This window comes from Bos indicus, chromosome 15 (assembly GCF_029378745.1).
Source record: "Bos indicus isolate NIAB-ARS_2022 breed Sahiwal x Tharparkar chromosome 15, NIAB-ARS_B.indTharparkar_mat_pri_1.0, whole genome shotgun sequence".
NCBI lineage: Eukaryota > Metazoa > Chordata > Mammalia > Artiodactyla > Bovidae > Bos > Bos indicus.
Genome location: NC_091774.1, coordinates 34,081,887 through 34,190,218, shown reverse-complemented (window position 1 = coordinate 34,190,218; position 108,332 = coordinate 34,081,887). Strand labels below are relative to the sequence as shown.

Genomic DNA, 108,332 nt, shown 5'->3' with positions numbered 1-108,332 from the left:
GCACCAGGGCGTCCCAACAACGGACCCCTTTACACCGAGTTCTGAACCCCCGTCCGCTTAGGTCGGCCCGATCCGAGGGTGGGCTGCTGGGATCATCGCCGAGAGTGGAAGAGCCAGGGCCAAAGGCCGAAGGGAAGACGGGGAAGTCAGGAGCGCGCCGCCAGACCCGCACTTGACAGCCCTTAGCGTCAGTTTCAGGCTGAGCCGTGCGGAACGGTGGAGTTTTACCCCGACTCAACGTGGCAGGGAGGGCTGAGGAGAGGACAAGAAGGGAGGAAGGAAGGGAGAGAGGAGCGAGGAGGTTGGAGAGGCAAGGAGAATGCAAACGCGAGAGAAATGGAGATAGGTGGAAGCCGAGACAGCGCAGACTTGTGCGGAAGCCAGACTGTGTGTGAGCGAGAAAAGGATGCGCGAGAGAAGTGGAGAGATAAGGACGAAGTGAGGACGCAGACAGAGGAGACTGACAAGGCCTCATCCCCGCTCATGGCCCAAGTGTCCCCGGTTCTCTCCTACAGGGTCGATCCCACACCGGCCCCCGCGCGGCCGCACGCCCGCTCCTCCCCGCGGCCGCCAACAGAGCGCCCCGCCCCGGGCCGACCCCCGCCGACCCCCGCGGCTGCCCGGCAGGCGCCCAGCGCGCCAGGAGCGCTGGGAGGGAGGGAGCAGCGAGCGAGCGAGCGAGCGAGGGAGGGGCTGCCGGTGGGAGGCAACCATGTGGTTCCAGCTCACTCTTTTTTTTTTTTTTTCCCCCTCTCTTTCTTCACTCCTTTTTCTTTCCAAACAGGGAAAAGTGTTCCACGAAGCGGTAGCGTTTTTCCGTCTCGTCTTTTCCTCGCTGACCCGGGTCCCCGCTCCCGTCCGGGTGCAAGCTGGTGGGGCGAGCACTGGAAGCCCCTCTGAGCGGGGCGCGGGGACCCCGGAGCCGGGCGCGGGGCGTGGGGCCGTTCCCGCGCCGGCACATGGCTGCAGCTGCCCCGCGCGCACCCCGAGTCGCCGCGCCCAGCTCGCCAGAGGTCCGTCGGCTGCGCTCTGCTGCGCCCCGCCGCCACCGGAGCCAGGCAGCGGCTGAGCGGGGAGGAGCCCGCGCCCGGGCATCGGGATGACCCTCCTCGTTCTGCTGGGGCTAGGTGAGTGCCTGGGGAGGACGGAAAGGCGAGTGGCCCCGGGGAACACACTGTCCCGCACCCGGGCGGCGACGCGGGCTCCGAACGTTCGTCCCCGCGGCCCCAGAGTGAGCCGGGCGCCTCTGTGCCTGCCTCCCGGGCCACTCTGAGCACATCTGGCAGCGGAGGGCCGCCCGGTCGGCCATCGAACATCTGGGCCTGGAGCAGGCTTTGGGGTGGGGGCTTTCCCGGTAGAGCTGGGCCGCGAACCGCTCGGTGTGGAGGGTCCTTTGGGGGGCGGTATTTAGTTTCAGGGGTATCTGGGGAAAGTGGAGAATTAGGGGAAGGAAGGTTTATTCAGGAATGTTTTGTGCCAGGTTCCTGAGGGTGGGGGGAGCTTTTTCGTTTCAAGCAGGCGCCTGGAGGGCGCAGATTAGAAACAGATGTGTTGGAGGGTAAAGGAAAAGGCGTAGGGGAGGAGGTGGGGAGAGGATAGCCGAAGGGAAAGGGCCGAGCACCAGGAGGACCAGGAAGGTGCGGAGAGCCTGGGAAGAAGAGAGGGGAAGGGAAAGGGGTGGGAGCAGGAGAAAAAAGGATAGTGAGGCAGAACAAGACTGAGGGAGGCCGAGCAGGACCTGAAGAAAAATGGAGCACAGGAGGGTAGACAGGGAAGCAGAGAAGTGCTGCCTGCGTGCCCCTTCCAGGTGTCACCCAGGCAGGACTCCTGAGGCCTGGGAGGCCCTAAGGCACAGACTCACCCCAGGCAGGAAGCAGGCGGGTCTGCAGGACAGTGCCCATCAAGGATGTATGGGCAAGAGCTGACAATGGGATGCTCTGGGTCAGGGAAGGTGGCTGGGGAGCTGAAGAAAAGTCACAGGCACCAGGGAAGTGTGGGCTACAGCTGACCCAGGACCGAAAGTGAGCCAGAGTTCAGAGAGCCAGCAGGTGTGGAGCGTGGCTGCTGCCCTGGACACTAGGCCAGGGGACGATGCCCCCCGGTTTTGAACTGACCACCTGGTTGACCTCGGACCATGTACCCACTACCCAGGCCTTCGGTTCCCATAGCTCCAAAACAAGCAAACCAGACAGTTCCTAAGTCCCCCCTGTCTCTGACAGCCTTAAACACCAGGAGTTTGCTTGGGGCCTAATGGATAGAAACCGCCCCCCCGCCCCCCGCCCCAAAACCAAAGTGAAGAGGCACTAACAAGTCCCTCTGAAATAGATGTTTAAGGCTGTCTCTTTTTGAAACCTTACAAACGGTAGGCCAGCCTCAGGCCAACAATAACCCATCACCCAGGTTAAGAGAATAAAAGAGGTGGATCAACCTGAACTATTGCTCAAGTAGGGCATGTAAGGAGCCATGCTTCTTCTCATCTCTTTTAAATACCAGCCAAGTATTGCAATATCACTCCTGGGCACAGCTGGCATGTCTGGATGGTACCTTTGTCACCTTTAATGGCCTCTACCCCTAAGCCACCAATCACCAGCAGTCAGTAGGCCCAAACGTCAGATCAGTCTTATTCAAAACAACTGAAATTCACTGAGTACTCATTATGCTGAACACGTTACATGGGCCATCTTGTTAACTTATTTATTCTTCACACCAACCTTATTGGCCACCCACTATTATGATCCCCATTTTACAGATGAAGAAAACAAGATGTAAAGAGTTCAAATATAATAACACTCAAAGCCGTAAGCTCCTGATTAGCAGAGATGGCATTTGAATCTAGGTTGTTTTCTCACTAACCTGCCATGAATACAGCCTTCCAGCTCCACAGAAGGACTCTTAAAGATGTTTTCTTCAGTGAGATCCTGTTCAGCCCTTTTCATGGAGCAGGAAATGTCAGTGTGATCCTGCCCGTGGGAGGAGCCTGGGGAAGGGAAATAAAACAAGGGTATTTGAGCCCCTGCTCTACTCCAGCCTGCTTTGGGCACAATTTCTGATGGAAAGTGACTTTGGCCCACATGGTCAGTTGAAATCAGCCGGCTTTGATGATGGTCTGCCTCTTGGTATCATGAGAAGGAGAAAACAGACTAAGACATGGATCAAAAGATAATGTTGATTCCCTGGCTCTTTTTTATTGAGTGCCTACTGTGTGTAATCATTCCTCTGGTGAGAATATCATCTGTTGGGTTGATGCTCTTTCTCATAGAAATTGTCTCTCTTCGTGATGTCTTTTTTTGGGAGGATGGGGGTTTGGTCTTTGTATACCAAAGGCCATGTAGAAGAGAGCAAGTGGGCTGCTGACATAGAATTGTGCATAACTGGATGCTCATCTACTGGTCACCTCAGAGGATGATCACCTACTATTAAGCTTTTGCCATATAATGATGCTAAAGCTGAAACTCCAGTACTTTGGCCACCTCATGTGTAGAGTTAACTCATTGGAAAAGACTCTGATGCTGGGAGGGATTGGGGGCAGGAGGAGAAGGGGGCAACAGAGGATGAGATGGCTGGATGGCATCACTGACTCGATGGACGTGAGTCTGAGTGAACTCCGGGAGTTGGTGATGGACAGGGAGGCCTGGCGTGCTGCGATTCATGGGGTCTCAAAGACTCGGACACGACTGAGCGACTGAACTGAACTGGACACCTTTGTTAGAAATGCACAGACTCATGACATCCCAGATCTCAAATTAAATAAACTATTCAAGTATGAATAGTCACAGAGGGACAGCCTAGAGGGGTGGTATGGTGAGGGGTGGTGGTGGGAGGGAGGCTCAAGAGGGAGGGGACATATATATATATACTTATGGCTGATTCATGTTGGCAGAAACCAACACAACATTGTAAAGCTGAGGTTTTGAGCCCTGGGATGCCTGGCCGGGCACTCGAGCAAAGCCAGGAGGAAAGCCCTCAGAGTTGGCTGAATCCTAAAATCATCTCTGGGCCCTGAAAGGAGCAGTTCTGGGGTGGCTTCTGGCCACTGCTAGTGTGATTTCTGGCCTCTTTTCTGGAGAAAGTTCAGTATTGAAGGGGAGTCCTAAGGGCTAAGCATTCATAATCTGAACAAACGTGGACCTAATGACTCCTTCCTTTCTAGACCCACCAGTGAGTGAAATCAAATGTCCCACCTCTCTGATGTGAATGAACAAGAAGTGCTCTGATCTCCATGGAGGAGAAAGAAGGGGGACTTTGTGGGCTCTCCCAGCTCCTCCTCTGCCCGCCACCCTTCCCTCGCCCCTGTTGCTCAAGTCTCATTATCCCATCTGAACTTCTTCCTAGACTTCTGTAATAGCAGCCACATGGCCTCTGGCTTGAGCTCTCTCTCCTTCATCCTACACACTGCTACCCCAGTAATCTCATGAAACAGCTGTTATAAGGCAAAGAATTTGGATTAGGAATCTGGCAAGCTTTCTGGGTTCTTGTTCTGACTCCCTTGACTGTAGAATGAGGGTGGGGGGATTTTAAATTCAAATTTTCTCTGATTCCTTGATCTTGTACTGCTCTTCCATAAACCTGGAGTAGTCTCCATTGCCTATAATGTCAAGTACAAATGTTAAAGATATTACACAGTATCATTCGCAACTCACCGCCTTCCCCCCCCAACACACACGTAACTCTTCAATAAACCTGGAATACTTCCTGGATTCACATTATGCCACGTGCTTCTTTCTGGTTCTCTGCTTTTGTTTATAATTCCTCCACCAAAAATACCCTCTTACTCTCCACCCCTACAGATGGTTGACTTCAGATCAAAATCCTGTTCACCCTTTAAGTCTCACCTCAAATACCACTTCCTCCATATACCCATCCATGATTTTGCCAACAGAATATACTTTCTTTCCTTCCTTGAATCTCAGCAGCCTTTCCGTTGTGCTGCTTTGTATTATAGTGACCTGAATGTTTAGAGTGTAAGCTCCATGCCTCATTCATCTGGGTATCACTTTCAGTACCTTGCATGAACTGAAAGAGTGGAAACTATCTGTTAGAATGGTTGGATTTTTGAAACATTTGGAACACTTAAGGTCAAGAGAAGTGAAAGCTTTGGAATATGATTACTCTTTGACTGTGGAACAACACAACTGTGAGGAGCCTAGTTTTAACTGTTTGCTTTTGTGCTTCCTTGTCCATTAATGCAAATACAACCTGTACTGTTTTATTTTAATTATGTACAAAAATTATACATAGAACATTACATGGACAGGGACCAGACAATACATCTGTTATACAAACTGGTTGTATCGATAGTACCAGATTTTTTTAATAGACTTAAAAATTTTTTTTTCTCCTATTACTCATTAATTAATTAATTAATTTTTGGCTGCACTGGGCCTTTGTTGCTGTGAGTAGCCTTCCTCTAGTTGTGGTGCTCGGACTTCTCTTTTCAGTGCTTCTCTTGTTGTGGAACACGGGCTGTAGAGCGCTCGGGCTCAGAAGCTGTGGCTAACAGGCTTAATTGCCCCGCAGCATGTAGAATCATTAGGGCAGGGATCATACTTGTGTCCCCTGGATTGGCAGGTGGATTCTTAACCACTGGACCACCCCGGAAATCCTGTTAGCACCAGATTAACAATAGACTTCATTGAAACTTTTGCCAGGGTGGGGAAGGAGCTTTGCTTCTGAGAAAATGAGTTTGAGGAATGCTTGAACAGCCTACTGGCCCATAGCTTGATGATCGGTCTCAGTAGGCTTCCATGTCCTTCCCTCATCTTCCCACATTAACGGTGATGGTCATAATAAAGATATGTTCCCATTTGGCTCATATCTTGTCTCATTCAATTTTTGTCTCGTGCTCAACTGGGCAAAGTATGCATGAGTATATTTCATAAATATAACTAATGATGAATTAGACAGACATTTTTAAAAGGTAGAGTCAAAGATTATCAGACATGGGCAAAAGATAAGACACTATCTAAATCAGTACAGTGGTTCTTAAAATTTTGAATTCCAGGCCGCTCTGAGAATTCCAGTGAAAACCCTGAATCCACTTCTTAGAAAAAGACATTTACACATCAAATCTTCCTGTAACTTCTAGGGGTTCAGTGATCTCCTAATACCATTCCTTGGAACCCAACTAAATCCTTAATCTAAACCCACCCCTTCTTTTGTGATGAAGAAAGAATCAAAGTTCAGAGAGATATGGCTAAACTTAAACAAGTAGCTTAATAGAAGGGCCAAGATAAGACCCCCTAACTCCATAATCTATCCTAGCACACATTCTCAAGGTAGAAAATCTCTCTCTCTCCGCTTTAGCTCATTAGTTGAGATCCAAGATCACAGTTGCTCTTCAGATGCTCCATTTAAATGAGCTAAGAGCTGAATAATTGCCATTTGGTTTTTATGTTGAGAAATTGCCTGAAAAATAGGGCAGATGTCATAGCATTTCAATTTAACCATCTTAACTGGAAATCTCGGAAACTTCTGCAGTGCCTTATATAATGTCTGGTGTATCTGGGGGGAAAGGGATTATACCCGAAGTCCTAAAGATGTAGGTGTGCCTTCAAGGAACCAAGCAGGGAATCAACAGCTCTAGCTGCAACTTCATGGTTTCGCTGGTTTATTCTGGGCAAGTCATTATCATTCTAAGCCTCAGTTTCTTTCTCTGTGAAATGAGGTTACTAGACTCAGGTTATCTCTAAGTTTCCTTATACCACTAACATTCTCTGGTTTGTTTTATAATTCTGAGAATTTGTCAGCTGGTCCAGACATGGGTGTGGTCAGAACACATGGGTGTTAGTTACCATGCTTGTTTGATTTCTTTTTTTTCAGGCATTGCCCACTCATGGGAATCGGTAGCATGTGATTATGAATCCAGAAGGGCTGGCTGCCTAATGTGAAGAGAGCAGTTGTAACTCCACCCTGCGTCTGCCCTGGGGCGCTGTTAGCCAGGCAGCATCATTCAAGGTCAGGGTAGATGGCCACAGAACTCAGCCCTGGAAGTTTAGTACCTGAAATACTCATCAAAGGGCCTCGTCCTGAGCAGAGTTACCTATAAAACAACCCGAAATATGGACACCCAGGGTAGACTTCTGAGTAGCAGGTCTGTTTATGGAACTGTTTACAAGGATTAAGCATTTCCTTCAGTTTTTAAAATTGAGGCATAATTTACATATGATAAAGTATACCTACTAAGTATGTAGCTTAGTGGTTTCCCTGCATGGATTTGAACTTGTGGTTGGGTTTTGAAATATGAACTGTGTATTTTTAGCTTCCTCATAGTACCTGAGAAAAGACTATGTGGGTGGGATTGTTATGACAGCAGAATTTATTGCTAACCTTTGTACAGAGTTCCACAGTTTGCATACCTTATCTCATTCTCAAATCACTCGTTGAGGGTAAATGTCATCATTATGCCACTTCACAAATAAACTAAGGTCTAGAGAAATAAGGTGAGTTTCTCAAGATTACCATCTTAGTAAACAGCTGAGCCAGGACACCAAGCAAGCATTTTAGATCCTAAAAACAATTTGCTTTCCAATTTTCAGGAGGTACGTAGTTATTCTGAAGTCAAGGCTTCTGTGTTACCAAGAAGAGAGGGTCAGGTTGAAGCAAGGCTTCATTTAAAGAATTCTAAACCATAAATCCCACAGTGGAAAGTTCAGTTAGAACATTATCACCCCCTACCCTGTACTCCATTCAGATGGTTAAGAAATGTTTGGGTTAATGTTTATTGTTTACAATCCAGAATTACTGCATATGACATACAAAGATTACGTTTGCCAATGAATGAAGTTACATACGCTAATGAATCAGAAGACTCTCCTAGTCCTCAAGGTCATTGTTGTGGAGACCTTACTGTGCTTTTGAGAAGGATGCGTGAGCTCAAGCTCCTTGTTGGTACTGGGACTGGGTGATGATGGTGTACGTTTGGCTATGACTTGCCCTATATATTGCCTTTTCTAGTTAAATTCCTCTTTTCAGCAGTTTTGACTTCTTTGTTTCCCTTCCCCAGAGAAGAATGCAGACTATACCAAAAAGAAAAGAAAAAAAAATTCTGGTTATCTGAGCTTCTTAACCGTCTAGATCCTGGGAAAATAAAAGTTTGTTTCCTTTGGCACTGAATAGACCAGAATGGGGAAGAAGGCTGAAATCAAACAGTCTTGATTTTGCTAGTGACAGTGGTGTGGAGCCCCAGCCAGAGTCTGCTGGTGATAAGACTGAGGTCTGCTTTGTCTTTGCAGAAGGCGGGGGAGAAGCCACTGCCTTTGTGACCACACTGAGATGGGAACATGGGCAGCCATTTTCAGACTCCCGTGTGGAATATGGGAGCTTTTTCTGAAGCCAGGCAGCAAGGAGATCTGAAGAGCTCAGGCCATTACAACAGGGGAGATGAAGGAGGAGCAGGCGGAAGAGGAAGGCATAGAAAAAGCAAGAGCAGAGGATGCCAAAGCTAAAAGCCAGCCTTTCTGGCTTTACAGAGCAGCTTCTCTGAGCTCTTTCTATTGCACAGAAGAAGGGTGGCCACAACTTTTGGGAGCTTCCAGGAGCTCTTTTGTGTGTCCCATAACATTTTTTACTTCATTCATACACCCACACTCACAAAACAATTAGAGAAGGCGGGGCAGGGTGCTCCTTCTATAGTTCAGGCTCTGTGCTAGGCTCCCAGGTGCCAGTAATACAAAATGCAGTTCCCACCATCTAAGAAGTCAGCCCAGTGGGGCAACACAGTCATAAACAAGACTGTCATTGAGGAAAGCACCAGGGTTTCTAGGTGTCCCAGGGAGGAAGCAACTCGATCCTGTGCTGTCTTATGAGATGGGCTGTATGTTCCTACGTGGATCTTCAGGCTGGTGGCTGATGTTTGCTGGTGGCTGATGTTCATCGGTCGCCAGCAGCACTTGCACATTAGTGGGGCAGGTGCTAAATAAACAGCTGGAGAGTTGATGGATCACCCCCATCGCTATCAGAAGGGATGGATTCAGCGGTGTGAGTCCTTGGCATTCAGCCCAGTGCTTCCTGGAGGGATCGGACCTCCCGAAGTCCTCACCTATTGAAAGTTATGGGTCATTCTCCATCTCAGCCTGCCAGTTCCATAGCTGCCTCTGGTTCCCTGTCCCTCATGGGACGTTAAAAAGAAAAGAAAAAGAGAAATACATCAGTGAATTTGGATCTCTTAGTTAAGAACGATAGTCTGTTCACCTGAGGTTTTAATAGCATTTATCCACACGGAAAGCAAACAGGATCAAGCCAAGAAGAAATTTTTTGTTCCAGAAGAAGTCCATTTGTACTGAACAGTCTAAGCCCCTGACATACCCTTACTTTTCTTGTTGGGGTGTTGGGGGTGAGGGGGTGTCAAATCCTGGAGAGGGAGATTGCTTTGCGAGTTCATTGTTTAAATTTAGGCTTGCGTTTGTGGGGGTCATTCTGACTCGGAGCAATAAGCCTTCCAACCCAGCTTCTGTCACTTCTCATTACTTCCAGTGACAGTTCCAATTATTTCCAATCACTCTTCAAGGGAAGAGTCGGGGCAGGCACAGGGATGGCCATGTGGACCAGGAGGGTAGCCGCCTCTGAGCACCCGGCCCCGGGGTCCTGGCTGGGCCTCGCTATGACCGTGTGACCTTGGGCATTGCCCCTTCCTGACCTTGGTTTTCTCACCAGTGACCACAACTAATAATGCATAGGTTTGTTGTGAGAATTAAATGAGTCAGTGCATACAAAGAATTTATCATCCTGCTCAGTACATAATAAGCTAATAAATGACTATCCCTGCTGGGAGAGGCTCAGCCCAGGGGGATTGGAGGGTTTGCTTGAAATCAGCCAACACCAGGCCAGTATGCCGGCCTTCAGGGTTCTGACCACTGCTGCCCCTCCATCAGGCAGATGAGTCCCCAGATGTCCTTTGGGGAATGTCACCCTGCCCCATGACCCCAGGAGGTGCATAGACTCCGTCTGCACCACAGTTTCTGTAACTGCTCTGAGAGAGTAATTTTTTGCGTTACTCAGTCCCGAGTAAGAAACGCCTGCTCTGCTTACTGTCCACTGAAGCCAGATCACAGGGGGCCGGCTCTGCCCTGCCCGACACAAGCTCCCCGAGGCCCATGCCCACTTGAGCTATCCAGCCTTAGCAAACACAGTTTGGTTCATTTCTGCTTTCACTCTGAGGCAGTGTTTTATTGAGCACCTGTTATGTAGCAGGCATCATGCTAGGGACTTTCATACAAGAAATTTCTGGTAACCTCATCACAACACGTGAGGCTGGTATTATCATCATCCCTGTTTGGGGTCAGAAGAGAGTGACTTAGGCTGCAAAGCTGTACAGACTGGATCTGAGTTTGCCTCCTGCTTCTTTGCTAACCTGGGGAAGATGGGAGGGGAAGGATAGATGGATGACACCCCTCTGGGGACACACAGATGGGAGGCCACTCAGGGACCGAGCGGCCACCACCTGGTCCTTGAGAATCTGGCCTGAGAAGCAGCTGCAGGGCCCTGCATCCTCCACTTTCGTCCTGACCAAAATTAGATCCAGTGAGCTCAACACCCACACTCCACATGTTGAATTGTATTTCCTGTTTAAATTTGGGAGGAAAGGAAAACCTCAAGGTGGGAAGGAAAATGTCTTGTTTTTTTCCACTGACCTGAACAGCAAAGAGAGCAAAGAGTGTGATTCCCTCCCCTTCAAGAGGGCTAAACTGGGTGTCCCAGATTTCTGCAGACCTAGAATTCCCACTCAGAGTGGATTCCTGGGCCAGGTGGGTAGAGGCTGGGTGTCCAGCAGAGGCTTGGTCTCCATCTGCTTTCTTTGGCTGGAGGTCCATCCCCCAGCCCTTCAGACAATGGCGAAGTATGGGCTCCCGCCTCTTGGCCTGTCACCCTCAAAGGAGGAGAGCTAGAAACGGGACCCCCCCCTCTTCACAGCATCCATCTCTGTTCCACCGCCTCTCTCTCCCTGTTCCTGGAGTCCTGCAGTTTCCCAAACCCCGAGGGATCCAGATGACCGTCCCTCACACGCCTGCCACCTGAGCCTGCCCTTCCCCTCACTCTGCCCTTCCTGCTCTGGACCCAGGATGGCTGCTGTCAGGTCTGGTAGGTAATGAGAGGGAGACAGAGATGGAGAGAGATAAACGAGAGTGAGACAGAAAAACAGAGAAAAGACAGAAAGACAAAGAAAGAAACAAGAGAGACAGAATGAGACAGGAAAAAAAAAAACAGAGAAATAGACATACACACAGAGACAGACGCACACACACACACACACACTCGAAGAGCAGTCGTGTCCTCCGTAAAGCTCATCTTTCCTGTGTCACCTGTCATATGCAGTCAAAGGTCCTCTTCCTTTTTCTCTCTTCTCCTCTGTCCTGGTGGATTCACCCTGCATATCACTAACTCCACTGGGGTATCTGAGGTAGGGCGAGCAGAGGAAGCACAAGTCAGTGATTATAGAATGTGTTGGTGGAATTTAAAAAAAACATTATTTCCAGGCTTAGGGCTTACGTGTATGTTAGCCCATATAATCTTCATGACAGCTTTGTGAGACAGGTATTGTCAGTCTCTGTTTAATCAAAAAGGATCAGAGAAGTTAAGACATTTTCCTGGTGTTACATAGCTAATTACTAGCAGAATCAAAAGGAGAAAGCAGGTCTTCCAACTCCCAAACGATTGCTCATCTCCCTCCTCCACGGGACCATGAGAACCCCTATCCATGGCAGCAACACCCCCAGCACTGAGCAGGGCCCCTCCCACGTTCCCACCTCTGCTGTCTCATTGCCAGCTCGTGGAGCGGGGAGTGAACGAGCTTCCTTTGAAAGATCGTAGCCCGTTGTGACTGCTCTCTACCCTGGGAGGACTTGAGGTTTGTCTAATATGTACAGTGACCAACTGTCCTGATTTGCCCAGGACTGGAGGGTGGTTCCTAGAATTTGGAATACAGGATTTTCAGTGCTAAAATCAGGACAATCCTGAAAAAACCATTTGGTTGGTCACCCACGCTGTAGACTATGTCGGCATTTCAGGTGTGATCCTCAGACGAGCGGCAGGGGTAGCACAGGGAGCTTGCTAGAAGTGTAGCATCTCAGGTCCCACCTGCACCCACTGAAACAGAATCTTCAGGATTCCCGCAGAACATCAGAAACATCTGAGAAGCTCCAGAGGGAACATCAGGCACCTTTGGCAGAACTGGGGAATGGAAGACACACACCTTAGTTCCCTGATCTGGCACCATCACCTGCTGTCACCTCAGGTGATGCCCACTGACACATAAGATGTAGGTTTAAAGGCTGAGGGGAAAAGCAGTCAAGGTCCCAGATTTGACTCCATGGCAGTGAGAGGCTGGAAGGCGTCTTGGTGCTGTGTGGGTGGGCGTGAGTCGTGGTTAAGCTTTTCCATCTGTCCTTGGAATGATGATACAAAGGTTCTGAAGTTTCCTGGACCTCCTTCACTTTTATTGGAGTGAGGCTGGAGTAGGCAGTGGCTGACAGCAAATTACCCAGGTGTGCATGGGGCCTCTGGGCCCTGGGGACATGGGAAGTGAGAAGACAGAGGGTCTAATAGACCCATTATTGTCAAGGAGTAGACTTCCATGGTTAGTAGTTGAAGGAACAATGCAAGCCTATGCAAGCAATCCTGTCTGATGCCTGCTTCTTGCTGCAGGAACCTGACCCAGCTTTGCAAGCAAGCTGGCTGTGGTTACCCAGCCCTTCATGGCAAGCACTTCACTGGGATGTAAATAGGAGTCATCATGAACCTGTGCTCAGTGAGGAGGTGGTTGGCCAACTCCTCCATGCTTCACCAGCTCCTGGGCTTATCTCAGCGTGAACCTGGGTCAAAGCAGGTGTTCTGTCCTCTGAGTGATGGTGGCATGTCATCTTCTTTTTGCTCTCAGACCTGACTGTCGCTTGTGAAAATCACAGGCACAAGGCAAGGTAGGAAAAGACACTTGCATGTCTAGGGTGGCGGGGTAGCCTCAAAGTAAAAGAAGCATAACCCACATTTGTCTACTTTCTCTCTTCCAAGTCACATGCCCAGCAGGGACTCTGAAATAAGAGCAGCCCAAAGGAGCGGGTGACAGGCAAGCCTGGAGATGGATGTGTTCATCCCCTCAGAGCTGCTTCAGACAAAGCTGATTTCTGCTGTGATTTTAAATTAAAAAAACTTTTTTTTGGCTCTGCTGGGTCTTCATTGCTGCGTGCAGGTTTTCTCTAGTTGTGAGCAGGGGGCGACTCTCTAGTTGTGGTTCGAGGGCTTCTCATTGTAGTGGCTTCTTACTGCAGAGCACGGACTCTAGAGCATGGACTCAGAAGTTGTGACCCACGGGCTTAGTTGCTCCACGGCACGTGAAATCTTCCTGGACCAGGGGTAGAATCCACGTCCTGTGCGCTGGCAGGCGGATTCTAAACCAGTGGATCACCAAGGGAGTCCCTCTGCTGTGATTTTAATCCCACCCCGACCCTGAGAAATCAAGCCATCACTTTTCTTGTAATAGGGAGAGATGTCTCTGACCTAGGGTGGTTTTGTAACTAGTTTTGTTTGTGTGTGTTGTTTTCCCTGGGATCTCCAAGGGCTTGACTGTGGGTGGATTTTATCAGAGGATTCACATTTCCATTATGAAGCAACTCCTGTGTCCTGGATTACTTGCTCATCAAAGTTCCGGTTGGGGATCAGACTGACAGAGGGAAAAGGAAATGGTGAGAAAGGTCAGACAATGTGGTTAAAGGCCAAAATGCTTGGCAGAGACAGGAAGTGAAATGTGGGTTTTGGAAAAGGAGAGTCATTAAGGTGTAAGATCTTACTTCAGCTAATGGTGGAGCAAGAGTATGTGTCATGTGAGGTGAAGACGTTGCGTCAGAGGGTGGGTGAGAAGGCAGGAGGAGACGCACAGCTGGGGCATGCAGGGGGCGGGGAGGACACATGGGGGAGCGTGCAAATACTCAGCCTCATTCTGGAAATAACACATACTCGAAGCTTTCAAGCCAGTTTGGGGACCTACCCCAGGCGGTGTGGAGAAGGACCTTGGGCATCTATCTCATTCTCTGGGTCTCAGTTGTCACTCTGCACAAGCCGAGGTTGGAGGGGAGAAGATCCAGGTCCTTCCAGCTCTGCAGCAGGCGGGCTCTGCAGGGTTCCTTAGCAGGAGACTGCAGACCCCAGTGATCCCTTGCCGTCCTTCCCAGGCAGACAGTGTGAGCTGATGCCTTACCCGTCCAGGTCTCCCTGCTCCCTGAGGCCCCAGCTCTGCCCCCACTGCTTTCCCTGGCACAAGAATAGACCCACACAGTCTGTCTTGAAAGATGCCGAAGCTGCTTCAGTCCCAGGACCTTTGCACGTGTCTTCCAGTGTTCTTGCCTGGAGAATCCCAGGGACGGCAGAGCCTGGTGGGCTGCCGTCTATGGGGTCGCACAGAGTCGGACACGACTGAAGTGACTTAGCAGCAGCAGCAGCAGGTCCTTCACCTGGTGCACTCTTTCCCTGGTCTTTAAAGGCTCCTCTTGCCTTACAGTTTTCACTAACAAACATTACCTCCATGAGACCCTTCCTGAGCTCCACCCAGCCTCGATTTGGTCACATCACATTACCCTGCTATATTTTTTTCCTAACATTTATCACAATCTGAAGTCTTCTTTTTACTGCTGCTCAACCCCTTGTCTCTTGTCTGTTTCCACAAGAGTCTTGGACTTTGTATACCAACTTCTGGATCCCCACAGTGCATCTACACAGAGGTAGATGCTCAGGAAAGAGCATCATGATGAATAACATGATGCTCAAATAACACATGATGAATAAACACATCTGCTTTTTACCCTCTATGGCGTGCATAGCAACTGAGACATTTTATAAATGAAAAAAAGTTATGTAATGAGCCCTTGTTTGTACAGCGCTCTTTGTATATATTATTTCAGTAATCATTTAATCCTCATGACAACTCTACTATGTAGATACTATTAGGATCTCTTTTACAGAGGAGGGCGTGGATCATTATAGAGGTGAAGTCCTTGCTGAAGGTTACGCAGCTTCTGAGCCATGAAGCCTGGGTTTGAACCTAGGCAGTCTGATTGCAGAGCTGGTGCCGTAAGTTCATGTGCTAGTCAGTCACCTAAGCCAGTGCTTCTCAGACGTTAAGGTGCTCATGAATCACCTGGGGATCTTGTTAAAATGCAAGATCTGATTTAGCAGGTCTGGGATGGGGACCTGAGATTCCATGTCTCCAGCAAGTTTCCAGCCAGTGCTGCTCGTCCATGGAAAACACCTTTCAGGAAGGAAGGGAGAGATGGAGAGAAACTGAGACTCAGAAAGGTCAGGTGGCTTTCCTTAGATCATGCAGCCAGTTCATGGCCAGCCCAGTATCCTGGCTCCTAGTCCAAAGCTCTTCAAGCAACTCAGAAATGCTAAGGATTTTAAAGCATGTACACATCTTCAAAGACCCTGTGCAGAGAACATAGTCACCTGAATTAGAGATTGCAGAGGGGCCCATGATAATGGCCTGTGCCCCCTGCTGATCATGACCAGGGTATTTGATTGCAGCTGGGCTTCTTTCCCTCCCAAGGCAGAGGACATTGGGGGCAGAAGGGGTATGTGGAGATCACACACTTCAGCACCCTGAGTGTATGTGCTCAAAGGAGGTTTGGAAATTCTGGGAGACCACTCTTTATCTCTCAAAACAAAAACTGTCATGCCAAGACAGAAAGTGCTGCTATCTTGGGTTTATCAAGTTTTCTCTGGCTGTTTTAGGGTTTGCTGAAATAGTATTTATTACAGGTAACATCAGGTCATTCGGGCCTGCCTCTACCCTTCCCCTGCCTTCCCCTGCTTCCTGTCTTCCTGACAGAGAGGATTCAGTTCCTGAAGACTTTCATTCGTCCATCTGTTCCCCTTCCCACCCAGCAGAAGTCCCTTCTGGAAGATGGTCATCCATCTTCCAGTGGAACACACCGCAGGGTACTCAGGACCTGCAGAGCCCTGTCCACTCTAGGACAGCTCTTACCCTGGGAGGGACTTTACGCTCTGAGCTGGAGTCACTTTTCCAGGAAAATGTCACCCACCAAGGCTACAAAGATTAGGAAAAGCCATAATGGCCTTAAAAGTGAAGGGCCCGCCAGTTTGTAAAGTGATGTTTTAAAAACATTTATCTGTGATGGGTACTGTGCTAGACATTTTCACATACACGTCACCTTGTATAATATTACAAGCACAGCCTGAAGTGTGTAGTGATCAATCCCCCTTTTGTATAAGGACACTGAGACTCAGGAAGAGATTAAGGGACTAGGCTCAAGGGAGACAGCTAATGTCATTGCTATTACGTCATAGCTGCCCATCCGCATTCTATCCCAAAGCCCAATAGATAGTTGAACAACACCTTTCATGGTTGTCTCCTGTCCTGCTTTTCCATTTTACAAACTAAATACTCCTGTTTCCTTTAGTCTTTCTCCCCAGTTATTGCAACCAAATTCCCTGGTGGCTCAGGTGATAAAGAGTCCATTTCAATGCAGGAGACCTGGGTTTGACCCTGGGTTGGGAAGATCCCCTGGGGGAGGGGGCGGCATGGCAACCCACTCGAGTATTCTTGCCTGGAGAATTCCATGGACAGAGGAGCCTGGCAGGCTACAGTCCATAGGGTCGCAAAGAGTCAGACGTAACTGAGCGACTAACACTTTCATTTTTCATTAATTGAAGCCATGCTGTGAGCCAGGCATCCAATATGGAGACTGAATTCATTTCCGTAAAAACCCTAAGACATCTCCATTTTATAGATGAGCAAAATATTGGAACTAAGAAAAGTAATTTGTCCAAATTCACTTGTTAGTAAGTGACAGTGAGGATTTGAGCCTGGGCTTTGTAGACTGAAAATGAGAAAAATGTTTGGATGGTAGGAGAACAGTGGGAATCAAGTGAGAAATGATGCAAACTTCGAAGTTCTCCCATCGTAACTGTTGTGTTGTCAGGCGTGGCCTCCCTTACTGAATAACCTCACACTAAATAGATCTTCAGGGGAACCGAAGGTGTGGGGAGGAGGGACTTGAGTTATTGAAGGCTTTGTTGGTGAGAAGGTTGTTTTTGTTTAATCACTAAGTCGTATCTGACTCTTTGCGGCCCCGTGGACTATAGCCCACCAGGCTCCTCTGTCCATGGGATTTTCCTGGCAAGAATACTGGAGTGAGTTGCCATTTCCCTTCTCCAGGGAATCTTCCCAACCCAGGGTTCAAGCCTGCATCTCCTGCATTGGTAGGTAGGTTCTTTACTGTTGAGCCACCTTCACACTAATTCTAAGTACTTAAAAAAACAGCTTTATTTAGATGTAATTGACATATAATAAACTGTATCTGTTTAAGGTATATAATTTGTTGGGTTTTGGCATATAAATATACCCATGAGACCATCACCACAATCAAGATATTTTAAATATACATCATAAATCCATTAGGACGGCATCCCCAGTAATGAATGTTGAGGGTTCTGAACTTAATGGTGGGTCCAGTATAAGGACTCAGGAAGGGTGTAAACTATCTCCAATCCCTGGAAAGTCTTGAGGTAGCCTTAGACCTAAGGTCAGCTGTTGTCCAGATCTGTAGGACATATCTCCAGCCTCCCTCTGCTTCTAGATGTTTGTGCTGCTTGGCAGTTTTCTGACTTATTTTGACCTTGAGGCCAGAGCCCATGGCTCCAGCCGTGTTTGGCTTCTCTGGATTCCTGTGAACCTTTCAAGAGGACGTTAACTATCAAGTTCTTGGGGTTGAAAAATCAAGTAAAATGGAACCCAACATGGCTGGTGCTCCAGCTCAGTGGCCTGTCCTTGCAGGGTTTTGGATTCAGTAAGGATAAGGTGGCCCATCTGAGTCTCCAAGAGGACACCCAGGAGATAAGAGGCACTGGGCCGGTGTCTACTTTCCATCTTCCCGCTGCCCATCTTTCCTCATCCTTGCCTTCTGAAGCCCCATCGCTAAATACACACTGTGTTAAAGGGACCCTAAGTCTTGTGGATTCTGATTGAAGGACTGATTGCAGAGTCTTACTGTAAGATAGATGAATGGCCTAAATCCCTCTTCACTCTAAGACCTTCCACCTTCCCCCTCTGGTTGAAATCATTTCTGCCTGCTCTAAACTCCCAGAAACTATCCATATGTCACCAATCTCCTTCTACTCTTTGAAATATAATTATTCACTTTCTGGGTTGTACGCTTTCTCAGGCGTGGTCCTGGTTTGGTCTGTCTTTGCATCCCATGCATTGTAGTGGTACACATGGTGGTTGTTGAACAAATGAATGAATGGCCCACCTTGTCCTAAACCTCAGGGAAGAGCTGTGCTTATACAGGACTCAGAGCTGAGCCTAGCGTTACCCCAGTGTCTCTCACACCAGATGACACACGAGTATCAGTATATTACACCCCAGATGTGATTCTCACTCAGATGATATAAATAGAGCCAGAAAGATACACACACCGTCTTTGCACACTCTGTTCATCCTCAGCAAAGGTGAAGCTTACTTGACAGGCTTGGCTCACAGAAGGAAATGTACTGCAGTCACTTATGTGACTGCTGTCCAGAGACTGCCATAGCTGGTGAGACTGTCTCCAAGGAGACGTGGCTCCCAACTCCCGTGGTTCCAGTGGATGCTAATGAGCCAGGGGAGAATAAGTAGCTGAAGTGGGAGAGAATAGTTCTGAGCAAGGGGATGAGGGGGGTGCAGGGGGCTCAGCAACTAGGGTCCCATTTAGAAAGAAGTCTACAGAGTCCCGGTACTGTGGGCCACCAGTCCGATTCCCCATCCAGAGATGGATAGGGAAAGACCCAAGTGATTAGGTGCCTTAGGTCACTGGAAAGAAATTCATTCATGGATTAGGCAAAATTTAGTTTGAAGTATAGGCATGACTAGATTATGGTTTCTCAGAGTTTTAGATTTCAGGGATCAGTGAAATTTCAAAAATAAATTTGGGGACTTCCCTAGTGGTCCGGTAATTAAGAATCTACCTTGCAGTGCAGGGGATGTGCGTTCAGTCCCTGGTCAGGGAACTAAGATCCCACATGTGTGGAGCAACTAAGCCCGTGCGCCACGACTAGAGAATCCAAGCGCCACAAGAAAGGATCCCGCACAGTGAAACGAAGACCCATGGTAGCCAAATACATAAATAATTTTTTAGAAAATGATTAACGCATAAATAAATTTGGACACAAAATCAGGTGTCCACTTTTAAAATATTGCTGATTATTGATGTTATACAAAAATGTAAACTATCATCCTTTTACAATTATTCCTAAAAAGAAATGGCAAGAACAACAATAATAGAAACAAAAAGACAGTTGACAGCCAGGCACGGACAGCTGTCTATCTCAGCTAACATTTACGGAGTGCTACCAGTATGCTAGGCAACATTCTAAATATTTTATTTTCAGCTCATTTGACACCGTACATATTACGTCATTTACATTTTTCCTTCCCTACAAAAGAAAAATTTCGTCATGGGTCAGTGGCACCAGTTTATACCCGAGAGTTCAGAAATCTCTAGCTGAAAGAACTTTTAGGGGTAACTTACAGCCCTAGGAGTCAAACTCCTATGAACCTTCAAGCTTCTGCCTGGTGCAGAGGCCAGGACACGATCTTTCAGGGTAAATTCTTGAAATAGGATCACAAAGACCTCCCTCTGACGTTTTCTTTAAGACGTGGGACCCAGCGAGTTCTGTTCCCAGTTGCAACCGAGACTTGCAAGCTTGTAGCTTTTATCGACAAATGTGATGACCCAAGTAATTTGCCATCCAGCCAAAGATAAAATGCTTCCAAGTACATTTTTGGGTCATGAAAGATGAAGGAAAAGCTACCACTTTTGCAATATAGGTCCTTTTCTCCCTTCCCTGCCTGTAGTTTGAAAAGCTTAATGTTCCGCTATCATGTTTCACAATGAACACAAACCAGATGGCTGAAGCCAAAGGAAAAAATGCTGGGTTGAGTAACAGGGTATGAATTAAATAACTCTTAAACAGCCATGTAAAAAAATTCCTAAGTGTTTCCTAATTTCTGGATTAAAGGAGGCCTGAAATTGAAAGAGAATATAAAGGACCTTAGGACACTGCATGGGTTGGGGCTTCCCAGCTGGCTCAGTGATAAAGAATCTTCCTGCAAATCCCCCCATAAGAGATGTGGGCTTGATCCCTGGTTGGGAAGATCCTCTGGAGTAGGAAATGGCAACCCATTCCAATATTCTTGCCTGGGAAATCCCATGGACAAAGGAGCCTGGCAGGCTACAGTCCATGGGGTCACAGAGTTGGACACCACTGGGCACTCACTGTGGACACTGCCTCTAGACAGAAGGCCCTTCTTCAGATGGGCAGCCAGCAAGGTCATCCATTGCTAAGTCTCCCCAGAGATCAGACACATCTTCAAAAAGAGGAAGCGAGTGGGAGGCATTGTTGTTTATTTTTCCAGTGCTTAACAAATCAGCTCGAGGAAACCCAATGTCAGGCCTAGACGTGAAATACTGCGTTTTGGGAGATAGCGTTTTAATATCCAGATGGAAAAGGAGCCAGATTCAGGATAGCATGTGGTTTGAGTCCAGGCAAACCTATACCGTTCCTTCCCCTCAACCACCTTGCTTCCCTGAATAGGAAAGAAAGATGCAGTTGAAACTTCCTATTATACATAGGATGCCACAAAAAAAATTTCAAACTACTTCTTATTCCCAAAGAACCAGATTTGGAGGGAAACATGAAGAAGCATAACGTAGTAGAAAGAGCATTTACATAAATGTAAGAAGAACTTAATCTGAAGGGCAAGTCCTAGCCTCTACGTCATGGACGTTTAGACTCATGGAGCTGGAATGTGTAAACTCTGGTAGGGGGTGGGGAGCCCTGGAGAGCAATAATTCCATTTTCTATCAGCTCTGTGAACCTTGGGTAAGTCACTTTTTCCTGAGTCTCAGTTTCCTTATCTGCCAAATGAGGATACCCAGTCATTAGAAAAGACCCTGATGCTGGGAAAGATTGAGGGCAGAAGGAGAAGGGGACAAAGAGGATGAGATGGTTGGATGGCATCACTGACTCAATGGACATGAGTGCTGGAGTCCATGGAGTTGCAAAGAGCCGGACACGACTGAGCAACTGAACAAGTCCCACTTTACAAAGGAGGAAGATAAGATCTTAAGGATTCAGCAACTTGGCCAAAGTCACAGTCCAGTAGATATCTTATTGCAAGCCTGTGCTCTTCTCCCTGGAGAAGGCAGTGGCAACCCACTCTAGTACTCTTGCCTGGAAAATCCCATGGATGGAGGAGCCTGGTAGGCTGCAGTCCATGGGGTCACTAAGAGTCGGACACGACTGAGTGACTTCACTTTCACTTTTCACTTTTCACTTTCATGCATTGGAGAAGGAAATGGCAACCCACTCCAGTATTCTTGCCTGGAGAATCCCAGGGACGGGGGAGCCTAGTGGGCTGCCGTCTATGGGGAAGCACAGAGTCGTACACGGCTGAAGCGACTTAACCACACCAAGATGAGCTCATAGACACTGAAATGCTTATAACGAGCCAGGCGCTGTGGAGTTGTCCCTGGTGGCTATTAGGTACAGACATCCATCTGGCATCTGCAAACAGACATGTCCGCCCACTTCTTCACATGTCCATGAAGACACTCACACCAGACAGTGCTTTACAAATAGAAGCAAGTTCCTACTCTGACCAGCATGAGAATACGGCAGGAATAAATAGACAAGCCCAGGGATTCTCCTGTAAATCCAGGCTTTGCAATAGCTCCAGCCATAGGAAAAGCAATCGTGGGTCATGGACAATTGTTCATGCTCTAATGCCAGTTCTTTTTAAGAATATTTATGTATTTATCTGGTTATTTATTTGGCTTCACTGGGTCTTATTTGCAGCACAAGGGGTCTTTTGTTGCAGTGAGCAGGCTTCTCTCTAGTTGTGGCTGTCGGGCTCGCGACTCCAGAGTGCTCAGGCTCAGTAGTTGGCATGCCGCATATGGGATCTTAGTTCCCTGACCAAGGATTGAACCTATGTCCCCTGCATTGGAAGGTGAATTCTTAACCCCTGGACCACCAAGGAAGTCCCTCTAATGCCAGTTCTGATCTTTCCAGCAGGGGTGACATTCACGTCACTCTGGGAGAAGCCTAGTCCAACCATCCTGCCTCAGAAATGAGTTTTTTCTAAGAGGTTAAAGCAAACCATGTCTGCTCTGACTGGACATTCCTCTGGGGAGGTCTGGGAAAAGAGCGTTGACTTTGAGGAACTGATAAAGACGGGGTGAACGCCTGATCTGTACCCAGGGGGGCAATGCTCATGCATTATTAGTGGAGTGTTGATAACACAAATCATTTTAAAGAGCAATTTAAAGGAATTGAAAAGCCATTCATAGCCTGGGACCAACACTTCCATTGTTAGGAACCTATGCTAAAGAGATAATCAAATAGAATGACCAAAAGTTTATGTATTAGAATGTATTCACATACGAAGATGTTCACTGCAGTTAAAACACTGGCACAAACTAAACGTCCCAGAATAGGAAAGTGACTAATTAAATTACAATTCATGAATCCATACAGTTGAAATATAATGCTGTTAGTAAAATAGGTTACAAAGCGCTTTTACGACTTGGATAAATGCTCTTGATATAAAAAGTAAAAAGACTACAGAACTATGTATATAGTAAAATCTCTGTGTGTGTACACCTACATACATATATATATATATATATACACACATATATGTGCTCAGTCACTAAGTCATGTCCAACTCTTTCAACCTACAGACTGTAGCCCACCAAGCTCAGACTCTGTCTGGGGAGTTTCTCAGGCAAGAATACCGGAGTGGATTGTATATATACACACACACACACATATATAAAAGACTGAAAGGAAATTTTACAGATACTCATTTTTTTCTGGGTTATTTTTGTCCCTCTTTTCCAATTTTGTATAAGAAGTATGAATCACATCTATTTTCTTTAATGTTACTTTTAAAATTACTGAAATGTCTAAGTGCTACTTGTCTTTAACAGGCTTCTCCTTTGCTTGAGTAACTACAGGAGCCTCCCAGCTGCCCCTCTGCCCCCACTCCCTTCCACTGGATTCCCAGCCCAGTCTGTACTGTCTCCAGGGTTGTCTTCCAAGCTGATTAATTTAGTACTCTTGGTCCAATACAGGCCCTGGCTACCTTTCGCCTTTACACTGGAAGGTTGGTCCAAATTCCTTTGTATGGTTTGCTGTTCAACCACATAGGCCAGACTCTCAGATCTTCTGGCCTCAAGCATGGTCTTCCCTCTGCATAGAACACCCTTTTCCCTCCTTCTCTGCCTGGGAAAGCCTTATTTGCTTTGAATGGCAAGTTCAGAAGTGAGCCTCTCTGGAAAAATCTTACCCGTGAATCCCAAGCAGAGCTGGTTACTGTTGGCTCTGGTCCCAAAGACTTAGCCCATAGCTCTGTTTTAGCAAATATAATTTATTGTAATAAATATATTTTAATATCTCTTGCTGCCCCTTTAACTTCCTCCCCGTATAAGACCATATGACTGTGAGGATGAAGTCTGAGACTCATTTATCTTGGTATGCCTGGTGCCTGGTACAGAGTACTTGTCTGGTGATGGATAGATAAAGAAACTGGTGGGACTGAGCTAGACCAGAGGAGGCAGGAGGGAGTCCTAAAGCTAAGGGGTTGTTGTTCAGTTGCTCAGTCATGTCCAGTTGCTTAGTCTTTGTGACCCCATGGACTACAGCACACCAGGCTTTCCTGTCCTTCACTATCTCCTGGAGTTTGTTCAAACTCATGTCCATCGAGTTGGTGATGCCATCCAACTATCTCATCCTCTGTTGTCCCCTTCTCATTCCGCCTTCAGTCTTTCCCAGCATCAGGGTCTTTTCTAATGAATCAGTTCTTCACATCAGGTGGCCAAAATATTTGAGCTTCAGCTTCAGCACCAGTTCTTCCAATGAATATTCAGGACTGATTTCCTTTAGGATTGACTGGTTTGATCTCCTTGCTGTCCAAGGGACTCTCAAGAGTCTTCTCCAACACCACAGTTCGAAAGCATTAATTCTTTGGTGCTCAACCTTTATGGTCCAACTCTCAGAGAGTCTGGCTTGTGTGGCTGAAAGTCACAATCTGTGTAAGATGGTGGTGAACTGACTTTCATTCCATTGCAGGCAAACAGACTTAAGTTAGCCAGAAAATTTGCACAGTTTCCTATCACTGGAGTAGATGAATGTTTGGGATAGGAGGGTGGCTTCAGAAGAGGGGAGATACCTCCCTGTGTAATAAGGGTTAGACGCTGTCCTTCTTGGAGACTGCAGGGTGGACAAGGGAACCTCTGCCAGACCCAAGCTTCAGCGAATTGTCCGAGTAAGCAAGGTGGAGGGCTCTCTCCATCTCCCCAGCCCACTATGATTCTGCTATAGGCCAGGTGGGTTTCCATGTCAGCTGCACTTCCAAACCCAGATCTACAGTTTGAACCTAAAGGCCCTCAGATGAAGAAGACTGTGCTCAGAGTGAGGCCAATTGCTCACAGAGCCCAGCAGGGCTCTTGGCTCCACAATACTCATTAGCATCTTAAGTTCACATAAACATATGTGAGGCCTCCCCTGGGAGTCCCGGAGGCCCTCGCAGCCAAAGTGAAATCTCTCCCTCTTTGCACCTCCTCCTGTGTCTTCTGAGCCCAGCGGACTCCTGGAGCCCAGTGTGGTGTGGCTATTCTCCGCAAGGAGCACTACAGCTCATTTTCAGGGTACAAAACTAGACGTTTGGTCCTTTGGGAGACTAGCTCTGTTCTGCCCCTCCCCTCCTTGTGGTGGTCCAGAATCTCTAAAGACCAGGGGTTTCCCCGCTGTTCCTCTCTCAGCACAGATTCTGGACACTAGACGGCAAAGTGAACCCACAAAATGCCTGCAGGATAGCCCAGACTGGATGTTGCAAAATGTAGGGCTGCGGGAGTCAAGACACTTGGAGCTTTTTGTCCTTAAATGGCCCCCAGTCTAATGGAATATGCAAAAAAGAGAAGGAAAATCAGAAACCAGAAAGCTGAGGCACAGTACAACCGCAGAGAGATGAAAATGGAGAAGATAATCATCAGTGTGAGAAGCCTGTAAACTCCCAGGAAGGAAGTCTGGCTCCATCCAACCTCAGAGCTTCTTGGAGGGGGTGAATTTTGACAGGAGAAGGATGGAGTTGGGAAGGGAACTGACTACTGCGTGGGGACAGCTGATTGCCTCCCCCCACACCCAGGGGCCTTGCAGGGCAATCGGAATGGCAGGGAGAAAGCAGCTCCAGTTCACAGACTCCCAGGAATAACTTCCTCTCATTCCCAAGTAACTAGCCTGACTACCACAGTTGTTTCCAAGTCTGGAAGGAAAGAAGGGCTTTCAGAGAAAAGCCAGGGAGTGAAGTCAGTGGAATCCCTATGTATATGGGGAGAGCCTGGAGTGGGTGGCTGTCCCTCAGTGCTTTCTGCCCAGCTACAGGGTGTGGAACTGCTGCAGCTCTGCCCTGGTCAAATGCATGACTCTGCTTCTGCAGCTTGCTCTGCATGGAAAGCACACATATGCTATAGAGGACTAGAGGAGGGCAGGGGACAAAGTAGGAGGGGGACATTTTGGTGGCAGGTTTCCAGCCTCTGACAGCATTTTCAGCTCAGATTCTTTTTTGGATTTTTTTGTCTTACATGAAGTATCTTACTATTTGATACTATTAAATTTAATTACATATTTAATACACATAATTTCAAAATAAAATTACCAGTATTATTACCAATACGTAGACTACTGTTAAGATTTCTTTAAAACTCTATTTCTTCACAAAATATATTCCACTAAATATGAAAAGTCAGAAAACTATGTGGAAAACAATTTTTGAGTGTTTGCATGTGTCTCTAACTTGATATACAGTTAGGTTCGTGTTTTTACTTTGTTTTCATATTTTAGGGCTTCACTTCATATTTTAGTTACTTCACTTCTAATCTCTTTCGTCCTCTTCTCCTTTTTTTAAACTTTTAATTTTCTATTGGAGTATAGCCGATTAACAATGTTGTGATAGTTTCGGGTCAACAGAGAAGAGAATCAGCCGTGCATACCTGTATCCATTCTCCCCCAAACTCCCCTCCCATCCAGACTGCCACATAACTCTGTCAGCTCAGATTCTTTGGACGAGGTTTCTCCAGTCCCACTCCCTTTGCTGACCTGATGGTCCCAGTGAGGCTAAGAACAGGCATCCTGCTTTCTGAGGCATCTTTCACCCTAGTCATCTATCCATCTTTCTTCCTTGGGCCGAAGAGAGCCCAGGCTCTGCATCTGCTTCTCATGGACCACAGTCAGCCTGCCCATCCACAGCAGACTCTCCTGGACAGGGAGGGAGGCAGGTTTCACAGGTAGGGAGGCGCTTTCCTGGCTCTGAGATCTTCAACTTGAAGTCACAGCAGGTAACATTGGAGGAATCCTTAGGGGTTGTTAATTTTAAGTCACACCTCAAGATCAGAGTAAAGAGTTGACTGGGCTGTAATCCGTGGTCATCTCCTTGTCACCACGGTAAGAGGTGGCACAGAAGGGAGGCTATAGCACCATGTCTGACTTTACACCCCTTCTTTCTGACTTGAATGTGATGAAACCTGGAATGAGTTTTTGAACGTATCTAAGGGTCTGTTTCCTCAGCTACCAAAAAGAAAAAAAAGAATATAGTAGTGAATAATAATTCACCTCTGTAGAATGACCTGCATGATTATTGATGATAAGAGCACTCACTTACTGAGTACTCTGTGCCCCTGCTGTGTGGATGTTACTCCACCAAGCCCGGCACTGTGCCCCGGAGACGGTCATTTACCTGTAATTGTGACCACACACAGACCCCAGTCGCTGGTGCTGGTCATAGACAGGCCTCTCCTTTGCTTCTGAGATGATAGAACTCCTTCGGTGCCCAGTTTCTGGAGGTCAGAGGGCCTCAGGAGAGCAGTTTGCATTCAGTCTGAGCCCTGACTTGCTGACCCGTCCTCTGGCACTGGGGGAAGGTCCCCGGCCTTCTGGTCCAAACACAGCCTGCCCTCATCTTATTTAAACAAGGCCACGGAGGCAGGCAGAAGGCCTGTGGTCGGGGAGGAAGAAACAAGGGCTGTTTGGGATTCCATGTAGACTCTGGGCTATTGAAGCTGTCAGGCTGATACACAAGCTCTGTCAGGCTTGTAGCTCTTGGCATTCTGGCTGCTTCCCCATGATGACCATTTATAGTCAATCCCTCTGAAGCGAGTGAAGCCCTGGAGTTGGGCAAAAGTGATGAAGCTGGAGGAGAGGCACCTGGCCGAGGGAAGGCAGGAGTGGGGTGGGCCGGGGGATGGGGCCACCTGCCTACCTCCACATGCTACATGGTCCCAGAACCTGGCCTCAGCTGCTCCCCCTTTAGGCCTGAGATGTAAGAGCAAGCCAGTGCTGAAAGGGAGTTGAAGGGTTTGGATGGATTGAGGCCACAAATCATGGATTTGTAGAGAAATGTCTTGTTTGTTTGTTTTGGCTGTGCTTGGCGGCATGTGGGATCTTAGTTCCCTGATCAGGGATCGAACCCACACCCCCTGCGTTGTAAATGCAGAGTCTAACCACAAGGCCTCCAGGGAAGTCCCTAGAGAGTTTTGATGTATGACAAGCCCATATGGTTTTGTGGTAGGAATTTCAGCCCCTACACCCCTTGAAGTTTTCTCTGATTTTCCCTTAAAATGTAATTTAAGATTCTTTTTTTTTTTTTTATAATACTGGGAGTAGGGCACCTTTAACCTTGCTCAAGAAAGAGAAAGATGGCTTGACAGTGTCCACAGTCCAGTCTGGTTGGTAACCTGTGACTTGTTGCTGTGATTTCCATGGTGTCTGCTTCAGAGAGGGCACTAGATTACATGGGTCTTAGGTAGACCCCATGCTCTCCTGGTGACTCTGATGGTGAAAGATTAAGAGGTGGGTTTGGAAACAGTCCTGCAGAGTCAAGGTTGAGTAACAAGGACACTGTCCTCAAAGCCAGCGAGTGAATTGCTTGAAAGATGGAAACTCCATGTAATGGAGGCTTGCTGGCTGCTGAGACCAAAGAAAACCAGTACTGTAAGGTGGTCACCATGGGCCTACATGCATGTGTCAGAATGCAGAATGATAATAATGACCTTGTTAACCATGATAGGGGTATGGGTGGGTAGGGGAGGGATGGGCAGAGACAAGGGGTAGAAGGAAGCACTGATAGTTTTGTCCTTAATACCAGATGCTGGGTTGGGAGCTTTATATACACTAATTTATTGCTTATTTACTTAAAATTTTTTTTAATATTTATTTTATTTATTTATTTGGCTGCATCAGGTCTTAGCTGCAGCATGTGGGATCTTCAATCTTCTTTTAGTTGCAGTGTGCCGAATCTAGTTCCCTGAACAGGGATAAAACCCGGGCTTCCTGCTTTGGGAGCTCAGAGTCTTAGCCACTGAACCACCAGAGAAGTCCCTACATTAATTAATTTTTTAAGGTCTATAATGAAATCAAGTGGGCCTTAGGAAACATCACTACGAACAAAACTAGTGGAGGTGATGGAATTCCAGTTGAGCTATTTCGAATCCTAAAAGATGATGCTGTTAAAGTGCTGCACTCAATATGCCAGCAAATTTGGAAAACTCAGTAGGGGCCACAGACTAGAAAAGGTCAGTTTTCATTCCAATCCCAAAGAAAGGCAATGTCAAAGAATGTTCAAACTACCACACAATTGCACTCATCTCACATTCTAGTAAAGTTATGCTCAAAATTCTCCAAGCCAGGCTTCAGCAATATGTGAACTGTGAACTTCCAAATGTTCAAGCTGCTTTTAGAAAAGGCAGAAGAACCAGAGATCAAATTGCCAACATCTGTTGGATCATCGAAAAAACAAGAGAGTTCCAGAAAAACATCTACTTCTGCTTTATTGACTATGCCAAAGCCTTTGACTGTGTGGATCACAACAAACTAGAAAATTTTGAAAAAGATGGGCATACCAGACCACCTGACTTGCCTCCTGAGAAATCTGTATGCAGGTCAAGAAGCAACAGTTAGAAGTGGACATGGAACAACAGACTGGTTCCAAATTGGGAAAGGAGTATGCCAATGCTGTATATTGTCACCCTGCTTATTTAATTTATATACATAGTATATCATGTGAAATGCTGGCCTAGATGAAGCACAAGCTGCAATCAAGATTGCCAGGAGGAATATCAATAACACCACACTTACGGGAGAAAGCGAAGAAGAACTAAAGAGCTTCTTGATGAAAGTGAAAGAGGAGAGTGAAAAAGTTGGCTTAAAGCTCAACATTCAGAAAACTAAGATCATGACATCTGATCCCATCACTTCATGGCAAATAGATGGAGAAACAATGGAAACAGTGACAGACTTTATTTTGGGGGGCTCCAAAATCACTGCAGATGGTGACTGCAGCCATGAAATTAAAAGATGCTTGCTCTTTGGAAGGAAAGCTATGACCAACCTAGACAACATATTAAAAAGCAGAGACGAAAAAAAAAAAAAACAAAAAAAATAAAAATAAAAAAAAATAAAAAACAAACAAAAAAAGCAGAGACGTTATTTTGCCAACAAAGGTCTGTCTAGTCAAAGCTATGGTTTTTCCAGAAGTCATGCATGTATTTGAGAGTTGGATTATAAAGAAAGCTGAGCACCAAAGAACTGATGCTTTTGAACTGTGGTGTTGGAAGAGACTCTTGAGAGTCCCTTAGACTGCAAGGAGATTCAACCAGTCTATCCTAAAGGAAATCAGTCCTGAATATTCATTGGAAGGACTGATGCTGAAGCTGAAATTCCAATACTTTGGCCACCCAATGCAAAGAACTGACTCACTGGAAAAGCCCCTGATGCTGGGAAAGATTGAAGGCTGGAGAAGAAGGGGACGACAGAGGATGAGATAGTTGGATGGCATCACTGACTCGATGGACATGAGTTTGAGTAAGTTCTGGGAGTTGGTGATGGACAGGGAAGCCTGGCGTGCTGTGGTCCATGGGGTGGCAAAGAGTTGGACACAACTGAGCAACTGAACTGAACCTTGAGAGGTCAGGTTTAATCATATTTTACAGATGAAGAAACTAAGGCTTATTGGCTGTATTGCGTGCAGGCTCAGTCATGTCTGACTCTCTGCGACCCCAGGGACTGTAGCCTGCCGAGCTCCCCTGTCCTTGAAATTCCAGGCAAGAATACTGGAGTAGGTTCCCGTGCCCTCCTCCAGGGGATCTTCCTGACCCAGGGATCCAACCTGAGTCTCCTGCATCTTCTGCATTGGTGGGTGGATTCTTTACCTCTCTGCCACCTGGGAAGCCCTTCTAAGACTATCATAGAGGCCAAGTAACTTGTTCAAGGTTTCAGACTTACCATATGATGGAACTGGGATTCAAACTTCTCAATATTCTGTCAGGACTTTTTAGCAGCTGAAGGTTAGTTACTTGTTCAGGACACTCCCATAGAGGGGGTGAGAGGTACATGTGCTCGGGAGGCCAGATGACAGACCAGAAGTGGCTGCGGTGAATATGAGGATCCTTCCATCAGGCTGAAGGATCTGAGATGCTGATGAGGTGCTCCAGTCTGAAGAGGTACCTGTTCTTATCAGAACAGCTTGTTCCCTGCACAGGGTGGAATGACACTGTCACAGTTTCATTCTTCTGGTTCTTTTTCTGGAACTTTGTAAAGATCATGACCTTTCTGTGATGACATCCTTTATTCCTTGGCTAAATGAAAACATACTTGGTTATGTTTCAACATTCTTTGGTTAGCTTCAAATCCAAGGATTCTGAGGTCCTGTTTTTATTAAATTGAGGAGTTTGTTATCACATTCTAAAAACCTTTTTTAGTGCAAACTACAAATTCATTCATTCATCCAAGTTTATTGAGTCATTGCTATATGCCTGACACTGGTTCAATACTGGGAACAGGAGAATGACTCATTTGTGTCTTCCTATTTGAGGCAGATATATTAGTATATGCCAAAACATTAAAACAAAGCATTGTACAAATAGCTATTCTCACTCAATTGATTTTTCATTCATTTAAAAAAAAATAAATGAGTTCGCTGTGAGGCACTATGTTAAGTAAGGGAAAAATTATGAAGAGTCAAATGGGGGAAACAGATGAATAAATAGATTAATTATATGATACAAAGGGGGATAAAAGTCTGTAACAATTAAGGGAAGTTTTTGATTGGCACGTTACTATTGATTTGCCTAGAAGTAAATGACTTAGTACTGTCCATACAACAGAGTGAGCACTTAATAAATGGGAATATATGTTGCTGTTATTATCATCACTATTATTGTTCTTGTTAGCAAGCATTTGGTGAATTAATGTGAATTTTTTTTTTTATAAAATTTGTATCTGGGCAATATTGTTATCTCTCCATTTTACAAAGAAAATTTTACAAAAATATGATTTAAGTGGCTCCACCATACAATGATTTATAGTATACAAAAATTAAGCAAATATTCTGGTTCCTGACATATCCTTCTAGCTATGGGCCCTGGAACCCCCAGCTAGTCAGTAGTCTGGTCCACTCAGCCTTAATGAAAACTGATTCTGACTCTACCCTCAACCGTTTATGGTCCAGCCCTCAAAACATCTGATGTTATTGTCAAATCTTTTCCTTCTTCCTGTATTTGGGAAGTTGCTGGGTCCTCATAAACTGTTGGGTTTTTTTTTTACGGCTGATACCATCTTCTGCTAATATAGCCTTCATTCTTATGGGCAGCACCTCACCAGACCTTCTGCCAGTTACTTCTCAATCTGCAGTCACAGAAAGGTTTATTTTTAAAAATGTTATTGGAGTATAGTTGATTTACAATGTTATGTTAGTTTCAAGTGTACAGCAAAGTATTTCAGTTATACATATATATATCTCCACTCTTTTTTAGATTTTTTTCCCATATAGGTCATTACAGAATATTGAGTAGAGTTCCCTGTGCTGTACAGTAGGTCATTAGTTATCTGCTTTGTAGATAGCAGTGTGTATATGTCAGTTGCAATCTCCCAATTTATCCCTCCCCCCTCTTACCATCTGGTAACCATAGTTTGTTTTCTACATCTGTAACTCTATTTCTGTTTAGCATATAGATTTATTTATGCCCTTTTTTAGATTCCACATATAAGCAATATTTATCTTTCTCTGTCTGACTTATTTCATTTAGTATGACAATCTCTAAGTCCTTCCAGGTAGCTGCAAATGGCATTATTTTGATCTTTTTTTATGGCTGAGTAATATTCTAATGTATATATATATATCACATCTTCTTTTGCATTCCTCTGTTGATGGACATTTAGGTTGCATCCACATTCTGGCTATTATAAACAGTGGTGCAATGAACATTGGGGTACATGCATCTTTTTGAATTAAGAGTTTTCATCTTTTCTGGATATACACCCAGGAGTGGGATTGATGGATCATGTGGTAGCTCTACACTGCCAATGAAAGACCAGAAAGAGAAGTCAAGGAAACAATCCCATCTACCATAGCATCAAAAAGAATAAAATACCTAGTAATAAACCTCCCTAAGGAGACAAACGGAGAAGGCAATGGCACCCCACTCCAGTACTCTTGCCTGGAAAATCCCATGGATGGAGGAGCCTGGTGGGCTGCAGTCCATGGGGTCACTAAGAGTCGGACACCACGACTTAGCAGCAGCAGCAAGGAGACAGAATACCCATTCTTCTCTAACACTCTATGCATGCAGATCACCTGGAGCTCTTATTGAAATGCAGATTCTTTTTTTTTTTTTTTTAATAAAAAAAGCAGATTCTGACTCTGTAGGGGTCAGACTCGGTCTAGGGTCCTGCCTTTCTAACAAGCTCCTGTTGACGCTGGCGCTGCAGGTCCCTGGATCACACTTTGAGTAGCGAGCTGTCTGCTATAATCTCAAAGCCTCTCTGTCAGTGACCTTCCCTTCTCTTGCTCGGGCCCTCCTCCCGTCCTCTAGGTTAGACCCAGTCTCCTCAGTGGTCTCCCCACCCATACATGCTACTTCCACCCCATCCTATGTGCGTCTTAAAAACTCATCTTCTCAAGACATGACTGCCCCCAGCCTGCTCCCCTCCAAATGCCTTCCATGACTCACTAGCAAACGGAACACAGATTTCTCCAGCTACAGTGAAGACCCTCTTGAATTTACCTCTGCCTCTTCGGTGTGAGAAATCTCAGGATTCCCATTGATTTCTCCTACTCCTTCTGTCTACCACTTCTTTGTCTCAGGGACTTGGTGGATTCTCTTCCTCCCACTGGTGTCCCTTCCCACTTCTAACCTTGGCTTTAATCTCAGCCCCCAAACCCGCTCCCTCCTTCAAGGCACATGGACACCCACTTCCCCAGCTCAAAGTGATCTGGAAAGTGCTACAACTCTGGGCTCAAATATGGTCATTTATGGGACTTTGCAGGTGGTCCAGTGGTTAAGACTCCAAGCTTCCACTGCAGGGGGCACGGGTTTGACCTATGGTTGGAAACTAAGATCCCACATACCGTGGAGCCATAAATAAATAAATGCACTTTCATCTTCCCTGGTGGGGTCCCCCATCTCTCTCAACAAACCTCACAGCGTTTCTCACAGGGCCTTGCTCCCACCCAGCCCTCAATCCTCTCATCCCAGTGCCTGAGAGATCTGTTTCCCAGTTTCTTTTAACGGGACTCTGTTCTATTTGCATTATTTATGCTCCTGTGTTAGATGAATTTTCATAGTGGTTCAGTTCAGTTCAGTCTCTCAGTCGTGTCCGACTCTTTGCAACCCCATGAATTGCAGCATGCCAGGCCTCCGTGTCCATCACCAACTCCCGGAGTTCACTCAAACTCATGTCCATCGAGTCGGTGATGCCACCCAGCCATCTCATCTTCTGTCGTCCCCTTCTCCTCCTGCCCCCAATCCCTCCCAGCATCAGAGTCTTTTCCAGTGAGTCAACTCTTCGCATGAGGTGGCCAAAATATTGGAGTTTCAGCTTTAGCATCAGTCCTTCCAAAGAACACCCAGGACTGATCTCCTTTAGAATGGACTGGTTGGGTCTCCTTGCAGTCCAAGGGACTCTCAGGAGTCTTCTCCAACACCACAGTTCAAAAGCATCAATTCGTCAGTGCTCAGCTTTCTTCACAGTCCAACTCTCAAATCCATACATGACCACTGGAAAAACCATAGCCTTGACTAGATGGACCTTTGTTGGCAAGTAATGTCTCTGCTTTTGAATATGCTATCGAGGTTGGTCATATCTTTCCTTCCAAAGAGTGAGTGTCTTTTAATTTCATGGCTGCAGTCACCATCTGAGATGATTTTGGAGCCCCCCAAAAATAAATTCTGACACTGTTCATGGTGGTAAACCACCTCAAATCCTGTTTGGAAATTGTTCAGTTCAGTTCAATTGCTCAGTCATGTCCAGCTCTTTGCGACCCCATGGACCGCAGCACGCCAGGCTTCCCTGTCCCATACCAACTCCTGGAGCTTACTCAAACTCATGTCCATTAAGTCAATGATACCATCCAACCATCTCATCCTCTGTTGTCCCCTTCTCTTCCTGCCTTCAATCTTTCCCAGCATCAGGGTCTTTTCCAGCGGGTCAGTTCTTTGCATCAGGTGGCCAAGTATTGGAGCTTCAGCTTCAGCATCAGTCCTTCCAATGAATATTCAGGACTGATTTCCTTTACGACTGACTGGTTGGATCTCCTTGCAGTCCAAGGGACTCTCAAGAGTCTTCTCCAACACCCCAGTTCAAAAGCATCAATTCTTTGGCGCTCAGCTTTCTTTACAATCCAACTCTCACATCCATTCATGAGTACTGGAAAAACCATAGCTTTGACCAGATGGACCTTTGTTGGCAAAGTAATTTCTCTGCTTTTTAATGTGCTGTCTAGGTTGGTCATAGCTTTCCTTCCAAAGAGCAAGCATCTTTTAATTTCATGGCTGCAGTCACCATCTGCAGTGATTTTGGAGCCCCCCCAAATAAAGTCTGTCATTGTTTCTCCATCTATTTGCCATGACGTGATGGGACCTCTTGATGAAAGTGAAAGAAGAGAGTGAAAAAGTTGGCTTAAAGCTCAACATTCAGAAAACTAAGATCATGGCATCCGGTCCCATCACTTCATGGCAAATAGATGGGAAAACAGTGGAAACAGTGGCTAACTTTGTTTTTTTGGCTTCCAAAATCACTGCAGATGGTGACTGCAGCCATGAAATTAAAAGACGCTAAAAAAATAAATAAATAAATAAAAATAAAAGATGCTTACTCCTTGGAAGGAAAGTTATGACCAACCTAGACAGCATATTCAAAAGCAGAGACATTACTTTGCCAACAAAGGTCCATCTAGTCAAGGCTATGGTTTTTCCAGTAGTTGTGTATGGATGTGAGAGTTGGACTGTGAAGAAAGCTGAGCGCCGAAGAATTGATGCTTTTGAATTGTGGTGTTGTGGAAGACTCTTTAGAGTCCCATGGACAGCAAGGAGATCCAACCAGTTCATCCAAAAGGAAATCAGTCCTGGGTGTTCATTGGAAGGACTGATGTTGAAGCTGAAACTCCAATATTTTGGCCACCTGATGCAAAGAGCTGACTCATTTGAAAAGACCCTGATGTTGGGAATGATTGAAGGCAGGAGGAGAAGGGGACAGCAGAGGATGAGATGGTTAGATGGCATCACTGACTGAATGGACATGAGTTTGGGTAAACTCCGGGAGTTGATGATGGACAGGGAGGCCTCATGTGCATGGGGTCGCTAAGAGTTGGACACGACTGAGCGACTGAATTAAACTGAACTTGAACTGAACTGATGGGAGCGGATGCCATGATCTTAGTTTTTTGAATGTTGAGTTTTTTATTTTATTTTATTTTTAAACTTTACAATATTGTATTGGTTTTGCCAAATATTGAAATGAATCCGCCACAGGTATACATGTGTTCCCCATCCTGAACCCTCCTCCCTCCTTGAGTTTTAAGCCAACTTTTTCAGTCTCCTCTTTCACTTTCATCAAGAGGCTCTTTAGTTCTTCTTTGCTTTCTACCATAAGGGTGGTGTCATCTAGTATCTGAGGTTATTGATATTTCTTCCAGCAATCTTGATTCCAGCTTGTGCTTCATCCAGCCCAGCATTTCGAATGATGTACTCTGCATATAAATTAAATAAGCAGGGTGACAATATACAGCCTTGACGTACTCCTTTCCCGATTTGGAACCAATCTGTTGTTCCATGCCCATGTTTGGAAATTGGTAAGCTAGAAATCAGAAATAATCAGCTGCAAGAGTAGACATTCAGGAAATATGTGTTAAATGAATAAATGGGTGCTTACTTCAGGGCCGAGAAAAGAGCGGGCTACTGTCTGCTCTTCCCACTCCTTCCTGCCTCTGGCCCTTTTGCACATCTGTCCCTCTAAATGTGCAAAACACATCTGTCCCCTACATCCCACACCAAGCCTATTGAATCAGACGGTTCTCAGATTCTTGTGTGTGTGTATGTATGTGTGTGATAAGCGCCTGGTGGGCTTGTTAAAATGTAGGTTGCTGGGTCCCACCCCAGAGACTGTGGGAAGGGGACCAAGAATTTGCATTTGTAACGTCCCCAGATAATGTTGATGCTGCTCTGAAAATGACTCTTGGATCACTGCTCTGCAGATAAGCCCCAGTCATTCTGTATCTAAAGAAAAGAAACCACAGGGACTTTCTTGGTGGTCCAGCGGTTAAGACACTTTCCCACTGAGAGTGTGTGGGTTTGATCCTTGGTCAGGAAACTGAGATTCTGCAAAAGAGAACAAAGAAAAGAAAAGAAACCATAGAGCCTCTTATGGACTAAGTGTGACTGGTTTAGCACACGGTAGGGCAGTGTTCTTGCCTGGAGAATCCCAGGGACGGGGGAGCCTGGTGGGCTGCCATCTATGGGGTCGCACAGAGTTGGACACGACTGAAGCGACTTAGCAGCAGCAGGAGCAGCAGCAGGGTCTTTGTAAATATTTAATGGATTAAGGGCTTCCCTCATAGCTCAGTAAAGAGTCTGCCTGCAATGCAGGAGACCCCCTGGGTTGGGAAGATTTCCCCTGGAGAAGGAAATGGCAACCCACTCCTGTATTCTTGCCTGGAGAATATCATGGACAAAGGAGCCTGTCAGGCTACAGTCCATGGGGTCCCAAGAGTCAGACACAACTTATTGACTAAACCACCACCAATGGATTAAATTCTTTGCTCCCGGGCTTCCCTGATGGGCCAGTGGTCAAGAACCTGCCTGCCAATGCAAGGCATACCAGTTCTGTCCCTGGTTTTGGAAGATCCCACGTGCTGTGGGACAACTAATCCCGTGTGCCACAACTACTGAGCCTGTGCCCTAGAAACCATGCTCCACAACAGAGAAACCACTGCAATGAGAAGCCCATGTACCACAACTAGAGTAGCTCCCGCTTACTGCAACTGAAGAAAGTCTGTGCACAGCAAAGAAGACTGAGCACAGCCAAAAATAAATAAATGACTGAAGATCCCAAAGAAGTTAATATATATATGTATTCTTTGCTGTATCCAGCTTAGTCCTTACCTTCCCAAATAGATTATCTGTCACTTGCAGTTGGAGACCAAGGTTTTCAACTACTTCCCTTACAAATTCCATCATGCAGAGCCCAGGGCTGGGCACCATGTTTGCCCTCAAATAGACCTTTGAGTGAGTAGCAGCCTTTCCTGCCCCTTTTTGATATCGCTGTCATAGGAAAGCCAAGCAACCTCAAGCTACCTGTCTCAAACAATTGACAGAGGCAAGCTCAAGGTATTTGAGCTCAAATACAACTTTGTATTTGCCACACAAAGTTGGCAAGCTCTTTGTCAGCTTCTTGAAACATTCATGCCTCGGGTGTTTATAAGGCGAGGAGGCTTCTAAACAGGAGAACCACAGCAAGTCCCCGCCATTCTCTGCACTGGGAAATCAGTACATCAAAGCCCTGTCTCTAACCAAACCATCCCAAATAACTCAGCACCATTCAGCCACCCATTCCCTAGGCTCTGGTGTTGCGTGTCTGCTGTGCTCTGATTTCCCTTAAAATAAACAGTCAGTGTCACGTGAGCCAGCACTGTGTTGCTGTTGTTGCTTAGTCGCTAAATCATGTCTGACTTTTTGACCCCATGGACTGTAGCCCACCAGACTTCTCTGTCCATGGGATTTCCCTGGCAAGAATACTGGAGTGAGTTGCCATTTCATCCTCCAGGGGATCTTCCTGATCCAAGGGTCAAACCCACATCTCCTGCACTGGCAGGCAGATTCTTTGCCACTGAGCCACCTGGGAAGCCCTGAACCACCACTTAGGACATTATAAAAACCTATAGAGAAGCCACTCAGCAAAATCTGCTTCTAAGGACTGTCCTTCCCAAAATGTCAGTATTTATTTACCTTCACAGGCAAGGAAAAATTAAGTTCATGAGGGTATAGCTGGACTGTCGAAATAAATTCTTACCACCAGTGTCTGCTTTGTGGTTCTCATTTTTTAAAATAACACACACCCATCCATATTTCAGCACATTCATTTCTTTAATGCTTTGACAGATCTTTGTTCCTTCCACATTTTACAAATGTCTTAGAACCAGGCTTGCATGGCAACTACTTCATGAACTTCTTGAGGGAACAACTGTCTTTTATATTTGAATCCCCAGTGACTAGTATAATTCCTGGCACATAAAGGAGCTCAGAGAATTAAATACAGATAGCAATAGTCATAGCTTATACTCACTGAGCATTTCCTCTGTGCCATACACTGTGAAGCCCTTTATGTGATGATCTCACTGTGACCCTCACAACTACCCCAGGGGCTGAGGATTACTAGCCCCACACCTGGTAGATGGAAACAGCATGGGGCTCAGAGAGGGAAGTAACTTGTTCAGGTCCAACAGCCAGGAAGTGGTAAAGCCAATTTTGAATCCAGGTCTGTCTAGCTCCAAAGCCCCTGTGTTCGACCTTGCACAGTATGAGGACAAGAGTGAAACTAATCTTGATTTTGTTTTTCAGTCGGTAAGTCATGTCCGACTCTTTTGTGACCCCATGCACTGTAGCCCGCCAGGCTCCTCTGTCCATGGGGTTTCCCAGGCAAGAGTACTGGAGTGGGCTGCCATTTCCTTCTCCAGGGGATCTTCCTGACCCAGGGATCAAACCCACATCTCCTACATTGGCAGGCAGATTCTTTACCACTGGACCACCAGAGAAGCCCTAATCCTGGTTTTAGAGACTGAAATATTCAGGTACTCTATTGGCTTTGTGATTTATTGCAAAACTAAAATCATATATCTGATGGCATAACATATATGAGAATAATGAATAGTGCCTTAAAAAGGGAGATGGTGAGGCCCAGCTAAGAGACTGGGTCCTACCAAAACAGGCAGGCTGAGCTGGCACTGTCCCTGAAGTCCCCAAGGCTGATTTCCAGCAGCGTCCAGAGTGTCTGAATTCTCCACCATTGTTCTCGCTCTTAGTCTCCTCCAGGAGAGAAGCATTTTATTAAGACTGCAGCATTCCATTATGTAGGCATGCTGAGAGTTAGCTAGCTCACTCATTAAAAGAGACGGCTCTCTCTGATTGATGGGGCGGCGGACTGTAATTGGAAGGGCACTCCAAGGCTGAGAAGCAGTACGTGACTTGCCTAAGATTCCAGGGCAGATCTTTGGTGGCCGATCGATATTAGAGCCCCAGTCGCCTCACCCCGTCACTGAGGGCACTCTCCCTTCCCCCACTTTCCTACCTGATAAAGCCTGGCTGGGTATCAGGGTTCTAGCAAAGCGGCAGAGGGTGCTTTCAAGTGGGCTGAGTGATGGAAACCTGCCAGAGCAGCCCTGGGGAGAGGGCTGGCTGTGTAGGAGGGACCACGTAGGAAGGAGCAGGGAAAAAAATCATTTAAGGAAGAAATGGCTTCGGGGAAGGAAGTAGTGCAGAGCTGGGAGAGGTCAGGATCCCCTGCAGAAGAAGCACTGGCTTGGCGTTCTCCCCCCATCCCCGAGATAAGACAGTCTGCACTGAATCCAAAAGCCAGAGCTCCAGGCTCTGCTCCATCATTCACACGCACATCATGTACACTCGGGGAAGCGACTTAGCCTCTGGGCCCTCGTTTCTTCTTTATCCTGAGAAAGAGAGCTTATCCTGCGGCACTTCTGAGACATCCTAGCTCTAATGTTCCCAGATTCTCCTGAACTAGAATTATTTAAGGTTAGGCTCCTGTCCTAAACCTTCTCAGACATTGTCACCTCCTCTCCCAGTTCCTCTTAATTTTATTTTAGAATAAGGAGCCAGCTGATAAATTGGTCAAAGGTATTTAACATCTGTGATTCCAACGTTCTCCTGGCTGCACTGGGTCTTCGTTGCTGTACACAGGCTTTCTCTAGTTGCAGTGCGTGAGCTCTACAGTAGTTGCGACTCACAGGCCCTAGAGCACCAGCTCGGTAGTTGTGGTACACATGCTTAGTTGCTCTGGGACATGTGGAATCTTCCCAGACCAAGGATTGAACACCTGTCGCCTGCATTGGTAGGTGGATTCTTCACTACTGGACTATCAGGGAAATCCCACTCCTAAAATTCTTAAACATTAACTTGGTCATAAACTTCAACATTCAATAGAAATATTAACCAGAATAATTTGTTAGCAAAATAAAAGACAGAGATCAGGAAAGAGAGTGTCCAAGTAGTGATATTTGAGGAGATTTCCCCTAGAGCCATATACAATAAGCCATATGCACTGCTGCTGGGAATGCTAAGCAATTATTTTTGGGAGGAAGGAAGCATCTTTTGGGATTTGATTGGCAGGCAGATTCTTTACCACTGAGTTAGCTGGGAAGCCCCTTAGTTCTCTGGCCAATCAAATCTGTGCCTCTTGCATAAGATGGTCAGAGCCCCAACCACTGGACCACCCAGGAAGTTCACCTGTGGGATGAAACATAGCTGGGCTCTGTCCCACAAGTGAAGTCTCACAAATGATGTGTCTTTCCTTCAGTTATGCAAAATGCCCTTCGGGTACTGCCTGGCCCTAAACAGCCCTCTCCCTTACTTCTTGCATCAGTCACTATTGCTGCATATAGAAGCATCCGCCCTCCAATTAAGTGACTAAAACAACACACATTTCTTATTTCACAGTTTCTGTGGGTTAGGGATTCAGAAGAGGCTTACCAGCTGGTTCTGGCTTAGGATCCTGAGTTTGCAGTCAAGCTGAGGCTACAATCATCTGAAGGCTTGGCTGGGGCTGAAGGATCCATCTGCTTCTTTGGTATAAGTTAGCTCAGGCTAATGTGATAACAAAATATCACCGACTGAGTGGCTTGATATTTTGGCTAAGAAACACATTTATTTTTTCGTGGTTCTGGAGGCTGGAAATTCATGATCAAGGTGCCAGCAAATGGATTTCTTCTGAAGGCTCTCTTCCTTGCTTGCAGATGGCAGCTCCTTACTATGACTTCACATGGCCTTTCTTTGGTATATGGGTACAGGGAGGGAGACAGGGGGAGATGGAGAGAGAAGGAGGGAGATGTGGTGTGCATGCTCTCTGCTTCTCTTCTTTTAAGAACGCTAATCATTAGCCCCCTACCCCGACCCTGTGACCTCACTTAACCTTAATTACTTCCTTAGAGGTTTCATCTCCAAATATGGCCATGCTGTGAGGGGAGTTAGGGCTTCGGTATGTGAATTTGGGGGACACAAACCTTCAGTCCACAATAGCTTCCAGGATGGTATATTTACATGATGCTGGTTGTAGGCAGAAGGCTTAGTTTCTCCCGTCGTGGGCTTTTCCATGCACTGCTTTATCATCCTCATGCCATGATGCCTGTGTTGCTGAAAGAGAGCAATCCAAGAAAGCAAGATAGAAGGCACAACATGTTGATGACCCACTCTCAGAAGTCTCACACCATCATTTCGGCAAAACCCTGTTGCCTACAAAGACTGGGTCTATTCAGTGTAGGAAGAAACTATACAGAGACATGTGAATGCCAGGAGGCCAGTCATTGAGGGCAGAGCAGGGAGGCTGGCTGCCATGTCTCTGAATGAAAAGACATGATGAGATGGTATCAAAAAAGGACATATGTTTTTAAAACCCACAGAACTTGAAGCTAAAGTCAAATCCTAGCTCCACACTTGTGAGTTCTGCAAACACAAACCTCTCTGAGTCTGTTTCTCCATCAATAGGCTAATAATACCTTCCTCATAGGAAGTGAAGTGAAGAAGTGAAGTTGCTCAGTAGTGTCCGACTCTTTGCGACCCCATGGACTGTAGCTTACCAGGCTTCTCAGTCTATGGATTTTCCAGGCAAGAGTACTGGAGTGGGGTGCCATTTCCTTCTCCAGGGGATCTTCCCGATCCAGGGATTGAACCCCTGTCTCCTGCATTGCAGATCAGATCAGATCAGTCACTCAGTCGTGTCTGACTCTTTGCAACCCCATGAATCGCAGCACGCCAGGCCTCCCTGTCCATCACCAACTCCCGGAGTTCACTCAGACTCACATCCGTTGAGTCAGTGATGCCATCCAGCCATCTCATCCTCTGTCGTCCCCTTCTCCCTCCCAGCATCAGAGTCTTTTCCAATGAGTCAACTCTTCGCACGAGGTGGCCAAAGTCCTGGAGTTTCAGCTTTAGCATCATTCCTTCCAAAGAAATCCCAGGGCTGATCTCCTTCAGAATGGACTGGTTGGATCTCCTTGTAGTCCAAGGGACTCTCAAGAGTCTCTCCAACACCACAGTTCAAAATAATCAATTCTTTGGCGCTTAGCCTTCTTCACAGTCCAACTCTCACATCCATACATGACCACAGGAAAAACCATAGCCTTGACTAGACGAACCTTTGTTGGCAAAGTAATGTCTCTGCTTTTGAGTATGCTATCTAGGTTGGTCATAACTTTCCTTCCAAGGAGTAAGCGTCTTTTAATTTCATGGCTGCAGTCACCATCTGCAGTGATTTTGGAGCCCAGAAAAATAAAGTCTGACACTGTTTCTACTGTTTCCCCATCTATTTCCCATAAAGTGATGGGACCGGATGCCATGATCTTCGTTTTCTGAATGTTGAGCTTTAAGCCAACTTTTTGACTCTCCACTTTCACCTTCATCAAGAGGCTTTTGAGTTCCTCTTCACTTTTTGCCATAAGGGTGGTGTCATCTGCATATCTGAGGTTATTGATATTTCTCCCGGCAATCTTGATTCCAGCTTGTGTTTCTTCCAGTCCAGCGTTTCTCATGATGTACTCTGCATATAAATTAAATAAACAGGCAGACGCTTTACCCTCTGAGCCACCAGGGAAGCCTCCTCATAGGAAGATTGTATTAAATGAGAGAATAGATTTGCTGCATCACAAATCATGATCATCAACTAAATATGCTTTTCCTCCCCAGTCTTCTCTAATCTCTTACCACCTTGCTATTCCCACTTTCACTTGCCCAGGTTTCACATACTTTCCTTGTACAATGACAATACAGACACAATCAGGATTCTAGAATTTCAGAGTTAGGAGGATTTCTGTATCATCTATCTAATAATCCCCAACTTTTTAAACCACCAAAGTTCTTTCTGTTGTCTTTCTCCCAGTGAGACCCATATTTGGGATACTTTTGATCCTCCAAATTAGGCTAACTACATAATTCATTTCCATTAAATTTATCAAAGGCATATATAACTGCCCATCAGAACTTCTGATCAGTGAGAGACCATCAGTGTTTCCATACTGAGTTGTGATAATGTCAGGAAAAGCAAAGCCATTCTCATCTTAGAAGCCCAGAAAGATGAAAGGTCATTTAGATTAGTTAATGATAGAACTAGGACTCAAACCTGGACCTCCAAATTCCAAACCAATGATCATCCCTTAAATCTGAGTTGTTACCTTATTTATCTGATGTGCTATGCTCTACTTCATGATATCTGACATGATAAAAAACTGTGGTGCCTTTCAGACTAACATAAAAATCCAGGATAAAATATCCACCTTCTCGAGGCTCTAGTTCCATGAATAGCACAAATGTGCGAGACCTCCAAACCTACCAGTGTGGGCCCATTAACACCACAGGACAGGCCATTGTTTGTGTGGCCTCCATGGAGGGCTGGCCCACTAACCCATATGCCTGTAAGATCTAGGGCTATGTAGTCAGAGCTTTCGGATAGGGAGCTAGTTTTCTGTCTTCAGGTTTGCTGTTCATACTCCAATCATAAAGAGAAACTAGCTTCTCACTGACAAACAGAAGTCAAGTCGGGATAGAGCAGTTACATCGTCCCCAACACCACTATGTGGAGGAGGGGTGGGAGGACTGCATGCTCATGGGTCTGCATGATCTCTGTCTTCCTGCGGAGACTGAGAGCTGAGGAGAGTAAGGGCTCCGTATTCATCTGAGGTGGGCCAGCAAACCCACTGCCATACTTCGAGGGCTTTTGGGATCTTAGGTCCCCCACCAGGGATTGAACCTGGGCCCTCGGCAGTAAAAGTGTGGAGCCCTAACCACTGGATTGCCAGGGAATTCCCAAGACCCACTTTTTGCCCAGAAGGTAGGTATATGCTGCTGCTGCTGCTAAGTCGCTTCAGTCGTGTCTGACTCTGTGCAACCCCATAGACGGCCTCCTACCAGGCTCCTCTGTCCCTGGGATTCTCCAGGCAAGAACACTGGAGTGGGTTGCCATTTCCTTCTCCAGTGCATGCAAGTGAAAAGTGAAAGTGAAGTCACTCAGTTGTGTCTGACTCTTAGCGACCTCATGGACTGCAGCCTACCAGGCTCCTCTGTCCATGGGATTTTCCAGGCAAGAGTACTGGAGTGGGGTGCCATTGCCTTCTCCGGGTCGGTATATGACAACTGTTTAATTCCAGTACCATCTCTGAAAAGAAAAAGAAGCAAAGGAAGAAAAGGCAAGGAATTAAAGAAGATTTTTCTCAGCCTAGAGATGGAAATAATAGTGCTTGTGAGCAATTTAAGTGGGCCAATTGTTTAAAAACAAATACTTCATAAATATTGTTATGCTCACATGCACAAATAGGCTATTTCATATATGCATTATATATAAACATATATGTTCAGTCCTCCTTTAGTTCACAGTAAAGTTCTTTTTGAATGTTCCTCTGATTTATTAGCTGGTATAAGGAGAGAGGACGTTCTATTTTCCATACTTGGGGCAAAATTTTAAGTGGGCGAGGTAGATCTCTGGAGACAGATGTGGTCATGGCAATAGGACTCAAAGGAGAAAAGCTGGCAGGAGAAAAAAGGAACTTCAAAGAAGATCAGATAAAAGTTTTCACTTGTGCCTTCCTCTGTAAAGAGAAAATAGCTGAAACTCTTATTTGCTCAAACCCTGGAGGCAGCTCTGTGCCTGGGGAGAGGAGAGGCGTTCAGTGTTCCAGACGATGGGCAAGCTTGAATGTCAGTGCTTCCTGCAACAGGAGCCCGGAAACCTTAGGAGCCCCATCAACATCGGTCCAGGGAGATGCTTTAATGTCAATTACAGTTAATGTCATTGCTCTGTACTCTCTCAGCCAGATGCGTTTCAAGGCAAGAGATCTCGTTTCCTAGAGAAAACCTTTAGCAAAAAGAACAAATGTCCTCAGTCAACTTCCTTTGAGGGCAATCTGTATCAGCCCAATGGCTGAAACACTTTTTTCAACATGCTTCCCCTTCGGGCATTTCTTATACAACCTCTGTGCTCCAAGTCCCTTATTGGACCCCCAAGTATGGGTAACAGAAGATGTGGTCCTGAACTTTCAGAATGCACCGTCTGGTGGGGACATAAGTGATATACAACATGAAAAGATACAGAGGGAAAGATGGAGGGAAAGGGGGAAATGACTTGGCAAATAATTCCCTAGTTAGAGCTTTGGAGAAAATCAAAAGTGGCTGCCCTTCAGGGGCTCCATCATGGGAGGATTATTGTGCTAGGCCTGTCCTAACAAAGTACCACATACTGGGTGATGAAAACAACAGAAATTGATTTTCTCACAGTTCTGGAAAGCTGGAAGCCCAAGACTAAGATATCTGCAGGACTGAGTTCTTCTGAAGCATCTCTCCTGGCCTTGTAAACGGCTGCCTTCTCCCTCTGTCCTCATCTGGTCTTCCCTCTGTACCTGTCTAGCTTCTATCCTTCTCTTGTTTTTCTTCTTCTTCTTCTTCTTCTTTTTAATGCTCTTGGGAACCCCTGACACAGTCTGTAATCTATCTTTTGGTTTGATTTTTTCAGGTCCTTTATGAAAAATTTATTTGTTTGTTTTTGACTGCTTAGGTCTTCATTGCTACACTCAGGCTTGCTCCGGCTGCGGCGAGCAGAGGCTGCTCTCTAATTGCAGAGGTGGGCTTCTCGTGTTGTGTAGGCGCGGCCTCAGTAGTTGCGGTGCACCAGCTTAGTTGCTCCACTGGGCATGTGGGATGTTCCAGGACCAGAGATAGAACCTGTGTCCCCTGTAACAGAGGCAGATTCTTAATCACTGGACCACTAGGGAAGACCCCTCGTCTTCTTAAAAAGACACCTATAGTATTGGATTAAGGCCCATCCTAATGACCTTGTTTTAAGTCAGTTACCTCTGTAAAGACCCTATCTCCAAGTACCTTCACATTCTGAGGTACTGAGGGTTAGGACCTCAGCATACGAATTGGGTAGGACAGAATTCAGCCCATAAGAGGGGCTGTCTAGTTTAGAAGAGGGGACAGTTCACATCCATCTGATAAGTTATGTAAGTCTGTCAATTAGGCGGCTGTGCTCCAAGTCACATGTGTACTCTTACAGGAAGGAACTCAGGAGATGGAGAAATTGCCATGACCCTGAGTGGTTTGAAGAGGCTTCTGTTTTTTTAAGTTTTTATTTTATATTGGAGTCTATAGGTGATGAACAATGTTGTTAGCTTCAGGTGTACAGCAAAGAGATTCAGTTATACATACAAATGTATCTATTCTTTTTCTATTCTTTTCCCATTTAGATTGTTATCCATAACATTGAGCTGAGTTCCCTGTGCTATACAGTCGGTTCTTGTTGATGATTCATTTTAAACATAGCAGTGTGTACATGTCCATCCCAAACTCCCTAACTGTCCCTTCCCTCTCCTTCCCTGCTGGTAACCATAAGTTTGTTCTCTAAGTCTATGAGTCTGCTTCTGTTTTGTAAATAGGTTCATTCGTATCATTTTTTTAGATTCCACATGTAAGTAATCTCTGATGATGTTTGTCTTTGTCTGACTTACTTCACTCAGTATGTCAGGCTCTAGGTCCATCTATATTGCTGAAAATGGCATTATTTCATTATTTTTGATGGCTGAGTAATATGCTATTGTGTGTGTGTGTGTCTGTGTGTGTGTGTGCTCAGTTGCTTCAGTTGTGTCCGACTCTTTGCAACCTATGGATAGTAGCCTACCAGGCTCCTCTGCCCATGGGGATTCTCCAGGCAAGAATACTGGAGTGGGTTACCATGCTCTCCTCCAGGGGATCTTCCTGACTCAGGGATTGAACCCGTGTCTCTTATGGCTCCTGCATTGGCAGGCAGGTTCTTTACCACTAGCGCCACCTGGGAAGCCTATATATATATACCACATCTTTTTTATCCATTCATCTGAGACAGCTAAGTAAGGAAAGCTAAGTAAGGAAAGACAGGAAAGTAAGGCTTGGATGAAAGTAGAGGGAGTCTGGTGGAGGACAGGGCATTCCAGGTGGGAGGAATAGCATGGGAAATGGTCCAGATGGGGCTGTAAGAAGATGTGCTCAGAGGGTGCTGACTACACTGACCTTGTAAGAATGGAGCATCCATTTTGTAGGAAAGGAGAGGTAAAGAGTTTGAGGATGTAAGCTGAAACTCAAGTCTGGAGGGCTAGGCTGCAGAGAGTGTGTCTCCCACTGAAGGCTTTTAAACCGCATAGTAAAATGAGAACAATAATAATGTATGTGAACAGCCTCTTATGATTATTAAGATTTTTCATAAACATTATCCCATTTCCTCACCACAGACACTTAACGAAATCAGCAGGGCGTCATTACAACCATCCTACAAATGAGTAAGTTGAAGTGGTGAGAGTTTAAATTGCTTGACCAGGAGATGTAAGGGCTACAGTCAGAACTGTGCTGTGGGCAGATTAATCTGACAGCTGTGAAGAAGGCTTTAGAAAGCAGAGAGGCAGGGGGCAGGGAACTGTTACAAATCAGCACAGGAGTAAAGTTGATGAACTCATGAATGAGGGGAGTGGTACCAGAAGTGTAGAGATTTAAACAGACATACTATGTTGGTTTTGATTAATAAATATGCTAAGAATGAAGATGCTGTGAAATTAGCAAAAATGCCCTTGGGAAAGGTAACACATTAGGTTCTCACCAGGCTTCTGTACCTCAGCAGGAATTAATTGATCAGATTCCTCCCTGACTTGGGTAAGTAGGAGCAAGGAGAACGTAAGTGCAGCTCTGTTCCTGTGTGTCTCTCACAAGCACTTAGTGTGTTGCACTATAATTATAATCATATATCTCCTCCCTCGCCAGATCGTGAGGTCCTCCAGGAAAGTGACGATATTTTATTCATCTTTGCAGGCATACTCAGTACCTAGTAAAAGGCTTCTGTAGTTAGAAGGTCAGTGACCACTTTTTGAATGAATGAATGAGAGTGACCCGGTGGGGGCACCAACGCAGAGGAGGGAAAGGGCATAAAAAGCAAAGGCGAGGAGCCTTGAGGACGAGTGTCAGTGACTTCACAGGTGTCCCCAGAACAGCTTGCTCTGAAGCAGGCAAACACTAATATACCTAACAGACATCTCTGTAAAACCAGGGGACTTCAAGGAAGTGCTTTGCATACTAGGTCACTGCAGGCATCAGCTTTTTTCACGTATGGACTTTTTTGTACAAAATTGCTGGGGAGATGGCACCAGTGATGGGATGGCTTATTTCAAAGACCAGATTTATAAGCAGAAACCAGTAGTTTCCTTTCCAAGGTCTCAGCCCACCAGTGCTCCAGGGTCCTTCCCCACAAGCTCCTGGATTACCTCCTCTCCCATCTCTTGCACTCACTCCAGCTACATCTCAGCGGAGCCCCCAGAACACCTGCTAAATGAACAAATCCACTTTTAAAGAAAGGTGGTGAGAGGTACAAACCTCCGGTTATATAATAAATAAGCCACAGGGATGTAATATGCAGCATACAGAATATGATCAATAATATCGCAATAACTTTATGTGGGGACCACTGGTTAGTAGACTTACCATGGTGGTCATTTCATAGGGGATGCAAATGTCAAACCACTATGTAACACACCTGACTAGCATGTTATTGTACATCAGCTATATTTTAATTAAAAGAAAGAAAGGGGACGTGATGAGAGGGGAGGACCCAAACACTTCAGCATGACTTGTTCTCCTCTCAGTGTCTATTGAGACGTCCAAGTGGACTGGAACACCTGACCTTCCTTTTTATATCCCCAGGGTATAACTGTGATATAAATCAGTTTGTGTGAACACATAGATCTTGTGAAAATGACAAAGATGGGAACCAGACAGCCACACCTTGTTGTTCAGTCGCTTAGTCATGTCCAACTCTGCGACCCCATGGACTGCAGCGCGCCAGGCTTCCCTGTCTTCACTATCTCCCAGAGTTTTCTCAAACTCATGTCCATTGTGTTGATGATACCATCAAACCATCTCATCCTCTGTCATCCCCTTCTCCTCCTGCCTCAATCTTTCCCAGCATGGGGATCTTTTCCAGTGAGTCAGCTCTTCATATCAGGTGGCCTTCAGTTTCAGCATCAGTGCTTCCAATGAATGTTCAGGACTGATTTCCTTTAGGATGGACTGGTTGGGTCTCCTTTGCAGTCCAAGGGACTCTCAAGAGTCTTCTCCAACACCACAGTTCAAAAGCATCAATTCTTTGTCACTCAGCCTTCTTTATGGCCCAGCTCTCACATGCGTACATGACTACTAGAAAAACCATAGGTTTGACTATGTGGGCCTTTGTCAGCAAAGTGATGTCTCTGCATTTTAACATGCTGTCTAGCTTGGTCATAGCTTTTCTTCCAAGGAGCAAGTGTCTTTTAATTTCATGGCTGCAGTCCCCATCTGCAGTGATTTTGGAGCCCCCCAAAATAAAGCCTGTCACTGTTTCCATTGTTTCCCCATCTATTTGCCATGAAGTGATGGGGCCAGATGCCATGACTTAGTTTTCTGAATGTTGAGTTTTAAGCCAACATTTTCACTCTCCTCTTTTACTTTCATCAAGAGGCTCTTTAGTTCTTCTTTGCTTTCTACCATAATGGTGGCGTCATCTGCATATCTGAGGTTATTGATTTCTCCCAGCCATCTTGATTCCAGCTTGCACTGCATCCAGCCTGGCATTTTGCATGATGTATTTTGCATGTAAGTTAAATAAGCAAGGTGACAATACACAGCCTTGACATACTCCTTTCCCACTGCCCTCTTCTAATCCTCCATGGGATATGTGTGCCTTTATGAATGTCTAGAATTATAGCCTCACTATTAGAACTGAGAGAAAATAATGCTAGGGGTCTGCTGAGAGCCTCCCCTAGGGTAGTGAGCGTGTATTTAAGGAGCAGAAGATACTGAGGCAGCTGGAAGCTCCCTGAGCTTGGCCCAGAACCAGGCTTGTGGGGGTGGAGAATCTTCTTCCCCTGGGAGGGCAGCAGGTGTGAGTTGTCAGGCTGGAGGGGATATGCAGTGTGACAGGGCGATGCAGTAGGTGCTCCTCCAGGCGCGTTCATCAGGCTCACTAGGGCTCAGAAGCGGAAGCTGCATGTCGTTCTGCATCACACGGTCAGGAGCACAGCTCGCTTCATCACCAGGGAAGTCCGGCTCTTGGGACCTTTAGCTGCAGCATGAGAACTCGTAGTTGCAGCGTGTGGGATCTAGTTCTGTGAAAGTGAAAGTCACTCAGTCGTGTCTGACTCTTTGCGACCCCAAGGACTGTACAGTCTGTGGAATTCCAAGAATACTGGAGTGGGTAACCTGTCCCTTCTCTAGCGGATCTTCCTGACTCAGGAGTTGAACCGGGGTCTCCTGTATTGCAAGCAGATTCTTTACTAGCTGAGCTACCAGGGAAGTCCTGTGATCTATCCAGTGATCTATCCTGGGCCCCCTGTATTGGAAGCTCGGAGTCTTAGCCACAGGACCATCAGGGAAGTCTCAAAGTTAATGTTACTGAAAAGCAATGCTATCCAATAGAAAATATGGAAGAATGTGAGCCCACTTGTAATTTAACATTTTCTAGTAGTCTTGTCAAAGCATTGAGAAACAGATGAAATAATTTTAATATATGTTTTATTTAGCCCTAAATATACAGAATATGGTTTTTCCAGCAGTCACGTACAGACGTGAGAGCTGGACCATAAAGTAGGCTAAGTCCTGAAGAATGGATGCTTTGGCCACATGATGTGAAGAGATGACTCATTCAAAAAGACCCTGATGTTGCTTGAGGAAAAGAGGAGAAGTGGGCAAAAGAAGATAAGATGGTTGGATGGCATCACTGCCTCAATGAACATGAGTTTGAACAAACTCCAGGAGATAGTGAAGGACAAGGCAACCTAGTGTGCTGCAGTCTATGGAGTCACAAAGAGTCAGATACAACTTAGTGACTGAGCAACAACACCACTTAAGCAGCTTGCAAAAAAAATTAGGGAGTAGGAACTGGAACTCAGTTGTGCCCCCACACAGGGAATAGGTTGTCAGAAGCCTCTGCTGGTTTCTTGACATGCCCCTCCCTGGATCTGCAGAGACCACAACGATGAGATGTGGACAGCAGCCTTGAAAGAAGAAATCTAGAATAGTCATAAAATTACTAATTTTTGGGGTTGGGGGGGCTGTGCTGCATGTCATATAGGATCTTAGTTCCCCAACCAGGGATCAAACCCACACCACCTGCAGTGGAAGGGTGGAGTTTTAACCACTGGACTGCCAGGGGGTTCCCAAATTAATAACTTAAAAATTTTTTTAAAATTTATTTTTGGCTGTGCTGGGTCTTCGTTGCTGTGTGGGCTCTGTTGCTCCGTGGCATGTGGGATCTTCCTGGATCAGGGACCGAACCCCTGTCTTCTGCATTGGCAGGTGAATTCTTATCCACTGAGCCATCAGGGAAGACCCAAAATTAATAACTTTTATGAATGACATGGGGGAGAGGGGGAGGATTAAGGAGAAAGGGTTTGAGGGAGATCTAGAAGGGTTTCCTTTTTTTTAAATGAGACTATAGTTATGGATTAATCTTTGAACTTCATGAAGTTTTAAAATTTAAAAAGGTTACTGTGTATCTTATATTATATTGATAAAAATGCCTCACCACCCCCTCCCACACCATCAAAAAAAAAAAAAAATTACCCCTCCTGTCTGTCTTGTGAGGAAATTGAGGTCTCTTGTAGGTAAAGAAATCTAGGAGAGGACCGGGGCCTGGGTGTTTCTGGTCATTTGGGATGGAGGTGGGGGTGGAATTACATTCATAACTTTTTTTTTTTTCTTTAAAGGGAAAAGCAACTTACTGCTCTTTCTGCTTTTCTGCTGGGAGACTGGGGGGTCTAGGGTCCTTAGAGCATCTGACTGTGGAAACAGACGGAGTAAGGCTGGGGGAGGGGTGGGACGGGGCGTCCTTCAGGGTCTGTTCAATCCCCGAACAGAAGCCCGGCAGCTCCAGCCGATTTTGATTTCTTTTGTTTGCGAGGAGCTGGGCCCCTAGCGGGTGGCTGCCCTGGGGTTTGGCTTAACCCCCTTCTGTGAAATTCCGGAAATCGCAGGGCAGCCCCAGGCGACCCACTGCAGGCTCCAGCAGCTGCTCAGGGAGCCAGGCTGCTGGGTTGGGGCCGCTCGGGATCTCTGGGGACCACTAACCCTGAGACCTCTTGGCCGCCGCTGTCCAAAGCAAACAACCAGCAGATGTCCCCAGCGCGACCTCTGGTGAAACTGTTTATTCTTAGGAGATGGCCATCTCCCCTCTGGGACTCTGCCGGTCCGCCAGCCTTCCTCCTCTCTCACTTCCGCCTCCCTCCCTCCCTTCCTCCCACTGAGATCCCGTCCTCTGAATTTGATACCACTTGGTGAGCTTTAAAACAAGGGACTGCAAGGAAAATCCAGCATTCCAAGTTCATCAATTCCAATTTGATGCTCTAGGATAAAGAAGAGTTGCTGGAAACTTCTCTTGGGATCAGGGAAGTAGGCACGGGAGGTTTACTTACCCAGTTTGGAATGAGGAGACAAACCCGGAGACAAACCCTATCAGTCTGTGTTGACAACTTGTTGCACCTAAAACCAGAAGTCCTTAGCCAGACAGCCCATAAGTAAGATTCCACTTAGGGCTAGTCACTTGTTAAACAGTTAAACTTTGGACCTACATTTCAGATGCATTGCTTAAAAGTCATAAGCTAGGTTCTAGCCACGAACTGTTATACTGGAAATGAAAACCCGTGGGCAGTCATCTTACTTCAAACAGTTCAATATCCAGCCTGCATCCCTGAAAAATACCTTTGAGAGACACTTCATTCAGTTTTTTTGTCCTCGTTCGGTTTTGTTTTGTTTTCCACTGTACTTCCCTCTTGGGATATTAACTTTCAGTCTTTAGCCTTGACCTTACATACATATAGGTTATCAGCTCTATAAGTCAGACTGGCCATTTGCATAGAAATACTTTACTTTTGAGAATGTCAGCACAAACATTACAAGGATGCTTGACACATTTCTCAGGTATTCTGTTGGCCTCGAGGCAAATAGGAGAAAGGAAAATTTTCACGAGGTCAAAAGTATTTATTTATTGATGCTACTGGGTTTATCGCATCTGGCTTCCATGAACCAAGCTCTCCCCTTGCATTTGTCACACAGGTAAACAGAGTTCTCATGCTAGAGTAAAAATTTAAGCATGTAACATCCCTGCTTAAAAACCCTTATGGCTGCCTATTACTTATGCATCAAGGATAAACTCTAGTCTTCTTAGTAAATCAGGCAAACTTTTCCTGGTCTGGCCTGATCTTACTTTTCCAGCTCATTTCCAGTCACTAGATCCGTGTCAACTCTATGCTTAAGTTCCTGGAAATTTCTCATCTTACCCTGAACCTATTTCCAGGTCATCCCAACAACTCTGGCATTCCTTGGTCCTCAATGATAACCAGAGAGCACAGAGAAGTAGGAAACCCTGGAGAAGCTGTTATTTAGGAAATAGCCTTCTCCACATCGACCCTCCAAAAAGCTTCCCCTAATCCACAAATAAGTGGGATCGTGAAGTATTTATCTTTGACAATTTGCTAATAATTCCTTTGATGAGTTCCTTAATAAGAGCTGCCGCCTGCTTGATCGCATCAAACTGTCAAATTGCCCTGGCATCAGAGTGGATCAGCACAGAGGAAGATATAAATCATATTTTTCTGCAATTTGCTCAAAAAAAAGATGTTGTTTGTCCTAGCAGAGGCTTTGCTTAGTTCCCCTCCTTCCTTAGAGGTTGCTTACCTATATGTCCTCGCTCTCCCTAGAATGACTACCTTCTTTCCACTTTTGTAGTCCTTATAATAACAGCTAAAACATAGTTCATACAATGTGCTTTAAAACAAGCATCCCTTTGTTTAATCCTTACAAAAACCCTATGGAAAAGGGACTGCTACTATATAATTTACAGATTATAAAACAAGGTCTAGACAAGTTTAAGGATCTTAAAGCCACATAGTATCAATAAAAGGCAGAATCAGGACTCAACCTGACCTAAGCCTGCTCAGGTGACCACTCTCCACACTGTTTTTATACTTATTATTTTAAGATTCTGGAGGGAGAAAGTTGCAGGCTTGTTTCATTGTTACTGTCCTTTGTTTTGTTTTGCTTAGTCTTCCCTGGTAGCTCAGCAGTAAAGAATCCATCTGCCAAGGCAGGAGACGTTGAGTTTGATCCCTGGGTCGGTATGGTCCCCTGGAGAAGGACATAGCAACCCACTCCAATATTCTTGCCTTGGACATCCCATGAACAGAGGAGCCTGGTGGGCTATATAGTCCATGGGGTCTATAATTTGGAGGAAGGAAAAACAATCATGTACTTCCATCCTACTTTGGAATGATGTATATTAGTTTTGAAATACACCTGGGGTGTATTTTGCAAATCTTAGGTCCACTTTTTTGTCTCTGTGTGAAGATGGTACACACATGTGTACCATGATGTGTTAGAAAAACTTTCAACCAAGCTTTAGATTTGTGCACATTTTCTGACTCCTGAACTAGTTTGTTTTTCCTGCAACCATTTTCAACAGCTCAATGTTCATCATTCAAAATGCTTGCTCCACATTCCTCGACCTGGGGCAGGCCATAGGAATGATGCCAGTCACGGTGAGTGCCAACCAAGGAAGATGGGCTTCTTTCTGTCTGGATGAGAACATCCGTTAGGGGACCTAGGCCTGTTTGAAAGGAAGGGGCCCACACTGCTCTTCTCCCTCCTGACGTGCTTCGAGGCTATCCAGTCCATACTGTTTCTCTTCTTAATTAACATTGCTCGAGTTGCAACACATTTTTTTCATTTTAACTTTACCAAACTTTTCCAGAGGGCAGGGCAAAACTCCAGTCTTGATGTCCTTGGATCCACTTCCCAGCACCTCTCAAGTGGCTCTAAGAAGCCCTGGGGGCTGTGAGTAGGAAGATAGGAACTGATCTTTGTCACAAAAGGGCAGTTTGAAGTCTCCTAGGACACTTACATCACCTGCATTCCTTTTTTTTAAAGCAGCTTTTAAAATATGTATTTATTTAGTTTGGCACACTGGGTCTTAGTTGTGGTGCGAGATTCAAGATCCTTTTTTTTAAAGTTGCTTTATGTGAACTCTTAGTGGTGGCATGCAGGATCTAGTTCCCTGAAAGGGATTGAACCTGGGCCCCCTGAATTGCTAGGGCACAGTATTAACCACTGGACCACCAGGGAAGTCCCTCGCCTGCATTCTTTTGCTTGGACTCCAGAGTTTCAAATCTCTAAGACATGAAAACCATGGTCATCCTCTCCCCTCACCCTAACCTTCTTTGCCTCCTTTTCCCTTTAATACACTTCCTTTCTCACCATCTGCATTCCTATAAAGGGAGAGTTCCACTCAATCCTGCTTTAAGATGACTCTTTTCTGAGAGTAGGCAGTGTCTTCTATGTGGCTTCGTGGTTTTGAATGCTAAACAAAGCAGGAGACGAAATGCAATCCTTGGCTCTCTAAATTATATTTATTTCTCTCGTATTTTGGGCCTGGAGCTCCCAAGGAGGAATAATGGGTGTTTTGTTGAAAAGGCAGGGGTGGGAGGATTAGATGTGAAAGTAATACATTGTGTCCCAGGAGTCAGAGAGCCTGAATTCTAGTCCTAAATTTGCCATTCACCTTAATCAGTGTGACCTGATGCTCAGTTGCTTAATTTATAAGGTAAAGTGGCGAAGTGAGAAGTAGTAATGGCCACTAACTCCAAACAACAGATCGTAGTTCAATTATTGGCTGCGCCATTTACTAGTTGTATTTCCTTAGGCAATTTATTTGATTTTTCTAAGCCTCGGTTTCATCATCTGTAAAATGGGAATAAAAGTTGAAACTATTTTATAGAGTAGTTTTAAGGATTAAATAAAATAACGTTCATAGAATTCTTAGCAAGCGCTCAATCAAATAAGCTATTAGCATAGAAGTTCCACAAGTTTCCTCCTATCTCTGCATTTTGTGAGTCTATTTGCAAAAAAGTCATTGATTATTAAATTTTTAAGTAATGTTCACTTGTAGTTCTGTTTTGCTTTTTATTTGGCTCTGCTATCTTTGCTGCTGCATGCGGGATCTTTTTTAGTTGCAACATGAGGGATCTAGTTCCCTGACCCTGGCCCTGCACCAGGAGCACAGAGTCTTAACCACTGGACCACCTGGAAAATCCCTTGCTTTTTCTTTTTTAAGAAGTTTCCTTTTTCCTGTTTTAATCATAAGTGGGTGTTGAACTTGTTAAAATTCTTTTTCATCTACTGAAATGATATTTCTTTTCTCCTTGGCTATACATATGGGTGCTTGCTGTGATTAATTTTTAATGTTAAATCAACCTTATGTTCTGAGGAAAAAACGCACTTGGTCTAATGCATTATTCTTTGCATTTATTGTGTGATCTGATTTTGTGAAGAGCTGACTGCATCTATGCTCCTGGGGGATACTGGTCTGATTTTCTTTCTTTTGCATGTATACCTTTCTCTGGTGTTTAGGACCACAGTAATACTTAAAATGTATTGGGAAGTGTTCCCTCCTTCTCTGTTTTCTGAAACAGTTTGTATAGAATAACTATCACTCCTCCTCTCCAGGAAAGTTTAGCTCTTTTTGTTTTTTCCCCTGTTTTGTTTTTTTTTTTTCCTTTTTAGCTGCATGCTGAACTTCCCCAACCAGGGATCAAAAAGCATAGAATCTTAACCCCTGGACTGCCAGGGAAACCCTAGCTCTGGTTTTTAAATGTGAAAAAGACTATTCTTTTCAATTCTCCCCTTCCCTATATAAAAATGGAAAAGAAGTCATTACCTCAAGATGCAGAACAGTCTAAAAATACAGTTCAAAAAGGGCTTGAACATACATGGAACTCTACTCAGTGTCATGTGGCAGCCTGGATGGGAGGGGGGTTGAGAGGAGAATGGATACATGTACATGTATGGCTGAGTCCCTTTGCTGTTTACCTGAAACTACCACAACATTGTTAATTGGCTATACCCCAATATAAAATAAAAAGTTTAAAGTTTGGGGGAAAAAAAGAAAAGAAAAAATTCTTTAAAAAAAAGGGGAAAGGCTTGAACAAATTAGGATAAGGTTTTAAAATGAAGAATTCTGCTATAATCCAAACAATATAATTGTGTGGAATATTAAGTACTCAAAGTATAATTTTTCAAGATGGAATCATATATGTTCATAGTTTCCTGTACTTTTCCTTTAAAACATCTCTTTACTTTTACAGATTTTAGTTAGATTTAATTGATCACATTTTATATAACAACACTGATGATTAAGTATTTTTCTTTTATTTCTGTGTCTTCATCACACAATTATAAGCTTAATGAGAGAAGAGACTAATTCTGTTTTTTTTTTTTATTACTATCTTCATAAACCTGGCTCAATAGTAGAAAGCTGGCAAGTAATTAATGAATGTGTAGATGATGAATAAATTAATTAATTCTTTCAGATGAGCTTCCCAGAGAATTTGCATGTCCCTCTGAAAACTTAGGGCTTCCTTGTGGCTCAGCTGGTAAAGAATCCGCCTGCAATGTAGGAGACCTGGGTTCGATCCCTGGGTTTGGAAGATCCCCTGGAGAAGGGAAAGGCTACCCACTCCAGTATTCTGGCCTGGAGAATTCCGTGGACTGTATAGTCAATGGGGTCTCAAAGAGTCAGACATGACTGAGTGACTTTCATTTTCACTTTCTGAAAATTTAATTAGTTCAGCTTCCTTTCACTGAGGACTGGTAACAAGCATGGTATGACTATGAAGATGAGTGCAAAACCGTCCTTGCTTAGGAAGCTGAATGTCCAGTGGGAGAAAAGCTGAGCAAATAGACACAACGCAAAGACTCTTGACAGGTGTCTGTTGAGTACTACAGGGAAGGGAATAAGAGAAAGCCATGCTTTTGAGGCAAAGCCACATACTTGGGCTGCTTCCATGAAAGAGGGAGAGAGGTTTTCCAGACAGGGGAGGTGAGACGAAAGAGTATAAACAACTTTTCTCTCTTTCTTTTTTTTACCCCCTCAGCAGGCAGCTTGCAGGATCTTAGTTCCCTGACCAGGGATTGAACCCAGGCCCCTGGCAGGGGAATTGTGTCAGAATCTTAACCACTGGACCACCAGGGAATTCCCAAATGTGACCAACTTCCTGTGGGTCATGGTCAAGAATGTATTTTGTCATGCACAGATCCCTACCCCAGCGCCAAGCCTGGTGGATATTGAATATGTGTGTCATATGTAATTGATGCATTTAGGAACGAGTCTTGTGACTTCCCTGATAGTGATTATGATTTCACCTTCCAATACAGGGTGTGCAGATTCTATCCCTGGTTGGGGAGCTAGGATCCCACATGCCTTGAGGCCAAAAATCCAGAATATAATAACAACAGAAACAATACAGTAACAAATTCAATAAAGACTTTAAAAATGGTCTACATAAAAAATACATATATATTAAAAAAAAAAAAAAAAGAAGGAACAGTCTCTCCTGCCAAAGGAAGAGGCAGAGGAAGCAAGGAGTGTAAGTTACAAGCAGAGAGGACTTGGACCTCATCCTGGAGAACGTTGAACTTCACAAGATCCTGTAGGCCAGGCCAAGTCCCCTAGGGGTTTTCACATAGGGCAGTGCTTGCAAATGTTTCCACCAAAGTGCTCCTGAAGGTGGGGGAGTGCACATGTGCACCTCTGGGGACCTGAGAACACAGCCCAGAACAATCTGTCACACGTGAGACATTTCTTTGAAGTCTTTCTTCAAGTTAAAAATGCATATGAATTTTTGCAGTACTGTTTACAATAGCCAAGACACGGAAGCAGCTTAAATGTCCACTGACAGAGGAATGGATAAAGAAGACATGGCACATACATACAATGGAATATTACTCGGCCATTAACAAGAATGAAATAAGGCCATTTGCAGCAATATGAATGGACCTAGAGATTGTCATACTGAGTGAAGTAAGTCAGACAGAGAAGGAAAAATATCATATGACATCCCCTATATGTGGACTCTAAGAAGAAATGATACAAATGAACTTACAAAACAGGAGACTCACAGACTTAGAAAATGAACTTATGGTTGCCAGGGGGAAAGGATGGTCAGGGAATTTGGGATGGTCATGTACACAATGCTGTATTTACAACAGATAACAACAAGAACCTACTATATAGCACAGGGAACTCTGCTCAGTGTTATGTGGCAGCCTGGATGGGAGGGGGTTTGGGAGAGAATGGATACAGGTATATATATGGCTGAGTCCCTTCGCTGTTCACCTGAAACTATCACAACACTGTTAATTGGTTATACCCCCATACAAAATAAAAAGCTCCTCCAAAATGCATATGAATGTAATCTTCTACTCCAAATATTTTTTAAAATATAGGGGATTATTTTCAATTACTTACAATTTAGTAAAATGACAGTCTGAGAAGATACTGATCATGTGGTTATTCTATAATTCTATGTGGTCCTGTCACACTGTGCGTGAGCCCCAAGAGAGGAGCATATCTTTTTGAGAAGCAAAAAGGGAATATCCATTCTGTCCACTGCTATAGCCCTAGGATCTCAAAATGTGTCTTAGCAGGTGCTCAGAAAGTAGTTATTGAATGAATGACTGATGTGCCTGAAATGACATGGTCAGATATTCTAAAACGTGACATGGACAGATGCCTATTAGATAATCTCAGAGACACAAGCCAGAAAAGCCTTAGGCCTCTGCTGCCAGATAGGCCTGTGTGCTGAAGGAAATATATCTAAATTCCTTTTTATCTAGATTTACTCATCTGTGACACTGAAAGTGTTAGTCACTCAGTCATGTCCAATTCTTTGCAACCCCATGGACTGTAGCCCACCAGGCTCTTCTGTCCATGGAATACTCCAGGTAAGAATTCTAGAGTGGGTTGCCATTCCATTCTCCAGGGGATCTTCCTGACCCAGGGATCAAACCCGGGTCTCCTATGTTGTAGGCAGATTCTTTATCATCTGCACCACCAGGGAAACCCATCGGTGACACTATAGCCCACCCACCAAAAGCCTGGAGATTCAAAAGGGGTTGGCAGAGTGGGGCGCTCACAAAATTAATTCTCCATCTGCTTCTGAATTAATCTCAAAGAATGGTAAATCAGATCAGGTGGGAAAACTGTAGATAAAAAACCAAGACTATTGTTACACTAAAAACAACCAAAAGAAAAATTAGAGCTGTTCTCTTAGGACCTGTTTAAATAGTATTTCTCTAGAAGCTTCTGTATCCTGAATCTCACCTCGAGTGATTTGCTTCCCCCTCACTGCTCCTCTTGTCTTTCCCTTGCAAGCTTGAGTGATTATGTCATTCCTGCCCAAACATCCAGCCCCACTCCCAACAGTCTGCCCGGCAAAGTTCCCGTCTACCGGTCACCCATCCTACCTACTGAAATGCTGTGACCACTCAGACCACAGGGATTACTTCCTCCACAGGTTGTCATCATCCCTGGGTCTTTACCATTTCCTCTGAGCTCCTGAAATTTCACAGGATTTGCCCATTTTGTATGTCTCATAAATGGCAGCCCACTCCAGTATTCTTGCCTGGAAAATCCTGTGGATGGAGGAGCTTAGTGGGCTGCTGTCCATAGCGTCACACAGAGTCAGACACGACTGAGGCAACTTAGCATGCATGCATGCATGCGTTGGAGAAGGAAATGGCAACCCACTCCAGTATTCCTGCCTGGAGAATCCCAGGGATGGAGGAGCCTGGTGGGCTGCCGTCTATGAGGTCGCACAGAGTCAGACACAACTGAAGCGACTTAGCAGCAGCAGCAGCACAGCATAGTATTCTCATTCTGTCACACCACTTACAACTATATTGGGTCCTTTGTGAGCACAGGAATCAGGAATCCTGTGTTAATCCTCCTCTCATATTTCTCATAGAATCCCAGTGTGCAGCGGGGACATAATTCATGTTCACACTGTTGGTTCCCTCGTTGATCCAGGAGCTAGCAGTCAAGGAAATCTGCTTGCATGTCCCACGCAGCTCCTCACAGGACTCACCACCAATTTCTCCTGGACAAAAATCTGCAGATCTCTACTAGAATTCTGTAGAGTTCATGCCCTCAAATCACAGTTGGAGGCCAGTAATATGCCCAGAAAAGCTGATTCCGGGACTAAGAACCACAGTGGCTTTTAAAGACCACAGAGAAAATGAAAGCTTTATTTAAACAAATATTTTTCCTAGGAAGACATCGCTCTTTTGTAGGGTTTCTAAGCTGCAGATGCAGCAAAAGAGGTGAGGGTGGATGAAAATGGGTGCTGGGCAGAACAGGGCAGGATGGCTCGGTCCCCAGGGTTTCTGGACTGCTTCAATGTGTTCTGAAAACCTTGATTCATTTTTCCCCAATCTGAGCCAACATAGCTGAAATACAACATTCTGGTGAACAGGAAGGAGGGAAGAAAGGAAGGAGAGAGAAGACAAGACATTAAAAAAAAAAAAAAAAAAATCCCACACACTTTTTCTCTCTGGGTTCCATAGGTCACAACTAGCCAAGTGATTGCAGTTTCCTCACTCCAGATGAGACTTGCTTTCACATCTTTCTGGTACCCTGCTCTCAGGCAAGTTCCTATGGAGAAGACAGAACCGTCCTTTCTCCTTTCCTATCGGCTGAACAAAGGAGGTTGCAGCAGAAATGCTTTCCAGCAGGGCTGTGAGCAACCTGAGGACAAGAAGATACAGCTCTGGTCCTGAAAGACTGTCCTATGGGGCAGTGTCACAGCTGTGGAGCTCACCCTGCAAAGATGACTACCTGTTGAACAGGAGAAGTGAGAGGATAGAAAGCCACACGTGTTATCAAGTTGTTCAGTTCAGTTCAGTTCAGTCGCTCAGTCGTGTCCGACTCTTTGCGACCCCATGAATCGCAGCACGCCAGGCCTCCCTGTCCGTCACCATCTCCCAGAGTTCACTCAAACTCACGTCCGTTGAGTTGGTTATGCCATCCAGCCATCTCATCCTCTGTCATCCCCTTCTCCTCCTACCCCTAATCCCTCCCAGCATCAGAGTCTTTTCCAATGAGTCAACTCTTCGCATGAGGTGGCCAGATTACTGGAGTTTCAGCTTTAGCATCATTCCTTCCAAAGAAAACCCAGGGCTGATGTCCTTTAGAATGGACTGGTTGGATCTTCTTGCAGTCCAAGGGACTCTCAAGATGTTAATTGTTCTCAAACAGGGAGCAGAGACAGTATCTAGGACATCGAAGACAATGCCTGCCCTCCACCCCCTGTCACGTACTGGGTTGAACACAGGTGTTTTGAAATCCCATTAAGATGGAAGTGAAGGAATAAAAGGGCTGCAAATCCACCAAGGACTGGAGAACATGGGAGGAAATTGAGGGGAAAGAGAAATGTCGACAAACGTTTGGATGAAGGGAAGCGGATGAGGAGAGAACTGCTTCACCATGTCCCAGGGACTGAAATGCGCTGCTCACAGAGGAAAGGCTCAGGAGCTGAAAGCAGGTCCTCAAGTGCAGCAAAAAGATGAACTGGGGCATGTTCTTAAAGCTGGGCCTCAGGTGACAATCTGTTTTAAAAGACCTACATGTCTCCTCCTGCACCCTCTGCAGAAACGCCCCCAATTCACCCCACCCCACAGGAGAAGGGAGTTTGGAGGACCAAACCTAGAGACATCAGACCCAGAAGAGAGCAAAGGGCCAAACTGGAAACACGGGGCTTCCCAAAGTCCCAGTCTGGAGCCCTCTTGTCTGAGGCTGTTGGATTTGCATTCTGAATGGGACTCTCCTGGCCCCCACCCCCACTCCGGCCCCCAGCTTAGAGATCACTGGCAGCCATTACCCGCCTCCCACTAATGGATGGGTGACTTGAGAATTCTTCTCTGGAGAAAGAGAAGAGCTACAGAGAAAAAGCCTCTGAACACTGACATTTGGGAATCCCCGGATGAAAAAGCGCACAGAGAAATCTGTGATGCAAAAAGCCCTGCTCACTCTCGATCCTTCCAAAGAGCCTTTTTGTATCTCTCCCTCCAACATGGCACACTTGAGAAAAGTAAGCGGAAAACAAACAGAAACAGAGACTCTGCAAGGAACCCTATGATCAATATCCTAAGGGACATAAGGGAAGAAATTGAGGAATGTTAGGCAAAAGGAACAGATGAATGATAATAATAGCCATATTTATTGAACATTTACTCTGTACCTGGTATGTATTTAAACTAACTTAATCCTCAAGGAGATCCAACCAGTCCATTCTAAAGGAGATCAGCCCCCTGGGTGTTCTTTGGAAGGAATGATGCTAAAGCTGAAACTCCAGTACTTTGGCCACCTCATGCGAAGAGTTGACTCATTGGAAAAGACTCTGATGCTGGGAGGGATTGGGGGCAGGAGGAAAAGGGGAGTTTGAGTGAACTCCGGGAGTTGGTGATGAACAGGGAGGCCTGGCGTGCTGCGATTCATGGGGTCGCAGAGAGTCGGACACGACTGAGCGACTGAACTGAACTGAACTGAACTGAATCCTCATAACATGCTTTTAATCCTCATTTAATGCCCATGCTGCTACTGCTGCTAAGTCACTTCAGTCGTGTCCAACTCTGTGCAACACCATAGACAGCAGCCCACCAGGCTCCCCTGTCCCTGGGATTCTCGAGGCAAGAACACTGGAGTGGGTTGCCATTTCCTTCTCCAATGCGTGAAAGTGAAGTCACTCAGTCGTGTCTGACTCTTAGCGACCCCATGGACTGTAGCCCTCCAGGCTCCTCCATCCATGGGATTTTCCAGGCAAGAGTAATGGAGTGGGGTGCCATTGCCTTCTCCAATGCCCATGAGTGGGGTACAATTATTTCCCCCATTTTATAGATGAAAAAAGTGAGGCCCAGAGAGGCTGAGGAACTTGTTAAAGGTTATCAACTAGAAAGGAGTGTGTACCAAAAGTATTTGAATTGCTGATTTTAACAATATCTAAGAGATCCTTTGGGGAAAAAAAAAACAAACCAAAAAACTCTGAGGGGAGTTCCCTGACGGTCCAGGGATTAAGGTCCACTGTAGGGGGTGCAGATTCCATCCCTGGTGAGAAACTAAGATCCTGGAAACCATGCTGTGCAGTCGAAAACACAAAAACTCTTGAGCAACTCAAACAATATGAGAAAAAGATAAGAAAATGAGAGGATCAACCCAGGAAATCCAACATCTAACATATATGCATACAAAGAGGAAGAAGTGAAAATGGAAGGAATTATATGATTATATATTTAAGTAGTCTAATAACATTTCTTGATATGTAAATGAAATGAGCTTTCAGATTACTAGCCATAAATGAATGGGGTTGAAGTGGGAGGAAGACCTACAACCCCAAACCCATCTTAGCAAAATTTTCCAACTCCAGGGATGAAGATAGGACCCTAAAAACATCCGGGGGCGGGGGGAAGAGGTCATTTATGAAAGATAAAAATTAAAATTGGCATCAGACTTAGCAACTAAATAGCAGCAGACTTCTTAATAGTAACTCTGTAAACTAGAAGTCAGTGGAGCAATGTCTTCTGGAATTTGAGTGAAAACTGTATCCAACTTAATATTTCATAGGAGCCAATCCAGGAGTCAGGTGTGAGATACTGAGTGCACAGCAACTGGTAGCAAGTGTTCCCTGTTGGAGAGAAACTGAGGGCCAGGTGTGGGGGAGACACCTTTCTCAGTAGACCATTTTGTTCTCTTTGAATCTTTACCATATGCTTATATCACCTTATTCCAAAAAGTTTAGAACCAAAAAATCACTTAAGTAATGCCAATAATTAATTAGATTTGGGAACCACCAAAAGCCCTTGGGTGATTTCCAGTTCTCTACATCTTTCTTGTAAACATGAAGTAGGCAGGGAGAAAGGGAGGTCCACCAGAACCTATTTGCTGCATGATGAACATGCAAAAATTCTCTGGAAGGCAATCCTCTGGCAAGCCAAAGGCAAGACTCATCATTAGGTCACTGGAATAAATACATGATTGAATGAAAGGATAAATGAGCATGAAGCAGTCATTTGAGTCATTTGGGTGTGGGTAAGTGACAGGAAGGAAGTAAAATTAGGGGAAATTCTTTGGCATTGTAAATCCTCCCTTGCTGAGACCTGCCATTTTCTGCAGGGATGTATCCTGGGTGCAGGGAGCCAAATTGCCATGCTGGGTCTCTTCCTGCCACCTTAACATGATAAACTGAAGTCTGATTTAGCTGATTTGGCTGCATACCATCATTAAGCAGCATGCAGAGCAAGGGCCACATTTCTAATTGCCATTCTCTGTCTCTGGGAGAAGAGAAGCTCTGAGATGTTTCTTGTGAAGCTTGAGCTAAGCCTGATTATAGTTCTGTTCACACATTTGATGTAGGAAGCATATTAAAGCTTATTGCAGTCCTTAAGAACTTATCTGATATGCTAATTATGTTTAAACCCTTTTAAAAAGTCTGTGTTAAATGAATACTATGAATGAATGAACATATTACTAAGGGTGTATTAAGACAGTTTATCCAAATGTTAATAGGTCAATAGCATCAGCCTCTTGAAGAAAGACTGTATCCTTAAATGTTAGATACAAATAGTGTTTGAGGGGAATTACTGTCTTTCACATTTTAACTGAAGATTTTTTTTTTTCCTCCTTGACATTAGGACGGCACAGCTTCTATAAAAATTTCTCCATGACCTATTCCAGGAAAATGTATTACCAGAATGATTTGAAGAGTATAGTTTATATCATTTGTAGAGCATAGACGGTCTGAAGTCAGACTGAATTGACATTATTAGCTCTGAGGTCTTAGCAAATTACCTGACCTGAGATGAGGCAAACCCTGTTTCACAGGGTTAAGTGATTAAATGAATTTATTCATATTTTGTTGTTGTTCAGTCACTAAGTCGTGTCTGACTCTTGGACTGCAGCACACCAGGCTATCCTGTCCACTATCTCCCAGAGTTTGCTCAAACTCATGTCCATTGATGGTGCTGCTATCTAACCATCTCATCTTCTGCTGCTCCCTTCTCCTTTTACCTTCAATCTTTCCCAGCATCAGCGTCTTTTCCAATGAGTCAGCTCCCTGGTGGCTCACACAGTAAAGCATCTGTCTTTAATGCAGGAGAGCCGGGTTCGATCCCTGGGTCAGGAAGATTCCCTGGAGAAGGAAATGGCAACCCACTCCAGTACTCTTGACTGGAAAATTCCATGGATGGAGGAGCCTGGTGGGCTACAGTCCATGGGGTCGCAGAGTCGGACATGACCGAGCGACTTCACTTTCACTTTCTTTTCAGCACTTCGAATCAGGTGGCCAAAATGTTGGATCTTAAGCATCAGTCCTTCCAATGAATATTCAGGGTTGATTTCTTTTAGGACTGACTGGTTTGATCTTCTTGCAGTTGAAGGGACTCTCAAAAGTCTTCTTCAGCACAACAATTTGCAACCATCAGTTCTTTGGCACTCAACTTTCTTTATGGTCCAACTCTCACATGACTACTGGAATATAAATATACTACATATAATATGTATATATATATATATATATATATATACACACACATATGTTATATATATATTCCTTATCATACAGTAACTAGCATATAGTAAGCACTCAATGAATGTTACTATTGTTAATATTATAAAGCATTTAATCATTTGCAGAGTACTTTTAGATAAGCTAATACTAAACTACTTATTCTGCATAATAAAACTCAAAATATGTATGGGAAAGAATTGTGAAATCTAAAAAGTGCTATGCAAACATAAAAGTCATACTGTTGAGCTAATTATTGCATTTCTATAAAACAAAATAAAGAATTCATATCATAACCAACTCCTAGGGATACTGTGTTTGCAAAAAAAACTTGTGAAAGTATTTTTAGTTCTATGATAGTGATTATCATTGTGAGTGGAGAGGCAGAAGAAGCTAATGTATAAATTTTTAAACTTTATTATTAAAGGATGTGGTTGGCAGCCTCTAAGATTATCCCGAGAATTCCTGCCTCCTAGTATTCCCTTATGCTTGAGTGTGGGCTGGACCCTTTGTCTCTTGTGAATCCTGCATTGGCAGGCAGGTTCTTTACCAGTTGAGTCACCCCCGAAGCCTACTGAAACCACAGCAAAATCAGTTACACGATCTTGACAGGTCTGTTAATATCAAATTGTTTATTATTGTATATCATAAGATAAAGAGCCTCTTTATCATAAAGGGAAAAACAAAGGGAAAAAGGAGAAAAAGGATAAAAGGAAAGAAAAGGATAGAGGGAAAGAAAAGAAAGGATAAAGATAAAGGGAAAAAGGAGAGTGAACAAGTTGGCTTAAAATTCAATATTTGGAAAACTAAGATCATGGCATCCGGTCCCATCACTTCATGGCAAATAGATGGGGAAACAATGGAAACAGTGACAGACTTTATCTTTGGGGGCTCCAAAATCACTGCAGATGGTGACTGCAGCCATGAAATTAAAAAACGCTTGCTCCTTGGAAGAAAAGTTATGATAAGCCTAGACAGCATACTAAAAAGCAGAGACATTACTTTGCCAACAAAGGTCCGTCTGGTCAAAGCTATGGTTTTTCCAGTAGTCATGTATGGATGTGACAGTTGAACTATAAAGAAAGCTAAGCACCAAAGAATTGATGCTTTTGAACTGTGGTGTTGGAGAAGACTCTTGAGAGTCCCTTGGACTGCAAGGAGATCCAACCAGTCCATCCTAAAGGAAATCAGTCCTGACTATTCATTGGAAAGACTGATGCTGAAGCTGAAACTTCAATACTTTGGCCACGTGATGTAAAGAACCGACTCATTGGAAAACACCCTGATGCTGGGAAAGATTGAAGGCAGGAGGAGAAGGGGATGACAGAGGATGAGATGGTTGGATGGCATTACCGACTCAATGGACATGAGTTTGAGTAAACTCTGGGAGTTGGTGCTGGGCAGGGAGGCCTGGTGTGCTGCAGTCCATGGGGTCACAAAGAGTTGGTTATGACTGAGTGACTGAACTGACTGACTGATTCAGACCAAACCTATGCACTTTTCATTATGCCGTGCTGTCTCTCTTCAAGCAAATACAAAAGCATTTGCAGCAAGGTCTGGCACCACTCTGAGCATTGATAGTATTCTTGTGCTTATTCGCTCAGTCATGTCTGACTCTTTGCTACCGAGTAGACTGTAGCCCTCCAGGCTTCTCTGTCCATGGAATTTCCCAGGCAAGAATACTGGAGTGGGTTGCCATTTCCTTCTCCAACTGATGTCTATAGCATTTCCTTAAACTAACACCTTATCCAGGATGGTTCAGATTCTGGGTGTCACAAACTAACAACAACATTAACAGAATAGTTGGCGCACAGAGGCGGGTGAGAAATGAAATATTTCCTGCCATATCAATAAACAAGGATGTCACAGTCATCAGGGATTCCCGCCCTCCAGTGTGAGCTGGTAAGCCCTTAGGGCACTCAAGAAGGAGAATAATATCTGCAATCTAACAGCCAGTAGGCTGTGGCCTCGCCCCAGGGTGAGCCCTAAGGGAGCTCAGGATGTGAAAAATAGGAGATACTGGCCTAGGAAAGCTGAGATGCGTATGAAAGGAATGATTTCAGTGCGCCCAGACTCTTGCATCTTCCTATACACAGAAAAGCACCAAATTCCTTAACTTGGGATACTGGCTTCCTTTAATTAACAATAATCTTTTGATGTTCAGACTACCTGCCCTTTGCAGGAAAACTTCTGTATACCCTGGCTCCTCCCGTTGCCTCCTCAGAGCAGTTCTCTCAGGGTTACTTGTGATGCTGTTTTCAGGGCTTGAAGTCCTAAAATTCCCACAGATTAAAACATAACTCAGTTTTCAAGGGCTTCTCAGGTGGCTCTGAGCATGCATGCACTCAGCTTTTAGGTTGTGAGTATTTTTTAAGATGACAGTGGTAACCAGGAGTGGATAGTTGTTGGACGAATATGAGCTGCCCTCCTGTTCCCACCCTAAGTGATGTCAGGCTACAAAAATGAATGACATTGTCTTTTTGTCTATGCAGACACCCCAATAATAGAGAAACAATACAAGCACCCAACAAATCTATCTCAAGGCAATGTGTGATCAACATGAAGGTGAGGGTCAGAATGTGCTCTAGGAATTTAAAAGAGGAAGATCACCAAGGTGATCAGGGATGGCTTCATATGGTGGTCCAGTGGTTGAGACTCTGCTTTCCCAATGCAGGGGGCACAGATACAGGTTCAATTCTTGGTCAGGTAACTAAGATCCTGCATGGGGCATGGCCAAAAACAAGAACATTGAAAAAAAAAAAAAAAAGAAGGAAAGGAAATATTGAATATTGAACTTGGGCCTGAAGAATAGGCTGGACTTTGAGCAGCTCTGATTGATAGGTAATGACATTCCGAAGACTGGGAACGGCAGTCTGACTGCTTAGGAAATGAGTTGCCAAGCTGACCTCAGTGTTTGGCAGATCGGACCATCACTGTGGACCCTCAGTCCTGGTGAGGTCTCACACGCTGGTCACTAGTATCACATACCAGCATGTGAGCTCTACCACTGTCCTGCACCTGGGGCCTGGCTATCTGAGAGTAATGGTTTATCCAGGTCAGGGGAAGGCTACAAACCCAGTCTAAAGGGATCACTCTGGACTCGGACAGACCCCAGTTATTCCTCAGAATTCTGTTCTCAGTAGTATGCTTGCTTGTACATGTTCCACACGTGTATTTGTGTTCACATATGCAGGAACATACAAATACACGAACCTGTCTAGAGACCCCTACAAGCCTGCCCATGTCTGTATGCAGATCAGATGAGAATGTATGCCTTTGATGCTGACACTCCAAGAACTAACCTATTTCATTGACATGCCTATTTATAGCTTCTATCTCATTCCAAAAGCTAAGTCTCTTTCTAAACCTAAATCTTTTATCACCTTCAGCAGAGATTCAACCAGAGAGGGGAAATTAAAAATAGATACAGACTGGCTATTGAGAGAGCAGCAATCAATTTTTAGGGGTTCACGGCATTTTGAGATTATGTTGATAATTAAAATCCACTAATAAGTTAAAGCCTCAGTTCAGCCTTTGACTTTATCCTTCATCCTCCACCTTCCCATCAAAGCTAATGACAAAGAGAAGATGACCGTCCTGAACTTCATCTGTTTCACCCTCCACCACCCTCTCTAGGGACAGACAGAAGAGCCATGAAACCAACAAAATTATAGTACAAATTTGTCACTCAATACATTTTAAAACTACAGTGGGCTTCCCAGGTGGCGCTAGTGGTAAAGAATCCACCTGCCAATGCAGGAGACGAAGGTTTGATCCCTGGGTTGGGAAGATGCCCTGGAAGAGGAATTGGCAACCCAGTGCAGGATTCTTGCCTGGGAAATCTACTGGAGAGAGGAGCCTGGTGAGCTACACTCCATGGGGTCGCAAAGAGTCGGACACAACTAGGCATACACACACTAACACACCTGTCAAGATCGTGTAACAGTTTTGCTGTGGTTTCAGATTTAGTGATAATAAGAGACTATGAACAATTTGATATGCAGATTAGTTTTAAATATGAAATTTACCTGAAGGTAAGATAATAATCAAAATGACCCTCTGGGCCTTCTCAAGTTTGAGATTCTACATTGCAGAGAACCAGTCCATCCCAGGGTTTTGTAATTCAGTAAATTACTGGCCTAGAACAAAAGCTAAACGTCAAGATTAGAAGGACCCTAAGGGTTCTTCTGCTAATTCCTCCCCTCTAAAATACCTCGAATGGACATTTATTCCTTCACTCTTTGCCTTTCTTTTTTTGTTGTTTTTTGGTCACTCAATCACATCCAACTCTTTGCAACCCCATGGACTGCAGCACGCCAGGCTTCCCTGTCATCTACTATCTCCCTGAGTTTGCGCAAACTCATGTGCATTGAGTTGGTGATGCCATCTATTTATTTATTTGCTGTACCAGGTCTTAGTTGCAGCACTTGGAATCTTTGATCTTTATTGCAGCAGGCAGGATCTTTAGTACCATGTGAACACTCAGTTGCAGCATGTGGAATCTAGTTCCCTGACCAGGGATGGAACCTGGGCATCCTGCACTGGAAGCTCGGAGTCTTAACCACTGGACTACCAGGGAAGTCCCTACCTTTCTTTATCGACTCAGTTCACAACACCTGAGTAATCAACTTGTTTCATAAGAAATTCTGCGATGAATATAAGTTTTTTTGGTCTCAGACAAAATAAACATCCATTTCAGCTGAAAACAGTTAAACCAGTGACCTTAAGTTATTTTAAAAAGTGTTTCTATTTATTTAATGGATTTTTTTCCCATGACCCCTGGAAACTAAATGCGTACAGTTTGAAAGTTAGCATATAACCACAAATGGCAGCCAAGTACTTAAACCCAAGGTAATCTGTAATTCTTTATCAGTGTTAATAATCCATTTTACTAATATGAGGCATGGCTAATCCTAAGTAAATTCTGCCCCCTTGTGGATTAAAATAGCCACAACTAGTTGCATGGGGCCAGTTCCTTTTAGTTCTATCAAATAGCCCTTCAATGATCTTTAAAAATAATGTACAGTGGAAAAAAATTAGACTATTTGTATGCATTGTGTAAGAGCTGATTGATGATGACAAAATATACTGACAGCGAATAGTATACCTCTGTTCTTACAATTTGTATATTAGGACCGTGTCTTGACTATACCAAGTACTGGATAAATATTCATAGAATGTTAGGAGAAACATGAAATATTGGGTTTAACATCCACATAGAAGAATTCCTTTCATAGCTCCTGATACACCCCCACTCAAGTGACTCCAAGAATGGAAAATGCATTAAATGATAACAGCTTGTTCTTCGGTCAGGCAGGGATTAACTGTTAGAATGTCTATCAGCATATTAAGCCAAAGTATGGATAAACAATATGGTCCTAGTGTACAGCACAGGGAACTATACTCAATATCCTGTGATAAACCATAATGGAAAAGAGTATGAAAAAAAATGTATGTGTGTATAACTGAGTCATTTTCCTGTGTAGCAGTAATGAACACAACATTGTAATTCAACTCTGGTGGTGGCGGTGGTTTAGTCACTCAGTCGTGTCCGACTCTTTGCGACCCCATGGAGAAGCCTGCCATGCTTCTCTGTCCATGGGATTTCACAAGCAAGAATACTGGAGTCGGTTGCCATTTTCTTCTCCAGGGGATCTTCCCAACCCAGGGATCAAACCCTCCTGCTTGGCAGGCAGATTCTTTACCACTGAGCCACTTGGGAAGCCCACTACAATTTAAAAAACAAACAACAACAAAAGATATAGATATATATAGATATAGATATAGATATAGATATATATAAAACCAAAATGGAATAAATCCTTTGTAAGAGAATCATATCATTTCAGAACTGGAAAGAGGTGTTGGAAATATCCCAGTTTATCCTTTTATGGTTGAATCACCATCTGGACCTAATTCTGCTCTCTGGAACAACACTCAATAAGTTCCATCCTGCCCACTTTTCACCGATAATTGTCGACTATTCCTCATATGACGTGTTTTTAGAACCCACCATCTCCCAGTTACAACCCTGGATGCCAGCTTTGTTGTGAGCATCGCTCCCATGTGCAGCTTCTAGAACTGAACACAGATGTCTGGATGTGCTCCTTTGTCTAGGATAGAAAACAATGAAGTGGTTATGCCTTAGGACATTAAACCTCTTTTAACGCAGCCCAAGCTCATTGGGATTTTTCAGCAATTGTATCATACTACTGGTCAGTATAAATCTTGTAACCCGCCAGGTCCTCCAGATCTTTCCCAACCCTGTACTTTTGCCTGGCTATAACTTTTAACAATTGTTGCTATTAAATTTCATCTTGCTTTTGCCTCAGAATCTCAGCTAGCAAGATAATTATATCTTTTAAAAATATATTTATTTATTTGGCTGTGCCAGGTCTTGGTTGCAGCACAATCTTCTATCTTAATTTGCAGGATGTCTGGCTGTGGCATGTGAGCTCCTAGGTGTGGCATGTGGGACCTAGTTCCCTAACCAGATTTTGAACTCGGGTCCCCTGCATTGGGAGCACAGAGTCTTAGCCACTGGACCACCAGGGAAGTCCCAGATAATTGTATATCTTAATGTGTCTACTCAGATTTAGTTCTGCTACCTGCTCTGTGCCATCCACATTTAATAAACATGATCTCTGTGTTTCCAACCAGTCAATTTCAAGGTAGAAGCTTTGATTCAGAAAAGAGATTAGAAAACATTGGAGGTAGGCCCATGTCGCTGAAGGGCTACCCATCAGCCATGTGGCCTCAGCTGTGTGGTCTTCCAGTTTCTCTTCTCTGAAACAGAGGTGATAACATGAGCTTTCATGTGCTCCTAGGGCTCACATGAAAAAATGCAGTTGGACAGGCTGACTTAAGTGTTAATTGCTAAATAAATGTAAAGTATTATTAATCATTAGCTTTCAAATGGTTTGAGGAGGGAGGAGAAACTGTTATCGTCTTTTGTATCTCTTTTCTACCTGTTAGGTGAAAAGCGCCTTATGATTTTTTAATGTGGATAAATACACATGAAGTACATATTGAGACAGTTTTTCACAGAGGGGAAGGGAGGTGAGTTGATAGTTTTTAATCAGCCTGTGTTTAGTCTGGAAACTTCTTCAACTATCTTCTATCAGCATCTCTCCCTTTTCCCCCTCTCTTCTCCTCTTTGTCTAATCTGACTCCCTCCCTCCCCTCTGCCCTCCTCCTCCTCCCCCCCTCCTCTGTCCCACTCTCCCCCCTCCTCCTCCTTTATTCCATCTTTCTCCCTGCTTTGCCCTTCCTTCACCTCCTCTAAAACCAATCCTCAGATTGGAAATCAGGAGGAAGCTCTATACACCCCCTGCCTCCCCTGACCCACCACCGCCGCCACCACTGAAGCCAAGGCTTCCACCTCGGTCCTTGCACCTACACCATTCATTTTAGGATTTCAGGAACAAATATTCACCTCCTTGGGGGAAAAGATAACAGGCACCACACTGATTCCCAGATGCCTGAAATTCCACTGATAACCACAGCTGTGTTCCTTCAGCTCCAGTCTTTTTCTAAATATCAAATATACGTTTGTCTCTGAGAAGACAGCGAAATGAATCATTTAGCAGCTCAGAGTGAATTTGGCTTTCCTTTTCCAAAGACCTCATAAAGGCTGTTGGCTGGAGAGATTCTGGGGTCAGGCTTGTATGGGAAGGCAAAATAGAAAACTCCCCTGGTTTACAGCCAGGGCGCCTGAGGGGCTGATGGGGTAGGGGAGGGGCTGCCTCTGCCTCCACTGCAGCTGCTCCCCAGTCGGGGCGCTCTCCGCCTTCCCTCGTGTCTGCAGGAAAAACCTGTCTGTCTCCAGAACTAGCTTAGTCTCACTTACTCCTCAGAGTCTTCCTTAACCACTCTGGTCAGAAATGATTGATTTTCCAGTAATCACGCAATGTGGTTACTTTTCCTGGGTGTGATCATGATGTTGAAATATAGCAGCAAAAATATGTGACAAAATATAACTGAATATATATATATCGATTCCGGGTCTCCTGCATTGCAGGCAGATTCTTCACCATCTGAGCCAACAGGGAAGCACCCCTCTCCCCTCCACCAAAAAAATAAAGACTAGTGTGCATGCATGCTAAGTTGCTTCAGTCATGTCCTACTCTTTGAGATCCTATGGACTGCAAACCACCAGGCTCCTCTGTCCATGGGATTCTCCAGGCAAAAATACTGGAGTGGGTTGCCATTTCCTTCTCCAGGGGATCTTCCCGACTCAGGGATCAAACCCTTGTCTCCAGCATCCCCTGCATTGGCAGCCGGGTTCTTTACCACTAGCACCACCTGGGAAGCCCATCTGTACATATACATACATATGTATGGAGAGAGAGTGAACAGATATGGCCAAGCGTTAAGTCATCTAGCAAAATGACTTTCAAACTCCTCACAATTCTGCTTTACCTCCTTAGCATGTTTTTCTCATTTTCCTTTTCGTACGGTGTGTACAACTATTAATAATGACCATTTGTTGAGTATGTACTGTATATCCTGTGCCAGTGTCAGACACTTTCAGTTCAGTTCAGTTCAGTCGCTCAGTCGTGTCCGACTCTTTGCGACCCCGTGAATCGCAGCACACCAGGCCTCCCTGTCCATCACCAACCCCCGGAGTTCACTCAAACTTACATCCATTGAGTTGGTGATGCCATCCAGCCATCTAATCCTCTGTCGTCCCCTTCTCCTCCTGCTTCCAATCCCTCCCAGCATCAGAGTCTTTTCCAATGAGTCAACTCTTTGTATGAGGTGGCCAAAGTATTGGAGTTTCAGCTTTAGCATCAGTCCTTCCAATGAACACCCAGGACCAATCTCCTTTAGAATGGACTGGTTGGATCTCCTTGCAGTCCAAGGGACTCTCAAGAGCCTTCTCCAACACCACGGTTCAAAAGCATCAATTCTTTGGCGCTCAGCTTTCTTCACAGTCCAACTCTCACATCCATACATGACCACAGGAAAAACCATAGCCTTGACTAGCCGGACCTTTGTTGGCAAAGTAATGTCTCTGTTTTTGAATATGCTATCTAGGTTGGTCATAACTTGTCTTCCAAGGAGTAAGCATCTTTTAATTTCATGGTTGCAATCACAATCTGTAGTGATTTTGGAGCCCCCCAAAATAAAGTCAGCCCCTGTTTCCACTGTTTCTGCATCTATTTCCCATGAAATGATGGGACCAGATGCCATGATCTTAGTTTTCTGAATGTTGAGCTTTAAGCCAACTTTTTCACTCTCCTCTTTATATACATCTTAATAATCCTTATAATCATCTTTCATGATTGATGTTTTTATACTCATTCAGAGAAAAGACTCAGAGAAGTCAGGGAATTAATTGGTCTTAGAGCAAATTAAGTCCACACTACATCTATCTGATTCCAAACTCATGGTCTTTCTATTAAATCTTGAACTACATACAGTGTTCCAGAAACAGTCTGGAAAATACATTCCTGCGCGCGCACACACACACACACACACCCCTACACCTACAGAATTTTACATATATATTAGTCTAGAAATTGGAAAGCCTTTGGGTGAGTCACTTTTCTCCAAGTCTTGATTTCTTGATCTATAAGAGAAGTTTAAAATTTCCAAAATCTGGACTTCCCTGGTGGCACAGTGGATAAGAATCCTCCTGCCAGTGAAGGGAAGATTCCAGATACCAAGGATGAGCTAAGCCCATGAGCCACAACTACTGAAGTCCACACAGAGACTGAGTCCGTGCTGTGAAACAAGAGAAGCCAGAGCAATGAGAAGCCCGCGGATCACAACCAGAGAGTAGCCGCCATTTCTCTCCACAACTAGAGAAAGTCTGAGCGAAGCAGTGAAGACCCAGCACAGCCAAAAACACATTATTTTAAAAAACAAAATTTCCAAATCCTTTTTATTTTTCTGAATGACATGATGATTTTGGTTTTCCTGAGGCCTTCTCGAGTATTCTCTGTAAAGCAAAACACAAGGAAACTTTCCTCCCACTTAGGAAATTGAACAGGTCCATTGAAAAGAGAGAAACCACTGAGTAGAAGGCGGGTGCTTGCACCCCTCCATCGCCCTTCACGGGTGCCCCACTGCACATTAAATAGTGGCAATGGCGCAGCTCCTGCACGTGACTTCAGACAGTAACTGCTATGGCTGTCTATGTTACTTGTAAACAGTATGTCTACACAGCCTGATAATCAACAACTCAGTTCTAAAACAGGACCCAGAAAGCACGATGGCCTCTCCTAGGGGCCCTGGGGGAACGTGGGGTGTCAGAGTTAATGATGGCAGCACTAGAGGATCCATTCTTTGGAGGGAATAGCAGACCCTGGGCAACTTGTGCCTCATAGGCATTCAGTAAATATTTGAGAAGGAGAAAATTCTCTGCTAGGGAAATAAGAGAGAAATAAGATATGTTATATGCAGATCCTAGTTTCTATTAAAAGTTACCCTGGGCAGACTTCTTTGGTGGAATCGTGGCTAAGACTCTGCCCTTCCAGTGCAGGGGACCTTGGTTTGATCCCTGATCAGGAAACCAGATCCCACGCGCCACAACTAAGAGTTCGAAGGCCACAACTAAAACCCAGCACAGCCAAATAAATTGTGTGCTGTGCTCAGTCATGTCCAGCTCTTTGTGACTGCTTGTACTGTAGCCCCGGAGAAGGCAACGGCACCCCACTCCAGTACTCTTGCCTGGAAAATCCCATGGATGGAGGAGCCTGGAAGGCTGCAGTCCATGGGGTCGCTGAGGGTCGGACGCAACTGAGCAACTTCCCTTTCACTTTTCACTTTCATGCATTGGAGAAGGAAATGGCAACCCACTCCAGTGTTCTTGCCTGGAGAATCCCAGGGACAGGGGAGCCTGTTGGGCTGCCGTCTATGGGGTCGCACAGAGTCGGACACGACTGAAGTGACTTAGCAGCAGCAGCAGCAGTACTGTAGCCCACCAGGCTCCTGTCCATGGCATTCTCCAGGCAAGAATACTGGGGTAAGTTGCCTTTTCCTCCTCCAAGGAATTTTCCCAATGCAGGGTTCTTAACCCATGTTTCTTGCATCTCCTGCATTTGGCAGGTGGATTGTTTACCACTGCACCACCTGGGAAGCCCATTAAAATACATAAATAAATAGAAATAAATATATTTTTTGAAAAAGTTACTCTGGGCCATTTGTCTTTCTGCCTCCATAAAAGCAAGCTAGGTTACCAGTGGCCTTAGGGGAAGGAACCATCTTAAAAAACTCAGCCAGGATTCTCGATCCTGCCACATCTGCTCGAACTGACAGTCTGATCCGAAAATTGGGCCTCAATATGTGAGGGAAAGTCAGTGCACAAAAATTATAGGTCTCACTTATTTGGACTAAGTGAGCCTCCATGAAAGGGTCATCCAAGGTGTCTATTTGACCACTAAAACAACGCCAATTCTTTTTTAGAAAGACTTCAACTATGAATATTTTATGAGAAATGTAGACAGCATATTAAAAAGCAGAGACATTGCTTTACTGACAAATGTCTGTAGAGTCAAAGCTATGGTTTTTCTAGCAGTCATGTACAGATGTGAGAGTTGGACCATAAAGAATGCTGAGCCCCAAAGAATTGATGCTTTTGAATTGTGGTGCTGGAGAAGACTCTTGAGAGTCCCTTCAACTACAAGGAGATAGAATCAGGCAGTCCTAAAAGAAATCAACCCTGAATACTCATTGGAAAGACTGATGCTGAAACTGAAGCTCCAATACTTTGGCCACTTGATGCAAAGAGCCAACTCATTGGAAAAGACCCTGATGCTGGGAAAGATTGAGGGCAGGAAGAGATGGGGACAACAGAGGATGAGATGGTTGGATGGCATCACTGACCCAATGGACATGAGTTTGAGCAAATTCTGGGAGATGGGGAAGAACAGAGAAGCCTGGCATGCTGCAGTCCACGGGGTCACAAAGAGTCAGACACAACTTAGTCACTGAACAAGTCTTTCTCCAGCTTCCCAGGTGACTCAGTGGTAAAGAATCTGCCTGCCAAGCAGGCGACTCGAGTTTGATCCCTAGGTTAGGAAGATCTCCTGGAGAAGGAAATGGCAACCCACTCCAGAATTCTTGCCTGGGAAATCCCATGGACAGAGGAGCCTGGCAGGCTATAGTCCATGAGCTGCAAAGAGTTGGACATGAGTGAATGATTAAGCAGCAGCAGCAACAGCAAGGTCTTTCTCAATGAAAGTGAACCCTTCAGTGCCTAGGGAACCCAAGGCTGGCCCCTGGGGGTTAAATTGCCCTTCTTGCTCACCTGCCAAGCAGCAGACACATATTCAGCAGCCCCCATGAGCATTGCCAAGCCTGGAGGTTGTAAGGAGAGCCCAGGCACTTTGCATGTAGACTTCAGGAGTTTGAGTTTAAAAGCACAGAAGTACCTGAGAATTCTGCAGGGATTCTAGGGACCTGAGGTTCAGGGAAGACTAGAGGTGCATGCACCCTGATCCTGAGGCTCCTTGCCTTGGTAAAACCATCTGTGATTCACGGAGTGGCCTGGCCCTGCACTGCTGTGTTAATTCTGGGTGTGGTATAAATAGAACTTGGTGCTCTGGCAAAGCACACCACCCACTACTGTGTTCCTTTCCTTTGAGGACATCAACCAAATCTGAGCCTCTGATTCCCTCTAGTGGCTCAAATCGGCAACTCTCCTAGCTGATTCTTTGCATTTAATTATTCAATATATATTGAGTGCCTACTGTATGCACCGAATTGGTGCTGGGTTCTCTAGCTTTGCCAGGGGTGCTTCATCTGAACACTGTCCTGTCCAGTGGGAAGTGATCAGAGATGGAAGCCAGAGCTCCTCCGTAGAAACTTAGCTTAGTACAGGGCAAACCGGTATTAACTGAGTACAGGGCAAACCGGTATTAGCTTAGTACAGGGAAAACCGGCTCAGCTTTATGGGAACTGAAGGAGGATGGGTTTTATATGGGTTAGTTCTGCCACTAAATGAGTTGTAGGACCTTGGGCCAACCCCTTTATCCCCAGACCTCAGTTTTCTCATTAGTAAACTCAGTGCATGGGTTAGATTCAAATCCATCCAATACATATTATTGAGCATCTGCAGCATGTGAGACCCTGACTGAGTGCTCTGGGCATGCAGTGGTAATGGAACTTAATCTCAAGGTGCTTAGAGGCAACTGGGAGAACCAGACACTCAGGAAGCCACATAAAAGCAAGGGAATAAGTAGTTTAGCATGGCTGTTAGAGTGAGCTTCTCAGGGGACAGATCTGGGTAGAGCCTTGCGCTGACACTTCCTAGCTGTGTGATACTGGGCAAGTTGATGGAATTCCTGGTGATCTAGCAGTTTGGACTCCACACTTCCACTGCTGGGGGCCTTGGTTCCTTCCATTCCTGGTCAGGGAACTGAGATCCTACAAGCTACCCAGCCAAAAAACAAAAAAAATTCGTTGCTGACACAATACCATTTCTGGGAAAAGATGAAAGTTAAAGAAAGTAGAACTGAATTCCTATTGGCCAAAGGAATATTGGACGGATGAAGGGACAGGATCCAAATGTGGTCACTTGGATTTTGCTTTGGGTTAAAAGTGCTGCTTCCTATTTTGCAGCCATATGATATGAAACTATGGAGAATGAAGATGGAAGCTGGGGGAGTAGGAGACTGTGTGTCCCTTAAGGGAGCAGGGGCTGCCCAAGAGCCCGCTTGCTCCTGGAGGAACGGCTGCACTCCCTGAGAGTTTTGTGAGGGCGGCCAGACTTCAAGGCTCTGAGGAGTGAACCGTATCTGGAGCCTGTGCTGGGAGGAGGCTAGCCCTGTCCTTCTTGCTAGTTTCCATTCTTTCAGAAGCCTTTGTTAGCAGGGGAGAGAAAGGTCAAAAAACAAAGCTGTTTTTAACTTGAGTGATTTCATTGTTTCTAAAAACCCTGGTGGGTAGGAAAGGTGGGCATTACCAGGAGTGTAATTTGGGGGGGTATGGAAGATATGATGAATTCAGTTAATGGAGGAGCCAGTGTGAGACCAGGGACTTCCAGTACTTCTGGACCAGGGTTCCTCCAACACCTTGACGTGCTTCTTGCCCACAGAAACGTCCAGTAATGATTAGTTGTAGTATTTGTTTCCTGCACCCTGTCGTCCGGTTTCTGCACGACTCATTGGAGGTTTTCCTCTTCCAGTCTCCTACTACGTTGGAACCTTGGGGACTCACACTGAGATCAAGAAAGTGGCAGAGGAGAAGGTCACTCTGCCCTGTCACCATCAACTGGGGCTCCCAGAAAAAGACACCCTGGATATCGAATGGCTGCTCACCGATCGTGAAGGGAACCAAAAAGTGGTGAGTGTGTGTCTGACTGCAGTCCTGCCTCCTTTTCCCTTGTCCTCCCCCAACCTTGCCTTAGTCCTGCATTTTCCTCACTGTGTAAGAAAGTTCTAGAATTGCTTTTTGATCTGGTTTACAGTTGGAAAACTCTAGATACAATACTATAACAAGAAAGGGTACTGGGTTGTGGGGATAAGAGATTCTGTTTGGGGGCAAGCAACAGCTACAAGAATCTATCATTTTTCCAAGGAGGGAATCTACACTAGTAGCATCTTTCCTATGAGGGGGCAAGGATGCAGTAGCTTGATCGCTTAGCCTAGTGGGCCAGAACCATACCTGTCCTGAGAAGTCTGCTCCTCTTCCTCCTCTGAAACCATCACCACCTGCTGGTGCTTAAACTTTGCATGGTCATGACTTCTGAACTCTACGATTGTGCAAAGTGATAAACAACATAGAATACAGAGAAACAAAGAGGAGGTGAATGGAAACGGTTAAAACGTATACTTGGATGAGCAAAAGAACTGATACTGATTCTACAGTTGGGAAATAAGGAGCTGGCCCTGGGTCTGCAGTGCTGAGGTTTGGAAGGGTCACCAGGATGGCCCGTTGGTTTTTATAAGCTTCTAGCAGTATAAACCTAACCCTAACCCTAATTCTGTTTGGGGGTGAGCAAGAACTACAAGAATCTATCATTTGCCCAAGAAGAGTATCTACACTAGTGGCGTCTTTCCTATGAGAGGGACAAGGATGCAGTAGCTTGATTGCATAGTCTGCTGGTGCTGCTGCTAAGTCACTTCAGTCCTGTCCGACTCTGTTCGACCCCATAGATGGCAGCCCATCAGGCTCCCCCATCCCTGGGATTCTCCAGGCAAGAACACTGGAGTGGGCTGCCATTTCCTTCTCCATTGCATGAACGTGAAAAGTGAAAGTGAAGTCGCTCAGTCGTGTCCGACTCTTAGCAACCCCATGGACTGCAGCCTACCAGGCTCCTCCATCCATGGGATTTTCCAGGCAAGAGTACTGGAGTGGGGTGCCATTGCCTTCTCCGGATCGCATAGTCTAGTGGGCCAGAACCACACCTGGAAGACTCTTAAGAGTCCCTTGGACAGCAAGGAGATCCAACCAGTCCATCCTAAAGGAAATCAGTCCTAAATATTCATTGGAAGGACTGATGCTGAAGCTGAAACTCCAATACTTTGGTCACCTGATGTGAAGAACTGACTTTTCTGAAAAGACTCTGATGCTGGGAAAGAGTGAGGGCAGGAGGAGAAGGCGATGACAGAGGATGAGATGGTTGGATAGCATCACTGACTCAATGCACATGAGTTTGAGTAAGCTCCGGGAGCTGGTCATGCACAGGGAGTCCTGGCATGCTGCAGTCCATGGGGTTGCAAAGAGTCAGACACAACTGAGCGACTGAACTGAACTGGCAGCATAAACAGATTTGTCACACTCTGCTCCTGATGACCTCCTGGCATGACATTCATTAGAGAATGAGGACTAGGTAATCTTCTGTTACCATCCTTTCTGCCTTGGCTGCACTCGACCACTGCACCTTGGCTCAGCCTAGGTTTTCTGGCATAACTGTTCTTCAGTAGCCTTTGGGCATGTTTGTGCGTTCTCAGTTGTATCTAACTCTTTGTGACCCCATTGGACTGAAGCCCACCAGAATCCTCTGTCCATGAAGTGGGTTGCCATTTCTTACTCCAAGGGATCTTCCCAGTCCAGAGATTTAATTAACAGCCTTTAGCCATTGACTTTTTTTTCCCCCAACATCATAGGCTGGCTTTTATTTTGTTGTATTTTTTTACACAAGTGTTTTATTTATTTATAGATTCTTAAACTTTTATATTATATTGGAGTACAGTTGATTAACAATAATGTGTTAGATTCAGGTGTACAATGAAGTGATTCAGTTATCCATACACATGTATCTATTCTTTTTCAAATTATTTTCCCAATTATGCTGTTTCAGACTATTGAGCAGATTTCCCTGTGCTATACAGTAGGTCTTGTTGATTAACTATATTAAATTTAACAAGGTGTACATGCCCATCCCAAACCCGCTAACTATTCCTCTCTCCACCCTTCCCCTCTATTGACTTATTTTTAAAACTCTTTGTTGAAAGTTTTGTGGTTAAAAAAACAAACTACATCCTACGGAAGCTGATTTTAGACTTTCCTTCTTTTTCAGAACTTTACTTCTTTCCCTACTAAAAAGGATAAAGTTGTCCTTTCCTCTCCGATGTCTATGCTACTAATTTTATAAGGTGGTTTATGCAGAGGGAAGCTAAGGTTTTCACTGAAAATAAAATTCAAAATCACAGTTGGAATTGAACTTGCTTAGAGAGCTGCCTACATCACCTTGTTATTTTGATATGCTTGTCATTCTCTTCTCCTAGTGCACCATCCCAAGACTCAGTCTGTTCTCTCCAGAGCAAGGTCACCTTAACCTGAGCATGTTTATTCCAACAATTTCATAATCAGTCCTAGACCTGATACTCTCAGTTCTGAAAGAATAAGTGCCCATGTTCCTCTAATAAAAATCCAAGAATGACATTCTTTGTCTAACTTTCACCCAAGTGGTTTCATTTAAACTAAAGGAAAAAAAAGTTACTTGGTTTTATAGCCAGGTGAATATAAGGATTGATTTAAAAAGGCTTCTGAGGGACTTGCCTGGTGGTCCAATGGTTAAGACTCCCCCTTCCAATGCAGGGGCTTCGGGTTCAATCCCGGGTCCAGGAACTAAGGTGCTATGGGGTGCAGCCAAAAACTAAATAAAATAAAGAAGGTCACTGATACAGCTTCTGTCCTCACCCTAATAAGCAGGCACAGTTCCCTACTTATCTTCAGTGAATGCTCTAAAGAAAGGATTGCCGTTTATTCACTCGTTCAGAAGGCACGATTTTTTTTTTACCCCCCCCCCCCCCCCCCCCCCGCCGAGCCATGTGGCATGAGGGATCTTAGTTCCTCCACCATTGGGTTGAACCCATGCTTCCTGCACTGGGAGCCTGTAATCTTAACCACTGAACCACCAGGGAAGTCCAGATGGCATGAATTTATTTTGCACTTACTGTATTCCATGGTAGGCGCTGGGGTATAGCAGTGAAGAAAAAATCAGAATCTCTGCCTTCTAGGAGCTTAAATAAAATGACATTTAATAATTTTTTTAAAAAAATTTAAGTACAGAACAATAAATACCAGCTGCAGGCCAGGCACAAATCTGTTTAGCACATATTGTCTCATTTAACTTACTGCTCATAACCGGGGTTATTGGTACCATTTTACAGATAAGGAACTGAGGCATGTACATACACAAAGTGAGAAAATTGCTTAAAGTCACCCATTTTTTTTAAATTTTATTTATTTATTTGGCCACTCTGGGTCTTAGTTGTAGCATGTGGGATCTAGCTCCCTGACCAGGGATCGAACCTGGGCCCCCTACACTGGGAGCTCAGAGTCTTAGCCACTGGACCACCAGGGAAGTCCCCAAATCACCCATTTTTGAAATTGAGCACTCTGATATTGGTAGCTAAACTATTAAGCACTAGCTGTGTTGTCTTCATAAATAATTAGAAATTAGACAATTAGTGCTGCTATATTGGAAATAAGGAAAACATGGGGAGAAAAATTATTCCAGCAGATTAATTATGCAAAGACCCTGATGCTGGAAAAAGCTTGGCACTATCGGAAGTTCTGAAAGATTAAAAATCAATTTAGTTGGGACTTCCCTGTTGGTCCAGTGGCTAAGACTCTGCCCTCCCAAGGCAGGGGTCCCGGGTTCCATTCCTAGTCAGGGAACTAGATCCCACATGCTGCAACTAAAGATCCCCAGTGCCACAACTAAAGAAATGCTGCATGCTGAAACTAAGAACCTGAAGCAGCCACGTAAATAAATCAATATTTTATAAAATTGATTTAGTTAAATTTAATAAATATTGGATTTCCAGTGTACACACACACTCTCTCATAAAGGAGCTACTTGAAGAGATACATATCAAGACTGAGATTAGCAGAATGTTCTAGAGGAAAGCAGAGGAGGAGCCGCTGACTGAGAGTCCTTGGGGAGAGGTCGAGGTGTGCTTCTGGTAAGAAGGCACAGTTGATTTGCATGTTTATAGAAGGCACTGCCCTCAGGAAATCACAAGAGCAAAGACACAGGCGGGCCCATTCTGGGAACTTCTAAGTGGCTGATCCAAACAGAATGCAAGTTTCAGCTTGTGGGGTTGCAGGACCAGAAACTGAAAGGTCTTGTCTACCATACCAGGGAGCTGAGAATTCTTCTTATAACGTCATGGTGTTCTTGAAGGATTTTCAGAGTGAAAAGGGCATCTTTGCATCTTAGAGCAAGCACTCTGGCACTCTGTGAGGCACACTGATTTAAAGAGGACTCAAGTAGAAGAATGGAGAAGGAAATGTCAACCCACTCCAGTGTTCTTGCCTGGAGAATCCCAGGGACGGGGGAGCCTGGTGGGCTGCCGTCTATGGGGTCGCAGAGTCGGACACGACTGAAGCAATTTAGCAAGTAGAAGAATCAAGATTCGTTGAATAGTTTCCAGCTATACAATAAGGGTTTAAAGTACAGTCGTGGGTGGCTGGGATGCCAAGCAATGGGTGAAGCTTCCTGAGCTGGTTAATTGCCAGGGTATTGGGAGTGAGAGTGAGGGGAACTGAGAAAGAAAATACAGGAAGGGTTGGAACAGACGTGTTGCTTGTTTTTCTTTTCTTTCCATCATGCCTCTCAGCTTATGGGATCTTAGTTCCCCAATGAGAGATCAAACCCGTGCCCCCTGCAGTGGAAGCTCGAGGTCCTAACCACTGAACTGCCAGAGAAGACCTGGATGAGGTGCTTAAAATAGGCTAGCCAATGGCCTAGATCCCAAGGTCAGCTTTGTGCTTTAATCTGAGCAGAAATGTTGCATCCCTCTTGTCTAGGACCCTCAGATATGCAGGAAACATTTAGGGGTGGGAGAAGGCAATGGCACCCCACTCCAGTACTCTTGCCTGGAGAATCCCATGGATGGAGGAGCCTGGTGGGCTGCAGTCCATGGGGTCTCTAGGAGTTGGACACGACTGAGTGACTTCACTTTCACTTTTCACTCTCACGCATTGGAGAAGGAAATGGCAACCCACTCCAGTGTTCTTGCCTGGAGAATCCCAGGGACGGGGGAGCCTGGTGGGCTGCTGTCTATGGGGTTGCACAGAGTCGGACACGACTGAAGCAACTTAGCAGCAGCAGCAGCAGCAGGTGGCCTCAGGAATATTTGAATTTCAGCCTAGACAGTAGGGTCACTAGGATTCTGGAGCATTCCTCCTGGTTCTAGGATGGAAACTTGGTTGAATTTCCAAAGTAAGAGTGCTCAGAAGAAGAGTCAGGAACTCACAACACACACTTTTCTCCTGTATTTTTCAGATGGAATAATTAGGACAGAGATGCTCAATTTTCCATGCCAACTATCTTGGCCACTCTTTCACCCTTTCCCCTTTCTCTTTGGCTTTGAGCAAGAAAAATCTTGATCTAAAATACAGAGAGAGGGACTTACATCCATCTCCTTCAGGGCAGTTTCACAACTGCTACGTAGGACCTAGCTCAGCAGAGCAACTGCCAGAAGGTTGAGCTGATCCATCTGTTCCATCTGAGTCCTAACAAATTGTCCTGCCTCGTCTCCCTAAAAACACATCCGGAGCAGGACACCAGGAATGTCATGAGACACAGTCCCACAACAGCTGCAATTCATATATTTAATCTGTTTGCAGAAGAATTAGATTTATATTCACTGTTCCCCCATCACACTCCCATTGACCCTTGGCTTAGTCTCAGCATTACGTTCCTTAGAATTAAAAACAAAATAAAACAGAGACACTCAAGCATCTGATATTCAAGGTATGTCTGGGGGGGAAAAAAGCCAAATTGCAAGGCTGTAGCTGAACCCCAACCCTGTCAAAAGTGTTTTGAAATTCTCGTATTAAATAAGGGTCATTTAATTATATTAAGGTTATTTTGAAGTTGTATATACTCTGCTTTCCAAAGATGTTAAATATTTACCTGTAGTTATCTCTTTTTTCTTCATTTAATATTAGGACAGGAACTTCCCCAGTAGTCCAGTGGTTAAGAATCAATGCTCCCACTGCAGGGGGCATGGGTTCAAGCCCCAGTTGTGGAAGATCCCATATGCTGCAGTTTGTGATCAAATATATATTTGTGCTCAGTCGCTTCATTCATGTCCGACTCTTTGTGACCCTATGGACTGTAGCCTGCCAGGCTCCTCAGTCCATGAGATTCTCCAGGCAAGAACACTGGAGTGGGTTGCCATACTCTCCTCCAGGGGATCTTCCTCACCCAGGGATCGAACCTGAGTCTCCTGTGGCTCCTGCATTGCAGGTGGATTCTTTACTGCTGAGCCACTGGGGAAGCCTATATGTCATATATATATGTAATGACCCAGATAATCACGATGGTGTGATCACTGACCTAGAGCCAGACATCCTGGAATGTGAAGTCAAGTGGGCCTTAGAAAGCATCACTACGAACAAAGCTGGTGGAGGTGATGGAATTCCAGTTGAGCTATTTCAAATCCTGAAAGATGATGCTGTGAAAGTGCTGCACTCAATATGCCAGCAAATTTGGAAAACTCAGCAGTGGCCACAGGACTGGAAAAAGTCAGTTTTCATTCCAATCCCAAAGAAAGGCAAAGCCAGAGAATGCTCAAACTACTGCACAATTGCACTCATCTCACACGTTAGTAAAGTAATGCTCAAAATTCTCCAAGCCAGGCTTCAGCAATATGTGAACCGTGAACTTCCTGATGTTCAAGCTGGTTTTAGAAAAGGCAGAGGAACCAGAGACCAAATTGCCAACATCCGCTGGATCATGGAAAAAGCAAGAGTGTTCCAGAAAAACATCTATTTCTGCTTTATTGACTATGCCAAAGCCTTTGACTGTGTGGATCACAATAAACTGTGGAAAATTCTGAAAGAGATGGGAAAACCAGACCACCTGACCTGCCTCTTGAGAAATTTGTATGCAGGTCAGGAAGCAACAGTTAGAACTGGACATGGAACAACAGAATGGTTCCAAATAATAAAAGGAGTATGTCAAGGCTGTATATTGTCACCCTGTTTATTTAACTTATATGCAGAGTACATCATGAGAAACACTGGACTGGAAGAAACACAAGCTGGAATCAAGATTGCCGGGAGAAATCTCAATAACCTCAGATATGCAGATGACACCACCCTTATGGCAGAAAGTGAAGAGGAACTAAAAAGCCTCTTGATGAAAGTGAAAGAGGAGAGTGAAAAAGTTGGCTTAAAGCTCAACATTCAGAAAACGAAGATCATGGCATCCGGTCCCATCACTTTATGGGAAATACATGGGGAAACAGTGGAAACGGTGTCAGACTTTATTTTTCTGGGCTCCAAAATCACTGCAGATGGTGACTGCAGCCATGAAATTAAAAGATGCTTACTCCTTGGAAGACAAGTTACGACCAACCTAGATAGCATATTCAAAAGCAGAGACATTACTTTGCCAACAAAGGTCCGGCTAGTCAAGGCTATGGTTTTTCCAGTGGTCATGTATGGATGTGAGAGTTGGACTGTGAAGAAGGCTGAGTGCCAAAGAATTGATGCTTTTGAACTGTGGTGTTGGAGAAGACTCTTGAGAGTCCCTTGGACTGCAAGGAGATCCAAGCAGTCCATTCTGAAGGAGATCAGCCCTGGGATTTCCTTGGAAGGAATGATGCTAAAGCTGAAACTCTAGTACTTTGGCCACCTGATTCGAAGAGTTGACTCATTGGAAAAGACTCTGATGCTGGGAGGGATTGGGGGCAAGAGGAGAAGGGGACGACAGAGGATGAGATGGCTGGATGGCATCACTGACTCGATGGACGTGAGTCTGAGTGAACTCTGGAAGTTGGTGATGGACAGGGAGGCCTGGCGTGCTGCGATTCATGGGGTCACAAAGAGTCGGACACGACTGAGCGACTGATCTTATCTGATCTGATATATACATGACTTATATATGATAAGAACTAGGGGAAAGGGAGGGAAAAGCAGTACACCAGAAAAGCCCGTATACACAGAAGGTGACCCTCATGCTTGATCTTGAGACCTGTAGAGGTGGTGTTTAGATTAAAATAAAAGGAAACGCATTTCAGAAGGAGAAAACTTTATGATCCAAGACAAAGACACATCAGAGGACACTGTTCAGAGCACAGGACTCGAGTTTGGGGATTAGGCTATTCAGAGATCTGAGGGCAGGGGCCAAAGCTGAGATGTGGTCCAGGCTGCACTGGCCTTAGGGGCCACATTCAGAGGGTCAAGCTGTGGACCACAGCTTGAAATAGACCACAGGTGAGGGAACCAGTGGAGGTTTTTAGCCAGGGGAGTTTCCCTATACAAATGAATAGAATGCATGGGCTGAAAAACTTGGAAACCTTAGGGGCTTCCTAGAACCCAGAATCCATCTGATAAAAATGATCATGAGGGCTTACTATCTCATTCCGCCCAAAATCCTGTGAAGTAGCTTGTCCCTGTGTGACAGCTGAAGACCTTAGGGATTAGCCAAGTTCATTAGCTGAACCAAGACACGCAGCAAGTGTGTGTCTTGGAGGAGCTCCCTTTTGAGTACAGAAGACTACTGACTTCCCAGCCAGCTTTCTCCATCACTGTCCCTGGTATAGCATTTTTCAAAATTAGGACGGAGGAGCCTGGTAGGCTGCAGTCCATGGGGTCACTAAGAGTCAGACACAACTGAGCAACTTCACTTTCACTTTTCACTTTCATGCATTTTTTTGGGGAGAAGGAAATGGCAACCTACTCCAGTGTTATTGCCTGGAGAACCCCAGGGATGGGGAAACCGTGGGCTGCCGTCTATGGGATTGCACAGAGTCGGACACAACTGAAGCGACTTAGCAGCAGCAGCAGCAGCAGGGGATCATAAGCAATCAGATTTTTTTTTTTTAACTTTTGGTTATGCTGGGTCTTCATGGCTGCACTCAGGCTTTCTCTAGTTGAGGTGACTGGGGGTTAGTCTTTGTTGTGATGCATGGGCTTCTCAGTGCAGTGGCTTCTTTGTCGCGGACCACAGGCTCTAGGCGCACATCTTCAGTAGTTGCAGCACTTGGGCTCTAGAGCCCAGGCTCAGTAGTTGTGGCACACAGGCTTAGTTGCTCCCAGACATGTGGAATCTTCCCCGACCGGGGATCGAACCCATGTTCCCTGCATTGGCAGGCAGATTCTTAACCACTGGTGGGGTTAGTCGCTGAGTTGTATCCAACTCTTGCGACCTCATGGACTATAGCCTGCCAGGCTCCTCTGTCCATGGGGTTTCCCAGGCAAGAATACTGGAGTGGGTTGCCATTTCCTTCTCCAGGGGATCTTCCTGACCCAGGGATCGAACCTGTGGCTCCTGCATTGCAGGTAGATTCTTTACCATCTGAGCCACCAGGGAAGCCCAATTTGTGCTATAAATCTAAATGATCATCGTCAGAAGGAAATGTGCCCTTGCTCAAAAACTGTCTTTTAAATTTAAATCTTGTTATAAGCCTGGGAGGTCGATAAGGTAAGGATTGTTACAATAGTTCTTTTAATGCGTGAAGAAAATTAGACCTCCATCTCTAGAAAACTTGGATTCTAAACCTTTCAGACTTTCAACAGTCAAGGCTTTGCCCAAGATGGATTTCAGAGTTCAGATCTGAACCCAAGCTTCCCAGGGTTAAAGCCCTCTGCCCCTCCCCCATGGCTTGCAGCTTCTGTGGAAAAGAATGTGGCATTCAAGATAAAACCTCTGCCTGGGAGTAAATACCAGACTTTTGATGGAAATCATGCAGTTCCCATACTTTCCAGAATGTTCCTCAGCTTGAAGACAGTGTTCAGGAGACCCCTCCCTAGGGGGTAAGCTGTGAGGTTGGGGTGGGGAGACAGCCTCTCCTGGAGTGAGAATGAGAATTAGCTCTCCTGTAGGCAGTTCCCTGCCCCAGTGCTCCATGGCCTCCTCCAGGTCTGTGGCCACCCTGAGTTCACCAGTGACTCACTGAGTCTCTTGTCACAGGCCCAGCCCTACCCATGGATGCAACTCTTCTTCCTCCTACCCTCTCTTCACTTTCCTAAATATTCTCTACCTGGCCATGCTTGCCAACTTGCTTTATGCTTTTTTGGCTTTGCTGCTTGGCTTGCAGGATCTTAGTTCCCCAAGCAGGGATCAAGCCCATGTCTTCTGCCGTGGAAACTTGGAGCCTTAACCTCTGGACCGCCAGGGAATTCTCCCAGTTTGCTTTAAAAGGTCTTTGCAGAGTTCGCCTCAGCCTTAGGGAGAAGCTGGATGGTGCTGTCCTAATGAAGCCGTCCCGATTCCCCCTCCACCCTCATTCCAACAAGAAGGAGACAGTCCCACGGTGCTGTTCTCAGTAGCCTTTCAGATTCTCTAATGTAGAGACTCAGCACGTTGAACCTGGAGACCACACCCTAAGGGAGGCAGCTGTAGGAGGACAGGGAATGCACCGAAACAGGAAACACCTTCAGGGGATCTAATTCCCTTTATTGTCATACTGAAGTGAATTCTCCCTGCCCGAGCCTGAAAACCTGCCCCTTCCCTGTAATACACCATAGGGAAGTGTCTCCTGAACGTCAGCTTTATGCCTAGAGTCCAAGTTTTCTGGAGATGAATTAAGGTCTAATTTTCCTCATGTATTAACTTCTGTAGAAATAGAAATTACCTTGTGGAATGCTGATAGTGATGCCAAGTTTCCCATCCATAGGATGCAGATGGTTCCAGTTTATAGAGATGTAAATGAATTTTGTCCAAAGGAGAATGTAAATCTCTTTAGTCCAGTTCTCCTTTGAACTTGTTTGTGACAGCTTTCTGGTTCCATCATGAATGAATGAGTTAAACTTTTTGATATGTGTTTATTCTCTTTATATACGAGCATCATGATTTTAGCTTTTTTTTTTTTTTTTTTGAAAAAAGAAAAAGTTGTCCTTTAAAACTGTTGTTGTTTAGTCACTAAAGTGTGATTGACTCTTCTGCGACCTCAAGGACTGTAGCCCGCCAGGCTCCTCTGTCCATGGGGTTTCCCAGGCAAGAATACTGGAGTGGGTTGCCATTTCCTCCTCCAGGGATCTTCCCCACCCAGGGATTGAACCAGCATCTCCCACATTGTGGGCAAATTCTTTACTGCTGAGGCACCGGGGAAAACTAGGGCAGGAAAAATTATCTTTTTCCCTCTACTCACCTAAGTGTTCATGCTGGGGCACTGTCAGACTGAAAAAAGGCAGGTTAACAAGAAAAAACAAACAGTATTGTGTAAATAACACCTGAGCATACCCAGTGATGAGTAACTGAAAGAGGTGGTTAGAACTAGGGCTCGGTATGTTTACCTAATTTAGTAGGGGAAGGGAGGAGTAGAAAGGGCACTTTCGGAGGAGCAAATGAACACTTAGAAGAACAGATGGGAGATATGCTGGTTTGTGACATCGTCTGAGTGAGATGTCCACCTCTGCTCTCCCAGAAGGGAAGACTAGAGTTGCCCTGGGAAAGGGGATTTAGGGACACTCAGATTCTTTGGGGAGGCTCTGTTTTTAGACAAATAAAGGATTTCAGGAACTCAAGTGCCTTCAGCTGAAATTAATCCTTATGCATATGCAAAGTGACATATTTGGAGGTGGCATGTCCTGGTCCCCAAAATTATAAAACTCATTTCTTTGTATTGTTATCGTCTCTAGAATAATGCCAAGTGTAGAGTATGTTTCAATTAGTGTTTACTAAATAAAAGTTTGCAGGGTTGCAAAACTGGACAACAGACATACATAAAATCAGTATGAGGCTTCCCTGGTGGCTCAGTGGTAAAGAATCCACCTGCCAGTGCAGGAGATACGGGTTTGACTCCTGGGCTGGAAAGATCCCACATGCTGAGGAGCAACTGGGCCCGTGCGCCACAACTACTGAGCCCGTGCTCTAGAGCTGGAGAGCCACTACTACTGAAGGCTGAGCACCCTAGAGGCCAGGCTCTGCATCAAGAGAAGGCATTCACAATGGGAAGCAACTGGAGGGCAGCCCTCACTCCACAACTAGAGTTAGAGCCCACATAGCAACAAAGACCCAGCACAGGCAAAACTAAATAAATAATACACTTATTCTTAAATTAAATAAATAAATAAAATCAGAATGGCCTGAAGGATCTCCCAGACAATGCCCAGAATTACAGAAAGGGGTCCAGCAAACTGTCTGCCTAGCATCTTGACTTTCACAATTTTTCCTCCCATAAAAATGGTGCCAAGACATGCTATGGATGACAGCAGAGACCATTCTAAGCTTGTGTCATATCAGGGAAGGTTTCACAAGGAAACTTAACATTACCCTGGGGTTTAAAATAATGAATAGGGATTATTTGGGGCTTCCCAGGGGGCTCAGCGGTAAAGAATCTGCCTGCCAAGCAGGAGACGTGGGTTCGATCCCTGAGTTGGGAAGATCCCCTGGAGGAGAGAATGGCAACTCACTCCAGTATTCTTGCCCAGAGAATCCCCACAGGCAGAAGAGTCTGGAGGACTGTAGTCCAAGGGGTTGCAAAGAGTTGGACATGACTGAGTGACTAAACAACAACAAAAAGCTTATTAATATATTATCATGTAGGGTAGTTTGGAGAGGACAGGCATTTATAGTGGCCAGACAGCTGGAAGTATAAAAATGGAGCTCAAAAATGTGTTGGTGTCTGGACTTCCCTGTGGTCCAGTGGCTAAGCCTCCACGCTCCCAATGTAGGGGGCCCAGGTTCGATCCCGGATCAGGGAACTGGATCCCACATGCCACAGCTGAGTGTTCACATGCTGCAGCTAAGACCTGGTACAGCCAAAGAAATAAATAAAAATACATATTTTAAAAAAATGTGTTAGCGATAGAAAGATGTCAGAATTATCACAATAGTTGTATTGGTTGAAGTGAGGGGACAAAATCAAATACTGAAAACATTTTAAGTCATATTATCTGTTACCTTAATTTTCTTTTATTTGATTCTCCAGCATTTTGTCCCTCAAAAGACCGTGAGGCCCTCGGGGTAGGAACTATATCTTATTCATGATTGTTTTCCAGAGCCTGGCAAAGTACCTGATGTGGGCACTCAGTAAATATTTGGTGAAGAAAAAGAACATACAGAGAAAGGAGAAAACACTTTTTTTTCAGAGATGTGGTAAGGGCAAAATGGATGATGCTGAAACGTTCTAACATAATGGTGAGAGAATTTATGGCCATTTGATTGGATGGCTCCTGGTCTTTTCAGGAAGGCATTTCCTGAGCTGCAGAGTGTCACGTGATTAACAACAGGGTTCAGGGCTTAGAGTGAAACAGTTTGGAACAGCTGAAGCCAGAAATGTGCTAGGGGACTCCCATGTGCTTGCTTTTTTTTTTTTTTTTAAGTGCTGTTCCATGTGTCTGGAATGCTCCCTCTGGCAATCTTTGCCCTGCCTCTCTCATCTCTTACTTGGCCTACTCATCTTTCAAAGCCTAACTCAAATGCCACCGACTTTTCTGGGAACATTCTCTCTTGATACTATTTCAAGTTAGTCATTCCTTTTTCTATGTGTACACTTCTCTCCTTGTTAATCCCACTAGATTATAAATTACTTGAAGATCAGAAGAGAGTTTTATTTCATCTGAATAGCCTCCTCCTGACCTGGTGGGGAACAGTCATTCCATAAATGTTTGCTGATGTTTAAATCAAGTACGTTTAGGAATATGATTGCTAAGTGGCAGCAAGGGATAACTGAAGTTACCAGTCTTGGAAGACAAGATCAGCGTGGTTTTTGTGATTAGTAGGAGGTGATGGGGACTCCCCTGGTGGTACAGTGGTTAAGACTTCGTGCTCTCAATGCAGGGGGCATGGGTTTGATCCCTGGTTAGAGGCCTAAGATCCCACATGCTGCACAGCTTGGCCTAAAAAAAAAAAAAAAAAAAAAAAACCAGCAATAAAAACAAGCCAGGAAGTGATGGATATCAGAACCAGGAAAAGTTTCAAGAACTACAGGTCATGATGCTGTGTGCTTCTTCACTCAGTCGTGTCCGACTCTTGTGAGCCCATGGACTGTAGCCTGCCAGGCTCCTCTGTCCATGGGATTCTCTAGGCAAGAATACTGGAGTAGGTTGCCATTTCCTTCTCCAGGGGAAATCTTCCTGACCCAGGAATCCAACCCAGGTCTCCTGAATTGCAAGCAGACTCTTTACTGACTGAGCTACAAGGGAAGCCCTCGTACGGGTCATGATGCAGGCAGATGAAAATTCAGGGAAAATCATGATTATTTTTTTCTGTCAGGGAAATCTAAACTTTGGTCTTTCTAGCAGTGAAAACAATGACATGAAGCACATGTGTATTTTATGGAAAGAAAAGACACAGTTTCTTCCCACCTAGCTTACTCTTACTAATCCACAGTGAAGTCAAAAAGAAGGAAAGTCACCAATGATTCCCTCAGTATCAGACCTGGACTGTAACATTAACTTCTATTCCTTAACTTCAGCTGGACTCTGAACTTTCATAAAGGCAAACACATCTTTTTGTTTCACATTTTCTCCCTCATTTCCAAACTTTCTGGAAGAGCAGTTTATGAGCAGTGAGATGAATGCGGGTGGGGAAAGGAGAGGTAACCATGGTAACCAGAACAGTGAACAGGATGGCTTCAGATGGCCACGTTCAAACCCTGGTTCTGCTACCTGCCTGTGAATTGGGGACAGATGACGCCTGCTTGGAAACACTGTGTGAGAAATAAACTAGATGTAAAAGCACTCAGCGCAAGGAGTGTCTGTACCTTGACCAGATCACGTGCAAGTGGAAATGCATGGGATTTAGTGAAGTAGGAAATGCCAAGTGCAGAAGAAAGGTATGCGGGGGAAAGGTAAGACTCCTCCCCTCCCTAGCTTCCCTTCTCTCCACGTCCCTCAGAATCAACTCTGGAGACCATTCTGTGCATTTTCTTCTTTCCTGGGCTCCACTGTGAGAACTAGAGTTTGGAATTCAAATTTAAAATCCCTTACTGCACAGGGAACTATACTGAATATTTTGTAATAACCTACAGGGAAATCTGAAGGAGATTTTATATATATATAAGTATATCATATATATAAGCCCACACTATATATATTTATTAAGTTATATAAATATATATTTTATATATATAAAATATGGGCTTCCCAGGTGGTGCTAGTGGTAAAAAACCTGCCTGCCGATACAGGAGACATAAGAGACCTGGGTTCGATCCCTGGGTCGGGAAGACCCCCTGGAGGAGGGCATGGCAACCCACTCCAGTACTCTTGCCTGGAGAATCCCCATGGACAGAAGAGCCTGGTGGGCTACAGTCCATAGCGTCACACAGAGTCGAACATGACTGAAGCGACTGAACACACACACACAATTATATATAAAATATATATAATATATATAATTATATATATAAAATCACTGAATATATATATTATATAAATCTATATATTAAATTTATGTATTATATAAAATCACTGTGCTGTACTACCTGAAACTAACATGATATTGTAAATGAATTATACTTCAATAAAAAAAATACATATGAAATTTTAAAAATAAAATTCCTTACCTCTAAAATGGAAATGTTCTGAGCATTTAATGGAACAATTACTACTTGTTAAAAGGCTACACACAAAAAAAAAAATAAATAAAAGGCTACACAAATTATGAGGAGCTGTTATTCTCAGGAGAAGGAAGGCCTAGACAAACACAGTGTATTTAATTTTGTCTAGAGCAGAGGTCTCCTGGACTCAGCCCTGGGCTTGACTGCTCTGCTCCACTTCCTTTCCTCATCTTGCCCGCAGCAGGAGGGGAGGCTGAGAGCCACAAAGCGTGAATCTGCCTCTGTCTGTCCCACAGGTGATCACTTACTCCAGCCATCACGTCTACAATAACTTGACTGAGGAACAGAAGGGCCGAGTGGCCTTCGCTTCCAATTTCCTGGCAGGAGATGCCTCCCTGCAGATTGAGCCTCTGAAGCCCAGTGATGAGGGCCGGTACACCTGCAAGGTGAAGAACTCAGGCCGCTATGTGTGGAGCTACGTCATCTTAAAAGTTTTAGGTAAGACAGAGTGCCCCAGTAAGTACCTATATCTTATTAACAAGGGATAGGCAAATGTATCACAGTGGTACGAAACATCTTCAATACTTCATACTTTTTAAAAATAATTTTCTTTGTTTATATTTGGCTGTGCTGGGTCTTTGTTGCTCTGTGGATTTTTCTACAGTTGCAGCGAATAGGGGCTACTCTCTAGTTTCGGTGTGCGGCCTTCTCATTGCAGTGCCTTCTTTTGCTGTAGAACATGGACTCTAGGGCACGAGGGCTTCAGTACTTGCCGCTCCTGGGTTCTAGAGCACAGGCTCAGTAGTTGTGGCACACGGCTTGTTGATCTGAGGCATGTGGGATCTTCCCGGATCAGGTGAAGCCATGCCTCTTGCATTGTTAGGAGGATTCTTTACCTCTGAGCCACCAGGGAAGCCCCCAATATATCATATTGTACAGACATCACCTAGTCCAGTTCCCTGGGGAAAAGTGTGTATGTTTTGTATTTTAGCCATAATGATAGAAGAGAATCAATTTTCCATGGTAGCTCATTGTGCTATGCTTAGTCATTCAGTTGTACCTGATTCTTTGTGACCCCACGCACTGTAACCCGCCAGGCTCCTCTGTCCTTGGGATTTTTTAGGCAAGAATACTGGAGTGGGTTGCCATTTCCTCCTCCAGAGGATCTTCCTGACCCAGGAATTAAACCTACATCTCCTGTGTCTCCTGTGTTGCAGGCAGATTCCTTATCCGCTGAGCCACTGAGGTAGCTCATTACAAAAGTTAAATGTCCTCTCAAGTTTAAGTAGTATCCTCCTAGTGAAGCAAATCTCTCAGATCTGATTCAAATCCATTTCTTTGTTTTATGACACAGCAAGAGTTCCTAACTTCTTCTTAATTGCTTCCAAGTTCATGAACTTCTGTCCCTGTTTCAGTGTTAATCAAGTCACACTGGCACTTTCCTGGTGGTCCAGTGGTTAAGACTTCTTGCTCCCAGTGCAGGGGCCTGGCTTTGATCCCTGGTCAGGGAACTAAATCCTATGTGCCACAACTAAGACCCAGCACAGCCAAATATATAAATATTTTTTTAAAAAAAGGAAAATCACACTCAACTTTTCTAAAATTTCCAATTATAAAAGGTTTTTGGGAATTCTCCATTGGTCCAGTGGTTAGGACTCTGAGCATGTTCAATCCTGGTCAGGGAACTAAGATCCCACAAGCCTGGCAGCATGGCCACCCCCAAAATAATGCAGATTCCTGGGCCCTCAGTGAGTCCCACCGAGTCCAAGTAGGGCCCTAGGAATTAGGAAAAAAGACCAAAACATTTTTTTCTTTGAGAAGTGATGAGGGCGTTTCCGAGGCAACCTCTCTAAATTACATCAGCACCACTGGAAACAGCTGGAATTGGGTGTGTATGTGTGCAGGGGATGGAAGTGGGTATATTTTGGGGAGTGAGATGTAAAGCATGGCGAGGTAACAAAGGACTATTAATATTAAATTCACACTCAAAAGTTGACCATATGAGGAAAAACAAGTCAACAGGATATTGTTCACGGGTGTCAGGGGATCTTTGACTTCTTTTTTTTTTTTGCCAGTGAGACCATCAAAGCCCAAGTGTGAATTGGAAGGAGAGCTGACAGAAGGAAGCGACCTGACTTTGCAGTGTGAGTCATCCTCTGGCACAGAGCCCATTGTGTATTCCTGGCAGCGAGTCCAGGAGAAGGAGGGAGAGGATGAACGTCTGCCTCCCAAATCTAAGATTGGTAAGTCATCTTTTTTACTGGTCCATGGAGACAACAGGCCAGTCAGTCTTCTCTCAATGAATTCTGAATCTGGTTTGGTGAGCACCTCACAAGGATCTTGAATACACTACTGAACCTCACTGTTTCTATTTTTCACACTTAACTGGGAACAGAAAAATATGTCTTTTCTTTCCCTAAATGGCAAAAATAAAAGTGGTAAGGAGATTAAGAATAAATGTAGTCTATAAATCTATTCTAATTATTGTGTTTCAGTTCAGTTCAGTTCAATTCAGTCACTCAGTCGTGTCCCACTCTTTGCGACCCCATGAATCGCACGCCAGCCCTCCCTGTCCATCACCAACTCCCGGAGTTCACTCAAACTCATGTCCATCAAGTTGGTGATGCCATCCAGCCATCTCATCCTCTGTCGTCCCCTTCTCCTCCTGCCCCCAATCCCTCCCAGCATCAGGGTCTTTTCCAATGAGTCAACTCTTCACATGAGGTGGCCAAAGTATTGGAGTTTGAGCTTTAGCATCAGTCCTTCCAATGAACACCCAGGACTAGTCTCCTTTAGGATGGACTGGTTGGATCTCCTTGCAGTCCAAGGGACTCTCAAGAGTCTTCTCCAGCACCACAGTTCAAAAGCATCAATTCTTTGGCGCTCAGCTTTCTTCACAGTCCAACTCTCACATCCATACATGACCACTGGAAAAACCATAGCCATGACTAGATGAACCTTTGTTGGCAAAGTAATGTCTCTCCTTTTGAATATGCTATCTAGGTTGGTCATAACTTTCCTTCCAAGGAGTAAGCGTCTTTTAATTCCATGGCTGCAATTACCATCTGCAGTGACTTTGGAGCCCAGAAAAATAAAGTCTGACACTGTTTCCACTGTTTCCCCATCTATTTCCCATGAAGTGATGGGACCAGATGCCATGATCTTAGTTTTCTTAGTTTTCTAAGTTTTCTAAGAATGTTGAGCTTTAAGCCAACTTTTTCACTCTCCTCTTTCACTTTCATCAAGAGGCTTTTTAGTTCCTCTTCACTTTATGCCATAAGGGTGGTGTCATCTGCATATCTGAGGTTATTGATATTTCTCCCGGCAATCTTGATTCCAGCTTGTGCTTCTTCCAGCCCAGCGTTTCTCATGATGTACTCTGCATAGAAGTTAAATAAGCAGGGTGACAATACACAGCTTTGACGTACTCCTTTTCCTATTTGGAACCAGTCTGTTGTTCCATGTCTAGTTCTAACTGTTGCTTTCTGACCTGCATATAGGTTTCTCAAGAGGCAGGTCAGGTGGTCTGGTATTCCCGTCTCTTTCAGAATTTTCCTACAACACCCAAAACAGATGTCCTTTTCATTATAGGGGACTGGAATGCAAAAGTAGGAAGTCAAGAAACACCTGGAGTAACAGGCAAATTTGGCCTTGGAGTATGGAATGAAGCAGGGCAAAGGCTAATAGAGTTTTGCCAAGAGAATGCACTGGTCATAGCAAACACCCTCTTCCAACAACACAAGAGAAGACTCTACATGTGGACATCACCAGATGGTCAACACCAAAATCAGATTGAGTGTATTCTTTGCAGCCAAAGATGGAGAAGCTCTATACAGTCAGCAAAAACAAAACCAGATGCTGACTATGGCTCCTTATTGCCAAATTCAGACTTAAATTGAAGAAAGTAGAGAAAACCACTAGACCATTCAGGTATGACCTAAATCAAATCCCTTATGATTATACAGTAGAAGCAAGAAATAGATTTAAGGGACTAGATCTGATAGACAGAGTACCTGAAGAACTATGGACGTAGGTTCGTGACATTGTACAGGAGACAGGGATCAAGACTATCCTCATGGAAAAGAAATGCAAAAAAGCAAAATGGCTGTCTGAGGAGGCCTTACAAATAGCTGTGAAAAGAAGAGAAGAGAAAAGCAAAGGAGAAAAGGAAAGATAAGCATTTGAATGCAGAGTTCCAAAGATTAGCAAGGAGAGATAAGAAAGCCTTCCTCAGTGATCAATGCAAAGAAATAGAGGAAAACAACAGAATGGGAAAGACTAGAGACCTCTTCAAGAAAATCAGAGATACCAAGGGAACACTTCATGCAAAGATGGGCTTGATAAAGGACAGAAATGGTATGGACCTAACAGAAGCAGAAGATATTAAGAAGAGGTGGCAAGAATACACAGAAGAACTGTACAAAAAAGATCTTCATGACCCAGATAATCACGATGGTGTGATCACTCACCTAGAGCCAGAATCCTGGAATGTGAAGTCAAGTGGACCTTAGAAAGCAACACTACCAACAAAGCTAGTGGAGGTGATAGAATCCCAATTGAGCTATTTCAAATCCTGAAAGATGATGCTGTGAAAGTGCTGCACTCAGTATGCCAGCAAATTTGGAAAACTCAGCAGTGGCCACAGGACTGGAAAAGGTCAGTTTTCATTCCAATCCCAAAGAAAGGCAATGCCAAAGAATGCTCAAACTACCACACAATTGCACTCATCTCACATGCTAGTAAAATAATGCTCAAAATTCTCCAAGCCAGGCTTCAGCAATATGTGAACTGTGAACTTCCAGATGTTCAAGCTGGATTTAGAAAAGGCAGAAGAACCAGAGATCAAATTGCCAACATCTGCTGATCACGGAAAAAGCAAGAGAGTTCCAGAAAAACATCTATTTCTGCTTTATTGACTATGCCAAAGCCTTTGACTGTGTGGATCACAATAAACTGTGGAAAATTATTGTGTTTAGTATCCCTTAAATGTTCAGAATCTTTTGTGACTTTTGAGGGTGCACTGCAGTTTAAAAGAATGTTCACCACCTTTCTTCCCACATTCTGGATCCATTCTATCACCTCATCCTTAGCAAACAGTATCATAGGACCTTAGGTCAGTGACACAATAAAGTAAGCAATAAATATAGACCTGTCACTGGGGGATCACGGTCATCTTTCTGCTTGTGTAGACTACAACCACCCTGGACGTGTCCTGCTGCAGAATCTCACCATGTCCTCCTCTGGGCTCTACCAGTGCACAGCAGGCAATGAGGCTGGGAAGGAGAGCTGTGTGGTGCGAGTGACCGTACAGTGTAAGTACCCAAAGTGTTGCTGTGGTTTTGCCCGCGCACTGTGGTTCAGTGTAAAACATTTTTAATTGCAGGTAAGAGTATGGTCAAAAGCTTCATCTCCAGAAGGACATGGTTATCACTGAAATAAATTCAGTAGTTGCCAAGGACTATTCAACAGTTGCAGCTCACTCTAAATTTACAAGTATGTGTGAATTTTACGGCCCCCTAAAGAAATTTTTTATCCAGGAGGGAACCAAATGGAGGTTTCCTTTATAAATGCAAATTTCCCTTACAGAGGATAACTTCTACTGTTTTCAGAGCTTCTCTGATGTCTGCTGTTGCTCAAAAATAATCAGCTTAGGGACTTCCCTGGAGGCCCAGTGGCTAAGACTCTGTGCTCCCAATGCAGGGGGCACAGGTTCTATCCCTGGTGAGGGAACTATTTAATAGATTCTGCATGCTGCAACTGGGATCCGGCACCACCAAATAAACAACAAATATTTAAAAACCTAATCAGCCCCAAATAATCCTAATGTCAACAAGGCATATTTTAGGGTGGCTCTCCTGCTCCCCATCGATATCAGGAGGGACAGTCATACACACCCAGAGAGGGTAAATGGGGAACTCAGGGAGACATATATGAAGATCTGGAAATACTCATCGAGAGCTTTATGTATTTTAAGTCTATGCATTGCATAGCTTATGTTTGGTTTTGCTTTGTTTGTGAGAAAACAGATGTACAGAGCGTGGGCATGATTGCAGGAGCAGTGACAGGTATGGTGGCCGGAGCCCTGCTGATTTTCCTCTTGGTGTGGCTGTTGATCCGAAGGAAAGACAAAAAGAGATATGAGGAAGAAGAGAGACCAAATGAAATTCGGTAAACTTCCCACAGAATCCCCTTCCTCACCTAGGCTACCTTTCTAGGGCCAGCTCCATAATGCCCAGCCAACCAAACTGTCCCATTTCCTCATAACCTTGAATCTGTTACAAGGATTATTCCGGTAGGTAAGGACTTGCAGCCCAGGGGAAGAAGGACAGTTGACCTTGACTGTCTTGTGAAACTATCTGCAACAGAGACTTAATAGATAAACTTTACACTACTTCTGATTACCTTCCACTTATAAAAGCTATACAGTAAAGAATGGGCCTAGCTCATCCATGGGCCTTTAAAGAGTTTCCACAGACCGACTCCAAGTCGAGGGGAGTGCTATGTGAACACCCGGTGGGGCGTGCCTGGTCCCCCCGACCCCGCGCCCCAGTCAAAGGGTTGACCTTGGGGATGCACATCCGCCTGCGCCCACGAGAGGGCTCAGGACGCAGGGGGAGTCCGTATTTCCTTAAGTGGTAACTCCAGGTTTCCAGCTTGAGGAGTTGATGGATGGGGCAGCCTCCGAAAGCCTCAGCCAGAGCGGAAGCTTTCACAATCCTGTGATCCTAAAATCTATCTTCGGTGTTTTTCCCCTTCAGAGAAGATGCGGAAGCCCCGAAGGCCCGCCTGGTGAAGCCCAGCTCCTCTTCCTCGGGCTCGCGAAGCTCTCGCTCCGGCTCCTCCTCCACGCGCTCCACCGCCAACAGCGGCTCCCGCAGCCAGCGGACCCCATGCGCCGAGGCGGTGCGGCGGCAGGGGCTGGCCGCCCACACCTACGGCCCGGTGGGGCCCGAGGCCAGAAGTTCTGAACCAAAGAAAGCCCCCCATGCTACCCTGACCAAAGCAGAAAACACCCCCAGCACGATCCCCAGCCAGAGCAGAGCCTTCCAAACTGTTTGAGTTAGAGTGGACTTGACTCGCCAGCTTTTCCCAGGCGTCAGGGCTCTTCTGGTCATCAACTCTCAATCACCAGCCACACGACCCTCCTCGAGCCCAACAAGGGGTCATTTAAGTAGCAGCAACCACTGCACGGAACAGATTCAAATGAACACTTTTCTTACATGACACCAAACGAGGAAAAGGATGTAAGCTGATCATCTCCAAAAAGGCACCTCACTGTGCCTTTAGACCAGAGTGGGTGGGAAATGGGGGCCCAAATCTGGGTGTTTGGGGACTGGGAGCCATGGTGAAAGAGTTGGGGAAAGGGGAAATGAACACACTTAGAACTTCTCACTTGCAGTTTTGTATCACGTTGACTCACCATTGTCAAGAAACGAGGTGTTGTTCATAAATTTTCTATGCATTTCTGCAAACCTACTGGATTATTATGACTATTCAGAGTCAAGCAGAACCTACAGCCTTATATTACACCTATTTGCACCATGAGAAACTCCAAAAAAGGAAACACATCTCTTCTATCCTGACTTGACTTCATTTACCACAAAATTTGGGTATTTCAAGAGGAGTTGAAATAGTGGGAGATGGAGAATGATTGAACTTTTCCACGACTTATTGGTTGAATACCAATAATCCACTATCAATCTTCCTACTTATATTGAACCATAAAAGAAATAAAAAAGGAGTTCAAAACGTGTAATGAGGGACTGTGAATAACTTTCCATTTTGATGTTCAGAGGGCCACTGACAAATATCAGAAATATATGCTGGAATAATTGCGGATTTTCCCTCAAAGTGGATGTCTCTAAGGATTTTCTGCTGGGTATCTGTGGAGCAAGAAAATAGGTGTTTTAACATTTAACAGTCTCCTTAGATGGAAATCTTTGAGAGAAAAGGTCTTTTCAGGATGCTGGAAGATCATCCAACAAACCATTACAGTCTCTTCTTTCTGTGAACATATGAAGTCAGAATTTCAAGACTGACTAGACCAGAAAGGGAGATTACATCAGTTTTCTCTTAGTATGTCAAGGAGTGATATCAGAAGTTCAGTATTGCACCAAACTTAGGAGTTTCCTCCACTTCTTTCCTTTCAGGAGGATGTGAACGTGGGACTTGTATTGATTCTAGGCCTTAAATAATCAAACAGATCAGGGATTGCCAACATTTTCTGGTGGCACTGCATGGACATCATAACATTCCCTCCTGAGAGGCTGAGACAGACAGAAATTCAGTACTTTCTCAGTTTAGCCTGTAAGGAAGCCTAGCTCTAGGCTGGAAGGAAAGGAAATGAACATTTAGGCAAGAGATGGTGAGGATAACTAGTGGGTGGCGGGGGGATCTGGGTTAGTGCCTGTTAAATATTGTCAGCATTTTGGAAAGATTTGCAGAAATGATTCACCAGGATAGCTCTCACAAGACCTGACTCATGGGAGAAGAAAGGTGGGGTCTGCGAAATAAAAAGAAAGCAGCCTCCCATAAAATAACTTGCTTTTTTAATAGTTTTGACTACTCTGCTAGTCAAATTCATCCTACAATTCATTGTTTAGCAAGAATGCCAAACCTGAAATAGCCCTTCAAACTCTAAAGCAAATGTCAACAGGTCACCATTGGTAGAACAAAATGTTTATTATTATTAAAAGGCCAAGAAGTCCCTGGCAGGGCAGTGGTTAGGACTCTGCTTTCACTGCTAAGGGTGCAGTTTCAGTCACTGGTCAGGGAACTACAGTCCTGATAGGTGAGTGGGGCAGCCAAAAGTAATTAATTAAACATTGTTAAAAAGGCAGCAGGCTATGAGAAAGGAAAAGTAGTGCTAAATGTGGTGATGAAATCCCTGTTTGTTTTGGGAATCTAAGTTCCCCAACCAGGGATCAAATCTGTACCCCCTGCACTGTGAGCAAGGAGTCTTAACCACTGGACCACCAGGAAAGTCCCGACGAAAGCCCTGTTTCTAAAATGGGAATCAGGTGCTTAAAGGGGAAAAGTTGACCTAGGATTTTGTCCCGTTTTTGTTTTCATTTTTACCTCTAATTATCACATACTATAAATGCATTTCTAAAGTCCTTTAAGAAGCAGGTTTTACCCTTGACTAAAAGTTTCATTTTGAGTTTTGTCTTCCTCTAAAAAAAAAGTTGGGGGCAATTCCCTGCAGTCTAGTGGTTAGGGCTCTATGCTTTCACTGCCAAGGGTGCTGATTCAATCCCTGGTCAGGGAACTAAGAGCCCACAAGCAGCACAGCTCCGCCAAAAAAAAGTTGGGAAATGAAACACTGAGGAAGCAAAGAATGTCTGCCATTAGTTTAAGAGGGTTAGCATATTTGGAATGCTTCTTATACTAACACTGCCTCCTTGTAAGATATAAATTTCTTATTTACTTCACCAACTTACTCTTCTAGTTGTGTGGTGTCCAGGCAACATATCAATTCTGCTGTGTAATTCAGAGAATTCTCATTCCAGGAGTATCTGAGCCAAACTGAGTATTCTGTGGCAGCTGCGGCAGTGCCATCACTAGCAATTTGCTCTTATCATTATTTATTACCTTTGAACCTAAGGTTTCCTGCCTATGCCTCCACAGGCAGGAGTCAGTCCCCTTTGCATGAAAAGGTTTAAACAGGTTAGTTATTAGAAGACTAAAATACTAGTTGAATATTCGTATTTTGGAAATCTGTTCACACTGGAGATCTACAGAAATGCCACAAATTATTACCTGAAATCAGAAATTCTAGAAATTGAAGATTCTGAGATGAGATACTGAAGTCTTAATAGTGATGGTGTGCTTGCTTCTCTTTCAGTCAGGCTTTTGGGTTCAGATATGACAGGCTCTGGGGTTAAAATAAAGTTTGAACCATTACTTGTGTCAAACCATATTCCATTAACCTTGCAAGTCAAATACATTTGATTCTTTAATAAAAAACAAAAAAGGATAAAATAGATGGTAGAAGAAAAGGTATTTGTAGAAAGAAGATACAGATGGAATGATCTGGATGTTTAGAGAATAGCCATTTCAATAAAATATATATACACTAAACTTAAAATTGTAAAATAATGAAGTGATGCCTTTCTTGTTACACTGTATAAAAAGAATTTCAAAACTGCCATTGCAAAAAGACATAATTTTGTCTGATTTCTGGTGTTAAGCTGTTTATATTTCAATTTTAACTTCAAGTTGCCTTGTCAATGGGACTGTGTTTGACCACAAAAACCAAATATTTATTACAGATGCATCTGTGTCAGCAATTTAAAAATAAATAAGTGAAGGTGACACTACAGGAGAGGCTGAAGCTCATATAATCTGCACTGGAAATTTATTTATTAGCTTGCTGCCAAGTGAAGAAAAAAACTCAGACTGCATATGATGTATTATTTATTGATTTTAGTCACAAATATATCAAGCACTTTTTTCTCACAAGGCAAGATACTAAGTAGTCCTGGACATACAAAGGGATGACAAAGTTCATAACAGTTTCTGCCATTAAGGACTTAATCAAAATAACAAATAATATTTATTAAGCAATATTTTATGCCAAGGTGAAGTACCAATAAAAAAGTACACACTAACGGGTTCAAACAAATCTGGGGGGAAAAGTTACCAAATTAAATGAGGTAATATATGCAAAGCCCTTAGAATGCTTGGCCTGTGACAGGCACTCAAAAAATGTAAATCATGACCCTCTTTCCCAGCCAGAAGCCCTAGGGTTCAGATTCCAGTACTGTAGCCCTTAAAACCTTGTGCATTTAAAAGAGGTGGAGACAGGGCATTTATCATAATCTGAACTTTAAATACAAGATAAATTCTAGTTAAAAAGAAGAGTCTTTGAATCCTAGAACATGTTCTGAAAGTGACCAGAGACCATAAAGGAAGCTTATCTGCTCAACTTTCTGCAATCACTGCTATTAGGTGCAGTTCCCCAAACCCGTGTATTTGAGCCTTCGTTCTACTTTCCACTGCTTCATATATTGTAGGTAGTTCAGAGCTAAGTTTAAAAACTTGCAAAACGTAGGGTGTGGTTCACATTGTACTTGATAAGTTGGGTGGGGAGAGGAAGTCTGCAGATGATAAAGAAAATTGAAAAAAGCCTGCCTCAGCACACATTTTTCGCTTTCTGCAGTTCGAGTTACATGAGTTTCCAGGAAGGAAATAACTAATTTTAAAACACCAAAGAATCTGGAATTAACAGCTAGGCTACTCTAGCTCAGCCAGCTGCTTAACTTCCCACAAGTAACATCTCTAAACCTCATTTCTCTCCCAACACAGGAATGAATGCTATGTCTCAGAGAACTGTCTTGATGATAATGAAATAACAAATGAAAGCACATTGTACCCCATGAAAACATCATATAAAACGAGCTCCTTGAAAAATGGCGAGAAATTAGGTGTGTAGCTCCATGGACTCAAGCCCA

The 108,332-nt window shown here is 44.7% G+C and overlaps 1 protein-coding gene across 2 annotated transcripts; it reads left to right on the top strand.

Annotated features, from left to right (window-relative positions):
- Positions 1–301: 301 nt before the first annotated feature.
- Positions 302–104,635, top strand: CLMP (CXADR like membrane protein). Of its 2 annotated transcripts, XM_070803564.1 has the most exons (8): positions 302–438; positions 785–1,127; positions 81,150–81,307; positions 97,176–97,377; positions 98,955–99,122; positions 102,069–102,191; positions 102,906–103,047; positions 103,638–104,635. In XM_070803564.1, the coding sequence occupies exons 2-8, from the start codon at positions 1,100–1,102 to the stop codon at positions 103,936–103,938; spliced, it is 1,122 nt and encodes a 373-aa protein (XP_070659665.1). In that variant the 5' UTR covers positions 302–438; positions 785–1,099; the 3' UTR covers positions 103,939–104,635. The 2 variants fall into 2 exon arrangements, with proteins under 2 accessions (XP_070659665.1, XP_070659664.1); XM_070803563.1 differs by lacking the exon at positions 302–438 and having other exon boundaries at positions 694–1,127.
- Positions 104,636–108,332: the final 3,697 nt, after the last annotated feature.

Bases quoted from the DNA above. Each gene is read 5' to 3' on its own strand.
- CLMP (XM_070803564.1), top strand. From the start codon at position 1,100: ATGACCCTCCTCGTTCTGCTGGGGCTAG. The intron at 81,308-97,175 runs GTGAGTGTGTGT...TCTGTCCCACAG, and splicing joins GTGAAGGGAACCAAAAAGTG to GTGATCACTTACTCCAGCCA. The intron at 102,192-102,905 runs GTAAGTACCCAA...GTGAGAAAACAG, and splicing joins GGTGCGAGTGACCGTACAGT to ATGTACAGAGCGTGGGCATG.